Raw genomic sequence first — 144,179 nt, forward strand, 5'->3', positions numbered from 1 at the left:
GACATAAACGGAGAAGGCCGCCCTCGCTTTGTGATAGTCTTAATTGGATGATTCACGCTGGCTTAGGGTAGTGGTTGTCGTCTCAGTCCACCCTGGATTCTGGATGCCCCATGCTGACAGAGGGAAACCAAAACAGGTCACTGCTGCGACCGTCTCATCGTTTAAATAGGAACCCTCGAAAACCTTCTTTACAGTTACATTTAAAAGATAGCACCGTCACTGACACAGACTGAACCTGTTGTGACTTTACCTGGAAGAAAATAAAAAGAAGATGCGTTAAAATTCTGATGTTTTTTGTGTGTGTGTGGATGGGTGTGTGTATGTGTGTGTGTGTTGACAGTGTTCTTCCGCAGCACTATCACAGCCTTCAGAAGGGGCATGTAGGGTGAAGCTGACTTTATCTTGGTGCACAACAAACTGTCCTAGTTCCAGAGATGTCATAGCTTATTAAATATGACATAGTTTAAAGGAAACATAAGCATACTATATTAAATGCGCGGGTAAATATCTTTGGTCTCATGACGAGGCAAACATAAGTCAGTAATTGGTCTAATCAAACAAACGTGAAACATCTAAAATTGAGGCTTTTTGGCTCAACAGATTTTGTGAATGCGTTCAAGAAACAACCGCCAGTGCTATGGAAGAAATATAATACTAAAAAGCAAATTAAACTATACAAATAAAGCCGATTAAAACCCTTCCCATGTAAGAGCAGAATCAGTAAAATATCTCATAGTTCTGCATTATTTCCATGAAATGCTCACGAAACAATATATCTACAATCAGTGCATCAGATGTATAGCACTTAAAGGGGAAAATGTTTTATTGATGCAAAAATAGCAAACTCAAACAAAGCCATTCTTAAAATTCTCCACAAGTAACCGAACACTGACTCCCAAAGGATATCCTGGAGGTTCTGCCTAATATAAAGCAGCTGAAAGATAAACGTGTGATCATGTTGAACGCGCACGGGGGGTTTTCTGCATACAGAAACAAACCTACACTCAGACATCCTGACCTCCCGTTGCACATCGACTACGCATTTAACTCTGTAGGAGCCAAACTGCTGCATCAGGTATTCTCTTTGATGCGAAGAGAACAAAAACCATTGCACAATGTGTGTAATCCTGTACAGTAACACACTCCAGACTGCTGCTGTGAATGAGCGTGTGAGCTGTAGGCTACCAGCCCGCCTGGGAAAATGTGTGTCAGTGACCACAGTAAAACAATAGTGTTAGTAATAACCTGCTGATAATTGCTGCTTGTGTACTGTGATGAGACCTACTCAAAGGCCAGCACAGGGCCGTTTATTTGCACGATTTAACTGCAGCAGAAGCAACATCCTTACCCCTAAATGTGACAATGACGCCATAAAAAATAAAATGCAATGAAATAAATCAAATTAGCATATAAATAGAAACGTGTTATTGGCTCAAATGCCCAAAACACAGAAGCATAAATCCATACTGTAATGCTTCAGTGATATTTTTGTTTTGGTCTGCCATGAACGCGCATTCCTGCACAGAAAGGCGAGCACGCGCATGCAGCCCTCAGTGAAACAAAGACGTGGACGAGGCTCTTTTGAAGCAATCAAGGTGGAGGGGAAGCAGCGGGGAGGAGGCGATGGAGGCCCAGAGCATCACCACTTACTGGACCGAGAACCATCTAAGATTACACTCCTCAGCTCTGGAAAGGGTGATGTCATCCTGGACTACAGGAGTGGGCGTGGCATGTGTGCCGTGACAGGCGTGATTGACTAATTAAAGGCACAATCAGCCACTGAACTTTGGCTGCTAGATAATGTTTGACCACAGTGTTTTAAAGATATCATAGTACACGTTATTTAAAAAATGAATAAAGTTGTGAATGATGATCTGAACCTCTACCCCAACACCTCTGCAGTCTATAAGTTATTGTTTATAAGGGAAACAATTGGCCAGATTAAAAAGAATTAGGATGTTAACTTTGAGGATGAATGTGAATAGGTATTTATTGAATATATAGATATATATATTGGCCAGAAAAATGAGCAATTTAATACTAAATTATATAAAACTTAAAGAAAATGTACTATTTTGTGATATTTTATAAAACAACTAATAAAGTGACAGTAACCTGTTTCTTTCTAATATAATTAATATAAAAATACACTTGTTTTGCCACAAATAAAATTTACTTAAACATGTATGTTGCAAACTTTCCTTTAACAGTAAAATTCTTTCTGAAACAAACATGTTAAGGAGTTCAGTGTTTCTCCATTCCTTCTCCTCCTGTGTCCTTTAATTTCTTTGTACACCACCAACATGTCAGGACGTGTCTCAGCCATGCAATCTATAGTTCCAGCCTCCCTCTCTGCGCGCAGAGACACAGCCGTCCGATATGGCTGTAGTGTCACTTTAAAAGGCGATCCCATGCGCAGGATCCAGGGGGCTGGTCTTTAATCGACTTGTGTGTGCGCGCGCGCGTGTCTGTATGTGTGTGTGTGTGCGTGCGTGCGTGCGTACAGAGTGTGTGTGTGTGTGTGCGCCTGTGTGTATGTATCGCAGTGTGGAGAGCAGATCAAGATACAGTAGTAACCCAGAGTGAGGTGGCAGTCTTATTCCACATCGACACCGACTTGCCCTGCATGCGTCCCGTCAGTCTTTACATCGCTGAGCTCACTTAAGGAGTGAAAGAGAAAAGAGTCAAGATGGCAACTGGAAGTGGCTGTGGACAATCCGGGATCTAGTTTCTTCTGTATTTATTTATTTTTTATTTTATTTTTATTTTTTGTTTTCAAGGAGCGCAAGTCACTGGCCGTGCAAGGTATTTAATTTAAAGTGTTCGGGGCAGATTTATGTCCCAGAGAAAGGAGGTTTTAGCACTTTCTCCTCCGCCGCTGGTGTCCAGATCCTTGCACCAGGAGGGGTTTTGCGTAGAGCTTCTATTAATGAGCAAGTAGTATTTCATTATAAATGTAGTGACGATTACTGGGGGAAGATAGCTTTTTAAATCAGTTTTGCGGAGCCATTTTTAAACAGTAGTAGTGTAGCTTCATTGACAGTTGTTAAACACGCTCAGCTCTGTATTTTGTAGGCTGATTTTGGCATGTCTGTAACTAAGAGCTCTGGATTTGATTTTTTTTTTCTTCTTTCTGTCCTTCCCAGGCGTGAATAGTAAGTTTTTCTCGGGAATTATCTGCTATAGAATTAGCAACAAAGGACGGGAGCGCGCATTCATGGGATGCGACTTTGACAGCTCTTCATTTCTTGTCCTGTAACTTTATTACCTGGCAGCGGGGGCGAGATTGTGATTGGAGCTTGAGAGAATGGCTGAGGCTCAGCTCTCCGACACACTCCCGAGCCTGGAGGTGGCTATTGACCCGGACTTTGAGCCCCAAAAGCGGCCGAGGTCTTGCACCTGGCCTCTGCCGCGACCAGACTCGAGCGCGGTGAAACCGGAGAGCAATGACACAGATATTATACCCGAAGAAGAGGATGACGAAGAGGACAGTGCCACCGCAGCTGCCATCAGTGTCAATGGCTCTGGCGCGGCGGCAGAAGATCAGAGCAGCAATAGTCCCGTTCCCGATGGAGCGCTCTCCTCACCCGGCCAAGAGAGCGGTGGTTCCCCGCTCTCCACACACTCCCCGACGACCACCTCCGGCACTCTGAACCCCAGCAGCTTGTCTGCCGTGCAGACCCCAAGGAAAGCATCATCTCGCCGGAACGCCTGGGGAAATCTCTCCTACGCCGACCTGATAACCAAAGCCATTGAGAGCTCGCCAGAAAAGAGACTGACACTGTCCCAAATTTATGACTGGATGGTGAGATCCATCCCCTACTTCAAAGACAAAGGCGACAGCAACAGCTCTGCAGGATGGAAGGTAAGAGTCGTCCCACCATCCACCCACCAGGCCCCCTCCTTCCTCCATCAAAACAAAAACAAAAAGCATGTGGCTTGCAAACCCACTGACGTACACTCACAAACAGACACTCACATGCACTCAATTATGCCAACACTGTGGATTTTCTTTCCCCCCAGCATCTATTTGGGAAATCTGGCACTCATTACACCTCTCATTATCATACTAATGGAAAACACAGAGCAGTAAAAAAAACAGAGAAAAATGAATTTAAAAAGAAAAAAAAAAAGATCACGAAGCTCTATAAGCAGTATGTGGTTTGATGACCTTTTTTGATATGACATTTTGTTCTTATCCCAGTAAATATAATAAGACTTTGGAAAATGTTCAAGTTCCTGATGCGTCATATTTCATTGATGGGTGGAACTGGAGCAAAAACACTTGAACCGGTTTGTCTGGAAACACTGTAGCATATTTTGAGTGAAGCACCGCTATATTGGACTCTCAATGGTGCAATTACATAAGACAGTTACTGAAAAGCAAATAATCCACTTGGCCAAGGAACTGAATGTAAATATAACAATTTAGCACTAATGCTCTGTGGAAACATTTGAGAAGGTCTCTATTTTATGACTAACCTCTGCAATGAAACCTCACTGTGGTTCACAGCAGCCATTCAGTCTTTTTGTGGTTGTGAGATTAGAATGACACTATGAGACTATTACTATCACTTCATTTTTTAAAAATATATATTTAGAAGCTACGTTTCCATCATGACACTGTAACCACTAAAGCAATGCCCTGTTTGCTATTTGTTATGTAAACCTTGGCACGGATCTGCCAGTCTCCTGGGTCAGGTAAGCAACTGCCAAGGTTGCTGATCCTGCCATGGGGGAATTACATAAGATCTGCCCTGAGTTTGGGTGAGCTGTTATGCATCGATCTGGTGACTGAAAAGGCATATGGGGACTGTGAAAAAAGACAGGGCATAGAAGGGAGGTACAAAAGGTCAGAGAGCAGAGATTAACACCTACCATAAGCTGAAGGACCAGTCCTGTGGGGGCCCATATTTTGTCAGCTTCTCAAGTTTTCCTATGTGGTATGTTTCAGTGTGTAGCCTCATCAAGGCCGAGTTCACCATCACCATGCAGGGCTGTTACTCCTGGAATTTCGGGCATGAGGGCCAAGCTGTCAGAGGTTTAGTGTTACAAATGGCCTGTCAGTAAATCTTGGCTGCAGCTCACAGCCTATGCCTTCTTTAGTTGTTGTATAAGACAGGCAGACTAGCTGTTTCTAGCTAGAACAGAGTTTCAGCACCATATTCTATCACAAATCAGTGATACAGAGTGGTGCAGCTCATTTTAACCAGGCATATTTCATTCAAGTGGCAAATGCGTCTCTCAGTGTCATGCAACTCTTCACCTCCGTTGATTCTAGGAAATGAGGAGTGAAAAGCTTTTATTGAGATCATCAGCATGAGCAACCCTGAGGTTTCCAAAAAAGAAATCTTACATGAATCATTTTAACATTTGTTTTCAGACTGAACAAAGATAAACAGAGAAATTAGACGCCTGGATCAGGAATCTTCAGGATGCTTGCCAGCTGACTAACCAGAAACATATTCTTTTGCGTGCTGGTTTGTTTACATGTGTGATGCTGTGGAAATCTTTCCATTTAGCATGTGTTGGTGCTGGAGCGGTGGTAGCAAATTAGGTAAAGTGGTTCGCGTGTGCAGGTTTCCAGACTGCAAGAACCGAGAGCGAAGTTTTCAGTCCAGCTGATCTCGGGCTTTTCTTCCTGTGGTTTTTGGGGATGCAAAATAGCATCTCCAGGATAGTGATGTTTGTCAAAGCCACAAAATTCATTAGTCGTACTTCCACAGCTGGGATGACTCTCATCCATAGAAGCATCTAGTTTTTCCATGTCTGGCACACAAATGTCTCAGACTGGGAAAAAAAGGTTTAAAATGCATGATAATCACCACAATAAACATGGTGCAGACATTGTTTTGTGCAACTCCTGATTCACCACATCTGTACATTGGAGGTGGAGACTGTAAAGTTCATAATAAAGCCACATCAAGGAGGATTTTGCAAGGTTGAAATAATCTGTTAGTCTTTAAAATTGCTCTAAAATAATGAGCAGGCTTCTCAGCATTAAGGCCTGAGCATGTCCCAAGCTGCAATAAGGTTTTAGTGAAAAGCCCATGAAACTAAAGACAGACTGCAGAGCCTGGGTTTTAGAGGACTGCCTCTGCTTTGCTCTTAGGTTTCACCTCCACATAGAGGTTTGAACACCTACAGTTTCATGCACTCAAGGCACCTTTGTTGAAGAGATTTGCTGAGCAAATCCTAGTAATCCTCCTGAGGTTTCTCTCCCAGGTTCCCACCTACATCATTGTGCTCCATATCTTTCTCAGTTAACCATCAGCCTTGGTAAAAGTAGATAGCCAACAATAACACTTTTATTGCCTTAGATTGTCTTTAACCAAGGAAGGATACTGGGTATGCTTTTAAAGAAACATGTACCGTTGGTCATTAACTTGTTAGTAGACAGTGAAAACAAGGTAAAAAAAAAAAAGTATCTGGATAAAAGGAAGTTCACACTGAGCCTCACATTCAAGCATTTTTTCTGTACTTGTATTAAAAATACTACACTATGCTCAACCATAGACCCTCTAGTGAGGTCTAAACCCAGAAACAGGATAAAGTTAGCATTTTCCTTGAGTGTGCTGGGTTGAATAAGTCTAACTTTTTTGGCTGAACCAGAATATGATGGGGGTGGGGGGTGGGGGGCAGGTCTGGTTCAGAGTTGCTGAAATGTGCGCTAAGAAAAGCTTTGGGATGGCAGAGGAGTGAATCTCAAAATAGCACACATGCATGCACACGTATCGGGGTGTGTGTGTGTGTGTGTGTGTGTCTGTGTGTGTCTGTGTTTGCATAAACAAAAGATTAGGTGCACCTGTGTGTATTGCTGTGCAAGTACATGCAAGTATTCTTAACTGCACTGAACTTTGTGCTCTGGTGTTACTTAACCTCACTGTAATAGGTTCCCTGTTCCCAATAGCTGCCCGTCACAGGCCACAAGGCCCAGTTATGTCACATTCATAATTAAGGTTAAGAGGTTGTAACAGCTACATGGTTAAAAAAGGACTGTTATCTCCTTCTGACAGAAAGTTGATTGCTTAAGTTCTCGTGTGTGTGTGTGTGTGTGTGTGTGTGTGTGTGTGTGTGTGTGTGTGTGTGTGTGTGTGTGTGTGTGTGTGTGTGTGTGTGTGTGTGTTTTTAACAGGGTTATACCAGACATTCCCACGCAGACATGCTCAGACATATCTAGTGCATTTGTCTGGTCATGTTCAGACTCACCCCCATTTTAATTAATGCAGGGGTCTGAAGTGAGTTTTATTGATTAGATTACTTTAATCTTTAAGATCCTTAGTGTTTCAACACATTTTAAACAAATCTCAAAATCCTCGGGCAATTGACGGCTGCTTCTAGATACTTCAGGCTGAGCTTAAACCGCAAAGCAATGACTCAAAACCACATGAGTTAAAGGTACATTATCTGATTCTCACTCTATAAAGAGACAAGAAAACAGGTTCATCTGTGGAACAGCTGCAAAAGTCACACAAACAGAGATATAAACAGGCTGCTGACCTACCATTTACACATTACTCTGACTCTGTGTGGAAAACAGGGCTTCAAAAGTCTGCATCTGATTATCATTTTAATGACCAGGCACTCTGAAACTGTTGATTCTTTGGAGTGGAAATTCTTTATTGTTTCTATTAGAGCAGGACAAGGTGGAGAAAAGGGAAGGAGCTCAGAAGGAAAACAAATATGTTTTCTTCACTTTTCGTTGGCTGGCATCATTCTAGTGTTGGTTAAGGTTTATTTGGGTGATAGGAGCCCAGTATGAGTGCAGTCAGAAAACTAGAAAAGGCAAATAAAATACAATAAAACACCAGAATGTGCCAATAGGTTTTCATATGGGCTAAAACCTGCTTGCCATGGTGAAAGCTTTCTTTTTACACCACCACATCTTGCTTTTGCACATGGCCTTTTTCACCCTATATGTGACTCACCTGATCTGGTCTGAAAACACGTGATTGGCCAATGTTTCCCATAATGGGGCTAGATATTCTAAAGCCTAAAACCAGAGTCCAGGGGAGGCAAAGGAATCTAGTTTCCTCCCAGACTACTTAAATTACAGTCATATTATTAAGGATTTCTTTTGTCTGACAAGAGGGGAAAAACATGTGGCCTACCCCAGCTTTAAGCACCCTTTGAGGCTGATGACTGGATATTAACAAAATTCTCATAATACTGTTGAACATAACAAAAAAGATTAGGTGGGAGAAAGGGGTGGTGTATGTGTGTGTGTGTGTGTGTGTGTGTGTGTGTGTGTGTGTGTGTGTGTGTGTGTGTGTGTGTGTGTGTGTGTGTGTGTGTGTGTGTGTGTGTGTGTGGAGCACAATCTGAAGTCCTCTCAGATGGAGCTGGCATATTACCAAGTTGAAGGAACTGAAGCAAAAAAGGGGGAGTATGAAGACAGTAAGAGGAGGAGAAGAGAGGAGGGGGCTGATGGAGTAAATTAACAAGCTTTGCTCTAAACTGGGGTATTACAACTGCCCTCTGGCTGTGATTCCCCAAGGAGGGGTATGAGGGTGTGTGAGACGAAAGGGACAATGGGTTATGGGAACTCACCAGCTCCAGGCACCCCCTCAAGTCTGAATAGTGTCTTCCAGTGCAGTCAACCTCGGTGTGGAGGAAACCCCCAGGTTCTGTTCCAGTTCCATTTCCAATTAATTGAAACATCGTTTTCAAATGCCTGAGCAGCTTTTTTCCATCTAGATGTATATCTGAAAATTATTCTATAGGGACAAAAGTATGCGGACAAGTCAAAAATCACATCCATATGTGATTTCTGCATAAGTCATGGGGAATATTATGCTGATAGACTAGCGAGGAAGTCAGTCCACAAGAGTCTGTGGGTGAGCTCGTGGGAGACGATGGGTGATGAAGCCTGGCTTTGTCGCAATGGTTTTGGCTGGGGTGGGGGTCAGGGCTCCAGTTTCCAAACTCCACACATATGTTCTCAAAGAGGTGACAGTGAGAAACAATATAAAATGAGAATGGGGTCTTTCGCCTCTTGTTGGCTTTACAGAGTGAGAATAATGAGTTTGAGTACATTGCTTAGCTGTCTAGCTTTTTATTGTTTTAGATCATTCTCACGGTGTTTGACATTTTCAGCTGCGGCACACTGTTTTAAAAGGTTTAAAAAGCCACAGTTAGAGGTTGTGTGGCTTAAGATGGAGGCTAATGACGTGTAATAAAGCAGATGTTTTCTGACATGCCAACACCGTACTCAAAAAATATATATATATCTGCACTTGGAGATTTAAAGACCTGATTTTGAAGCAGAGGGCATTTCCCAAACTGTGTCGCAACTGTCTGATAATTCCTTTTGTGTGCTGAAGCATTAGGATTCCCCTTAAGTGGAACAAAGAAACCAAAACTGAAAACTCATAGGTGTCAGATAACAAAGGTGTACAAATACTTTTGGCAACTTGTATTATTAATCTCTGGCTCTCTTCCACAGCGTGCCTTTTGTCCTGCCTCTCTCCCCTCACCGCCAACCAATCACGGCAGATGACTGCCCCTCCCTGAGCCTGGTTCTGCCGGGGGGTTTCTTCCTGTTAAAAGGGAGTTTTTTTCTTTCCACTGTCGCAAAGTGCTTGCTCATAAGGGGTCATTTTGACTGTTGGGTTTTCTCTGTAATTACTGTAGTGTCTTTAACAATATAAAGCGCCTTGAGGGACTGTTTTGATTTGGCGCTATATAAATACAATTGAATTGAATTGAAATTGCACGTCAACAAGTGTCTCCATCTGTTCCTTCTTTCTAACTTTCATTACCTATCTCTGTCCATCTGATGGTGCGATAAAAACTGGGTATATTCTTCTTCAGATTGTCTGTCGTAATTAATCCAGGTAGTGAAACATGCTGAAATAAGCAAATTTTGAGTGTACATTATGGACATTTGTCAGAAGTCTGGACAAGGAAGAACATATTTTTTGTTTCTTTCCCTCTTTTTCCCTTAATTTTCTGGATCCTCACCACCCATGTCACCCTCCATATGATCTGTTCTCCTCAAAGACACCTCTCAATTATTCAGTGCACTTGGGATGAATTCAGATCACCGTATTAATTTTTAAAAGCCTGTTCTTGGCTAAAGGCGAACTCTCTCTCACCGTTTCTGTCTCTCCTTCACTGCTTGAACTCCCCCTTTTTTTTAACTCCGCTCTCTTTTTCTCACTGTCACACCATCCCTCATTATTTTCCTGCCAGCTCCCTCATTTGTCTGGATGTAAAACACTGTGGTGAGCAAAAACATGCCATTGCCCTGTAGCTTGCCGCTGCTCCTCTGAAGCACAACTCTTGAGATCTGTTGTGGGCTCTAATGAATGAAGATAAATCTCAGGCCTCTCCTCTCGTTACAGAAAAAAAAAAAAGGAGTCAAGGCAGTATCAAGGGAGTATCCCTCTTTTGGGGGGCCATTATGGTAACACTACACCATTTTTGAGACGCTCAAGACATATCTAAAATACAAACACATGTGCCTTAGGCACGAATTACAGGCTCAAGACGAGGGCTGAATTTGAATCAGCATTTTGTCTCGTGCAGCGAGGAGTTAGGGTTGGGCGATATGTTCACATTTTCAAACAATCATCAGTCCAACATCTGGCGATTGGCAGCATATTTTCCTAGGGTTTTGTGTGCACACCTGTAAATTATGGTCCCAGTTAAAAGCCAGAAAGGATGATAAAGAAAGGCGTGCTTTCAGGCGGGACTGTGCGGCATCCCTCTGCCTCTCGAGTCAGATCCAGCCTTGCTTGCAGCCAGTTTAAAAGCTTCCCGGTCCAAAATGTGCAGTTCCAGGCTCTAATACAGGACTCGACTAACCAAGAGGTGATGTCAGCTACGTCCATCTTTTATATACAGTTTGTGTCAGAGATCATTACCAATGACATGTGTTGAGCGTTTCTGTCAGTAACTGTATACACCTCTCCACTATAGCTCAACACAACAAAAAAGAGGGAGGCTCCTCAGCTTTCGAACAGGATTACACAAACATATATTTAATGAATGGACTTTAGAGGAGGTGGTGAGTGGGTTTTGTTCCCTTTGGACAGAGCCAGGACAGCTGTTTTCCCACTGCTGCTGGTGTTTATGCTTAGCTCAACTAATGGGCCTTTGGTTCAACTGTATATTTACTCTACAGGCAACAGAATGGTATCAATTTATCTTATCTAGTGTTTGTTAAGATTGAATATGAGCACATTTATCCTCATTTTTAGCCGTTCCCTCAAACATATCACTTTTAAGAGGCCTCATTTTTTATTAGCGGTGGTGACTATTACTGGCTGTGTTACAGTTATAACACAGTTATTTCCCACAGCCCGCATGCTAACAATCATAGGTGGAATTTTCCCAGAGGATTATTTAAAGTTGTTCATTACTTTATAAAAGTGCAGCTATCATGGTGCAGATTCTTTCCAGGGCCTGTTCAATCACCAACATTTGTGACGCTGCTATCGAGGCACCCTCACATTGCAAAACATTGGCTCAGGAGTTTATATGACATCAGATTACACTGATCTTTTCCAACTGTTGGTTCACGAAACTGGTGTTTCAGTCAGATAACTGCAGCAAAGTGTATGGCTGAAGTTGCAAGAGTCATCACAAGCTGCTGAATAAAGAAAGCTTTGGAGTTACAAAAAGTTTCTAGGAAAAAAAAAAAAATCCATACTGTATACATGTATGCAGGTATTTTAACATCTAGGACCAATACCTAAGTCAGCATGGTGGAGCAGTGGTTTATGTGGTGGTTAAAGAGTTAGTTTTTACCTGAAGGGCCACAGTTAAATGTTGTATAGTAGCTTTGAAAGCATGCCATTACATGCCTTCCTGCTCCAGCCCTGCTGTTCTGTAATTGACCCTGGCCTTCAACCTCCCGAGGGAAAGGTTAACCAAAGCACTTTTCTGGAGCAGAGTCTGAGCAGGAAAGTTGAAACTATACAAGACAGAATACAGAAACATCAGTCTGGAAAATGCACATGCTGCTCCAAGACACGTGTGTTTGACTCTGTAAAAATAAATAAAACATGGAGGAAAACAGCAATTATAGATCCCCTTTAGCCCAGTTTGCTCTTTCTAAATAAGCTGAACTGGCCTGAACTGCATTTTCACTGTACGCATTGTGTTATTAATTTTGGTAAATAAGTATATTTTCCAAAATGTCTTGAAGTGATGTGCAACAAACTGTGTCGTCCTCCTCAATCTGTTGTAATCCAGCTCAAGTATGTATTGACAGAGCATACAAAACAATGGGCTTGAATGCAAGAAAGGAAATATTTTGTTTCTAGAAAACAGGAAATGAGCAGTGGACCAAAGGAAGTCTTGCTGGGCAGTCAAGAATATAGCTAATGACTGTCTAAAAAACTGTTATCAGCACAGCTGCTGTAGGCATGAGTGTGCGTTCATACGTGTGCGTGCATAAAGGCATGCATACCAACAGGGCAAAGGGCGGGGTTTATTTATCTGTCTCCATAGCAGCCAACAACTTGTCAGTCAGGTTGGGGGTGTGTGCTTGCAGTTTAGGTGACAGCTGATAACAAGGTGACCTAGTGAACAAGTTGCTTACATACACACACACATATGCAGAGTCAGCGTGCATGTACCTCCCGTTGTGGCCTTATTTCTCAGTTTCTCTGATAACCACATTGCTAAAGTGGGCCCCTTCTCTCTCTGCCTCCTCCTCCTCTTTTGCAATCAAGTCCCTTCACCACCCTGCACACCAGCGTACTCTAATATATACACAGAGTGCCTTATGTGTTGATTTTTTAAATATATTTTTAGAGGCGGGGGTGTTTATAAGCAGCAATGTGTGCTTAGCAGGTAAAGCTCTGAATATCTCCCCTCTCCGCACTACCGTCGTCACCCGCACTCTGTCAACAGATATCTGCCTGAGGCGTATTTGAAGTTATCATTTCTGAATGTGGCTCTCCAATGTGACTCCTGGCTTTTAAACTTTAATTTGTTTTCTTCTGAGCTTGTCTCTTTCAATCACACCGCTCCACCTATCTGGCATCACAGAGTCTGTAAAGGACAGGATGAGCTACTGTTCCTGATTAACATTTAATTGAGTACAATAAAGCTTTCTGTGTCAGAGGAGAAGGATGGAGAAGAAGAAAGGGGTGGGGAAAAAAAACCCCACTTTGACAAGTCTTTCAGTGTTGCTCTGTCAACCCATACTCCTCCATCTCAGTATTATTGATGACAGCAGATTAAACCAGGATTATGTTAGATTAGGTGTTTTGGAAGCCGTAGTCAAGCTAAATTCAGCCGCCCCACCTGTGTGTGTATCTAGGTGTCTACAAGCATGTATCACATGTTTGCATATGTGTGAGTCACAGAATTAGACAAAGTCATTATGACTAGTTCTCAGTGACGTGTTATATTAGCTCAGTGTCTGTCACAGTCATACACAAAAGGAGTTCAGGTACTTTCCAATCAAAAGCCAATAACAATATTCGCCATTAACGGCCATGAAATGACAGAATTCCTACTTCATGCATACAATAAATCTTTTCTTCTCTAATAACCTGTTCAACCTGTATTTGAAGTAGAAATCAGTAAGTGTTTACGTCAGTGTAAAGTAACTTAACATGTTTTAGCTTTAAACTGGCTGGTTGCTTGAAATAGGTTTTTAATATCAGTCTTATCTAGTTTATTGACAAAATCAATAAAAGAGAAATTATGACACAACATGCCGTCTGAACTGTAAGTTCTCTGGTAAAAGCAGTTTGATATTTAAAAAATCAATAACTTTATATAAATAAAAAAAATTTAGTGAAAGCTCAGCATAATCTGTATAAATTAAATTACTGATTTTTAATTCAATTAACCAGTAAAATGAACTCCACCCAGCTAAATTATCCACAGATTATGGCTCAGTCACACTAGAGTAAAAATAATATGGTAGCCTCAGATAGATTTGTAAAAATCTGCAGTTGCTCCGTCTGGTTTCATTAAATTTTCTCCTATTGTAGATAACTTGCAAGTAATTGTGGTGGCCAACGTGCAACACCTTCAACCTCTCGGCAACCAAAGATTGGACAGGTTGCCTGGAGGGAGGCAATCTGTCTCCAGACAATCAGGGTATGATTGCAATTACTGACTGCAGTCACTCTCAGACAGATTGGCGAAGGTTTGCAAATACTTGCCGTCTAATTTGTAAACGCAGACAGATTGCCAGCATATTAATCTGAGTCAGTCTGCGCCAATAAGTTCAGCTCTTTGCAATAGAGAACCCGACTCAGCTCGTTGCCAGCTGGTTGCATTCTGGTTATATTCCTACATAAAACCAAGGTTGTCATTTGTGCAGTTAAATCACTATCCTGCAGCAACTGTGTCAGTATGTGTGGAGGAATTTTTGAATTTCCTCTAGGAGGTGCTGGTTGGACTAATTATTAATGTGAATTTCTGTTTAATCTGAATTTCTGTGTATGCAGACAGCAACAGTTTGTGTTTAATTGCCAACTTGACCCCATTCATTTGTAGATTGTCTCCATCTTATTGCTATTTTATCGCCATCTTGAAGCACCAAAGTTGCTTTGAAGATGGCACCTGACTGCGAGAGGTCACAGATCTTGTCCCAATCTTGTTCCAAGCAACCATTTCAAAGGCAACATCAGAATTTCATTATCTCCAGTCTCCCACCACTGTTTTCCCTAGTTTGACTCCAGCATTAATCAATAATGAAAATAATTCTCACAGTGAAAAACTGTTTTAACATTTGTTCAGGGTGCCAGGGTGCAGTCTCACATGCCGTGGAGGCCCTCCAACCACGAAGACGGCACTCCCAGATTTGATAAGCGAAGGCTGAGAGTGCCATCAAACAGCCACCTGTTCAACCCACAGGCTTTCTGTGCAGACACACAGCATTCTCTTTTCTCTGTGAAACCTAATAGGTCAGAGTCACACATGCAAAGCGTGTCAGTTTCTGGTATGAATTGCACAGCCTGAGATGTGTTGCTGTACACATGCTGGGCTCCAGTGTTCCACATCCTCTATGCATCATTAAAATTAAGGAATGATGTTTTCTTTCTAGGGATGTGATAATAGTTCCCATAATGTCCCTGCAGCAATTTCTCCACACGAAATATGATCCCTTGTTGTGTGTGTGTTAGATTTACCAACTGAGATGTGAGTAGCCAGCAGTTGTCCAGTGGGTATCGGGGTATTCTTCATGAAGTCACAACTATGGCCCAGCACTTCAGAGGTTGTGTGCAAATATGTGTGTGTGTGTGTGTGTGTGTGTGTGTGTGTGTGTGTGTGTGTGTGTGTGTGTGTGTGTGTGTGTGTGTGTGTGTGTGTGTGTGTGTGTGTGGACATGTTACAGTGGGATGAAGGCAAGCCATTGTTCAGCCTGCTTTAGCCACTGCAACAGAAAGACGAGGCTGATGGCCACAGCTGAGGTTACATCAAAGAGTGTGTGTCTCTGTGTGTTCAGATCTGTACATTTATGCATTTGGACATGTTTAAACATTTTACACAAACACATTTGTTTGTCTTGTGTAATTTATGTTTTCACAAGTATCAAATATCTGACTTTGTTTTTTTTTTTTTTTCCCCTTTCCCTGCTCGCATGAGAGGCTAACTGCGAGGGTACAGAGAAACACGCAAGGGATAGAATTTCAATTAGACATTTTTCTTTGAGTCACCCTTTACAAACTGGAATCCATCTGCTCTGGGGCGGTGCACATTTAAAACTGGATCCATGAGCTATTGTATCCACTCACCACCTCTCATCTGCTGGTTTGGTCATACCGTACATGCCCAGTATCTCACACTTTAGTTTTCGCTTTGCCTGTATCTGACCTTCTGCTTTTTTTGTAGACATTCATGATTTCAACCTAATTATTTTAATCCTCAACGTTATCATTATGAGTTGCCATGTGTCTTCAAAATTAATGGCATTCCAATTAGTTTAAATTGCACTTTGTATTTAGTGCTAATTATCAAATTTGTGGTGACAAGGTAACCATTATGCCTGTGAAACCACTTGTTAGCTTCATTGCTGTGGGCATATTAGCATGCTAATGTTAGCCTGGGGCCTGGACAATCTGATACTTGCATAATATTGATCCAGTACAGACTAGGATAACTGGATTTACTGTGTCACAAGTAAGCAGCACTTCACCAATAGACCTTTACGCTTTGCTAGGACGATGGTGAATATAGCATTTAGGAAGCTATTTTTGTTTGCAAGTTTGCAGTAATTTGAGGCATAATGACAAACAGTGCTCAAGAGAGATGGCAGAAAAGCTCCTTAGCTCTTTTTTATTTTGTTGTGTAAGGTTTAAAACTTTTTAGGAAGCTTTTATTTCATGTACACATACGTAACAAATAGTCCTTTCCACTCCACTTTGTGTGTGCTTGGAGAAGAGCATATATGGTGATTATGATTCTTTCTTCACAAATTTGGGAACCAATGTACATCCTGAGATTGCCATCCATATTGAGGTTTTGCAGATACATGACCACTAACCATGTGATGTTAACTTGCTCACCATTTTGGATATGTGACCATCAGGTGACAATGTAGGGCCACGTGAAAAAGGCCCCAGACATACAGGTCTAAAAACTGGTCCGGAACCATCTGGCAACCACGGGTCACGAGAGAAAAATGTATATTCCCCAAAAACCTCCTTGTGATTGCTTTGGTCACTAGCATATTGCTGCAGTCATAGTGTGAATGGAAGTGACTCTCTGAATTGTGGTGAAACCGAAAAGTGTAACGCAATTCATAAAAGTAGAAGTTTTGCCTTTTGAAACATGTGGCTCCACTTTTACTTTGAAGGTGAACTTTTCCATTTCTGGTTTTACTACCACTGGGCTAGCAGTTAGTGAGCAATGGCTAAACAAACATGAGAAACTACAGGCAATTGTGGCAAACTGCTAGGAACCAAATCAGTCACTAGGACATTTTTGGTACAACACCTTATTTGCTACTGATTTCATCCAACAACAGCCAGAAACCTGCAGGAACCACTTGGGGAATATACATTTTTCCATAGCAAGTGGTGGTTGTGTCATGTCCAATATGGCTGGCAACTCTTGAGAAATATATCCATAACGTCATTCACCGAGAAACCTCAGAAGAAGAATTACTTCATAATCATATTTCTCTGCTTTGCAGAGAGAAGTACATCTTATTAATTTAACACTGATACCGCAATGAAACCCAAAGCTGGGTTATCTGTACTGGTATTGGAAATGAAAAGGCTTAAATCTGCCCATCCATATAAAGTAGATGCCAGATGCAGCTCAAGTCCTTTTAGTTCCCATATTTAACTGATGAGAGGAGAAGTCAATAAATGACCTTGAGAAAAAAACACTGTGGATCTGAGGAGCTTGGCTCCTTCCTTATTATTTCTTCCCTCTGTTATCTGTTATCATTTATGACCTCTCTGTTTGCACACCTGGGTTTTATAAGAGAGAGTGGGGGGAGGTTAGGAGGTTGATAAGGGTCAGCAGATATGCCAGCAGAACACAGCCACAGAAGATATGGGTAGATCTGATAAGCACGCACCAGCGTGCTGACAAAGCAAAAACTGACTTGACCTTCAGCTGAATAAGTTTTGTTTAAGAAGCACAATTTCAAAACTGAAGAGCTTACCGAAGAATGTTGCAAATGAATTCAGCCCTCTTGAACGTGAAACTCTTATTAGTTATTTAGATGTAAATGTGGGTTCATCTACCGTTACCTGATGAAGAGAAAGGTCAACCGGCTGGACCAGTGAGAGAAATGTTCCTGTTGGACTGCTCACTCACAAACCTACCTAGTGAGCTGATAGCAATGAACCTCCTCCACTTTCTCCCGCATACTTTGCTCTGGTGAAATTTAACATGCGAGTGTTGAATCTGATGCAGAGGCCTAAAACATCGATGGCACATTAAGGATAAGAGATCAGTGTTACAAGGCCAGATCTCTGGAGTGGCTGCATGTATATTTCTATAACAGTCATGACTCACTGTTAATGGAACATGCTGTACTTTCTGCACATGCATGACAGTTAGTGTAGGCCTTTTTGATTTATGATCACACAGACTGCATTTGTCCTTAACCTTGCATATACATGCAAACAGAACAACTCTGTGCACATCTGTTTTTGCACTGCATTCTCACCTTGGTCTGCACATATTTGTTTTAGTCAGGACATACCAGGCCATGCTTTTTTGGGCTCAAAGTTCAAAAAGGCTTTACTGCTTTCTAAGAAAAATGCATTGACCCTTTATTCTGAAGTTGATAACATTGAAAGGAAAATGATTTATGTATAGTTAGAGCACTCTGTTACATGGATTAGTATGTGTTGTGGCAGATTACACTCTGCATATCTTTGTTCTGCTCACCTTCTCTGTCTCTCACCACGTGCCATGTTTTTTTTGTTTTTTTTCGTCTGATGTGGATAGCTGGGCAGTGAATCCTCAGAAGTCTGTGTGTGTGTGTGTGTGTGTGTGTGTGTGTGTGTGTGTGTGTGTGTGTGTGTGTGTGTGTGTGTCTGTCTGTCTGGGTTTGTGCGTTACATTGCTTATGGGGGCATGAAATCGCTCCAAAACCCCAAGGCACATTGGGCACCGCTTCACCCAGACACAGAGTCTTCCTCTCTGTTGCTCTCTCCCTCATCCCTTCCTTCATCTTCACCCTGTGTGGCAGTATGTTTTTAGGCATTATGGGTATCTGTAATTACTCTTTGTTTGTAGATCATCACTCTGCTCCCAGAGTGACCTTCGTCCCAACCAGCTTGCCATCTGCCCATCAATCACTCAGCACCCTTGGTGCTGCTGAGAAGAGTAACCGATATCTAGAGACACTGACCTCAATACCTGGAGGGTCTCAAAATGGCTCGATGGCAAGGATAGATACAAAACACACACTGATACTTAGGAGGAAACAATGCACCAGTAGACATACAGAACAAATCCTTATACACCCTTCAAATAGGACCAACTCGAAGAGACGTTCTCAAGTGCGCATTTCTTATTTCCATGTTCTGCTCCAGGCTTCTGAATGTGTAGGAGCCCTGATATAGGGAAGGCTTTGTGCTCGCTATGAATATATATAAGCATGTGTGTGCAGGGAGGCCTGGGCTAATGCCGGGGAAAGCCCTGGCCTCAGCAGTTGTTGTACATTTGCCCCCAGAGAGCCTCAGTTTCCCTGTGCACACATTTTCCTTTCTGGAAGAAGCCTTCTGGTCACCCTTATGTGTAAAGACTTAAAAAAAAAAAAGAAAGCAAGAGTTGAGAAGAAGAAAGTGGGCCCATCGCCTTCTGCTTTTCTCCTCTTCTTCCTCTTCTTCCGTCAGTCCCTGAACATATTGGTGGAGGTGGCGGGGGGATGGGTACGTACAGTATTGGAACTCGTGATCTGGCTGGAGTGAATGTGCGGTCCCACCCTGTTACACTAATATTTATGTAAGAGACTTTACACACTATAGGCAACTGTAACCAAGGCCAATTAAAGGGATACATGAAATCCATCCTGATAAAAATACCTCATACGAGGAGTTAAAAATACCAAAATAACCAAACCCATATTTGAACTTGGCCTTTGCTCTGATCTCTGCTACACATCTGTAAAGTTTCGTGAGTCTAACCTGCACAGTTGTGATGTGAGTGTGGTTTCAAGTTGACAAAAACTGTCCACAGACATAAAAAAAACACCTGCCAAAGTACTTAAAACCACCTTTGTGGTAGTTCCCACTTCAGTTGGTGTTGCCAGGACACCATTTTGCATGTGAAATTTGGGGTTCCCACCCCTTCAGAATTAAAGCATCAGTGATCCTTTAATCTCAAAGTTGCATCTTTTACAGTCACATGGAGGAAGATTCTTTGCAGGGGAGGCAGAGCCCAGCTTTTTTCAGTAAAACTGATTGCACAGCAGCCAGAAGACTTCTTGCAGTGAGAGCAATATTGCATTCCTTTTGCTCTTTATTGGTTGTCAAAGTATTATGGGAAATGAAGGGGAAAAAACTAATTCAAGCAGAAGTATATAATGCTGGAACAAGAAAAAGTGGAGCATCAGAAGATTAAAATAAAACACTAACTTGCACTGACTTTTGAAAAGCTGAAAATTAAAACAGCTGCATCTGCAGCCAGCTGTAAGGGTGAAGGGGTGGCAGCCGCAGTGATCATTCCACCCTGAAGACCACAACATGCTGCCGTATGGCTCCACACCCTCCTCTCACCATGAGAGTGCTCTGCCATGGTGCAGTGCTCAGGCTGGAGGGTCATACCAGCACTCCACCCCTAATCACTTTGACTTTGAGTACAGTTTAATTATCTCGGACCCTCTCACTCTGGAGACAGCTTAACTAGTTGAGTGCTTCTCTCTGTTTTTTGTTTTTTTAAGTAGACTGGTCAATATTGGCGAGGTATCCTTTTTGTCATATGTGCATTATTCATGAAGGCCCATCACTACTGGCAGGCTTCACTATCCAGTGTGAAAAAAGAAAAAAGAAAAAAGGAAGGCCTGTAATCCATTTTCAGAGTATTGGCTCTGTTGTGTGATGCTGTGTGCGCCTCAATCTCTTCAAATATGGGTTAGTGTGCCTCACGATGCCTCTCTGCGCCTCCCTGCTGCCCCCTCTTTTTCCTTCAGTTTGCTTTTCTAAGCATTTTTGTTGTGGTTGTGACCCTTTTTCTTTCCTTCCCTTATTTTTGCCGCCACAGCAAAATGGTGGCAGAATAGAATAGAATAGAATAGAATAGAATAGAATAGAATATTTCTACTCTGTCCTATCTGTGTTGCATGTAAACACAGTCTTAACACTTATGTAAGCTTTTGTCTTAGAGCCTGCAGTCAGTTGGCTCCAGTTGGACTTTCCATGTTGATCACTGCCAAAGATGCCCTCATCATCTCTGTAGTGGCATCACAGGTGTGTCTGTGTAAGTGCATATTTGTGTAGTTTAGTGTGTGTGTGTGTGGGGGGGGGGGGGGGTCAGGCTGCTCAGCTGCTCAGTTTTTCTTTTCGTAATTCATCTACAGTGTATCGTATTTTATTTATTGTTCTGTATGGCACAAAGTCGACACATATGTGCAGTTCTTTTATTTTTAAGCGATTACTCACTCAGAATAGAGGTCTAATTTAGCTCTCATGGTCATCATGGGATTATGAGGTTTAGCAGCTAATGTAATCATGAGGTGCGCAACTGCTGAAAATGGTCGTCGCACTGGTGTTGCAGCAAAAAACCACAAACCAACAAAAGGTGTGGTATTCAGGACTTTTTGTATTGAATGACGGATTTCCACTTATTTTCATGCAGGGAGAGCAGTCACAGAAACATGAAAAGCAGCTGTTGTAAGGTGTAAACTGCAGCAATAAATCCTGCCATTTTTTGATATTTTTAGGTAACTCTTAGCTATGTTTAGAGACTCTTTGAGATTAAGGAGGTGTGGCTCTGAAAAGGTTAGGCTGAGCCTTGGACCGGGAATGGAGTGAGGACAAATATGGGCCATTAATCCACTATTTAACATTAGCCAGTATTAGCCTTCATCTGTCAGTGGTAGCAGCACCATGAAACACAGAGACTGAGAGCAAGTGTGAATTTTTGCCCGTTTGAGCCACATTTGCCTCTCAGTATCAGCCTCACTCTCACCCCCTTCTGTCTCTTTTCTTTTGCTCATTTTCAGTGACTCGCATCTGTCACCCTTTCTTCCTCTGTCTTGCTCATTCTCCCTGCCTCTGTATGATTACTGAAAACTGTACAGAGACAGTGCAAGAGCTCCGCGAAGAGTGGCCGATGCCATTGGCTGGCTGGCACTCCACCCCCACTCGTGATTGGCCGCGGGCCTCAACGTAGGATTCAATCAGCTGGGTGGAAGTGTATGTAGGTCAATGTGTAGTGATGTGAGCCTTTTCTCTCTCCACGTTCCCCTCCTCCACCGCCTGGGTTTGGTGAACCGGCTGTTGTGTTAATTGGCCACGTTCCAACTTTCAAACCCAGACTTGAGGCAAGAGAGGAAAAGGGGAATAAAATAGGGAGGTTAAAAGAGGAAGCGAGGTGAAGGAAGGAGGCAACAGAGCGTAGGAGAGCGTAGGCGGTGGGGGGGGGGTGAATTAACATGGGGTGCCCTGTTGCACCTAACAGTGCAGTAGTACAGTGTGTTAGTCAGTCAAACACACAGACATGTGTGCTATCCAAACAGGCACCTGCTGGCAAATATAGCAGCACAGTGTATTTTGTCTCTCACTGTTTGCTGGAAGAGATGGAGGAGAGGGAAAAGTATCACAAATAAATATGATAAAGGAGGCAGACTGAAACAGTGAACTGATGTTATACTGTTTCAAACCATGCACACTTCACCCAACTGCTTCTTCACACAGAGGCTGATCACAGGGCATCCTCAGTTCGCAGACCACAAATAACTTAGAAAGAGGATTGCTCGGTTATCTAATCGTCTGGGTTGTGACACTGTGCACAAAGTAAACCCATTCATTTGCACAGCAATCTTCCAACAGCTACCCCTCGCATCCTATAACAGCTTTTAAAGTTGAGTGCGCCGCCCAAGGAGAAGCCTGCTCGATGCTTCTGTACTCAGCTGAACCAGTGAATAATTCACGCTAACCCAAATTCTTCTAGTGTTTACCCTACCCCTAAGTGCTCCCACACACACACAGTCAAGCACCCCCTGTTAGTGGTGCTCCCTAGGCGTTGCCCATAGTAGACTAACCCAGACAAGCAGACTGTGAAAAGCAGACAAAATAAAGTCTTGTACACTTCACTTTACTACTCCCTCTGCACCCATGTCTGTCTGTGTACTTCACATTAAAAGCACCCTGCAGCAGTTTGTGTTCTCTGCAGCCCCCCCAAGTCTGTCTGTGTCTCTCTATCTACATATCTAACCCTTTCATACACGCCTGCATTTTCTGTTATTATTACTCCCCCATTTCTTTGCATTTGAGATGCAGTCCTGCCCACACGAGGTGAAACACATTCCTACATGTCTGACCTTCTCTTATTTCCTCTTTTAAATCTTAGTGCTCTCATTTTTTTTGTCTTCTTTTATATCTTCTCATCATGCCCTAATATTAGTGACTCATCCGCGGCCGACATCATGCACATGCACACATAAATAGGCTGACTTTAACCTGAACTTTACCCCCAACTCATCCACCCATTGACCCACTTAGTGAGAAATAGTGCACCAGACAGGCAGCAGGCTTTTTACTCCAGGGCACGCTGTGAAAACTAAGCTAAAAAAACAACAAAAGATGCAAATGCACACACAGGAACACACACGCACACACATATGACATGCTTACTAAGAGTCTGGTAATGCAGACTGGTCACACACAAATACAGCTTAAAGCATATACAGTAACACCTTCGTGACCTCCACTGAATACGCTCCAGTCTTATGTCTCGTGCAGTGTATCCTCTGTTAAAAATTGTTAATTGCAGAAAGCTAGTTAAGAAGGTTGATACAGTTTTCATGTGTGTCCAATCAGTATGAGCAAGAGCTTATCTTAGTTTACCAGATTGCAAACTGAAGAAAACCCCACGTCTCTATAAAATCAGCCTATCTTCAACTTTGAGTACATTCAGAATGGTATCTTGTTTGTTTAATCCTTGAAAAAACTGATAAATGACCATTTGTGGTTAAATGTGTTTTATAAATCAAACAGATTATAGATAATAGTCAGGTCCCGGTAGGTGGATTTTGCTGCCTCTTAACAGGGCTAGGCTAGCTGTTTCCCCTGTTGCAGGCACTAGTCCAGCTCTGGGTTTACACTGAGCAAACAGATTTGAAAATTATGTTAATTTTCTCTTCTAAATGCCTAACTTTTCCTTAAATTTCTGACCTCTACGTTGCTCTCCATATAGGGGGTATATGGCAGTGTACAGCAACACAGATGGAAAACCAGGCCTGCACACAGCATGCAAACCCTGTAATGTACTGAAACGCAGCCACGCCTTGAAACTTAAACATGTCTAAAAACAAATATACAGCACACGGAAGAAATATGCATATACGTAATATGATGGAGAGATACAGCAATTGCCCGTTCAGCTCTTTCTTCCTCCTCAATCTTGTGACCAGGCAAGCAATTGACAGACCGACTAACTCATGTAACGCCACAACTTCCTTTTTCCTCTGCTTATTTCTGTCAGTTTGAGGCCAGTGCCTGCTGACTGCATGTGCCACAGCACAGCAACTGCTGCAAGGTCAGCATGTGAGTTCAGCTGGGTAAAAGTCACAAGTGGGATTTTTGGTTTGACATTGCACATCAGATATCTGAAACTGCTTTTTTTTTTTTTCCCCCACCATCACTTTTTTTTTTCTTGGTTAGTTTTTGCTCTATTTCCCAAATCTTCTAGCATCTTTCTTCTTTCTCACTTGCATGCTTGCTGCCTGAAGCTCTGTGGACTTGTTGCATGACTAGCATTCATAAGCAAAACCTAAGCAAGCCTTTCATTACTCTGTGCATGTTTGCATTTGGGTCAAAGCGCTGTCAATCAGCTTTAAGGTGCTGTTTTTCAGAGTCCTCCTTGAAGGAGTCACACGCTCTCAGATCAGTGTGGTTTGTGAACACATGCGTGTGTGTGTGTTTTTATTACCATGTGGAGGCTGTGGCGTTGAGCCCCTTATAGAAAGAACCCTGCTCTGCTCAAAAGCCTGTCAGCTCTTTCTTTCTCTCTCGTTTTTTTTCTCTCTCCACTCTTCCTTTCTTGTTCCTTTTTTTTTTTCCCCCTCTGGTTTACAAGGCCTTCGCACACAAGCTCTAACGGATTACCAGACACACCCCTTTCAGAAGCACTGAGCTCTACAGCTCCATAGTCACCTCGCAGTGTGTATGTGTGTGCATGAAAGAGAACATTTGAGCAAGACCATTTGAGATCTCAAAATTTCTTGCCATTCTGCCTCTGCGGAGAAAAGAACATGTGGGAGGGAAAAACAAAAAGAGAGGTGAAGGAGAAGAGTTGGGGGAGAGAGGGGGGTGAAGGGCAGATTGAATGATGGCTGCTCACCAACACAGACATGGAGAAAGAGCCAAAAGAGCAGAGTTTTGGCCTGTAGCCAGCTAGTGCCACCATACAGCTTTTGTTGTGAGAGTTGACTTAGAAAAGACCTTTCAGAGAGGCAAAGAAAGAAGTGGGAGATGACAGAAAAATACAGAAACTGGCAATGAGAGAGCATTAAAGAGAAAGAAGAGAAGGGACAAAATAGGAGGAAAAATAATCACAAAAGGGGAGCTGTTAGGGAGAGGACGGACAAATAATGAGAAAGAAGAAAATGGAAGTGGGAGGAGGGTTTGAAGAAAAAGATAGAGACTCATTCATGAGCCTGTACAGTAGATTAAAGAGATTAGGCCACACTGTTCTGCCCATCTATTCGTCCCGCCATCTTTTTTTCTTTTTTAATTTTCTGCCAAACCGCTTAGTCTGTAAGAAACTTTAGGCAGGAACTTAGGCACACTATGTGGTTTCTTGTTTTGTTTTTGCTTTTTTACAACAGGTGAGGTCAGGAGAAGTGCACTGAGTCACTAATGCAATGGGAAATGGGATCAGCAGCTTAGATCAGACCGGCTTCTGTGATCATTTAAGGTCATGGCAGCAAGCTGCACACGTTTACACAACCGATCTTAAACATAGCAATGACTGAAAAGTGTAAGTTGACTTTCGCTGGTCATCTATGCACAAAACACAGAAGACAGAAGTGGTAACTGTGCAGTAACCAGCGGTCTATTAATAGTGAGGTGATAAAAATACAAAGTGCTGCGTGTGGGAAAAAGTGCTCGATCAGACGGAGGGTTAGGTGATGGGATGCTGTTCATCTTACTGTCTGTCTGTGTGTGTGTGTGTGTGTGTGTGTGTGTGTGTGTGTGTGTGTGTGTGTGTGTGTGTGTGTGTGTGTGTGAGACAATTTAGCCTGACATATGAGCAATAGTATTGCCATGAATGAAGCAGAAAACTAAACTATGAGAATGTAAGAGAGCTAGTACAGAGGACATCATCCAGATGCCCATTCTTGTACCTCAAATCATCCTCTATAGAAAGAGGGTATTTAAGTTCATGCCGCCCTTGGGCTCAAAATAAATACTGAGACCTAATAACAATACAGACTGCTTGGACTCTGCTAATGAAATTCCACTACAGTCACCATGGCATTGAAGCATAAAGAGAAAAATCATAAATAATGTGTTTAATTTGCCTTATTGCTTGTTACATGGCAGAAATGTCTTGTTTATAGTGAAGATGTATTTGGGCTATGCTTTCTATGAGCTGTAAAAAAAAAAAAAAAAAGGTGCTCATAAAAAAATTAGGAGTGACTGGTCCCTTTGGACAAAAATGCATATTTTAAAATTCATCGCAGTCTGGCTCATAACCTTTTCAGCATGTCTTCTCTCATCCCCCCCAGACTCCCTGTCACTTCCTTTTGTGTACTTTTTTAATAACAACAAAATGCCATAAAAGCACAGCATAACTCTTCCATACCAGAAAGTCTTAATAAAATCCAGATGGATACAAAAGAAGAAAAAAGGGCAAAATTGACCAAGATTTTTTTACAGTAATTAGGAGCCCCATAAATAACTAAAACTAGGCTTATCTTTTCTTGTAGGCAGATATGCGGTGGTGGAGGACAGAAAATAAGAATCACAAAAGAAAGTGTGCTTCTGAGAGTGCCCTTAGTGCACCCCTATGTGGCTATGGTTTTAAGTTCATGTCCTGTGTATAAAAAAAAACCAAAAACACACACACACATTTCATTTTTAGTCACTCACTGTTTCAGGCACATCAGGAATTTCATATTTAATTCTTGATTACCGATGTGAAACTGTAAATCTGCAAATAAGCTGTGCAAAAATAAGACTTGCATAATGTGATCTGTAGCTTCACCTGTAAACATGATCACACATGTGCAAAGTTGTGAGCAGGTGCCTAATAAACAGACAAATATGCATACAGACATAGAGAGAATGCATCGGTGAAGAGGACGTGCACGTTTGAAATGTCACATAATGAGAAGCTTACGCCATCGTGATCTCCTTTTCAGAATTAATAAGCTTAACAGACGCTTGCATCAATAACAAAAACAGACCTGCGTAAACTTCTGAGCTCATGTTTGCACATACCCAAACACACACACACAGGCGTGCACACACACACACAGCAGTGATGCACATGTTTAATCAGGCATAATTATATCAGTCACACAAACGTGCACTTACAGAGACCGGTGAAGTGTGTTATGTGGTCCTAGAACAAATGCGTTGCTCTAGAAAACAGGTTTTCAAGCATCACTGTGACAGGAAGTGATGAAAGAGTAAAAGAACCGAAAGGAGCACAGTAAGATGGGGAAGCTGTGGGTTTACACAAGGAGACAAAGTGTGAAGTGAGAGACAGTTGACACCAACTGTCTTTGTCATTGTTTTGGTTGTTTGTTTTGTTTACCTTTGAGTTCAGTATTCATGATTTTTATAGTATTTCACGAAAGATATCAATTTTCAGTTCGGAGCAACAGAAATGAAAATACGCATTTGCAGAAGCACTTAAATCCAGGTCAGAGTTGAGGCAGCTGCGGCTCGCCTTCCTTTTGTCTTGAAACAGGAAGTCACGTGACTCCTCAGAGGGCTTGAGCCCAGAGGGGCTGAAAAAGAAGCTCACTGTTGCTGGGGGGGAAACGCATAAGTCTGTGTCTGTGCGGTTAGTGTCATTTGGTTGCCTTGCAAAGGGAATCAAAACCGTAACATCGGAAGAAACAGTGTGCTGATTTTAACTTGAATGATGGCAATTTTTTAATAAACCATGATGTCAGTGCACAATTGTTCACTGATATTGTTCACTGTTAAAAGCACTTTAAAGAGCATGCTGAGGAGAGCCCTGTTAACTGTGTACCTTTACACAACTACCGAAAACTGACCACTGGCTCTCTTTAACTGTGTAACATGATGGTACATGACTTTTAGTAAAAGATGAAACGATTTGCAACTAATTATTGCACATTTAAAAAGTACATTGCCAAACAACATGATGGCTACTGAAACATAGCCAGGTACAGCAGCATAACAGTCTGTTAACAGCTGGGAGACTAAACAACTTCAAGACCTGAAAAAACGAAATCAAGGCTGAAGAACCTCTGCCCATGAGAGGAGCCTGGTGTTTGGAGGGTTTTTTTCCTTTTTTTTAAAAGTGAGACAGTGCTTGCTTTTATTGTCCTCTTGCCTCTTTTCACTATGGATGGGAGTCCATCACCTCCTCCATTCTCGCTCACACAGCCTGCAGTGAATCAGGTGAAGTGAAAATAAAGTGTTTTATGTGAGGCTAATAGGTGCATTTCTTAATGAATAAAAATTACAATATGTAGTGATTAACACTACTTACTGTAGGATCTCCACTTGCACTTAAACACGCATGAAAGCCACAGTCTGAGCATATGCATGTCAAAGACCTTCACCGCCACCTCGACCCCTTTCTCCTGCTGCTCAGCTGGTGTGTGGGAGGAAGAGAGCTGACAGGCCTGGAAGTGCTGACATCAGCACAGGAGAAGGCACATTCTCAAGTGCACACAAACACACACACACACACACAAGGACGCACACAAATACACATACAGTCAAATAGAAACGCTTTCTGTCGTAGAGGTGTTGGTTAGATCAGGTCAAACTGGTATAAGTCTTAAAAATTAAACACAAATGAGTCTGCAGCACGCTTTCATCATAAAAGCTTAGCTTTGGCTTTAAAACTTCTTATTCTTGTAGCTTTGGCTGTCATTTCTATGTGTTATTGTAAAGTAGTTCATGATGTGGAGAAAAACACACACACCTGCAGGCAGTTGGACAAGTTGCAAACTAAGTTTCGCAAGATTATCTAAACTACTTTATTTGGAGGTTAAACTGACAGGAAAGAACTTGGTATCTGTAAACTGAGCTCAGTGTTTACAATAGGAAGTTCACGATTTACCTTTGTCTCCTTTTCAGAATAAGTTAGACTAACCTTGGGGGTTGAGAACCATCAGACTGACTGATTGCTTGTTTTTCTTACTGAGCTGGATATCGTTTTATGAGTGGTGCATACTCCCGGTTCTCAGAAATTAAGCTGGTGAGCAGCGTGTTTATTATTAGAGCTAGCAGAACTGCAAAAAATAAAGCCCAGGTTACAGTAAACCACAATTATCCTCTAAATGTTTGTCATAGTACAGCATATGGTAAAAATCAGTGCCCTGCGGTCTGCTGTGTGTACTGTGTCTGTTTTTAGCACCATTAGAGTGAAGAGCCCCATGAACACTAGCAGGGCTTCAACTCAACGTAAGATAATCTGGACCAGATGTGAAATCCCCTACAGCACCAAGACTCCAATCACACACAAACACACACACATACACACAAACACAAAACAGCAAGTCACAAGTTCCAAACAGTTGAGCTCAAACTAGATTTGTGGACTACTATTTTCTCACATGATTATGTGTAATACTGTTATCGCCATAATCTGTCAAATGAGATCACAGCGCACCTTCAGCTGAGTGAATTGATGGCTTCAGAGGTTATTACAGTGCGCACGTCAAGTGCAAGAAAACTACTTAAACTAACACGGGCATGACCGGGATGCAGCCCTGAGGCATCAGGCAGGCTATTCTGTGGAAATATTCAATCAAGGAAACACACACACACACACACACACACACACACACACACACACACACACACACACACACACACACACACACACACACACACACAGAAGCTAAATTAGCTCTACTGATATATGCAGACATACTGAGAGAAAGTCGGTGCCAAAGGTCTGTTTTGGAGTGTCTTTGTGAGATCAGTACAAAGAAAAGATTGAATGCATTTAATACAGCAACAGAGAGTGAGCCAGTTTGGAAGTTGGCAGGACTCGTGCAAATGTTTGTGTTACGTAACTTTAAGGACTTGATGTCAGTTTGTGTACAACTATTATTAACATTGGCATCATTACAACTGTATTAACAACAGTACAATCACAGTGTCATATCGGCGGATTTAAATTTTAAATCTGACTTCTTAGAGGTTATGATTGCCATCCTTTTTGTCTTGTGGCAAATAAAAATGAAGAAAAACCTGCTCTGTGTCCACAATTTGAAATTATGTTTATAATAATGATAATAATATTTCTTATTTGATAGGAATGATGACATTTAACATAATGCTCATATGTTAGTGCTCAGAGAGTTTTCTTATATTTATAAGTACTGCTGATTTTCAATCTCGCCCCTAGTTGGGCTTTTATATCCACAATATGCTCTAATATACAAAATCTGTTTACCAACAATTAAGAGTTCAGCAACCAGAACTGGTACAAGCGTAAACTTTGGGCCCCTGAAGGCTCTTACCAGTATAATATAATATCAGTTATTATGACATCATCATGTTGTTTAGCAACCACCTATGAACGTGCTAAAGTGACCCCTTTGGAGCATTTATGCACCTACAGCACCTTATAATTGTTACCTTATAGTAAGTAATTTATATACACAAAACTCAAATTATGCATATTATATTGCAATGTCATCATGTTGCCCAGCAATCATCTAACAACACAGACCAAACAATGTGAATGTGCTAGTAAATGAGATTTACAGTGTACATTTGCATAAAATGACACTATAGAATACTGTATATATAAATATATAATAAATAATCACTAACTGGGGAAAAATACAGAACTATAATGAAATACACATAAAAAAAAATCATTAATTAAAAAATACACATTAATGCCCCAAAAATGAAGTCCTCATTTTTCATTTAAGCATTTTAAAATTTTATTCCTGTACATAAAACAGAAACACATGATTAATAAAGATATTTATTTATTTATATGAAATATTATTATTATTTTAGCCATCTAGTGACACTAGAGATTTATGTTTTTGGTTGTGCAGAGTGCTGCTCTGTAAACAGAAACAGAAGTCACAAGAAAAAAAATTGTAAAGCAGAAATGATTAAAGTCAATATCATAAATTATGTTTTATATTACTAAGAAAAATCCACAATGTCAGTTACACAAGAATGGGGGATCTTCTCTGTATTGCAGCTCTTCTTTGTATTTCTTTTACTGAGAAAAATCAGGGTGCACAGTTCTTTCATAAATCTTTCATAGACCCTCGGAGTAATTCATAAGCCAGTCTGTGTCCTCGGTTCACCTAAAAGCATTTTGTTCTGCACGAAGCTCAAACAAGTCCTCAGTGAAAATACAGCTATGCACACAGGGCAGAGTGGTGTTAAGGGATGCAGTAAACCCCAGTCAACCCCTCACCTAAGCTACCCTCCCTCCCTTCCTGCTGCTGCCCCTCCACTTCTTTTTCCCCCTGACCGGGCCTGCTCTTCTTCTCTTGATTTTCTTTCAACTATTAAAATGAATTTTTTTTGTAAACCATGTTTTTTTTTTTTTCCCTCCAAAGTTGCAAAACGGCTTTCTCAGTGACATCATCAGTATATCTTAACACAAGTTTATCCTTCTAAACCTTTTCAAATGTCACTTTATTAGAAAACAGAATGTGGGCGTGCTTTCTTTTTTTTTAACTATAGTATGTTACAGTACCCATGAGTGGCTTATTAAAGAATGTGTTCGTATGTAAGGCAGGAAAAAACACTACAGATCAACTGAATCCAAGTAAAGTAACAAAACTGGTGAATAATATGAGCTGTGGTGCCCTGGCTAAATATTCAGCTATTCAAACTGGTCTGCTGTTTCACCCATTGAGAAATTTAATGAAACAGGACAATGTTAACCTCTTCACCTGATATTGCCTAGGCCACAAACAAAGAAGATTTTTAACTAACAACCCGCATACCAAACATAAATCCTCTCTACTACATTTACTACATTATCCTTGAAATATGTATTGAGGTGTACTGTAGATGCAAATGTATTCTTTGTCACCTGCACCATATCTTCACATGGGAATGGCAACTGATCCTGATCATTTTCTGATTCAGGCCTTCCCTCCCTCCTCCTCTTGTCCCTCTGCTCTTCAGCACTGCTCGTATCACACAGAGATGTAATTAATCATGTAGGCACCCTGCTACTCTTAATACCGAGGCTGCCCTCTTTTTCTCCACACTTTATCTAGCTCTGTCTCCCCCACTCTCTCTCTCAATGCCTTTCTATCACTTTCTCGCACACTCACTCATTAATCACCTGTTCACATAGAAAAGCAACGTAATGCATACTAGTTGGATCATTTGACGGTTAGCCTTCCTTGTCTTTTTCACCATTCTCTCTGTGTACTCAGGTATGTCTTGCACCAACACACATAAATGTGTTTTCCTTCTCTCTGTGTGCATTAACTGCGCTTCTGTCATCAGCACACACACGCCGTGATAATCATTGCTGGTAGGCTTGCCCTCTGGTCTCTCGCTATTTTTAGATGTCTGTTGATGAAATAGTTCAAGTTCTTAAAAAGGGCAGGTGGAGCGTCACCACAGCATCATCCCAAAGCCAGGGCAGAGGATCTGTAAGGTAAACGGCCAGAGAAAAACCCAAACAACTCAACACGGCAAATGCATTTTGAATCCACCAGAAGCTTATCAGCAAATACATTACAGGCACTTTTTGTTTTGTTGTTTTGTTAACTCTGGTTCTTACAGACATTGGCAGATGTCTTTGTCCTTGCTTCATTAAATGCCTGGTGCATTTTTATGTTTAGAGTAAAGGAGCTTAAAAGAGCTCATGTTGGCATTTCCATAACAGGGATTTCACAGCCAGGCTTGATTGATATCCTCCCGAGAACCGAGGCAAAAAAGTAACTTTCTATTTATTCTTTTTTTTTGGTGACCACTACAGAGGACATAAGATCTCAGGAGGATATTGAAATTGAAAGTTAACTGTACGGTAGATATGGTTTGACTCATCCAAGTGCAAGTTCATTTGCATGTGCAGCTTTTAGTCGTAGCACAGCTTGAATCCTTACAGAACAAAACGGCACAGATATGAGAGATTTGTTGCTGATTTTGGATGCACAGCTTTTGACTCTCTCTCTCGCTCAAGTCTGTTTCTCCTTCTGTGTCTGAAGAAGTCATCTTTGTCTTAGCTGAGCTGTTTATGTGCGTGTGTGTGTGTGGGAGTGTATTTGCATGTGTGTGTGCGTATATGTTCTTGGCAGGCGCAGTTGCTCCGTAGCTTTGGGACGCCGTGTCCTGGAACTTGGGTTGATAAAACCCAGCAGGGATGTCCTGTGCTGTCCCAAAGCAAAGGCTACACGTACTGTTCTGTGCTATAATGTGTTAGTGAATGTACAATGTATGTATGTATGTTTGCATATGTTTCATAAGCTTATCATTTTTCGTGTGTTGATGTAAGAAATTTGATTTGTTTATTTATTTATTTTTGAAAATCGAAATAATTAAAATATCTAGTGATAAGCTTCCCTGCAGCTTCTTTCTTGACATATCCCTGACCCTCCAGTTTTTTTCTGTCTGTTTGTATGTGCTTGTTTGTGTCTGTGCTAAAGTTCCTACAGCCCTAGTACTGATAAAAACACACTGACCCAGTGAAGCCTAGGCAAGGTAACATGACTAACCATTATCTTTGCATGATCTGCACCAATTGGCTGTTTGAAGTGGGATGGGTGAGCCAACTCCCCCCAACGCAGGCGAAGCGATTGGAGGAAATGTCAGAGTAAACAAGGAGCTCTTTGAGCATGTGGCCTCACACATTATGCAGTTAAAAAAGACAGAAAAAAAGAGTGAAGAAGATAGATTGGAAGCAGAGAGAAAGAGGGAGAAATTAATATTAAATTAGTAAGGTGTTTGTGATGTCAGTGGCTGGCTATCTTTTGGTTTAACCAGGTCGCAGTTAGGGAAAGCAGTGTTTGTGCATGTCTGTGTGTGTTCAGTTCATCTACAATTCAACTGTAAAAGAGGAAGTTGATGTGCCTGTTTAAACCATGATATATCATTCAGCGTTCAGAGGGTTTTTTGAAAGACAAGAAATCAAAATCTATTTTTCTGGCCTTAATTGACCCTTAAGTTTTTGTTTGTGTGTGTACCTTAGTTCACACAAATTAACAAAGCGTACAAAAGAAATATAAGCAGAATGAGGTTCAACAAGGTTCCTTCTGCCAAGCACCAGATCTATGTCCAACACACACACATAAAGGCAACTTACACACACACACACACACACACACACACACACACACACACACACACACACACACACACACACACACACACACAAGCTAAGAGAGACTCCCAGCTTCTGGCCAGGAAACGCACATATGATTGAAGAGAATGGAATGTTCTGTCTGCAGTCCAGAGCTCAGGGCAGCTGGAACCTGGACCGAGTGTGTGTTTATGTGAGCGTGTGTGTGTTTGTGAAGGGTCACAGTATAAATAATCGTCCTCTCTTGAGAGTGTTAGCACAGACCAGCCGGGCAGTTTATTTATAATCCGCCATATACGTGTCAAAGACCTGCGTGTCGTCTTCACCTCTGTCTGAAACTACCTGTCTACACTTTCACTGCTCTCCATTATGACTTACATACACGGATCAGCTGTTCATGTGTGGATGCGTGTTTTTTTTGTGTGCAGCAGCTGACATTACAGTTTCTGTAACAAATTTTTACACATAACTCTCCCCAACTGTTCCAATGTCTTACATAACATCCCACAACCCAGATTCAGATAAATGGTGAGGATGGATGAATGGATGGATGGCTGGCTGGCTGGATGGATGGATGGTAGTAACAAATTCAACACTACACTATTTTACACTCCACAAATGTCTATATTTTAAAGCAAAGCAACATTCCATCCTTTTTTTTCACCATTTTTCTGTGTCTGGGTTGTGGAGGCAGCAGTGTAAGCAGATATGTCCAGACCTCCCTCTACCCATCTACCTCTTCCAACTCTTCCAGGGGAACACCAACCAGCCAAGATATGTAGTCCCTTCAGCATATCCTGGATCTGCCCCAGAGCCTCCTCGTGCTCAGAACGCTTCAGCATCCAGAAGGCATTTGACTAGGATGCCTTTTGGATGCTGCTTGCATATGAGATCTTATTTTTTTGTTCACTGCCCACAGCTCATGGCCATAGTTATGGGTAGGAACATAGATCAAGCAGGAAATCAGCTGCTTCACTTTTAGAGCATCCGCATCACTGGCAATGTCACACTGTCTACCGATCTCACACCCTGACTCATGAACAAGACCCCAAGATACTTAGACTCCCCCAAACTTAGGGCAGCAACTTGGAGGTGCTAATTCTCATTCCCACCATACTCAGCTGCAAACCATCCCAGTGCGAGCTGGAGGTTGCCACCTGATGAAACCAAAAGAACCACATCATCTGCAAAAAGCAGAGAGGCCACCAAAGCAGAAACCCTCCACGGCTTGGCTGGGCCTCGAAATTCTGTCCACAAAAACTCTGAACAGAATCAGTGACAAAGTGACACCCTGGTGGAGTCCAACACCCACCGAGATCAGGTCCAACTTAACATGAACCAAGCCAGAGTAATGAGCTGTACAGTCACTTTAAATAATATAACCCACTAAATTCAGGCAGTAAGAATCTACCATTCTTTGCTCATTACAAAAGAACAGTGTAAATCATAAACATAGAATTGTTAGGGAACAGAGCCATCATACAAACAATGACGTTGAAAGTTATCATATATAAATAAATCTGTGAGCCTCTTTGTCTCTCAATTGTGTTTGCCTCAGAAACATTTTATAGTCATATCTGTCATTTATTTGCCAGTACGCTACCTACCACGTGTTTGCACAAATGTAATCTTATTTGCATTCTCTAAAGAAATCAAACTTCAGGCCAAGCCAAGGATTATAGTAGGTACGTCCATTTATCTGTCCCTCATCTTAAATGGTAGCTAATTTTGTGATAGTTGTACACTTGACCCTGCAGCAGCCTCTGTTTACACTGGTCTCAGATTAGCGCTGGTTTACATAATGGCTGATAAAGTGTGGTTATGTTTGTCTAGGGCTCTCAAAAACATACACAGTGTACCAGTTGGTGGTTAAGTACACCATAGGTGTGAGGCTCAGGTCACACAGTTTGTCCAATCACAGCAGTGGAAGCGGGGTTAGAGGGGTAGGACTGCAAGATGTATGGGGTGAGAAGTGCAACCTCAGAGCACCTTTGACTCAGTGCTCTCTAATGATTTCATGACACCGTAACCTCACCTCTTCCCTGCAGCACGACACATGAAAAGCTGCTTCTTCCCTGCCCCCCACACCTTTTCATCTTCAGATGAAGACTTACTATGTCCACCACTTCTCTGAGACACACACGAAGTATATGGCAAAGTGAACTGACCCAGTTCATACATTGGAGTTTAAATATGTGCTGTAGCTGGGTGATGAAATACACTTGCAACACCACGTAGACCCTCCCTTTTCTGTGCTGCCTGGCTACATAAAGCAATTTCACTCCACCAATCACCAGTGCTGCAGCAACAACCAATTAGAAAGCACTCCCAGGATCATTTGAACCAATCAGAGAAATCTGCTTTTAAATTATTTTTGAGTTTGTTCTTTTTTTATATTTACAACAAGACACTTTGCCTGTACATCAGTCTAAATTCCCTGAGCCAACTTAAAATCACCTTCTTTGTTTAAAAATATCATTATGCACTTAACATATGCACCTTCTGCAATCGGATTTGCATAAATGCAAATCTACTCTATGCATTCACTGACACACCTTCAAAAATCTGAAGATTGAGAGAAAGGAGGGCGAGAGAGATTCCTAGTGCAGTTGCTGACAGTGATTAATTGTTCCCACATGTTGCTGACAGACAAAAAGGCCTCTGTGTTCAGGAGTTTTAGCTGCAGCTGGTGCACACACACGCACACACACACATGCACGCGCACACACACACACACACACACACACACACACACACACACACACACAGACAGACAGCTGGGGCCTGTCTCACAAAGCGAGTTCAACTTTGTCCGGCTACTCTGAGTTTGTTGGCTTTAAAAATAAAACTGTTGTAAACCTGGATAACCGGTCTGATAAACAGTTGACAGCTGAACCTGCATTATCTAAACGAGCAGAGGCGAGTCATAGAGAACGTAATCAGAAAGAGCACTTTATTTGCTATCATATCAGATGGGCTTGTTGGTACAGTTTGTGTCCGTGGGGAAAAATCGGGTGGGGGGGGTGTATACCTCTGGAACTGCACTTAAATATAAATATGAAGCTACAGCTACCTTGGAGGTTTGCTTAGCTTAGCAGTGTTTAAATTGACAGGATGGCTCTCTGTGAGGATAACAAAATCTACAAGTACAACTGAATCACAATTACAATTCAAGTTGGATATTAATGTAATTCTCAGCAAAAAAGAGGCACGTTTCTCCTAAAATGTCAAACTTTGTCTTTGAAGAAGAACCATTTTTTTGGAAAACAAAAGCAAAGTTGAGTTATAAAAAAATCAATTTGTCTGCCTTTGTGAGATAGGGCCCTCCTGCTAAACTTCAAGTCTCAGAAGTTAAACTCACATGAGAGCGAAATAAGAGGAAGTTAGAAGGAAGAAAAATGAAAGGCAAAAGAGAGAGAGAGAGAGAGAAAACTGGAACTTAAAAGAAAAAAGTCCCTAAAGTTACCTGGGTAGTATCAGCAGCTTCATTCTACATTGGAAGGTTTCTGTTACAAGCTCTGTTTGCCTGTGTATGTGTGTTATTTTGCTGCTGTGGCTGCACAGTAGGAGCTATGAATCAGAGCTGCTGTCTCAGTGAGCTGTTTTTATTAATGGGCTTTGGGGATACCCCAGAGGAGCTACAGTAGTAGGCATACAGTATTCAACTCACACTGTGGGGGTTCAAGCACATTTAAAAAAATAAAATAAAATGAGATCAAATGAAAGTAAGCAAAGAATTCCAAGGAAGAGCCGTAATGCCATTGTCCCATCTATTAAATCTATACTCACCAGGCACTTTATTAGATACACCTTGCTAGCACTGGATTGAATCCTGTTTTGCTTTCAGATCTGCGTAGATTCAACAAGGTGCTGGAAACATTCCTCAGAGATTTTGGTCCATGTTGGTATGATAGCATCACACAGATGCTGCAGATTTGTCAGCTGCATATCCATGATGGAAATTTCCCATTCCACCACATCCCAAAGGTGCTCTATGAGATTGAGATCTGGTGACTGTGGAGGCCATTTTTGTACAGTGAACTCAATGCCATGTTCAAGAAACCAGTTTGAGACAATCTAAACTTTGTGACATGGTGCGTTATCCTGCTAGAAGCAGCCATAAGAAGATGAGTACACTGTGCTCATAAATACATAATACTAAGGTAGGCCTTTTAATGGTGGTCACTTGGTAATAAGGGACCCACAGCATGCCAAGAAAATATCCTCCACACCATTAAACAACCAGCAGCCTGAACTGTTGATAAAAGACCAGATGGATCAATGCTTTCATGTTGTTTATGCCAAAGTTGGACCGTACTATCCAAAGCTTGCAGTAGAAATTCAGATTCATCAAACCAGGCAACACATTTCCAACTTTCTACTGTCCAATTTTGGTAAACTTATGTGAATTGTAGCCTCAGTTTCCTGTTCTTAGCTGACCGGAGTGACACCCAATGTTTATGTTTATGTTTACATAAACATAAACATTGGCTGCTGGAGCCCAACAACTTCAAGGGCTGATGTTTCATGCGTTCAGAAATGCTCTACTGCATACTCTGGTTGTAATGATTGGTTATTTGAGTCACTGCTGCCTTCCTATCAGCCTTCCTATCAGCCTTCCTATCAGCTCGAAGCAGTCTGGCCATTCTTCTCTGACATCAACATCTCTATTTTTTTTTTTTTTTATGTAAACTCTGTGAAAATCCCAGGAGATCAGCAGTTTCTGAAATACTCAAATCTGCCTGTCTGGCACCAACAACCATGCCACATTCAGAGGCACTTAAATCACCTTTCTTCCCCATTCTGGTGCTCAGTTTGAATTTCAGCAGATAGTCTTGATCATGTCTACATGGCTAAATGTGTTGAATTCCTGTCATGTGATTGGCTAATTAGATATTTGCACTAAAAAGCAGTTGAACCTAGTTGTGTAGCTAATGAAGTGGCCACTATATGTCTGTAGAAACATTAAAGTTAGACAGAGTGGGGGGGGGGGGGGGGGGGGGGGGGGGGGGGGGGGGGGGGGGTTAAAGAGTATAGATCAACTTGCTAATTAGTTGTCAGTTACGACAAGTAGATGAAGATGAGCAGAAGGAAATGGATTTTAAATTTAAGATACAGAACTTGGGAAGAGCTCAGCATATGTATTCTGAGAGTTGTTCTTATGCTTTGTATGGAATTTAATGAACTCATGGAAAGTTTAACAATCCTGGGTGTGTCATTAATTGCAGTAGAAAAATCACGGCAGACAGAAATAAGATGTTGTGGTTTGCAGGAGAGGCTGAATGTCTGCAAGAAATGCAAAGCATAATTTTTTTTAAATGGTTAAAAGGTCAGGCCACCAAAATCACAAAACAACATACTTTCCATGTACTAAACCACAAGCAATGCTTTATCTGTGTGCAGTGCAGATTGTGGTGCTCAAAGCTTAAAAATGTGTGTGGTTTTTTAATTTTTTTTTTTTTAATATATAAAGGAAATCCTTGAATTCTCCAGAATAAAAGTGGTAATCAGTGCAGAGTTTGTGAGGAAGAGTATGTGGGAGGGCCTGCTTCTGCTAGTTTATCACACAAAATACTGACAGCATGCACATTATTAATCCCCTCATCTTGTAATCATCTTCTCACCCTCCTTCTCACTCAGAGCCAAATTTTCTTTTCTTCCTGTCACTGTCCATGCTGTGGTTGCAGATGTCCTGTTTGCTTTCATCACTGCTCCATCCCACAATGTTATGAAATATCACGCTTGACATTTGATGGAAAGTAGTAGCACAGAAAGAGAAGCATTAAACAAGTGGCTTTGTTTGTGGGGGAAGGAAGGGATGTAGGATGAAGCGAGGGGGAAGGATTGATCGAGTATCAGGTGCTGGCAGGTGAGTGTTTACACCAGCCAAATGAAGAAACTCACCTTCTATTTATTTTCTTATCATTCATCCCCCCAAAATTTGTATTTTCCCTTTACAAAGTCAATCCCATTGCCATTATTTACATCTTCCCAGCAGATGGAAACATTTATGTACATGTGTGTATAAAATGTTCTGCAATGAAGCAGCATTACGTCATGCCTCAAGAGAACCTGGCTGAGGATAAACACTGGTCTCGCTGGTATTTATTCTATTCTTACCTCACTGCAGAATACATGGTGCACACTTTGTCCACGCACATACATCATTCATGATTCTGTGCAACTTTTTACACTGTTGCTAATGCACAGCAGTGGTCACAAAAAGCATACAGTCCAGTAGAAACAACTTGCAAACCATTTAGGAGCATTTCCATATAACTATCACAACCGCACCCATAGTACATGCTCAAATATGCATACACTCACACAGGGTCATGGGTTCAGTTTGGCCCCAGAGATCTTGCTCTGCCAACACAGCATTGAGAAATGTAACTTAAACCCACTCTCTCTACTCTTTGACTGAGCTGGCTTTGACCAAAATAACAGTCCCAACCAAATTGCCTGTAAACTGTTGCCCGGTGAAGAAGGTGCTGCTTCGTGGAAAACAATATTGTGATTCCCACAAAAACGGGAAAATGTTGGTTCTCATTGATCTGAACCCAGAAATCTGTTCTGTTTTCGGGAGTAAAAATATACATAGGAAGAAAACGGAGAGGGGAAAAGTGCGTGCATGTTGTGGATGGCGGTTGGGTTGTTTATATGGGAGGGTATAACATAGCCCCAGAGTCCCACAGGGCCCATAAGAGCTATGTGTTTGTGAAACAACAGAAACTGCGGAAGAAGGAGGGGGTATGGAAAGAGAAGGAGACTGAGGCAAAATAATGAATTCAACAAAGCCTGCAATAGATTGTGTGGCACAAGAAGAGGAAGAAAAAGAAGAAAGTGTAATTAATGCTAGAGGCAAGGTTATAACCACGTATGTTAGTGATCCAGAATAGAATAATTGTCATTAAAATGCATGTTTTATTAAGACTCCTAATTGCATTACCATGAGTTAAATTTGAGAATGTGACTGTGTGTACACATTGTTATCCTGTCATCTAAGATCCATGATGGTGTCCTCTTATGTAACCAGATGGCTGCGCCTGTTGGGGGGTGGGGGTGGGGGGTGGGGTGTCCAGATGGATAAGAACATGTTTGTAATTTAGAGATCAAGTTGGAATTTCAAGTCCTAAATTACTGAGCTTATCAAGTACAATCCTCCGTTTAACCTGCATTAATCGGTTACTGAAAAGAGTACCGAAGTGAACAAACTTCTCTAAAGTTAAAAAAAAGGCATGTGAATCATTGCTATTGTGCAAATGGAAACCCATAATGACACACATCGATAAAACTTGCAAGACCTTCTCTTGTTTAAGTAGTATCTCAGTTTTATGAAACAGTGTTATCTTTTCCTGGCCTTTGACTCATATCTTGTGATATGAATATAACCCAAGCCATCACATCCAAAAGAAGACAATCTGGCTTTCACAGCCTTTTGCATTCTTTGAAAACTACTAGAAATATCAGTTTCTATCACCTCGGTATCACCAGTTTTTTTGGTTTGATAGACATAATCATACTAATAGTCACTTGTAATATGATGTTTGGCAGTATAGTTAGCATGTTAGTTTGCACAATTTGTGCAAAGTTGTGCAAGAAACTGTCGGGAGGATCAGGTTCATACAATCGGTGAAGTTACCCTTTCTCCCACGTAGCATTTGTGTGTAGTGACGTTCTCAATACTAAAAATGCTCAGGTTGGCTTAGATGATCGGAGGCACCCAAGAAGAATGTGCAGGACACATGATGGCAACTCTTTCACTGTGAAATCTCAGGACAATTACTTGCTCTGTTCAAATAAAGGTTCACTACGCAGACTTTATACTATTGAGCTGGTAGGGTAAATTGTGGTTAATGTTAGATGCAACTGAGTTTGACATTTGCATCTCTGGATAATGTCTAGAAAAATTCAGAGCTGCAGTCCATGTGTGGAAGTAGCTCGACACTGATTGCTAATGTGGCAAAATCCTGTGCACAGTCACTACAGTGTGAATGTGAAGCATGAACAAATGTCTGCCTGCTTACTGTTAATGCTAACGGAGTCGGCAGTGGGACAAGTGATTCAACAGGGTTGTTATGTAGCCGTTTGGGCCTTTAATGCATGCATAGGTCTCTGTGTTGTGAGTGAAAGTCTTGATCACTGGCAGAGACTGTCATGTGCAAAAGTTGCTCCACAGTGAGCCTTTTGGCCTCTCACAAGGAAGGAGCTCAGAGCTGATCAATACACACCCGCCAAGACAAACAAACAGTCACACGCAAACACACATGATCTGACATATAGAGGCTCTTTGTATGTGTTATTCATTATTGAGGAGGCTTGATTTTTAGAACACTGTCTCTCTCTTTTCTCTTTTATACCCGCAACACAAAAGCTACAGTGGGAACAATACAGACATCAGCGCTAAGTGCTGCACTATGTTAATGTGAGCCTGTCTATATTTAGTGGATGAACAATTGAAACAATAGGCTTCTGCTGTTTGTATGTCTAGTCACTGAGAGGAACCGTTTACGTGACTGCAGAATGAGCGTTAGTGGGTGGTTTATGGATCAGTGTTGTTGAAGTTAATGAGAGGTTTTCATTGAATACTGTATTGGCAAAAGGAAGAATGGATACAAATCCATACTGGTGACAGGCATAGTTTGAGTAATTGTTTCAAAAAGTATTTTGCACACAACACTCAGCAGAGTCTTCTTCTCTGTTTTGTATTACAGAATTCCATCCGGCACAACTTATCCCTCCACAGTCGTTTCATTCGTGTCCAGAATGAGGGAACAGGAAAAAGTTCCTGGTGGATGATCAATCCAGAGGGAGGAAAGGGTGGCAAGGCTCCACGGCGCCGGGCAGTCTCCATGGATAACAGCAACAAGTACACCAAGTCCGCCCGTGGCCGTGCTGCCAAGAAAAAGGCTGCCCTGCAGGCTGCTGCTGCTGCAGCTGGTGAAGGTGGTGGAGACAGTCCTTCAGGTCTCTCTAAGTGGCCTGGAAGCCCAACGTCACGCAGCAGCGAGGAGCTGGATGCCTGGACAGACTTCCGCTCTCGCACTAACTCCAATGCCAGCACACTGAGTGGCCGCCTCTCACCTATTCTGGCCAACCCTGAGCTAGATGAGGTGCCTGATGATGAGCCACCTCTCTCACCTATGCTTTACTCCAGTCCTGGCAGAACACTGTCTCCAGGGAATGTCAAGACAAATGGGAAGGCTGTGCCAACTGAGCTACCCCGTCTGGCAGACCTGGCAGGTACAATGAATCTGAATGATGGACTCACAGATGACATAATGGAGGAGCTCCTGGAGAACATCAGCATGGTGCCAACCACTTCCAGCCAGACTGCACCAAATGGTTCCTCAGGGTTCAGTTTTGGGTCTAAACCCAATGGGATAGCATCACCTTCCTCCACTTCCTCTCCATCCTCCAATTCTTCTAATGGAAGTACTAGCTACAGTAACTCCATTTTTGGCCCTCACACAACGAGCTCCTCTCTGCGTTCGTCCCCCATGCAGACCATCCAGGAGAACAAGCAAACGTCCTTTACCAGCATCAGCACGTCCCGCTTTGATAGCCAGACACTACAAGACCTGCTCAACTCTGATAGTCACAACCACAGTGATGTCATGATGACCCAGTCCGACCCATTGATGTCACAGGCCAGTGCGGCTGCCGTCATTCCCCAGAACTCCCGCCGTAGCCTAATGCTCCGCAATGATCCCATGATGACCTTTGGGACCACTGGAGGACTTCAAAGCAACCAACAAGGGATGCCGCGTAACAACCACAATCAGATTTCTCTGAGGTCTATCAATGGAGGCTTGAACCTAGTCAACGAGGCTAACACTCTGGCTAATGCCAAACAGCAGCTCCTGCCCTCACCCCTGGGAGGAAATGGGTCTTCCTCCATGCAGATTGACACCTCAATCTTCCTGAATGGGACAGTTGGCAGCAATGGAGGGAACTATCAGGATCGTTTCCCCACAGATCTGGACCTGGACATATTCAATGGCAGCCTGGAGTGCGACATGGACTCCATCATCAGGAACGACCTTATGGATGCAGATGGCATGGATTTTAACTTTGACTCTCTTGCCAACATGAATGGCGTCAGCAACTTCACAAGCACCAAGCAGACCTCTCAGAGCTGGGTACCTGGCTGAGAAGATCAGGTATATAGATTTGAATAATGTGTGTTTTGGAGTAAAAAATGTGACAGATGTAAGAGCTAACTCACTTTTTCATCCAAAAAAAAATAAATCACATTTTGTCTAATACATGTCACGCCTACAGTACGCTTGTAGAGTTACTGGTGTCATGAATAGACTTAGACAAAAGCGATGAGATGATGTGATAATAACAGGAGTCAACAAAAGACTTCAGAGAACAAAATTACAGTTTTTTCCCATTACTGAGCCACTTCAACTGTGATTGTTCTTCCTAAACCTAATTTACCTACTAAATAAAACTTCTCCAGTAGTTTTTTTTTTTTTAACTTCATGGTTTTTTTTAAATGTTTTTAAATAAGACTATGGATTGTATATAAAAGATGAACATAGCCACCTTGATGTTGTGGCCTTGTGGGAATTTTGGCTGTTACCATCTAATTGTTGGAAACCATGTGAGCCGTGAGTGAGGGGCGAATCCAACTGAGAGCCCAGTTACACTTCAAGGTCAAACATTAGCAACTTGTCCACCACAAGATAGACTTGTCCAAATACCTGCCCTTTGTTATTATTTATTTTACTTTAAATGTTCCCATTTACAAAGTGAATATTATGCTTAATTTAAAGAACAATTGAGAATATTTACAGAAGTCATAGTTAAAGTGAGAAATAGTCCATTTCTTATAGACTTCTACTGAGGCTTCACATGTAACATTCACAGATAGATATTGGACGTGATACAACCAGTATTCCCTGACTAGATGACAGTGGTTTCTGGCAGTTGCTGGCTCTCGCTGGGTGAAATCAGTTGCAAAGAAGGTGCTGCACCAAACACTCCCTAGTGACTGGTTGCTAGCAGACTGCCATGATTGCCTTTAATTTTTCATGTTTGTCTGCAAATACTCACCAACTACTAGCTCAGCGGTAGTAAAATCTGAAAAAGCGCAATGCAAGCCAGGAATGGAGACAGGTTCAGATTAAGAGTTGTATCGTAGAATTGCAGTCAACACGTTTCAAACAATGCGACTTTTACTTTGAAAATGAACCTTCCCCAGTTTCAGTTTGCGTTGCACTTTTTCAAATTTCACTACTGCTTGGAGAGCAGCTGGACAGTGTTTGTAGACAAGTCTGTCACTTCCATTCAAACTATGATCACAGGAACGTGCTAACAACCAAAGCAATCATAAGGAGATTTTTGCCAAATGGTTGGAGAAAACCCCTGGCAACAGGTGGTTGCCAGGGGTTTACTGACTAGTCTGTAGGCCTGCATGACTGGGACTTCAGCAATCATTGTCTCTGTGATTGGGGCCTTGATCTTACATTGTCAACATTATTATCATACATCCAAAACAGCAAAAAAATTATAAACAAACTAACGTCATGTGATTAGTGGTCAAATGTCTGCAAAACCTCAGTACAGTCCATCTTCTTTTTCTAACCAGAGGAGTCACTCCTTGTTGATCATTAAGAGGAATGCAGGCTTAAGACACTTTCTACATGTGGTTTCAGTTTTCAGACCCTAAATCTGTGTCCATCTTTTATACACAGTCTGAAGAAGATGCAAAGCCAGTCCTCATTTTCTGACCCTTACCTACTTATTAAGGCATGCTTTGCCTTTTGCAGAAAGCACAGGAAAAAGAAATGTTAAATTTTTGGGGGACAAAAGCCAACTGTGAAAGTCACTGTCAGGGCTTCCAGTTTCACAGCAAAGGTGTTTTATTATGAAGCACATCCAAAAGCACCAGTGATAGCTTTGAGCACTTAGCTTGCAGCTGCAACTAACCAGAAGTGAAGAGAAATTTGTAGTTAATATGGACTGGTGACATTTGCCAATGGTTTAATCTATTTAATAATGTCAGTGTCAGTGACAGTAATTAACTGGTTTATCCTTAGGTTTCAATACCTGACTTATGACCATGAGAAGAGTGAAGATTAAAAACACATACTTAAAAACACAACATGAACACTAACATAAATATGTCTCTTTCTCTCCAGGTCTGACCTGTGTGGTGCAAGAGAAGATCAGACACAGCATCCTTTTTGCCAAACCTGCCATCAGCACAATGTAAAATAACCAACCCTGTGTTTACAGAAGAAGACTTCCTCTTGAGAGCTTTACCTTCGCTCCCACACTGGTGAACCATGAACTATCCTGCAGACTCTAGAGATGCTGCACATGAGTCCTCAAAGCTTCTTGTGAAACAAGCTACATCTAACAATCACAACAAACTCACAAATGTTAGAATTATGCAATTTTTCTTTGACACCCAATCTGCTGATATCAAAGGAACACTGCTTATCAAAAGGGGTTTTCAGGTGGAATACGAGGACTCATTGTAGAGCAAAGAATGGAAGGCGAGCACGGTGCAGTTGTTCAGACCCAATGGTTTCATGCGATGTGTTGAAAAAGAAATTCCCTCTGTTCGGAGTAATTGTAAATGTCCTGTGTTTATTTTGTTTTTTTATTTCCTGTTTTATCATATTTGTTTCTTAATCATACATGTCTGTAGAAAATGAGTCAGTGTATTGGTGAAATGAAGAGACAGAAATGGGAGTGTCTTACTCTGTGTGGCCACTTATTCAGTCCATCCAAATACACATATAGACAAACTGACACTTTGCCCCAGATTGCAAAATCTGTTGAAATTCCTCAATTTAATGCCATGCACTTGCTGTTTTTCTTTTGTTTGTTTTTTAACACGTTGCATGAATTTAAAATAACAGCAGCATACTGAAGGTTGTATTAGAATTAGGCAAATGCTACAGCTTATGTTTTATCCTTGTGTATATCAAACTCTTCAAATATGGGGAAAAAAGAAAAAGACTAGAGGAAGAAAATTTCTGCCACAGATTTTTGTACAGTGCAGGGCAGGGAAAAATTCAAGAAGGAAAAGATCTTGTGTATCTTCTCTTAGCTTTCTTCTGGTGAATTCTGTTGACATCATTTATCACAGCATACGATGTAGCCAAAATAAAAACCTGTGTCCTAGGGTTGTGAACATTTCCACACCACAACAGGTGCTATATAAACAGTGTTGAATCCTGTCCTGAGGGGAAGCTGTGCATATTATTTGTCTTTTTTTTTCTTCTGTTTTTACCCAAAACCCGCAGAAGCCCAGCGCTGCAGCCACTTGTAGCACGATAAGGTTGAGCAAGGGGAGCAGGGTTTTTCTTTTTTTAGGCTCATTCCTCTAGAAGCCATTTGTTTCCTGATTAAAATAATAAGCTATCTCTGTATATTGCCAAATTACTTGAAACAAACAGTAGGATATGCTGGCAGCCAAATCACAGCAGACACATTTATGCACACACGTATATTACACACAGAGAAAACAAAAAAAAAAAAACAAAAAAAACAAAAAAACAATAGCAGGGATCTGTGTTAAGCTCTGCTGGTTTCTTGTCATGAGATTGTGGGGCTCGTTATGCATATACAGAATCACTCAGGGGGTGAGAAAGGAAGGCTTTCCATTTAAGAACTGTCAAGTCACATTCAAGTAGTATTTTAATGTTTCTTGGAAAAAAAAAAACATATTTCTTTGTGTTTCTGAACTTGTAACCTGTGAACTTTTGGCCATTGGGATGAAGAATTAGAAGGATGATAAATGTCAGGATTATTACTTAACACAGTTTTGGTTTTGCTGTCATAGCTTTTTTTTCCCTCTTGTTTGACTCTTCACACATAAACACACAGACACACACATACAAACCCTTGTGGACACGCCTGGTGCTCCTGCAGGTGACTTCCTGTATCTCCTAAATACATGTTAATGTGTGTATGTGTTTATCTATGGAGTTTATTTCAGTTGAATTAATCTCACGAGGATGTGTAACTCCTCGCAGTGCATACAGCACAGTTGACTGTATGCATGTATGTATTTATGCATTATGAATCGTGTGAAATGCATATATACTCGCTGTATGTCCTTATATGCTCATGTAGTACTTGACCCTTGGAGTTTGTGATACCTCTGAATTTGAAGAAATATTAAACGACGTTACGCGCCGGGTAAGGAGGGAACACTGTTACCAGCAATTTTAAATTGTTGAACCAGATTTTGGAAAATGGTGGAAGGCACCATTGTTGTAGCATCTGGAGACCCCTTCTCCATTAGGGGCAGTGACATGAAGTGTATTGCCTGCTATGTATATTAGTGTACAGATTCATGTATATCACTCTGAAGCCAAGGCAGAAAAGTGGGTGTGCATGGTTGGCTAGAATGGTCTGTTGTACTAACTGAGGTTTAGTGCATGAGCTAGCTGTACCTTGCTCAAACTGAGAGGAACCTGGTGTTTTTAGTGCTAAAACACTCTGTTCCTTTAAAAAAAAAAAAAAAAATTAGGACTGACAGAGGACCACTTGCACCATCCTCCCACGTTAATGGGTTTATTATTACAAACCCATTACAGTGATATAGTAAAAACGTCATCTGATTAAAAGCTGGAATTTCCAACACCTTGCTATATCTAAAATTTCCAGAACACTATCTGTCTTTTCTGTTGACAGGGATACACCTGAGCCATCAGCTGAACTGCTAAACATTTGAATTCATCTACACTGTCTGTACTAAAAATTACTTATCCTGTGAAGACGACTGGCAAAGTGAAATCCGGGGAACGCTATCATTGAAAAGACTTCTTATTGATCCCCGAAATATCAAATCTCAAAGGCGTTCCTAACATTATGTGCACTCGGTGTAAAAATGCATTGGCTCGTTGGGCAGGTAGTTTACACGTAGTAGTAGCTGGGCAGGCCTTTCACACAACCACTGCTTCATTCAGGCACAGATGACCTCCCCTCATGCTCGACACACATGTGCAGCACAAAATGTGCTGGTTTAAAGCTGAGAAAAGCAAAAATAGACACATACCACTAGAAACCTTAATCACCTCTTGGACATTTTCTTTATATTATCTTCTTATGAAAACTTTCATCCTTGTTAAGAAGCCCAGGCCAGCTCCCTTCATACACTCTCTGAACTTTTCCCTTTGAACTTTTGCCCTTTATTAATCTTGCTTCTTCTCAACTTGATGTTAGTGGGTATTTTTCCTGTGTATTACATTTTGAATTGTAATCTAGTTTGTATAAGAAATAGTGCGCATGTAAATAAAGCTTGGTGAGGCTCCACCCACTTTGTGTCCTTGTCTTGGCTTATTTTCCAAAGAAAGGATTAGAAATTCATACATTTCACAAGTGATGTGCAGGAGAAGATTTGCTATTAACAGCTCATATTGCCACGATAGGAATTTTCAGCACAGGAAGGAAAGTGTTATAGCTTTTTCTTGGCTTGCCTTACATGTGCTATTAATTCACAAGTGTGTGTGTGTGTGGTGGAGCGTGAGTACATGAACAAATTTAACCTTGCAGTCCCTCCAGAACATAAATCTGTTCCTCGTGTCAGTCTGGGTGGATCAAAACAGCAAAACAGCTCCATGTTGTACTCCAGTTCTTGGAAGTAATCTTGCACAATGTTTTGTGTGAAGCTGAATAAAATGAGAGCAGACGTACAGCAGCTCACTGATACCTGACACTGGGCTGGGTACTTTTCCTCCCTCCCTTGTTGCATAACATGAAGGGAGGGAGAAGAGGAACAGTCAGTGACAGAGTGTAGCATGCCTCCACACCACACTAACACAGATCACACTCTCTGATGACAGTTTTGACCCCTTCTTGCTTTCTCTCGGAACGGCCAAAAGGCCTGACTCTCAGAAATCATGGGACATGTGCACAATCATATCATGTGCAGGTTAACTGGTAACTTTAGGTGTACATATGTGTTTCTGTGCTTATAAGCTGCCAGTAAGGTTATCCATAAAATTATAAGGTTACTGGGGAACCTTTTAAGGAACGCTTGGGCTTCTAAGTTAATTAATTCCAATCAGTTTTAGTGATGATCGCTTACAAGAAGACTTAAATGCACTTAGGAAATAAGATTCAATTATCATGATAGCTTTACCATAGACGGGGCATCTAAATGTCCTGTTACCTATTTCTTACAGAGAGTAATGCAGTGACGTGCAGCAATACAAAGAATAGAATAGAATGCCTTTATTGTCATTATACAGGATGTACAATGAGATTGGAGGGCCACTCCTGTTCAGTGCCATGTAACAGAAAATCAAACTCTCTAAAATGAAAATAAAAATATTTTAAAAATTTTATAATCTAGTATAATCAATATGATCAAGAGATATACAGAAAATAAACAATGTGTAAAATATACAAAAAATAGAATGTATAAAAATATATACATACATACCTACATTGGTGCATCTGTACATTGTAAGAAAGTAAATGCGTGTATACATATAATGATGAAGATGATGAATATTGCACTTGGTGAATGAATATTGCACTAGTGAATGAATACTGGATATTACACAATATAGGAATGTTAGATATTGTTCAGTATGAATAATATAATATTGCACAGAGATGTGGGTGTTGCACAGTTACAGTGGGTGAGTGTGTGAGTTCAGGGTGGTGATTGCTCTGGCGAAGAAACTGTTCCTGAGTCTGTTTGTTCTGGCTTTGATGCACCTGTAGCGCCTGCCAGAGGGCAGCAGGTCAAACAGGTCAAAGCCAGGGTGTGAGCTGTCCTTGATGATGTTCCTGGCTCTGCTGATGCAGCGGGAGGTGTAGATGTCCATCAGGGAGGGGAGAGGGCAGCCAACGATTCATAATAGATTTAACATTTCCAAGTCATTAAAGATCCTTATTTGTAACTTGCATCTGTTACATACATCTTACAACTTATCAATTTGTTCATACTGTAATGAGGGTATCAAGACATCACTAGAAAGCTGAGAAAACCCAGCCACGAGGGGTGGCTAAAAGCCAGTATGTTTCTAGTCTTGATAAATGGGGTGGGTTGCATCGGGAAGGGCATCCAGCATAAAATCTTGGCCAAATCAAGGCCTGTTAGGAAGGCCCTGAGAGAGAAGGAAACGCAGGAGTGTACAGGTGAGAGCAGGGCCGCTAAATGTAGCGACTATGACTGGTAAAGGGAGAGAGTTGGCTGATACAATGGCGAGAAGGAAGGTAGATATATTGTGTGTGCAGCAGACAAGGTGGAAGGGATGCAAGGCCGGGAGCACTGGAAGTAGATTCAAGCTGTTCTACCATGGTGTAGACAGGAAGAGAAGAGAGTAGGGGTAATCCTGAAAGGATAGTATGTGACTAGCGTGGACCTGAAGAGAATGTTAGACAGGGTCGTGAGTTTGAAGGCAGAAATCTAAGGGTTGATGTTGAATGGCGTCAGTGCATATGCCCCACAGGCTGGATGTCAGTTAGAAAAGAAAGAGGAATTCTGGAATAAGTTGGATAAAGTGGTAAAACGTGTCCCTAGAGGGGGAGATAGTGGTGATTGGAGCAGACTTCAGTGGGCATAGAGGTGGAAGGGAAAATTGACGAGGAGGTGTTGGGTAGGTATGGTGTTAAGGAGAGAAGGACAGATGGTAGTGGACTTTGCAAAAAGGGTGGAAATGGCTGTGGTGAATACGTACTTTAAGTAGAGAAAGGAACATAGGTTGACATGGTAAATGGTAAATGGACTAGTTCTTATATAGCGCTTTTCTACTCAGATATGAGCACTCAAAGCGCTTACACAACACGTTCACATTTACCCCATGCACACGCATTCATACAAGCACTTCCATGATTAATTAATTAAGCTAAGTGCTTTAATCGTCTAACATTCACTCACATTCATACTCCGACGGAACGGTCGGAGAGCAACTTGGGGTTAAGTATCTTGCCCAAGGATACATTGGCACGCAGCCTGCAGTAGCCAGGAATTGAACCACTGACCTTCCAATCAGTAGGTGACCTGCTCTACCTACTGAGCTACAGCCACCCCAAGACATACTGTATAAGCCTTCAGTGAGTGAAGACAGAGGCAAAGATTAAATGGTTAAAGAAGGAAGAATGGTGCGCAGATGACATTGCTGTGGAGATATCTAGGAGAGAGGGCAGTCGACTTTTTTGGAGACAAGTGTCAGCAAGAGTCAAAGTGCAGGTTTGTTGGCTGCACATCTATGATGTGAATTTCCCATCCCACCATATCCCAAAGGCACTCTATTGAATTGACTGGTGACTGGGGAGGTCATTTGAGTACAGTGAACTCATTGTCATGTTCAAGAAACCAGTTTGAGACAATCTAAGCATTGTGACATGGTGCGCTATCCTGCTGGAAGCAGCCATCAGAAGATGGGTACACTGTGGTCATACAGGGATGGATATGGTCAGCAACAATATTCAGGTTGGCTGTGGCATTTAAACAACACTCAGTTGGTACTAAAGGGCCCAAAGTTTGCCAAGAAAATATCCCCCACATAATTACACCAGCACTAGCAGTCTGAACCACTGATACTGTACAAGGTAGGATGGAGCCATGCTTTATTCTTGTTTACACCAATTCTGATCCTACCATCTGAATGTCACAGCAGAAATCAAGACTCATCAGACCAAGCTATATTTTTTCAATCTTCTACTGTCCAATTTTGGTGAGTACACGCAAGGCGAGGCACTCAGTGTAGTCTTCTGTTGCTGTAGCACCTCTGCTTCAAAGTACAACATGTTGCACATTCAGAGATGCCTCGGTTGCAATGAGTTGTTTGTAATTTGAGTTACTTCCTTCCTTTCACATCAAAGTAGTCTGGCCATTTTCCTTTGAAGATTCAATTCAATTCAGTTCCTGAAATACTCAATCCAGACATGTTCAGTCACTTAAATCACTTTCTTTCTCATTCTGTTGCTCGGTCTGAACTTAAGCGGGTCATCTTGACCATGTCTACATGCCTAAATATATTGAATTGCTGCCATGTCATTTGGCTGAACAAGTATACCTAATGAAGTTCACAGTAAGTGTAGGTTGTGCATATCAGTTTTATGTCACCAAATGTTACACATTTTTAGAGGCAAGTTCAAGGTAGTTAAAATATATTTTCTTATTTAAATTTTTCTACTAGCCTGTATATTGTATTGCTACAGATAAACTTCAAATGTTACAATATAAATAGGTAGGCTCTTCACAGCAGCTGAGCCAAAAGATTTTCTATATATTGTTTCTGCTTTTTGTCAGGCTTTTAAAAAACTTTATAAAGCCCAAGTTGTGCTGTCATATACAGTATGGTACATTCATAGCCTCTGTCTGTCCTTGTTACCAAACCTACATGCATCAGGTACTTTATCTCTACCAGTGTGGTCCTTTCATTTGTTCTCAAGTACACAATAGAACCTCAAACAAACAGAACAGTCCTTTCAGCCTACTGGTATCTTCAAATACTCTTTTATAAAGAAACATTTCATAATGAATAAAAGAACTGAAAAAGAAAACTTCTAAGGCTGACTGTAAACTCCAAATACTCAAAGACATGCTGTAACTGAGGGAGCAGGCTTGCCACAACTACAAATACCAAAACCACATCTCAATAGCAGTCACCTGCCTGACTACACGTCTGGCGTAGTTGCAGTCACACCAGTCTGCGTAAAGTCAGTGAGGTTACTGAATTATTAAAAACTCCTCTAAACCTTTCTGTTTGTCCGTTTGCTTTTTCTGCATATTTTAATACAAAGGAGTATTCATATTTAAGAGTATGTACTTTTGAGTTTTTAACTGAGGGTATACTAAATATGACATTGCAATTTTCACTTTGGATTTTGTAGGGCAAGCTAAAATTAGCCCATTCCAAAGCACTGTGCTTGCGTCATCTTCTGCGTAGCTTCCGCTGGTTGTTTCGCTGGCTGGTTTCATGTCAAGTTATAACTAAACAACTTTGTCTCGTTGTTTCCCAAACAATGAGCATCTTTAATACAAGAAATTAACCTGAACAAACTGTAGACTAGCAGTAATCAGCACAATGATTCATCTGAGAAATGTTAGTCATAAGAACAGGTGATGATTGAGGGTGTGCATGTGTTGGTGTTTTACATTTTGTATCAACAATGTCCTCTTATCACCAGATTGTGAACCAATGAAGAAGTCATTCCAGTTTTCCTAGGGTAGTAGCATGCTATGTGTGCATTAGGTCGCAGGTCTTTTCATATAGGTTTGCATTTACTTGTTTGCATGCAGATTAAGTGCCTGTTTGCCTCACAGGTGAGGCCTCTAAACAAATGTGTGGTTAAATTATTCTCAGTGGCACCTGTGATGGTGGTTTGTTCCTTATAATCCTTCTGAAAATCAGAAACATACAGATGATGCTCATAGGCATCAGTCATAACATCAAAACTATCTGGTCTTTTCTGTGTTTAGCTGTCACCTGAAGAAGCATTATTCTACATGTTTCCATGTCCTGTTTTGTTACCTTTTTTCCTGTGGTCCCCATTTTGCACTGTAAACATGTCTGCGTGTGTATGTGTCTTGGCCTGGCACTCAATCGTCACCTGCTTTGCACACCTGAAACCCATCCATAATCAAACACTGCTGCATTTAAACCCTGGGTTTTCCTCCATAGCAGTTTGTTGTATCTGCTAGGATAATAAGACATGTACAAGGTCAGCTAATACAACCCTCCCCAAGCCAGCTCTGCATTTTCCAGCCAGCTCAAAACTTCATCAATATGTACTTGCCTCTAATATCCAAATATTAGAGAACAAGGCCCAATGAGAGCAGATATGCTTAAAATAGTTATCACATCTCTGACTGAGGGCACTAAAGCCCCACCCACCTGAATTTCAAGCTTTATGTTAAACCAATCAGAGGAAAGTTTGCTTAAAGGGAGGGTGGCCTTAAAGGGTTGATGGGTGAATTAAAGGGTGACCTGTAAATCATTCAAAACTAGTCTAGTAGAGTCCAAGAATAAGAATATGAAGCTAGGAGTAAGTCATGAGTTATGTTACAAGTTTTGTGTTGAAAGGAGGAAATAAATGTGTTGTCATTAGTAGGAAATGTACATAGCTATTCATCCAACATTATTTGTAAAATGAGTTAGAACTATTGTTATTTTATTCTATTTTTCATTTAATTCATTTATTTTATTGCCATTTTTTATTAATAAAGCTTGATACCGAGTTAGCTACATGTAATGAATTAGTAAATGGGCAGTGATTCAGAGGTCTGGAATATAGCTTACCAGGCAGGGTGTTAAACAAAGCTGTTGATGTCAGTGTTTAGAAAGCCACAACTGTGAATCATAGTTTCATCCATTGTGACAGCTACTAGACCACATATGATCACCTGCTATCGCCTGACAAAAGAAGAAATCAAGGTACAGCAGCAGGGAGGAGCCAGTTAGGTAACTGATATCCTGCTTTTGAAATATTGACACCACTCATTCCTTTCTAGCACGCATGCAGTTTTACTCAGAAAATAGTATAAGCTGATAGCTTATTGTAGATATATCAGAACATGCCTTTTTTGAGAGATGATAAGTAACAGCCATAAATGCTCATTTAAATTTAGTTTGTAATAGCAGTTCATTAAAACACACAGAAAAAAAAAAGGTTTTCACCATCCTCACCCCCACCCCAAACCCCCCCACGCCCCTGTGTTTACCTCTACATTAATCTTCATGATTTGACTAAACTCTATTTTCTAACAGCACTTTGCTCACTGATGGACAGTTTCTCACCCCGCCTTTGGGTTTAGTCATTCATAATGAGTATGACCAACCACAGTGTCACATGTGGCCAGACAGCACATAAAAGAACAAACAGTTGAACCATAGCAAAGGCTTCAGTATTAATAACTTTGCAATTTTAAAAAGCAAAGCAGAGACAGCTGTCTGGTCAGACTACAAGACAAGGAGTCACTGTGGCTTCTGGCAGTTATTCATAATGACAGGTTGGGCCTGGCATGAAGATAAAACAAGCTGAATACAGAGTAACATACAGTATGTGTGTACTCACATCTATCTATCTATCTATCTATCTATCTATCTATCTATCTATCTATCTATCTATCTCGCACACAAGTGGAGACACATGATATCATGCGCACACACTGACTGCTTAATGAGGAGTGAGTCATCATGTGGTGTGGGGTTCAAAGTGTAAACAAGATGGAGATGTGATGGATCTGCTGAGATATGGCCATTAGTGGGCTCCTCATCCCCCAGCACTGACACTGCCCCAGTGATGGATGTGGTGGCTTTCTCCTAATCTTGATAGCTCATTTCTCAGCTGATCTGTATATGTTATCTGAACCGGTGCTTCACACGCACCAACACAAACGCGCGCAAGTACACATGCTAATTGCTGCTGGCCACACAAGGATGGATCCATGACACGGGAAGGAGAGAGACCCGAGAAGTGAGCAGTCGTAAATGATACTTGTGTGTGTGTGTGTGTGTGTGTGTGTGTGTGTGTGTGTGTGTGTGTGTGTGTGTGTGTGTGTGTGTGTGTGCGCACGCACGTGTGTGTGTGTGTGTGAGTGTCAATGCGCGTGCTAAGTGCTGCAGAGGAATGATGTCATCTCTGTAATGGCACACTGGCACAGAGCGGTTGAGCTTTGTCCCACAGCACCTCCATTCACAGACTGTGATCAGCGTCATCAAAGCAGATTATAGCTCACACTCACAGCCTGTGGTGGGACGACAGATCTCTTCACACTGAACAGCCCTTTTGTAATTACAGAGTCACACACAAACACAAAGAGCATGCACCAACAGACAAAAAAATAAAAACAAACAAAAAAACAGTCATCATCACAGTCTGACAAATATTGCCCGACAAATCAATTTAACAAAAGCAACCACAGCTTTTCAGTTCTCTTTCTTTTCCTCCAAGATTTACACTATGTGCATCGTACGGAAACATCACAGGGCACCCACGTCAGAGATGAGGTGTAATGAAATGACAGAAAGTCACAGGCGAGGATGGGAAGGGATGAATTACATACAGTGTTATAAAAGTGCAGCTGAACCTTGTCTCTGCTTTCTGTCTACATCGTCACAGCCCTTCAGCTACCCTAAAGAACAAAATCAAACCTACAGCACAACTTCACTGCAAAACTTAGTAACTCAAAATTTTTGCTGTCCTTGTCCCAGTTTTTTTTACATGTTGCTGGCATCAAAATAAAAATGAGCATACATTTATTTTTTTGAGTAAAATATCACATTTTCAGGATTTGATATTCTATAAGACAACCCAACTTCTTTTCTTCTTTTTGGAAATGGGATTATACAATCATGTGAAACAAGAACAACCTGTTTCTATAGTTTTATATATATCAGGAAAAATCACTACAACCTCAGATGACCAACAACACATGACATACTACAGTGTGTTGTTTATTTAACAAAAACAAAACCAAAATGCAGAAGCAGAATATGAAAACTAAGTACACCCCATGATTCAGTAGCTTGTAGACTGACCTTAAGCAGCAATAACTTGAAGTCCTTGTTTTCTGTCTGACTCTATCAGTCGCTCACGTTTTTGAGACATCTTCTTTACAATGTTGCTTCAGTTCATTAAGATTTGCAGGCATTTGCTTGTGCACAGCTCTTTTAAGGTTCTGAAACAGCATTTCAATCAGGTTGAGGTCTGGACTTTGGCCCATTGCAACACCTTGATTCTTTTCTTTTTACCCCATTCTGTTGTTCGTTGCTGTCCTTGGGATCATTGTCCTGTTACATGACCCGTTTTCTGCCAAGCTTTCGCTGTTGGACAGATGGCCTCACCTTTGGCTCTAGAATACTTTGGTATACAGAGGAGTTCACTGTGAACTCAATGACTGCAAGGTGCCCAGGTCCTGTGGCTGCAAAAACAAGCTCAAATCATCACCCGTCTACCACTGAGCTTGACAGTTGGTATGAAGTGTTTATGCTGATATGCTGTGTTTCGTTTTCTCCAAATGCTGTACTGTGCATTATGGACAAACATCTCCACTTTGGTCTCATCTGTTCAAAGGACATTGTTCCAGAAGGCTTGCGGTTTATTCACATGCAACTTTACAAATCTAAGCCATGCTGCCACGTTCTTTTAGAGAGAGGAGGCTGTCCCCTTCCAAACAAGCCATGCTTGTTCAGTCTTTTTCTAATTGTGCTGTCATGAACTTTAACATTTAACATTTAATGCTAACTGAAGCCTGTAGAGTCCGAGATGTAGCTCTTGGGCATTTCAGTCTGACCTTGGGGTGAATTTGCTGTGACACTCACTCATAATGGACTTGAAATTATTTGGAAATAATTTCAAGTCCATTATGAGTTAAGTATTTGGAAGTGGCCTTAATGACTCTTCCAAGATTGATCACTGCTGATAGCTTTCCTCCTTGGCTTTGTGTTAACACACATCTGAGTGCAACCTGCCAAACTGTTTTTACAGAGGCAGTCACACTTGCTGATGATCAGTTAATCAAGTGCATTAGCCTTTCACAATGCTTCTGCACTTTGGCTTAATTCTTGTTAAATAAATAATGGCACAGTGTAACATATCATGTGTTATTGTCCATCTGAGTTTCCATTTACCTAATTTTAGAACCTGGTAAGTAACAGATATGTTTTTTATTATGACCCGATAAGTAAAACCTTAGATTTGAAAAAAGGAGTATGCATTCTTGAGTGTTGTCATTCTTTTGTGCTCTCTTACCCTTGTGTTAGTTTCCAACAATACATTCAGGTAAACTAACAGTGAAATTTACATAATTGCATTTTAATAAGAATAATTGTTTTCTTGCATTTTTTGACAGCACTTACATGTTGTACACCAATCTTAACATCAAGTGTGAAACTTTCATGGAAGACTATGAAATCCAGCTGAAAGTCCAAGACAAAGGTTGCACTTTAAGTTAAGACGTATATAACGTATTTCTTTGAGTACAAGTAAATAGTTTATCACAGTGAGTATAAAAAAATGTCCAATATGGAAACTGCTGGCTATCAAAATGAAACATAAGCCTAAAAGAATGAATTAAAACTTTCTCTTTCAAATTTTTGACCTACTTTATTATGTATCTTTAGGAAGAATAAATTTATTGTGAAAGGCCAGAGTAATTCGATTACTTTTTGGGAAAAGAAACATAAACTTCAATAAAAAGATACCTTAACTGTGTAATTTCAGAAACAACTCAACTCCAGAAGGAAAGAAAGATAATTAATGCAGCAAGTAAAAAAAAGAAGTACCTAGATGTTTTCTCAGTTTAAATCTGTTATACTTGTGTGGGAAAAAGAAGGTAATGTAAGAGATACCAGACAGATTAACCTCTGTTGTACAGGCATCTATTTAGGACTTTGAATTTCCAAAGCTTTACTTTAATAAATGAAGCAACAGTGTAGTTTTCACCATTTTGCAATTTGGCATCAAATATACAAACGATATACTTTCATCTTTTGTAATATAACTCACTACTTCTTATTGTTTTTCTAATCACTGCCTGATCTCTTTGTAGTTCTCCACCTCTCGGCTACAAGAAAGAACCTGACATCTGACAATAAATGGCGAGCATGAGCCTCTCGAGTTATTTCACTCAAGAGAATTTTTTAGTAGAAATGAAAAAAGAAAATAGCTGCAAATAAATCATCATCTGAAGCTTGGAAGACGAGGATGAGGAAAATTAGCTAAAAGTTTTAGAAAAATTGCAGTAAAGGGTGATGGATGCTCCCATTCGTTATCAACCCCAGTGAAGCATTGCCATGGATTCTGAATGAGTTTGTTCTTTCCGTCTCCGTCATTGATGGGACTAAACTGGATAACCTCACGCACCGGGAGGATTGGAGTGGACTGTTAGAAGAAAGGAAATCATTGTGTTGATTGATGCTTTTCATTTTGTCACATTGATCTGCTTTGGACTCAACCAAGTGATGTAATCTGGGTGATACATGATGAACCTTCAGTTTTATTAGACAGCATCTGATAATTTATTCATGAACGCCAACAGATGCAAAATGAGAATAAGTCTTTTGCATATTACACAATAAACTCCCCAAATGTGCCTTTGCGTTACTCACAGGGACTTCTCTTCCCTTCATTCATTCTCTCACCTCTTTCCTATATCATTTCAGTGTTTCTTTTTTTAACCATTTGTCTGCTGTCAGCTCCACTTTACCTCAGAGAAAGAGAGAGAGGGTGATACTGGGTTAGATGCAGGAGGGAGGTGAGGTGGAATAATCAGGAAACAGAAAAGCTGCCTGTCCGACCCTCATCTCCTCCTGTCAGCCCAGAAGATATAGAGTTCATCTCTTCCTCTCTCTCTCTCACACACACACACACACACACACACACACACACACACACACACACACACACACACACACACACACACACACACACACACACACACACACACAAATAGCGGGGCATCATGCTCATCTTGTGCTCATTCCTGTTGCATAAGCCCACAAACCCTATTTCCCATCCCCCACCTTTCTTTGTATTGCAAGCACTACCTCCTATTCTAACATGAGGCTGTATGTGACTGCATTATGTGTGTGCAGTGGGTCATAGGACTCAACATACTGTACTCTACCATGCTGCCTTTTATGGTGGTCAACAATTCTTCTTCCCAGGTCACTTTGGGAAACAGCTTGATTTAATCTTGATGTCTATGCACTATACTGTATATGTGACAGTCTTTTGCATCATCCTCCATTGACCTACATGGAAATATGTTACCTCACAGATTGTGCGTTCATTACGCTAGATTAATAACTAGCCTGTGATGCTTCAGTGAGTGCCTGTGTGTGGGTGTGATTAGTCTTTTCACTGGCAAACCTTTCATGAATAAAGTGTCACCATTGCTGTGCACCATACGGATGTTCCTATAAGTGATAAGTGTTAAACTGCATTAGATGCTGGGCATAAATTCCAACATTATACAATGTGTGGCTATCTCAACTTCATATTCCCTCGACTCCACATCATACCCCTTTGTAACAAGTTAATGTGACCCCTGTGTGTGTCTTTCAAGTTTCAGCTCAAAATAACAAACAGGTTGTTACTGTCTTCATTGGAACCATTCATAATAACCATTCAAAATGAGCTACTTCAGCTTTAAATCCAGTCACAAGCACATTCAGTTAATGTGAATGTGTGAGATGAATGAATGAGACATTCTGTTGCTTCTAACCAACCAGAAACCTCTGAGGTTGAAAAATTAAATCACTGCAGTGCCCAAAAAACAAATTTAAAAAACCCCACTGCAGTTCTTCAAATTGCAACTTGAGGCTGTGTGTAGATGCCCAACTTTACAAAACGAAAAATGTTTATAGCCTGGTTTTAAAAAAAATGGCTTTCCCTACAGCTATTTCTGCATTTCTGATAAATGTACAATATTATTGTGACTTTTATAATGTTTTTACAGATTAGTCAATAGGAAAGGGGTTGCATGATACATTTTTTCTTTTGCTGGTAGCAGTCATGGTAAAACACCTTTCAATTCTAAGGTTTTATGCATGAAAACATAATAAAAAAATTATTTTGTTCTTATCAGGTCTTTACATAAATGCAACCTCAGACAAACAACAACACATTATATATTATGCTGTCATTATTTAACAAAAACTAAGCCAAAACGCAGGGGCAGTGTGTGAAAAACTAAAAAACACCCCTACTGTTTACATAGGAAGTAGCAGCCAGGCACTGCTAATCAAATGCACTCAAGTCACTGATAATCAGAAAGTGTGAGCATCTCTATAAAAGCAGAGGTTCTGGTAGTTTGATGGTCTGGAGCATTCAGGTATGTGTTAACAGAATGCCAAAGAGGAAAGACATCAGGAATGGTCTTAGAGGAGCAATTGCTGCTGCCAATCTATCTAGCAAGGGTTATAAGGCCATTTCCAATTTGAAGTCCATCAGTTCCCAGGAGTGGATATCCCAGCACCCCAGGATCAGACCGTGCAATGCTCAGAGAAATTACAAAAAAAACTAAAGAGCTATATCTCAGACTTTACAGGTTTGTTAGGATGTTAAATGTTAAAGATCATGACAGTACAATTAGAAAAAAGACTGAATAACTATGGCTTGTTTGGAAGGGTTGTCAGGGGAAAGCCTCCTCTCTATATAAAAAACATGGCAGCATGGCTTAGTTTTGCAAAGCTGTATTTGGACATACCACAAGCTTTCTGGAACAATGTCCTTTGGACAGATGAGTCCAAAGTGGAGATGTTTGGCCATATTTGCTGAAAACCAAACACTGCTGATCAGCACAAACACATCATGTGAGGCACGGTGGTGGAGGGGTGATGATTTGGGCTTGTTTTGCAGCCACAGGACCTGGGCACTTTGTAATCATTGAGTAGAAAAACATGAACCTGCAATGTATATGATGGTACCTTGACAGCAAATTATCTCGGATACAGAAACAGATCATACTGTCTATACATATGCACCTCACATTTTCTGAAGGTATTTGAAATCAAGTTAATTGTAGAATGTAAGTGCTTCATTTTCATAAAAATAACACTGAAATAAAAAATCTCATGAAACTCATCTGTAATCAAACAAGGTAATTTTTACAGCACCTTTGTGCGCTTGCTCTGAAAATCAATGGCATGCTGTACCATAACAATGATTAATATGTGGGTGAATCGGGTCAGACCCTCACCCACCCCCACCCAGCACAGATATCCACAATGTCAAGGTCACTGTTTCACACATCTATATATCTTCTCTGGCCTAAATGGAGGGTAGGAAACACACAAAGACAACCAGAAAAATAAAAGCATTATATTCTGTGTATGTGCACAGGCATATATGAGCGTGCATATATTTGGTCTTGTGTGTGTCTGTGTGTGCGCACACTGCTGTGAATTACAGCCAGCACTCACCATTAAGACCACCAGGGAAAGCATATATAGCTTCATTACTCCCTCTCTCCTTTTTTCCCTGCCTTTATCCATCCCAGTTTCCTCAGTACGTTAAGTAATGGTGTTGATGGTGTGCTGGCTAGTGAGACAAAGAGGAGCTAATCTCCCGTAAAGAATGAGCTTATTGAGAGGTGAAGTCAGCGTCCACTGTGACACACTTCTCACACTGAAGGTTCCTGTTTATCATTAAGAGAAATCAGACTTTAATACAACACAGATAAAGCAGGTGCTGCCTGGTTCTCATCAGTAAGTGGAAAAGGAGGAGATGCTTTGAAAACTGATCCCTAATTACCTTCATTCTAAATTCATCTTGCATCTCAGTTCACGTCCATCGCATGTCTGTTTGCATTTTCGTTCTCATGATACGTATGGCAACATGCACATGTGTTTGTGTTTATGAGTCTGTGTGCAGGCTCTGACATGTACATCTGGGCGTTTATAGGCTTGTGTGTGCATGTGTGTGGAAATTCATGTACAGGAAAAGTCTGACTTGCAGAACCACCTTTGCATGAGAGCCTGCACATGCACATCTGTGCTTTGTTTATGTGTGTATTATATTTCTTTTAAATGAATGCTGCTAAATACTGACTTTAATTAAGATACACTTACAATTTGGTAACTTGCTTTGCAGTTTCAGAGGGGTTCATGGCCACAGATTTAGAAAAGCCCAAAATACAGCAGGGAAAAACTAGGAGGGGCTAGGATGAAAGATGGTTTTACTGTAATACTATAAGATAGCCAGCTATGATGGTGTGGTTACTCACTAGCAGATATATCACCCCCAAGAGGGATGGATGATCCTTATAGTAGAGCAAAGAATCTGGGGGAGGGGGTCTGACATACGAGGAGCCCTAATTGATATATTGTGTAGCAGTTAATACAGTGAAGGTTACTTTAGAGCTCCATAAAATGGCAAAATGGCATGCAGTACACACAGCAGGTCTTACTGGTGGGTTTCTTTTTCTTACTATTTTAGATTTTGTTTACAGTGTTCAGTAGATGTTTACTTTTAGTTTAAAAATGGGGTTTTGGGTCAACATGTGGTTTAGGAGGGAATGCTCAGTATGAGCAACTGTATTTTTTCCAGTTTTATTTTCCACATCGGTCAGCTTTTTTTGTGTGTATCTGCAAGAGCAACAGCAGTCGAAGGGGATGTTTTTCCATGCTATAATGAAAAAAAAAAGACAAATAATGTTAGACACTCCTGTCAATATGCCACAACACACTTTGAAAAACTATTCTTTATTGAGATTTGTCTCATCGTTGCCCTCAAGTCACTAATGTACCTTTGGCCTAAAATTTTTCCAAAACATTTCACAAATCCAGTTGTAAAGAACAAACACGCGAGAGTCCTGTAACATCCTGTAACAGTTCCCTTTCTTGTTTACGGTTTGTAAGTACTGTATGTACTGTCCTTTCCAAATAAGCTTCTTCTTTTGATTCTTTATGAAAGAGGAAGAGAGATGGATTAAGTATAAAAGCATGGCACATTTGGGAAGACCTTTGATGAATCAAAGGCAGCTGGCCAGGATTCCTGATTGTTAGAAATCAACAGCAGCTTTAAGCTAAAACAGAGAATCTGGTCTTTTACCTAGTAGATTCGTACAGAATAACCCATTCTCCTCTCTGAGGATTACACGGTCAGACCTTGAGGTGAATTTAATGGGACGTCCACGCCTGTGAAAACTTTTTTTCACATGTCTGAACATAAAAAAAAAAAAATCATTACAACATATAAGCAGAAAATCTGATGAAGGCAACAAAATACAGAAATGACCAAATGCAAATGGGAATAATTAATTTTAGATATTTTATACAGGGTGCACATGATCCAGTGTTGAGCTAACAACTTTATATTATGCAACATTTAATAGGTTGGGTAAACCCTGGAGAGGCTCATCTCCCTGTTTCTTGAAACAAATTGTTAAATGCTATTAATAGAAAACCAAACAAACTTATTTGGAGTTAAGGAGGGGCAGGTCTGAGGTAAACAGATACACAGCAAATAGAAGTCGATGGTATTTAGCTATAATTTGCACCCGTGAAAAGGATTTGTTTTTGTAGCTGGCTTCTGAAACATGTCATTATATCACATTTATTACTATAATCCATAAAGTCTGAAAATAATATTCAGTACGTTTCTTCTAGCGTTTAAGAAGGTTCAGAGTCTCTAGGATCTCAAACAGAATATAAGCGGGACAAAAATAAAGGACAACTAAGACTTCATCTCAGTTAAAGGCACTCAAGCAATTTATGAGTAAGAAAAGATGAGCACAAAAACGGCAGACCAGAAACATTCTTTGTATGATACAAGTGGCAATGGAACTTTAAAAGCTGACATGCCATTTCTTCTTTCCCTTACCCCTCATAAAAGAGCATAATTGCACCATTGGTTGTGTAACACAAATTAGCAAAAGGCTTTCAAGTAAAAGGACAAGGTTAGTTATTGTAGTACGCACACAAAAAGACACACACTGTAACATTCAAAGATATGACCCTGATAAGCACACCAAAGACTGAAAAAGGACCGAAGCAGGCGCCGATGGCCTTCACCAGTCTCAGTGTGTACTTGTTGTGAAAAGCCTATTACAGGACTGCCAAACACACATCCTGATGCTTACTTTTTAAACTGAATAAATTTTTTTTCTTCTTTTTTAAACCTAATCACAAGAGAGGGAGCTAAATAATGGAAAAAAAAAAAAAAGCCTGCCGAGTTCAAGTGAGTCAGTGAGTGTGTGCGCTTGAGAATCTTCATGTGTGGTCAGATGGCCTTGGTGAAAAGTGCTGCGAGGACCGGTGCAGGGGAGGAACACTGTGAACCACAGAGGCAGGTCAGCACTCAGCCGCATATCTATTCATAGAACCAGATATAAACTCCATCAAGGTAGAGCTGAGCTGCCCGCATTTTGATTAGCATACTAAATGAGACAGATATGCCTCACTGGGATTTGTCTGGGTGATGGTAATCTGAGGGGAAACAAAAGCTAGTTCCTCTCTGGGCCTTTATAAACCTGTACTCCTCAAAGGTAAACCTCCTCTTGTCTTTGTCAGTTAGATGAGAAGATCTGAAGCACTTGCTTATCTGTATGATAAATATGAATCTACTGCATGCAACACAGCTTAGCATGATTTGGGTACTTATTAAACAAATTAATGAAAATTAGTGCACTTTGGATGTACCTTTGGACAGAGTAAAGCTAGTTGACAGATTTTAGAGTGGTATATATCTTATTATCTGATGCCAGTGGTGTAAAAGCTAGTAGGTGTAGTCACGATAAGGTCAGCTGTCCTCCAAAATATCTCGAGCATTCAAAACATCAGTGCCCGGGTGAGGCTACTCTACAGCTTGTGTATGCATAATGCAAGCGTGTGCATGTGAGATTTTAGTTTCCATGCACACAGAGAGAGATGAGTGATAAGACAGCAACTGTCTGCCCAGCATGTCTGCTGTATTTGAATGTCTGCGTACAGGGTCCTAACGGACAGCAGGAGTGTTTGGCTCTCTGCCCACTTCAGCTTCAGACTGGAGAGTGCGGAAAGACGGCTCAGCCTCATAAAGTATGTGAAACTATACACGGTTTGCTTCATTAATAAAATGAAAAACACTGATCAAGTGAAAAAAAAAAGTCTTGCTAACAAGAAGGAAATGTTTCTTTCTATAAAATGTGCAAAATACACTCTTCCTTCAAACAGCCTGTTTTATCACAGATTTTATGACTTTGGACAAAAAAGACAAACCTTGAATCTTTTACAGGCAATGGTGCTCAAAAGTCAAGAATGTCAGAGCACAGTTATTAAGTCTGTCAGCAACAAGGAAGCTGATAACTACAAACAAAGCCAAACAATAACTCACTGCTGATTCCTGACATGTTCTTAAAGGGAACCTGCTGCCTCATAAAAGCATTGCTCAGCGGGATATTTGGGTAACTGCTAGAAAAACTGACGTAAAAGTTATAAGAATTGCAGATATTAAAAAAGAAAGAAGGAGGTAAGAGAAGGTGAGCAAGTTTTGCCACTAGTGCTTAGAACAATATACAGTATAAAAGATGGACATAGCCGCCATGACACCATCTGGTGGTTTTTGAAATTGTGTTTGAAGCTGAGCGTTTTCACGGTGGCCATCTTGGTGTTGTGAAACACCACATGAGGAGTGAGGGTGGCTCTGACTGTGAAACTGCATGCTCATTGGCTAATGCTTTGTCATTCACTAGCTGTGTCACGAGCAAACCCTGGTTTGGCACTCCTTTCTGGCTCAAATAATGGCCACAATTTATAAAATAACTTTAATGTTTTATTAATATGATATAAACTAGCAATTAAGCCCATAAAGTTACCACGAAAGTGTTTACTGAGGTAAAAGAGCAAGAGAGCCAATAGACTTCCATATCAACCACAGGTATCGCCCCCTGCTGACCATTAAGAAGAATGTAGGGTTTAATGCACTTCCACGTTGGCTTCGCCTTGTGGACCTGGACGCTGCATCTATCTTTTTTTACTATATATGCTTAAAACCTAGGCCTGTGTTTCTGTGGTGACGTAGGTAATTAAACAGCAAATAAAACAGACTAAAAAACTAGTCTTAAAGTAAGAAAATATTCAGAAAATGGAGCGCAACTTAATAGAACAGGTTAAGCACTGCATGTGGACTTAGGAGCCAATTAAAATGATTACTCCTGTTTATAAATAACCAAATGGTATTGTGAATGCAGCTGAAATGTGTGTTACTTTACGCTGCACAACTGAACAGACACAGGTCATTTTGAAATCAGCTTCTCAACTGTCTTTTATGATAAATGAGTAGTTAAGAAGTTCGGCCTGTTATTGGACAAAATCTGATGACATCAGTTGTAACTTTGACCAAGTTAATAAATATAATAATTTTTTTAATGACGTACAAAAGGAAATTGAGGAAATTAAAGGTTTATTTATTGTACACGTAAATAAACAACATGCAGTAAAATGCAACATGCCATGTTGAAAAGCATGTATTTAAAGTGGAGTATGAAAAATATTGGTGTTGAAGGAGAGAAAAAAGAAACTATTTGTGGGTTAAATATGTGAAAGGAAAAGGATGAAGACAGCTGGATGAATGGCAGCTGTATAGAGGGTAAAGAAGCTCCTGTCCTGAGAGCTAAGTGCTTTCTGTCAGTCTAAGCTTCTAGACAGAGACGGAGCCGGTTGCCAAGGAGACACGCCACTTTCAAGCAGGACGACGGCTCCCACAAATCAGGCCATTCATTCCTGACGTGAGCGGCACCGATAACAGTGACGTGGGTGTACTATGAGTTCATTTGCACTGTGTAGGGACTGTGTAGCTCCTGGTGAGGGGAGCTTCATCTTTAGTCCCGCCCTGTGCTCTTCTCTCCTGGCAACACTCTTGATCTGGCTCCACAGGTTCCCTCAGACATATACACTCTGAATATAATAGAGTCCACTGCTTAGCATGTTTGCGCCAACTGTCCTGGCAGCATGTTCACCCCCTCTCTTAGTGACAATGAAATCACAGAGACCATCTTCCTCCTCCCATTGGCTGGCAGGCTCCTTGGTGATGCCCTGTGATTGGGCATGCACAGCATGCACTCCTGGCCAATGATTTTCACTGTATCCAAGAGACTGAAGCATGTAAGGCTATTTAAATCCAACCAGGGACTCACAAGATTGTTCAGATGTATATTTCACTGTGTAAAAAATAAAAAGCCAGGGGGAAAAGGTTTACGAGTGGATGAATGTGAAAATCCAGGCGGACCTGATTGGTGTTTAAAGTGGTCAGCCCATCTAGACGGGTTAAAGAGACCCAGAGTGAAGCACGAGTTGAATGAATGAACTTCGAAACCACGTACTCCTCCTGAACTTTGAATTTTGCTATGAATATTGATCAAATCCTTCTTCCACTCTGCTTGGTTTGCAGTAAATGAAGCTTGGAGAGAGCGGGGATAGCCTGGCTAATTCGAATGGACTGAGGGAGTAAAGGGTGGAGGTCTTTTTCCCCCTGTACAACTCCAGTGTGTGTCAGGAGGGCGGCCAGCTACTGGTCTCTTATGGTGTACCCGGGGACCAACATCAAAGACCAACTTGCAGTGGACCACAACTGTGAGTGAAACTCTCCCTGATGAACACCGCGTAAGTCTGCGGCCATTTTAGCTCCACTCATTTTTTTTTTTTTTTTTGAAACGTCACACTTTCTGTAACTACAAAATGGCGGAAGAATCTGAAGATCTCGTTGACTTTAAAACTAATCAAACTGAGCTGGAAGTGAACATTTTAACTTTTGCACACTGCAGGAGAACAGAATTTGTTATTGCTAATATAAGACAGTAATTTATTCTTTAATGAGCCAGTCTTTTTTCTTTGTGTGTGTTTTCAAGCATTTTTTTTTCTGGGATCAAACTTTGTAATAAATAAAAAATAATACAAATAAAATGACATTTCCTGTACGACACAAACTGTTCTCATTTTGCACATACTGCTGTCGCTCTGCATCGCTGAGAACAATATGTTGAGAGAACAAGGCATCTGGTTTACAGGATTTTAGCTGACCTGTGTGGCTTTAACACGAGTGAGATGTGGAAATAGACTAAAGCTATAACCACTAGCCTCTACTACAGCTTGGCCACAATAACGGCAGAACTACAGTCATTGGATGTATCTAAATAGTGATCAGAGAACCTAATAAACCATCATTAGTGGAAATGAAGATACACAGTACAGCTGTGCTTCATATCTCATGGTGTTTGTTTGTAATTGCTATGCTTCGCTATCTGAAATCTTCTTTAGAGTGCAGACCAGATTACTCAAACTAGGCCTCAAGCTGTTATTGATTTGTCATGTAAGGGTTCTTCTATCCTGTGCTTATTTGTGACATTTGTGGGCCAGCTTTATGAAATGATGGCTACACAAAGAACATATGTAGCAAAACTGAACAGGTTTCTGTAACTTGGAGAGTCAGCTACTCATAAAAAAACATCTGTATAATAATATCCAGTCACGTGCTGTTATAAAAATAAATGTTTGCAGTGCAAAGAAACAAATATCCAGTCAAAGTCTCAATATATTGGTCTGTGGTAACTAGATATGTGGTGGGTAAGCGATATGGCTCTAAAAAGACTAATCAGTGTTTTTATAGAGCAGAATTTTGGGTAGACCATAATACACTAATTAACATTTTAATACAGTTAAATGGTAAAAAAAAAATAAAGTAAAATAAAATCATCATCTTGCATGGCTTTTTTGGGGGGATTAGTCAAGGACTGAAAATGTTCATTGTAGAATTAATTAAAAATAATAATAGACGCCAGTGCTATTTAGAATAATGAGCAATATTAAGCGTATTTTTATTCAAAGTGGCCAAATTATATTAGTTAAAGCGTAAGCTTTCAATTATAGTTACAGTGTGTGTCAATATCATGCTGTATTTACCTAGAAAACCTCAAAGATAAGTCACTTTTCATTTGTGTGTTTCTGTATTTTAATGCACTCATTATAGCAACTAAAATAAACTGAAAATACATACAAAAATGTGCAGGTCTTCGATCCAGAACCCGGGCCTGCTTCCACAGAGCTTTCCCAGCTGCGACACCTGCACAAGCACAAAATACTTTAGATTATTTTTAAGTTTCCTCTGTGATTAGTTGATTAATTGTTGACTACATTTGTCAATTAGTGCAATTAGACGCACGTTTTAAGTTAGCAAAACGAGTAACGAGTAATGTATTTAATTAATATCCTCACATTTCTGAGTGAAGCGCGCTTGCTTCAGTTTCCTTCATTACAGGCGCATGCGCAACACCGTGGCGCGAGAGAGATCCACAGAAGCTCGTGCACGTGATGTCATCGGGCTAGCTTGCTGCACGCTCAGAAGAGTTTTCAGCAAGTTTCAGGTATCATCGGATTTCTCTTTTGGCCGTGGAAGCCCACTTTAAGCGCTGTCCTGATGTTTGTCCCGACTATTACCCAAAGAGGACCTTGAAGGGGTCTAAGGTAAGTGTTCTAGCTTTCTTCAATAACCGTTCACTTAGTGTTCAGGTTTTCATTCAAACCTCGGTTTCTGCAAATGCTTCCTGTTCCTCAAAACCGCTCCGTTTGGTCATATCAAAGTTTGGTGCACTTACTAAATAACTGAAGTCAGTGCTTCTGCTGTAACGGAGACAAATTAATAGTTTAGCCTTCTTTGATGAATGCTATGGTTATTTCGTTTCTAGGGTTTGTTGTCCAAGCTACCATAGCGGCAGTGTGTCGCCATGGAGACGGAGCGTGACCGCGCAGACGAGTTTCTTCTGAGCTAACGATAAGGTTAAGGAAATTTAGCTTTAACTTATATGGTTCATTACCTGCCTGGGCCAATTTGCGATAGCGCTGTATGCTTGGTATATCTTCTTTACCATATTACTTACCTTTAATGCAGCCGTTTACAGTCACTTCACCGAAACTCACCTCAGCATATTTTGTGCTTTTCTTGGCAATTAATCTGCTGGCTATAGTTATGAGGTACGTTACAGTTAGAGATTTTACATGAAAAATGAACTGTCAAATAAAGTGTGATGAATTGTTAATCATTAGACTGCCTTATAATAGTAGTAGTAGTAGAAGATGCATCAGTAATAATAATCCAGTTTCAGCTGGTCGGTAGATTAGTTGAGCAACATAAATTCATTAGAAATTACAGCTTGTCTGAGAAACTGGCTTACAGTTGCATACCTGTCAAGTCTCCCGTTTTGGCCGGGAAACTCCCGTATTTTACCCCTCTGTCCCGCCATCATGCAATATTATTATTTTCCCGTAAATTTCCCGTATTTTAATATAATAATTATGAATCTTTCACTATCCTCGCGAGAACTGCCACCTGCAGTAGCCTGGGTGGCAGTTCCAACTGGACCTCGGTTGCGTGGCACTAAACCAATCAGCGAGGGAAAGCGAAATGTCAAAAAAGTAACTTAAAGGGCCAAATTATCATGTTTTTGACATCAAAGTTGAGACCCCTGATTGATCCTTTGAGTCATCATCAGCAGAACCTATAAGTAGGAGCCTAAAGACACGAAGAATTAAGAGTCACAGAGTCTTTAACAAGCACGAATCTGCACCAGAACCCCAAACACACAGTGTATTAACAGTTTTAAGATCATTTCATCCAAAATGAGTGACAGAGGAGATGAATTTCCAAATTTTGCAGCCCCACTCTTGGAGAGGCTGGCCTTCCTTGAAAACCGTCTAAATCTGCTAGCTATGCAGGGCCATGCTGGGGATAGCAACCATCTCCAAAATATCATCGCCATCCTCAACAATCTCAATGTGGTTGTCCACAGGCAAAATAATGATAATGCTGGTGTTGCCAGCATTGCTGATGAAAGAAACAATGACCGTGTTGACCCGAATAGAGAAAATAATGATAATATTGCTGTTGTTGCCGGCATTGCTGATGAGGTCTTTAATGACCCTGCTGACCCGAATAGAGTAAATGATGATAACGTTGTTGCTGGTGGAATCAACAATGATAATGCTTATGAGGCAGTTGAAGAAGCTGCAGATGTCCACCAGAACATACCAGAAGAGGATCCTTTGCCTGGTGTATCCAGAAAGAGGTCGAGAGAGTCGGATGATGAAGGACCTCAAGAAAACAAAAGATTCAGATAGTGTGAGTTTGCTGATAGTGACACTGACGGCACAGACTTTCCTCATGTTGATGATCCCGAGGACATCAACCAACAGGTCACAGACGAAATGTTGCCTAGTGGATCCACCAAACGATCCAGAGAGGAGGAGGACAATGAAGCACACACAAGCAACAGAATCGGGCTTGCAAACTCTGATCCAGGGACTCGCTCAAACGTCTTGAGTCACACTGAGAGAAGCAGTGGTGAACATTTTGAGGGAGCACCTCCAGAACTTGACAACCATCAAGCTGGAGGATCTGGGAAGAAGAAGAAGAAGAAGAAGAAGAAGAAGAAGAAGAAGAAGAAGAAGAAGAAGAAGAAGAAGAAGAAGAAGAAGATTTGAGTCCTTGCAAATTTTGCAGGTCTTCAAATGAGTAGCAGCAATGAAGGCTATCAATAGACATATATATAATATGTCTATTCGGGATAATATAATATAATATGATATAGGGGCCACTGGGCCTCATGTATTAGGCCAGTGGCCCAAGAGATTTTAGTAGACCAGACACAGCAGAGGAGGAGGTAGTGAGAGAGAGGCTCCAGCACCAGAAGAGAAAGTGACCAACATGAACCCCAACCAGTCGCAGAGGATGACTGCCCCTCCCTGAGCCTGGTTCTGTTGGAGGTTTCTTCCTGTTTAAAGGGAGTTGTTCCTCCCCACTGTCGCAAAGTGCTTGCTCATAGGGGGTCGTTTCAATTGTTGGGTTTTCTCTGTATTTTCTCTTTCATTTCTCTGTAATATAAAGAAAAATAAAGCTGGTCAAACCAAATACTGACTTTCAAGCTCTGTTTTAACCTTATAAATTGCAATTCCATCATCATTGCTGCTTAGTTTTGGCTTTTGGGGTGGCTGTGGCTCAGGAGTTAGAGCAGGTTATCTACTGATTGGAAGATTGATGGTTCGATTTCTGGCTGCTTCACTCTGCATGCCAAAGTATCTTTGGGAAAGATTATTGAACCCCAAGTTGCTCCCGATGTATTTGTCGCAGTGTGAATGTGTGTGCGACTGTTAGATAGAGAGCACTTAGATGTAGAAAAAAGTGCATGCATGAATGTGTGGGTGAACGCAAACACGCAAACCCTACCTCCAACCCCCGAACCTCGCTTAAAAACCGAGCCTGCCTACCCGCTCCCTCCGCTCCCATCCCCGGTCCTCGCTTCGGCCTTTATCAACCTTTGAGACAGGCAACAGCGACACAACACAAGTTGGCAACAGTGGCCCAGATAAAGGAGGAGGGTTGAATGTAGCTAGCAGTCTCACCCCACAAGTGTTTTCGTTAAATTTGATATTCTAACATTAAACAATATAGGACAAAATTGATCTATGTAATGTGGGTCTAGAAAAAGTATTATGTCATATAGCAACTTCTATTTTCAGTGGCGGAAAATTTCACGTATTTTTAAATACAAAACTTGACAGGTATGCAATTGGCTTCTCTTAAGAGCTTAATATTTTCTTCTTGACATTTAATTTTTAATACGTGAGTGAATAGTTTACATTTTGGACTGCTGATGAAATTAAAAAGCAATTTCGGTTTATCAACTTTAATCAGTTTTAATGTAAATCATTAATTTTTTTGTGATCTTTATATAAACCTACCAATTAACCAGTTCATTTATAAAATTACAGGCAGTTTAATTTGTAGCATCTATAATCCAGTAAGGACAGGATCCCCGTGCTGCCGTAATGACTGCTTTTACTGTTGATGTTTTAAGCACATTTTGGTGCCATACTTTTACTTAAGGCACTTTAACAACTTTATTTCAGTGCCGTGATTTTGTATTGTGTTATTGCTTCTTTTAAGGCACCTTTCACACCCATTCCCCATTTTGTCTTCAAGTAATATTCTGTTTTCTAGGTTTCCCATCAGTGATACACCCTGTACCTACGCATATAATGACATTAAACCGCTGAAGTCATCTGCGGACTTTTTTAACACATCACTTAGGCCTACATGGCCTCTACAGATCCAAAACATGAGATCTGCAGCCCCTTTATGCCCCAGCGCAACACTAGGAAAACGTGCACAGAGATAGTCAGTGAGATCAGACAGTCCCTGCGAGTTCAGTCCACCCACCGACCATTTACTCCCAGAGATGGACATAGAAAACTTTTTGGGAGCGCCTCTGTTCGTGTACAATGTGACAACAGGCCACCTTCTGCTTTTAGGTTAGTCACAAATGCCACTTGTCTGTTAAGATCTAAGATGAACTGTGGATCTAATAATGTGTGAAAGTAATCGGCTGTTTGTTTTTTACTCTGCAGCCTTCACGCTCAAAATTTTGATGCTTCAGACTCCAGGCCAGGTTCAGGGACTCGCCTCTCTCCTCTGGACCATGTACATTAATCTCACACATAAACACACACTCTGCATTGTAGTTTAAGAAGACAAATTATCCCATAATAAGGTGATATTTTCAGTATATACACTTCCAATCATCAGTGGATTATCATGATAATTAAACATGTAATCTTGGAGCAAAGCAGTAAATGGGATAATGGGACTATACACCTCTGTGCACTAGATAAGTATTAGCATTTATGTTTTAAAAGACAAATGTAAAAGCAGGAATAAATGCAAGGAAAATTCTCTGTTTATAAAAGTACTGATGTCTCAAATAATACTGAAAATAAATAATACTGCTTAATGATTGTGCTTTGCCAGAAGCCAAAGTTTCCAGTCCCCTGTAATGTTGAGGATCCATTCAAAGCCTTTCCCAAACCCCCTGCTGGCCCAGTGGAAGTGAAGAGGGGGCCGGCAGGGGCACGAGCACGCCTCCTCAGAACTGGATCTCTCACCAGGTTACCACCTATAGAAGGACACCCAAATGGTAAAGAAGGGGAAAAGATGCAAATGTAGCTCAACTTACAGTAGAAGAGATGACAGTAAAAGAAAAAAAAAAAAAAAGAGCATTCATGCTGTGTTTACTCTCAAATGCTAATAACCCAGTTTATTAGGAGCTGTTTAATATGTACGAGATAAATCAAGAAAACAGCGCATCATTCATTTTGCTGTATCGCTGTAAATGTTCTCCACAGACATGAATGCTGAAGCAGTTTTCTCAAAGGGAAATGAATGGAGCCATTCACATGCTGACATTTTACCTGATTTACATTCTCTGTGGTGGGGCTTGGTAAAAAGCATAACATACAGTGGAAAATGACTACTGTCTCTCAAACCTTTCCCCACAAAACTACTCAGCTATTTAGAGCAATAAAATAGATAAGGGAGTCTGACTGAGTCCTTTATCTGTATGCCTTTACTGTATACATACACTATGTTAATGTGCATGAACAGGTACTTGCGCTTTTGCTTAGTGAAAGAAGTAGAAAGATTGCTATAAATAACACCTTGCCACATTTATTCCACGTGTTTAGTGAAAGAGAGACTGAATGCAGGCCCAGGACAAAAGCAGCTGTCAACTAAGCAACTTTCCAGGACAGACCACACCGCAGTTCACAGTGGTCCTGTCAAACCCGGCCTACGCAGAGCAGCCAGTGAAAGGTACACTTTCTATCCTGCTGTTTGACTTGCAAGATACAGTATGTCCCTCGCTCACCGCCCTTCCACCCTCCCATGCGCCCGCCTTTTGACCATAATGACAGTTCGACAATGAGTTTAAGATTTACTGACATGGGGTCACAGGGGTAGCCATAGCTACATCAAGCTGATTGCACCTCTCATTTTTTTTTTGCCTTTTTGTCATATTCTTCATCTCCTTCCTGCTTTGTTGCCTGTCTTTCTTATAATATCTTTGGGCGTTCCTGTTTTCCATTTGTAGCTCAGTGTAAATGAGATGTATTATGTACAGTAAAAAAAATAGAGTATTCCTTTAATCGCCACTACACTACTCATGAACATTTTTCAAAGCAAAAGGCTTTAAAAACTATAGTCTACTTGACCCACAGCCAAATATTGTTCATATACTGTAGCTGAATAGCTGAAGTCTGTTAGACCAGCAGTGGTGTCACTAACAAATAGAACAGATTCTGCAACTTCAGGCACTTGACCCCTTTTAAACTCTCATATACATCACTGTACACTGTATCTCGGTCAAGCCCAGCTTCTTGGTTCCCAGTGAAATTGTCTCTATCTGTCATTACTAGCAATTGTCAGCTTTTACATTTCCATAGTGCAGAGAGGCTAAAAGCTCTCCTTTTTTCTGCTGACCTCATCAGCTATGTGTCAGCACGAGGAGCATAACTCTGACCGTGAGGTCAGGGGCTGTCGTTACAATCCATTTGCCCATCGATTGGGTGGGGCAGTTGGGGCTGCTGTAGGGGGGCGAGCATACCATAAAACACTTTTACAGGAAATCTGGGCCATGGCCCCGAGCTCCACCTCCTACCTAATACCAAGTTAACACGCTATGTTTGTATAACTTGTTGCTGACAAAGAGAAGTCCCAAGTGAGCAGACCACGGTCACGTTATTATTGCACCGAACAGGCTCAAAGACTTCCCCCTTTTTGATTCGTGCTAGGTCAGAGTTTTTAAAGCACAGTTCTTTAGTGTTGCAATGAACTATACAAAAGAGACATTAGACAGAAGAGAACAGTGAAAATCACTGAGAGCCAAAGCAGAAGCACACTAACTGCAAGTGGAAATGGACACAGCTTGACAGATTAATATGATGAGTTGGATGAGATATAAAGATAGGGGAGATTAGACATCCACTAGGTTCTTTTTCTCCAATAAGCCAGAGCTCTATAGCTCCAAATGGCTCTCTATTAGATTTGGGTGCCCATCTGGGCAAGGCTGGCAGCAGCGTGTATTGCGACTGCAGTGCACTGGCCAGGCCTAAGACAGGGATGAGGTCATGTCTCAGAGAATGTCGAATCACACAAAGAGGCCTTATTATCAGGCTCTTAATCCTATCATACAGAGCTAAAGCCCCCTGACATTCACTGCAGCATACCTCAGCCAGCAGTCCCTACTTCATATGCCCTGTGTGCCAAATTTTAACAATCGCTAAAGTGAAAGTGTGCTTTATTATCATTTATTATCATTATTATCATACTTTATTATTATTATTGCAGTCACTTCTATCTCATATCTGTCACTTGTGTGTAAAAGGTCAAAGAAATAATACATTCTGTTATATCACCAAAGCCTCATTAAAAGGTTTCTCTTTTACAGGAGTGATTACACCTTTTCATGTATTTAAAGATTCACTCTTTGCTTGCTTTTTGCAGTAAATCTTACAGTTACAGAAAGTCATTAGGATTTTCTCAGCTGGTAGTAATTGCTCATAAGAAACGCCACCTGTCATGTGGTGCAGAATATACTGGAGGATTGAGTCGTTTTCTTTGAGTGTGGGTGGACCAGTGCAGAGTTTAAATGCAGACATTCAGATCTAACAGTGACATGCAGGGGCGAGCCGCAACACATAGCGCAGCATGACACTTGGGTGTGTTTTCGGGAGCACATTACGGTTATTGCACAGAGCTGGTAACGCTGTGGAGACAGCTCATAGTGACAAAGCATGAACACCTTTAACCAGACTGCCCACAAAGCTGAGATCTTAGTTCCTGTCTGTTGGTCCTGTCTGTTGCAGTTGTGCGCCCTGCAAAGCAGCACACTCCCAGAAACACACGAAAATAAAATGTAAAAGTGGTCACACAGAAACTTGCAGATACATACACATATGTGCATGCGTGCAAATGTGCATGCACAGACGCTGAGATACTAGGAAGTAGTAGTGGGTCCGCACACACCTCAACCTCTGCTGCAACAGTGACACCTAGTGTCTGCTGATGAAAACAGGCCTGAAGTGTTTTTTTGGGGGGTATAAAGTCAGCAACTTTTAATGGTCATTTGTAAAAAATATATATATATTTTGGTTTTTAAGAGCCAGAAGACCTAGAGCCACTTTCTTCTAGCTAAATATGTATATCTGTAAAACTAATATAACCAGACTCTTTGTGTGCTTTTCAGAACGTTACAGACTGATGTGGACTCAGGAATAAGACCCACAGACCACAAAAGAGATTGCGCAACAGGTTTGCCCATACGCACTAAGTGAAGCTCACTGTCTCATCTTTTACAGTGTTGTGCATATTGATAAACACAAATAGTACATTTTGCGCAACATGCAAAAGTAGAAATGTATTTGCTTCCACTCAGGCATGACTTAGAGCAAAATTAGTATGAACAGATCTAAATATGAAATCTCACTGTTTACTGTTGAGTCTAGAGATGTTTCACGTGCAACAGAAATAAACTTTGATTGGGGTGTTGTTGCTATGGGTTGCAAGTTTTACCAAGACAGGCAGCCAGCCAATAGCTGAGAGAGCTTCGGTTCGTGCAAACCACGGCTTCCTGTATCACACCAAGCAAGGGGGTATGCAAATATTCAGCAAAAAAAAAAAAAAAACGGGGGGGAGGGGGCACGGTGTGCGAGAGATTACACAAGTTAACATGTACAAACTCACATGCCTACATGCAGGCTATTTCACATCAGCATAGAAACAAATCAGAGGAAGTCAAGCTGTGGATGGTGACCTTTTCACTGTGGCATCAAACTTCCTGCTGTTATATTTTAAGACTGTGAACTTGTGAACTGTGGTTGTCGCTTTTGTTTTCTGAGGTGATAATTGGCTAACTGCAATTCTCTCTGCGCATTTCAGAGCCGGAGCATGGAGACAACAAGAGAAACAGAGAGGAGGATGCAGGGTCACTGGTGTGGATTAATGTGGTTGCTCCTCTTCTTCAAAAACTAGAGAAAGTGGCTGCAGGTACTGCAGGCCATGTAATCAGGAAAGCCCCGAAATATGGTCCAAATATATAACATTCAAATGATCAAAATAATATGTTGTTCCCTTTGGGCGTGAATGTCTTTAAATCCAATCATTTGGATTGTGGTTGAGGCACTTCTTTTTTTTATATGTATATATATATAATTTTATTAGTGCTAAGCTTCTCTTATTCATACCTATTTCCTGTGCTTCAAGAATACTTTTAATTTACAGCCAGCAGCCTGAAAAACAGATTTTTCAGTACTGGCAGATAGTCGTGCATAAAGTCTCACAAAATGAAAAAGCACCATCATTTTAGCTGCCAAAGAAAGACAAACAAGATAGTGTTATGCTTGGCAGCTTGACAGAATTGTCCTGCCTCAAACTGCAGTCTGGCAGCCATGAAATGAAATCTATGGCTGTAAATATTTCAACATTCTACAAATTTAATGGAAAATTCATTTGAAAGATAAATATTAAATATTTATTGTACCAAAGGCCTTCTGGTTCATGCATAAAACACCTTTCAGATTCAGAGAGACACTGCAGTGAAATGCTGAGTGTCAGACTTGGTCCGACCTTTTTTAGAAATGGCCAGGCGCTGCTATTTATGCTGGGAAAATATTTATTTTGCCTCGAAAACAAGGAAAAACTCCACCCTTTCTCTTCCTCCGCTAAAGAGCGCAGCTGCCTGTTGCGGAATTGTTCCCCTGCATTTTACCAAAGAAATTCAAAGCTGCTTCTGAGAAGAGGAAGGAAAATGTTTCTGCTGACCAAAGGATTATTGATTCGCAAGCACACACACATACAGTAGAGCCTTTGTAATTTACAGATACAAACAGGCCAAAACATGCACACAATACAGATGCGTGTTTGCTCTCATTGTGACTTTTGCACATGTTGTCCTAAACTTTACATCATTTTTTTATTTTTTATGTGTGCGCTCTGCAAGGCGGTTCCGAGGGCTCGGTTGGCCGCCTGTGTGATTTGTGTGACCGTCTCCACGGCACCTTGGCAGAAGCGGACATGCTCGGCCGGCGCTGTAAGAGGAGGTCAGAGATACTTCGAACACTGTTCCGCCTCATTGACCTCAACTCTGCCCAGCTCAACGTGCGCATTGCCCAGCTGTGCCTTGCTGTGAGTCATCTGTGAGTTTGCAGGGGTGTGTGTGTGTGTGTGTGTGTATGTCTTTGTGCATATGCGTGTCATGTCAGCATGTCTGTCACTTGTCCCCACTATTTTATACAAAATTTATGTCGTTTTTTTTTTTTTTGTATTTTTCTCACCAGCTGTGTGTCAGTGGAAACAACCTGCTCAACATCTGTAAACTCATCTTCCAGATCAGCCGCGGCGAACACAACGACATCCTCTTCCAGAACAACTCCATCATCGGTCAGGATGACACAGTAGATAACATAGTGGTTATCTATTCTGTGACTTTGGTCTGAAATATAGTTGCTTATAGGTTCATTTTTATCTGTCTGATTCTATTTTGTGTCAATCGTATACATGCTTCCCCATATGGACGGTAACAACAGATGTTTCCTGTATCTAGACTCATTGCTGAGCGTGCTGACCAGTGAGGATCTGTCTGCGTCTGGAGAAGCGCTGCTGTACTGTGTTGGCGCTTTGAAGTTTCTCTCTGGAAACGCTGCAATCCTCAGACTCTTGCTGGACAAAAATTGCATTGGAGTGGCCCAGAAACTCATCCAGAAACTCTGCGTAGTAGAAGATACCAACCTCGCCATAGCAGGCCATATCCTTGTACAGGTACCAATTCAAAGCAGTTGTATTATTTTTTTTTTATATTATTATTTTTTTAATGTTTCGTGTTGATTTCTTCTTGAAACCAAGATATCAATCTATGTCAGGAATTAAGCAGTTTTTTTTTTTTGACTGATGCAGATTTTTCCACCACTATACAAAAATGCTTTTGTTCATGTCTTGTCGTTAAGTTTCTCCATGAGAATAATATCCTGTGCTGGACAACTAAAACCCAGCTTCACTGCGCTGAAAATTACTGCTGCCAACCACAGAAACTGCCCCAAGCAAACACCTTGAAGCCGTGCTTGATTTCGTGTCTAAGATGACTCATTGGTGAAGGTGAAATAAGCGCACGATGACTTTCGGGGAAGTTTCAGTGCTGCTGTGTGTTCTCTCTTGTCATATAATGATTTGTTTAGGCAGTTCAATTCAGGTTTATTTGTATAGCGCCAAATCACAGCAACCGTCACCTCAAGGTGCTTTATACTGTAAAGACTGGAGAAAACCCCAGAAATCCAACAACCCCCTGTGAGCAAGCAATGGTGGGAAGGAAAAAACTCCCTTTTAACAGGACGAAACCAGCAGAACCAGGTTCAGGGAGGGGCAGCCATCTGCCATGACTGGGGGGGGGGGGGGGGGGGGGGGGGGGGGGGGGGGGGGGGGGGGTGAAAAGAGGTGAGTGGAGAAGAAGTGCTCAGTGCATCACAGCAGTCTGAGCCTAAAGCAGCAAATCTAAGGGGTGGTTCAGGGTCACCTTATCCAGCCTTAACTGTACTATATAAAAAAGGGAAGTTTTGAGTCTAATCTTAAAAATCGAGAGGGTGTCTGTCTCTAGAATCCAAACTGGGAGCTGGTTCCACAGAAGAGGGGGCTGAAAGCTGAAGGCTCTGCCTCCCATTCTAATTTTAGAAATTCTAGGAACCACAAGTAAGCCTGCAGTCAGAGAGCAAAGGGCTCTATTAAGCTAATATTGCACTATGATGGAGCCTGATTACTCAAGACATTGTATGTGAGGTGAAGGATTTTAAATTCTTTTAGGTTAACTTTTTCAGGGAACCTTTAGAACGACATCATAATAATCAGTTACAGTACTCCAGCGTTGAAGCTGATGAATGCGCAAACTAGTTTTTCAGCATCACTCTGAGATGGGATGTTTCTAAGTTTAGAGATATTTTACAGAGATATTTTCCTGTATATTTGTTCAGTGTGTGCACTGAAGGACATATCCTGATCAGCTGTGGGCAGTTTCCGGTTGCTGTGCTGTACACTATCCTGAACAGGCCAGCAGCATAAGCTCTGGCCTTAATACAATCCATTAATGTACTAGGCGTATGTTTTCTTTGCTAACCCACACTGGACTCTTTTCTCTCTCGCCCCTGTAGCTGACAGTGACCCTGAGGAACCTTGCCGATCTGTCTGATTCCCGTCCACTGTTTGTTTCATTCTCCATACTACCGGCGCTTTGCCTAGTGCTGCAGCAACACCGTGAAGACCAGGATGTCTGCACAAACATTTCCAGAATTTACAGGTACTGTCCCTGTTAGATTCCCTCTGTTCTTTTATTCTCTTCCATAATTTTGCATGAAGCTAGATCTCTAAAACAAGAGATGGTTAGACATCTAACTATACCTATGCAAAACAGTTACTCTGTTATGTTTAATGTTTTTGCTTTCACTTATCAGAATTTTAACTGTGCAGTACTGCGAATAGCCAAAATATTAAAACCACCTGCAGCCAAAACAGGTCTGGCCTGTCAGGGCGTTCTTTGTCTGCCACATCATTCAGCTGGGTGTTACATGACAAAGTAACATCAACGTTCATGACAGGAATGGAAGTTTCCTAGCAGAAGATTGCACTGTTATCTAATGATCAGTGTTGTTCACTTCTTCACCTGTGAGTTGTTTCAAAGCTGTGGCCGATCAGAGTATGCTCTGAGTCTACAATGAGTAATGATTTTTTTAATTTTTTTTTTTTTAATGTTTAATTCTTCAAAACTACAGAACAAAATGTGATGCACCAGGTGCTATGCGAACCTGCTCACCCAAACCATGCTTAATGTATCCACAGAGATATAAACTCAGCAAAGTATGTAGATTTTTAGGACAGCTGATTCTCATAGGTGAAGTTACACTCACTGGCCACTTTGTTAAATATACCTGTTCAGCTGCTTGTTAATGCAAATGTCTAAACAGCCAGTCACATGGTGGGAAGTAAATGCATTTAGGGATGTCGATATGGTCAAGACTACTTGGTGAAATTCAAACTGAGCATCAGAATGGAGAAGAAAGGTGATTCAAGTGACTTTGAGTGCTACAATTCACACGTGTTCACCAAACTGAACAATGAGGGACTGATCAAAGGTGGCCTGGTCAGGTGAGTCTCGATTTGGGAGATCCTCATCATGGATGTGCAGCTGAGAAATCTGCAGCAACTGTGTGATGATCGGGTCAACATGGATGAAAATCTCTGAGCAATGTTTCCAGCACCTTGTTGAATGTATGCCATGAAGAATTAAGACAGTTCTGGGGTCCAGTCTTGAACTCACGAAGTGTACCTAATAAAGTGACCAGTGAGTATTTAGACACTGTATATGATGGTGACTGAAAATCTACTTTAGACTAAATGCTCTGGGATGTTCTGCTGACCTTTTAAAGAGCCATGTGGCTCAGTATTCCCTGATCTTCATACTGACACCCAACTGAACCAAACACACACACTTTGAGTCTCCATCTTTCTCTGTCTGACACTCCAGCCCCATCAATTTACTCATCGACATGTAATAAGAACAAAAAAAAAAAGAAAAGAAGGAAATAAAGAAAAACAATGTTTAAATATGTTTTCCCATGATAATGAAAATACTCATCTCAGATCTAGTTATCCATTTGCCACATTGATTTAATGTGACCATATTTAGTCACCCTAGCAGGGCAGTGAGCTGAGTGGTCACTGGTACTTGTTGTCCCCTCTCTCCCTCAGTAAACTTTCTTCATACTCTGAGTGCCGCCTCGCGCTGGCTCAGATCCCCAACTGCTACCTGCTATTTTTAGAACTGTTGAACAAACATCACCAAAAACAGGTGAGTCCACAAGCCTCCTCTGTGTTTTTGTGTGTACTTGAGACCTTTTTTTGGGGGGGGGGGGGGGGGTGGGGGGTGGGGGGTAACAACCCTAAGCGTGTGTGTTTTCATGCTAAGTTGCTTATGCACTTTTACTGGTGAATCATTTATTACTATAAGCATTTCTCTTCTGCTGTGTGTTTGTTTTGACATTTAATCAGCCAGATGAGTAAGTGCAAAGGGATGAAAATGGAGGAAAAGAAGGAAAGATTGAATAGACACAGAAGAAGAGGGGATACAGAGATGGAAGATGAATGTAGGACTTTTGCAATCAGACTCAACTCACAAGTGCTCTTCATTTTATTTGGAACAAACTGACACCCACAGCTACAAATATACACACGCATAAACACACTGGATAGCAAGACATGTAATAAACATCCGAGGACAGTTTGTACCGTCTTCATATCAGTGTCCGTACACATTAATGGGAGACACGAGTGCGCTCTCACCTGCTGTAGGGTGTGACGTAGTTGTTTTCCGAGAGTCTGCAGTAACTCATTGACAAAATATTGTGTAACTGCAGTCAAACCAATGTACACAACGCTAAACTCTGAATGACACGGGTATTGGTGCTGCTTGACAGGACAGGCTCTCTGTCCTGTAGGTAGTGTCACGTACAGTCACCCTTCTTCTGCTCAGGATAGTTGAATATAAAAGTACTATTGCTTAAACACTGTTAATAAAGAATCAGTTGGTTAGAATAAAGATTAATGGCCTTAATCAAAAAAAAAAGCCAAACATTTAGTGTCACTTACAGATAAAAAAAAAGTCTCATCTTCTATCTGAATGTCTTTGGTTCAGACATTTAAACTGATCCTGATGGTCTCTAAAAAATAAACAGGCAATGATATTAGCTGACTAAACATGAAAAATCAAACGGCTAATGAATCAGAAGCTGAAAACTGATATTTAACAGGGAATTGACGACCGATCTCCTCTCATTCACAGGACCTCATTGTGCGCCTCCTCTTCACCCTCGGGAATCTCACGGCCAAAAGCGATGAGCCCCGGCAGCAGCTCTTTCAGTGCGACGGCTGCATGCGTGAGCTCCTCCGGCTGTACACAATCTACCAGCGAAAGGACAGGCCACCTCACACACCCATGCAGAAAGGAGCCTCTCCTCCTGTAAGGGCACAGGAGGCTGATGACGTTCTGGTCAAGCTGGTCAGGGTGCTGGCGAATATGTGCATCCACCCTGCTGTGGGTCCACCGCTGGCCGCAGACACAGCCTGCATTCGGCTTCTGATGGAGACCCTCGGTGAGCAGACGGAAGAAGCAGCTCATCTATATTTATTAGGTTAAAGACGAGGATGCAGTTAGTACCAGGGTTAACATTTGCCCTTTTGTTCATGTTATGCAAAGACAGCAGCATGTAAACACCTGGAGTTCTGATCTGGAGTTTTAATATAGTGGTTTAGTGCACTGTAAGAACCCGCGAGGTACACAGCCACTTCTCTCATGCTGGGAACAAGACACGACTTTTGTCAAAAACACGAAAACACACTCCCCACATCTCTATTCATTCCATCATTCAGTTTCCTGACAGTACTTTCTGTTCGATACACAGCACATCCTCTTTCGGTTTACCTGTTTTTTTTTTTTTTTTAAGGCTGACAGAACGAAGCGCTTCACTGCATGAGCAGGATGTTCTGTGACATCTCACAGCCGACTCGGTTTGCGCGTGTGAATATCTCCCCTGTGGTTTCAAAGTTTCAGGACAGGTTGAACTGATACACAGGTGGGCGTGAAACTCTGTATTTTTCTGCTGCCTGCCTCCTACACAGTTAAATTCTGATAAACAAAACATAGGTCAAACTTGTGAAAAAGGGCAAGCATTATTAGATTGAGGGAAGTAAACAAGGTGGGAGCAAAGTGACTGAAGACAGAAACAAGAAATTACTGAGAAGGGGAGACGGTAAACAAAATCTGATCTGAAAATGAAATAGCAGTTTCGGCTGACTGATGTCCTGTTTTGATAAAGATCGTGATTGGCCGCGCTGCTCGACATTAAAGGCTTTTGAGGGAACAAAGCGGCGCTTCCAGTCACAACCAGAAACCAAATTCTGTGTGACGCAGGCGCCAGTTGACAGTGCAACTGCAATATTCATGATTTATGACCGAGCACAAGACATCTGCTGCTATATCGGGGGCAGACTTTGTTTTCAGGGTGCCTGCGGTGTCATGGCTGGTGGCGCTGTGTCACTTTGACCTTTGTGTGCGAGCTCATAATCAAACCAAGTGTAGCAGGCCAAAATTAACCACAGATAGCAGCTATTTTTATCATAATGTCACCGTCACATTAGTGCGGTGGAGCCAAAGGCTGAACTCGCAGGCTGGTCACTTTATTTCTGCATGTGTTTTTCATATTTAAATTGTGGAAATTGATAAGATTCTATTATGTATTTCCATGGAGTCCCATTCACTTTACATAGGCCATGGTGTGGCTGTTGCTGGATTCAGCTTGGAGTTTGTCCACACAATAAATAAACAGCAAGCTTCAGGGGCATGAAGGTGTGTTTCTAATGGCAGATGCACAAAGTAATTCAGTGTTAACGCTGATTTTTTGTGTGTCTTTTTGTATTTGTTTGTGCCACAGAGCTCAGGACTGTGCAGGAGAGCGAGGAGTTGCTGGTCAATGTGGCCGCCGCCATCAACAACCTGTCTTTCTACCAGGAAGAGGCTTCAGCCATCAGACTCAATCGGCTCCACATTGCAAAGCGTGAGAAAAACGAGCCAAGAAAGAAAAGATAAAAATGTGATATTTCTTTTTTTTTTTTTAAAGTTCCAGCTCTCGCCTTTTCTCTGCTCTTCAGTGGTGTTGAAGTTGCTGCTCAGCTCTAGTATGGACGCCATGCTCGAGGCTACCCGCGTCTATGGAAACCTGACGCGGTACAAGGACGTGCGGGATTTCATCATGCAAAACAAAGGTGCATGAAAATGCAGTTTGTTTGCGTTTCTCCATAATGCCCACAGATAGAGCAGAGGCAGCGAGCCTAATTTTACTGCAGGAAAATGCTCCTTATCACTCAGGCACACATCAGCCACAGAAAACCCAATGCAGGACCCACCTCTGTATACTATTATGTCATGTTTAGGCTACACTTATCTGCAAGGCCAGCTACAGTCAGTATAAACATGCCCGCTGACTCTGGTGATAGCAGCTGTCTTATCTTTGGCCCGCTTTGTCTTGGTGCACTCCCTCACTCACTGTCTCTCTCCCTCCTCAGTGCACCGGTTTGTGGTAACACTGCTCGACTCAAAGAGCAACGAGGTGTGTTTCTCAGCCTGCGGGGTCCTCACCAACCTGGCTCTGGATCCTCCCAGCAGGGTCTGTCTCACAGTGGAGGGGGCTCCTGCCAAGTAAGGATGAAAGCACATGGAGATTATGCATGAGGCAGCGGCGCTCATCAGTGTAAATTACTAAACTCATTGTTTACGTTGTGTTAATTATTGCATTCAGCGTGCCGCACTGGGTGGGCAGATTACCTGTTAATTCCAAAAGCAAACATAAAAGAAGAGGGATGTTTGTTACACAAAGTCTCAGCACTGGGGGAAATGATCTTTCTTACAGAGACTTATTTAAGAAGAACTTTATGTCTGTATGGTAAATATGAAGCTGGAGGATCAATCAAATCCATCAATTTCAATTGTGGTTTTATTTGAGGTTATGTACATATTACCTTTAGGCAGAGTCAGAGGAGTGTTTCCCAGCTCACAGTGAGTTGCACCAAAACAGTCTCTGCAATAAATTTATATTTTTCTTCAAAGAAAATAGGTTTCTGGCACAGATTGCGTCCTCTTTGGGTTTGTTTTTTTTTTTTTGTTTTTTTGCAGGGGGGTGGGGTGTGTCTGGTCTTTGTTCTGACAAACAACTGTAATTATCTCAGCCTTCATGCTATTTGTTCACACATTTATCCAAACATTACAGATGTGTAAATTTGTATGATTTTGAGGCTGCAGTGCAGTTCTTCTCACTTCCAAAAGCGAGCAGAATTTTCCCTTTAAATCCACCCTCTGTCCTCTTTTTAGATAAAGGGCCAGTGAAGTGGAGTTCACAAACCCAAAGGTCATGTGAATCCGCTTAGTAAAAGTCATATGATGTGTGTCTGTGTGTGAACGTGCGTATCTTTGTGTGTGTGATCAGGCTGGTGGACTGTCTGAGAGACTTTGGACCAGGTGACTGGCAGCTAGCGGGCCAGATTTGCCAGGCCATGTGGAACCTGACTGGTGGCAGCTCAGAGAAGCCGTTTGACACCGAGGAGAGAGAATCGCTGCGGGAGATCCTCACTGTATACTTAGGTTGGTGTTATGAGAAATTCTTAATATGTCTCACATGCCAGTGGGCCTCAGGGAGAAAGGAGAGGTACACACCTTCCCCTCTCATGCCCTGTCCACTTATGTCTTTACAAATTCCTCAGATAAAGACGAGGCTCTTAAGTGGATAGATAATGAGGACTTGAGGGACTTCCACAGGGCATGCTGGGAGTTGGAGTTCCTACCCGTCGCTCAAAAACTGATGAAGACGCTCCAGCCTCCGGATCTGACAGCCTGACACAGTTGGACGTGGAGTTTTGTGTCAACATAGAAACCTGTCTCCGCCTTACACTGAATTTATACTTTTATGATCGAACACTCCACCACCTGCGGCTTTGTATAGCTGTCTGTAAAGTTTTGTAGTTTCCTTTTCGTGGAGAAAACAAGTGAGGCCAGAGTTGAAATGAGCTCAGCCCACTCTCGCGCCATGATCCTGTGAATATGCGCCACAGTCGTAATTTTTGCCACCTTATGACTGCAGCTGCTGTTTTCCTCAGAGTATGGAGTTACTTTTTATAGCCTGCAAAGTTTAAAGCCTGCAGATGGCAAAAATGAAACAGTCCACCATAACACCAGACATGTATATGTAATATATTTCAGGTTTTAAATTTAACTAATAATAAAGGTAATTAAGCAGAATATAGCAAGCAGACTTAATCTAAATTAAACTTAAAAAAAATAAAAAATGGGTTTGTGGATGTAATATTCCTTCAGTCCTTTGTACTCTGGAACATGTATGGACACATGTTTGCGTGTCTGTCTGCACTTTCAGTTCCACAAATCTAGTTTTAGGGTTTCTCATCACGCACAAGAATAATTTTAAACTTCTTTGCACACTCATACGACTGGCTTGCACTGTATCGAACTGTACATACCGTGTTATAAAGATTTTTATGTGGTTTTAAAACAAAACAGATGACCAACCTGGAATTTACCTCATATGTGAATCTTTTATTGTTTGTGGATTGTGTGGCATTTGAACTTGTACATAATAAAAGCCCGGCAGACGAGAGGAAACCAAGTTTGCTTCTCAAAGCCTTTATTATGACACAGATATGGGGCGAGGCAGTGCTTACAAAGTTACACCAAGTAGCCTAAAGGTACAGCATTTCAAAAAAAAAAATCACATCGTTATTACATCGAAACAAATCAGAAACAGCACTTAATGCAGAACCTCCTCGTGTCAGCATTCCCCGGTTTTCCCACAGTTGTGACCTTGAACAACCGCAAGACAAGCCAATGATTCAAAAACTGCTAAAACAATCCGATAGCCAGAAATGATAGCAAACATTCGTCTATACATAGAATTTCTCAGCTTGATATGAAAGACGGGTTGCTTTTTTTAAAAAAAACTTTCCTGTTTCGTATAGAATGTAGGAAAATGGGTGAAATATGAAGGTCAGCGGGGATAAACACTGAGTATCTGCTGGTGATTTTTATATTGACTGACAGGCTTCTGCGGCCTCCACGGGAATCACCTCGAACTTCCGACAGACTTCCAGCCCCATCTGGAAAGTGAAAGCATTTTTTCCCCAAAGAGGTGTGACACTGAGGCAAACAGGAAAGCGAGGGAACAACCTACAAGGAATTCCCCTCCTTTTATTGAGACAAAAAGCTGGTCAGGAGCAAAGAAACTTTGGCCTTGACCGCACCACAGGAAGGGTGACCACACTTCTGATACAGTAAAATCAAATTCACATGAAAGTCACTGGACCGTATTGATGGAAAACTGAACTATGCCCAAGTCCAGCCTACTGTTGGTGAAGTCAGCTTTATTATCAGAGAGCCTCCTTTGGAGCAAAAGTAAAATCTCCCATGTCATTTCATGAGTTACACAATAATCAGATATGCTGACTGGTAACCACAGGTAATTTAATTTCCTATTCTTGTGCATCTGAGCAGCTGTGAGCTGACGGTGACACAGATTGTGCTTTGACTCCTTGATTCCTGAACTGAGTCTCTCTACCTTTTATACAATCACTTAGATGGAGGAATACATTTAAATTGTTTAGGAGACAGCTACAAATGATACACAATATTAGTTTGTTTTTTTTTTATCCTTTTTGTATGTTTCCATATAAAAAGTGTCAGTAACTGACATCAGTCAGAAAAACTTCCTCTCGAAACACTTCCAAAATGTACCATTCCTTTATCATCACAGCCCTCATCCTCATCATCACTCATTCATCTGTCACCTGTCTCAAGCCACCCTCAGAAGAATGCAGTACTTTACTGAAATCAAAACAAAAACAGCAGAGGGTTCACACCTCTGTTCAAAATAAATAAAAAAAAAAAAAAAAGCTGCTTTTGCACTAGTTAGACTTCCCCAGCGGGGGAGCTACAGCTACAACCAATTGCGTTCGAAAGCTATTGAGCACAATCGGCCTGGTGTGGGCTCGCCGGGTCCCCGAGCAGCAGGGAATAGGGCAGCCCAACAAAAGAGGGGGGGGGGGGTGGTGTCTCTGCTCCCCAAAGAGCACTTCTTGTATGTTTCATAGAGAAGAACAGAAGAGGTATTTGATTACTGGTGAAATTCAAAATCCAAAGCTTTGAAAGTTTTAGGGCAACCAGGCAGCTGGGATAAGCGGAAGACAGTTAAGGTATCGTTCGAGCAACTGGAAGCAAATCCCTCCTGAAAAACCTGGTGTCCGACTTTCTTTTTGATTAGCTTTTTATCCCACACCCTCTCCCGTTACCGGAAAGCTAAAGACATCAACAAAACAAACAGTTAAGTCACAAAACCAGAGCTACAGCAGAAGCAAGAAGTCTTCCTTCAAAGTGCCTCGCTTAATTTTTTTTTATTTATTTATTTTTTTTGAGATGTGAAATTCCAAGACGTACACTCTCTTCTTTTTTTTTTTTTTTTCCTCTCTCCATCATCTCCACCATCGGGACACACACAAACATCCACACCTCAGTCATCATAAAACACACAACTTATCCACACATGTACACTCAAATTCACAAAGGGCTCAGACAGTGTTCTTTTTTTTTTTTTCCCCACTCACTCACTCGCTCTCTCTCTCTCACACACACACACATACACACACACACACACCTTAGATTAGCTTACATTGACATTTGAAATTTGGGTAGAGGATAAGAGGGAGGGGGGTAATGCAGTGGATTTGTAATGGACAGGGGCTTGTATAATGGGGAAATGGGTGAGGGGTAATTTGGGGGATCAATATGACCCCACTGAATACAACATGGGAGCAGCATCATCAGCACATCTGTACACTGTGCTGGATAGTTCAGGCACACATTAAAAAAAAAAAAAAAAAAAAAAAAACACCACCCAAACTTAAAGCGTCCATCTCCAGTTACCACCAACAACAACCACAATGACAATTTCTCGTAATACAAAATGAAATAAAAAGGTATTAAAGGTATTATTAAAGAAACTAAACACGTATAACAGTAACAACAGAATCAAAAAGCAGACCGTTTATGGCTGCACAGCTTTTCTTTCTGGGTATTCACTCCACCAGGAAACAGGTGAGATTGGCAACCTTCGTGTTGCACACTGCAATACTCAAACTAGTGCCTCTGGTGTTACAGGGCAGGACTTGGCTTCCAGGCTGCCCTCTCTTGGTCAGTTTTGGCACTGCAGGCAACACAAACAGTTTGTGGATCCACTTTGTAGTTTGAGATTACTTTTCTCCAACAGTCATTTTCTTGCTCTCCATTTGTTCTGATCTTCTTCTGAACAGCCAACCAACAAAGCCTTGTCACAACCCAGGGCTCCGCTCTTCCACAAATTTGTTGAACACCCCTCCCTCCCCCTTTGATTTGTTTTCTTTAAGTGTCCCATTATGAGCAATGACGACAGTTTAAACCAAAAAAAAAAAAAAAAAAAAAAAAAAAAAAGAGAAAAAAAAAGGGGGACGAGAGCAAGGCCCAAAGCACTTCATGTCATGTAGCGGGTGATCGCTCTCAGAGCGTATAACAGTTCTGCTTGCATTCGCGCTTCCATAAGAAGCAGATTAACGTGAACCTGCAGGGGGACAAAAGAGAGAAAAAGAGTTATTAAAAGGCTGCACACCAGTGAGGAACAACAACATCAGGTCAGTGAATCCAATGTTTAATCTCACCTTCTCGGAGTGCTGAAACTGCCTCCAGAAACTCTCATACATTCGTTTGGTGGTCTTCTCAGGACTACACACGATGGTCTTAATATAGATCTTAAAGCTACGGTCCAGAAGCTGGTTTATCTCCCCGTAATCATAGTCATCATACCTGAAAAAGACATAGCAATGGTGTTAGGAGTGAGGTCACAGAGTTGCCTGAGCATAGCAGCGCACAGTGTGTAATAAAAAGCTCAAATGCCTGACCTGATGCCAAACATGCAGTGTATGTAGTTCCAGATGGCCCTGCGCAGCATGCTGGTGTCCACATCCTTGTGTGTAGCCATGGTGTTGTAGGTCAAGTTGTAGGCCATATGAAACTTCTCGTCCAGCATCTGACCGACATCAGGATACAGCCGGTTGACCAGAGAGAAGCCGTGATCCTCCCAGCTGTAGTCCTGTAAATAACAAAAATAAGTCAATAACAGTCACCCAGACTGTGTTTGCACTCCACGCGTCATGAAGGCTGCATCTAATCTGCACCTGCACTCTGAATGTGGGCACTTGCTCCCCTCTCCTGGAGAAGTCTTTGTAGCCATAGCTAGGGTCCTCAAAGTGACGGGAGATGTCTCTGGGTGGAGCAGACTCCTCATCCTCTGATGTGACCACCAGCATGCTCTCTGTCTTCTCCCTCTCGAAGCGGGTTGCCATCTCCTCCTGGCTGGCTTCCTCGTCATCGCGGCACTCCTGCAGCTGCTTCATCCTCTCCATAAGCACCTCCACCTCGCCACACATGTCCTTCAGACAGCAAAGAAAGCACATTCAGGGTTAACATCTAAAAGCGGCTCAGATCCTAGTTTTTGTTCCTCAACTTCACCAATGTTTATCTCTCACCTCTCTGCACAAACACAGTGACTACTCACCTGATTGCCGAGCAAATCGTCGTGGTGATTGGCGTGACCATTGCCGTTGGCTATGTCGCACACGCAGTACTGGCTAAGGGATGGGGGTCTGAATGTGTGTCCGCCGTCGCAGTGGATCTCAGGTGTGATGCCGCAGCCGAAGGTGAACGAGGCGAGGGAGTGGTAGTGTGTGAGCAGGACCACGGCGTGGATCAGCTCTGCCAGGGACCAGCTGTGTTCCTCGGCCTTCAGAAGGCCCTGAGGAGAAGAAAAAATAGAGAGGAAAAACTGAGTGATGAAAGCCAAATAATGACTTCAGTATCACTGACCTTTCAAGAAGTGGAAAATATGTTTTCATCCTTCAGTTTTAAATTAAAGCCTCTCTTCGTTTTCCAGCCTCACCCCCATCACGCTCTATCTGCTTCCCTCTCTTGGTCACTGCACCTCTACTACTAAAAACTCTCCACTCTGTCCAAATCACACAGCTGCAGCTATACTCCAGCCTCCACCCATGATCTCAGTCTGTCACAACAGACTTTCACATCCACCCCTGCAGACCCTCCCCATCCTCTCACCTCAATGTGTTCCTTGGTGAGAAGCCACGGTCGGTGGGCCAGGATTTTGTTGAGCTCTCCGATCTGCTGCAGCTTCTGCGGGGCTTCAAAGAGGCCGTTCAACCACTTAGCATCTCCCCCGACCTGGAGGAAGTCGTTGACGTGTAGGTTGACTAAGTAGGAACACTGGTGTCTGGCTGCTGCCTGTAAGACACGCGAAAAAAAACAAAACAAAATAAGATTTATGACTTCATATAGTGAGGAAGTCGACGGGGTTTTATTCTGAGAGGCTGAACGTGGCCGTACCATGATGCCGATGTAGTGTCGGTAGTGCAAAGGCAGGGGTCCATCCATCTGCAGCAGGTAGTGCTGCGTCCGGAGAAAACTCGCCAGGTACTGTGGGTGGAAACCCATCACGAGGGAAATGTTATCCAGGCGGCCGAGGGCTGCAAATGCATCCTCAAATATCGACTGAGTCCTGGCGTCCACTTTACTAATTTGGAGGATCTAGTGAAAAAGAACATGAAAAAAAAATTAGATGTTTCTTCTGTAAACTTTATGTTTGAGGTCTGAAGTGAGATAGCAGACCATCTCATACCTCTTTTTCAGGGATAAAGCTGCTTGGTCCGTTACCCAGAGGTCTTGGGATCCGTATTCCCAAGTCCTGCGAGACAAGACGGGCAGAAACACAAGCCTTTTAAATCTCAACGCCAAGCAGAGAAGCTTCAAGTACCGAGCATCACTTCTCATTTATGCTGTCACCATTTTTTTTGCCCCACAAGTGTGAAAAATTAGAATGGCTCTCTTTGTTTGACACAGTAAACCTGCGGGGTTTATATATATGATTGCAGAGAAATTTTAAATAAGAGTTAAGAGTGTGGAAGCTGCGCTCAAATATTGCCAATAATAAAATTTATGCATAAAACCGAAATAAATTCACCTCAATTCACATTTGGTGAGTTTACCAAACACAGAGCGCGTCAGTTTGCATTCATTCAAACTTAAAAACACAACAGAAACCCTCGGACTGTCTCATTTATGTCCTGTAACTTTCCGCTGCTTGTCGAGACATGTCTACCAGCAGACACCGTCCCGCAGCGCACAATGAAGCCGGTGAATGAATGACCACTAAATGCGTATTATTCAGCATTGACACTCAGTTAAAAACATGCCTAATTTATAGGGTGAATTTCAAAAACTTAAAAATCAGCAAGGTTATCAAAAGCCATGAAGGATTTCTTGCCCGATGACCTGAAACTCTTGAGTCGTAAACAAGCCCGGACAAAAGGCTGCACTGCAGCCCGTTTGTTAAAGGGGGAAACATCGCTTTTAAAAGCAATTTAAATGCCAAACAAGTTACTGAAATCCCAGCACCGGGTCAAACCATCGAAGTGGACGCACTGAGCACTAAGTGGTGCCTGCATCCGCTGTCTTTTTCTCCCCTTTCTCTTACCTTTTTGCTCAGCCGTTCACAATGGGTGCATATCTTGAACAAGTCTGACACCGCAAACGACTGATTTTCCACGTTTTGTGCCGGTGCGACCGCTTGCCTCATCTCGCGTCCTCGCTGCACCCGGGTTGTTTTAGCGATGTAAAAAATGCGAAAACATGTAAACTGAACGGCTGTCGCCTCCTCTCTTTGTTCCTCCAGGCACAGGGCAAAGTGCTCGGCAGTCAGCTGTTGCAGCCCCGCAGCAGAATGCGCTCCTCTCTCTCTCATACATTCGGTAAATAAGTCGAGGCTCGGGTGATTGGCGCGCTCGGCAGCCAATCGCGTGGGGAAAACAGCTTCCAGGTAGCCAATAGCGACTGGAAGCGCAGATGGAGGGGGAGAGACCAGAGGAGGGGGAGCGACTGAGATATACCCCCTTTAAGAAAACATCATCAGTTCTCTTTTTCTTTTGTTCCCTGTCGCCACTGATTATGATTGCATTTACTTGTTATTTATTAAGCTCCGTGTGCTAACTGATGCCTGCAATCAGTACAAGCTTATAGATGCTTGATCAATACTTCCCTGTTATGCTTATCACATTGCAGGAATGCTTAAAATAGGTTTGCTGACAAATGGAGCTTGAAAAAGAAGCCTGTCTTATCTGTGCATTCAGGAAAAACAACAGCCACTCAAAGCCAGCTCCAGCATACAGCAGCAAGTTCCCCCCCTATTGGCTTCTTGTTGTACTGGAGAAAGGAGGGAGGGGGGTGTAAGCTGAGCCCCCCAGCTCTCCTTGAGCAGTGGGAGAAAAAGAGAGAGAGAAGTAGAGGTCCACTGTGCGAAGATCATGGAAATGGATCGGTGCAGGACCTGCTGCAACAACAGCCCTTCAGTTGGTGGTTTTCCACCACAGCCTATCAGACCACAGATGCTGCCACTTCTCCACCAATCAGGCCAGCCCGAAGGAGTCCTTTTAAAAGCCAGGAGGAAGCAGAGATAAGAAAGGCAGCTCTTATGGCTTTGTTTATCCCAGCTGACAACACCACATTCAGTGGAACAGCATATAACTGGTTTATCACATCACAGTGGTCACAAAGTCAATGATTACTCAGATAGCAGGTGAGATGTTCAGGAAAACAATCCTGCACAGTGCAAACTTCATATTACACTTGATTTCATTACAACAGTTTTTTTTTTCTTTGTGCAAGATATGGGGCATTTAGATTTGAAACTCTTGAGATGGATGGCTCAGCAGCACATGTGAGTCAAGTGTTTCTTCTGGACTGCCAGCAACCACATTACAAAAGCCCTAACCCCATCCACAAAGTGGCTGCAAAAACACACACATGCGCACGTTATTTCAAAATAACATGTTTCCCCAAGCAAAGAGAAAAGGCATTTTCTTTTCAGAGATTTCACAGAAACTCTTTTCACGGGGAGAAAAGTTCACAGTGGTGTGGTAGTTTTGAAAAGTTTGTGAAATGCTGTCTTTAACTCAGTAAATCTTCATGGCAGCAAATCATGATTAAATCAGCGTTCAGACGGATTCTGAAGAAAGAGCCAATGAAAACAAGCTAAATTTAGAAAACGAGTAAAAAGAGGAAGTCAAGTAAAGGCAAGTCTGACCCTGTGCACGCTGATCAAGAGCCTGCCATGCCAGTTTGTCAACCCACTGCAAGTCCCCAGCACCTACATCTCGATAGCACAGTGTTCAGCAGGTTCATTGTGTGAATCAACCCCCCCACTCCACCTATACCACCACCTCTACCACTACCGCTAGTCCCTCTCCTGATGCCACAGGGTGGGGTGCAGGGCAGCAGTAAACATGTTCCCAGGGCTGGAGTCAGCACTTCCCGGGCTGCTGGGAGCCCCATGGCTCAGCAAAGCTGCAGAAGAGGCTCGTCAGCGTTCGGGCTGACGACACACCAAACCTTTTCACATAAAAGCGCTTAGGGTCCAGCTGGACAGACAGGGCCAAACACTATTGTCAGAGTCCACGCACTGATTATGCAGTAGGCTTTACTGTACTCACATTTTTGGGGGCGGGGGGTCTGTATAAGTCTCAGTGATCCAGGGAATACTGTATATCTTTCCTTGATTAAGGCTACAATTTCTTTGGTTGACAAACAGCTTTATGTTTTTGGTTGGTACACAGTGCTGAATTACATTAACAAGAGCTTGTAAACACAACAAAATGTATTTTTTTTACACTGAGCAGATTCATCCAACCACTAAACCTTGTGTGTCTCCTCATTTGTCTTGGGTGTTGACACAATTTAAGAAAGCCTAACTGAACTGCTCACCTCAATATGTCATGCCTCTAAGAGTTTGTATAGTCCCATGTACCTTCTGAAGCTGGTTCAGAACACAGTGTGACAACTTTAGAAAAACCACAGTGCAGGTGTCTCAGGGGAGTGTGAGGACCTACATCTTTAGGCATCTGAGTTACTGGTTTGATGTCTGCGACAGTGATGTTGAATTGCACATTTTTAAAGGGCTCATTGCAGCGAGACAAATAAGGACAAACATCCAGTCAACCCTTTAAATTAAACTGAAAGGATTATTAGCCGTTAGTGGGTGATTAGCAAGTGACCTTTTAGCTCTAGGATGTCAAGAAAGCTACATTGGAGGGGGTAGGGTGGGTGGGTGGATATGTGTGTGTAATTGGATCAGGGTTAAAACAACACTGGAAATATTAGGTATAATGAAGGGAAAGACTTCTGCAAACAACAGGAATCATCTCTAACTTATTTCAGATACTTATCTGCTTGAGGAAGGGCCTGAACAATAGAGACATTTCCACTAGTTACACTAACAGTAATAAGAAAAATACTTCTATGAACTTTTATAAGCAAAGGAAAACAAAAGTCTTTTTTTTTCTTGGTTCATAAATGTCTGCGTTTAACTGACACTTTTGATACATTTCCAAAAATTAACTATGTACTGTAGGCAGGTGCATTTTTTTTAAAGCCACAACAGACCAAACAATGACACCTAAAAACTTTCAGTAATCGAGCAGCAAGAACAGAAATAAGGCAGTAGGTTATTTAGTTTCTCATTTAAGTAAAAAACAAAAAAAAAACCCAAAAAGGACAAATGTACATCTTTAATTAAAACCAACTCAGTTCAGTTCAGACGATTAGGCAACCAAACACCGCTGCTCTCGTTAGTTCCCACCAAGAATAGTGGTCAGTCATATTTTAATAAAGTAAAATGCTGGTTAACTGCCACGTCTAAAACATCATGGAGTCACTCAACAATAGCAGATGGCACAGAGATATAAAAGGGCACAAGACACAGTTAAACCAGCATGGTTTTACAAAATACACTATCTTTATGTAGCTTGCGTTACAGCTTAGAACCACACTTGGCCAACAAGTAACCACTAGCAGCACAGCCATATGAAAGTTAACCTGTGAGGGGAAAAAAGGCAGCTGATGCTAGGACTGTTGGTGTTAGCCACACTTGGCAAACCCCTTTGCAATATGTCACACATCTCAGTGGAATTTAATTTTTCCTTTAGATTTAGTCGTGTAGTTTTGTTGTTTTCTTGATGTTTTCTTAATTCAGTAAATCTTCACAGCAGCAAATGATGATTAAATCAGTGTTCAGACGGATTCTGAAGAAAGAGCCAATAAAAACAAGCTGAATTTAGAAAACAAGTTAAAAAAAAAAGAAAAAAGGAGGAAGTCAAGTAAAGGCAAGTCTGACCCTGTGCGCGCTGATCAAGAGCCTGCCATGCTAGTTCGTCAACCCACTGCAGGTCCCCAGCCCCTACGTCTTGATAGCATGTTTTCTTAATTTTAGACCAGTCGATTAGTCTGACCCCCCCCCCCCCCATATTTAATCAAACAGGACATTTTTAGGACCAAATATGCAGCTAGTTTGTACACAGTATTACATGAAAATATCCACTCACCAGATATTTCATTAGTTATACCTTTGTTAGTACTTGGTTGGACACCCTTTTGCCTTTAGAACTGCCTCAATTCTTCATGACAGACTCAACAAGGTGCTGGAAACAGACCTGGTGACTGTGGAAGCCATTTGGGCACAATGAACTTGTCATGTTCAAGAAATCCAGAACCCTGCTGGAAGCAGCCATCAGAGGATGGGTATGCTGTGGTCATGAAAGGTTGGACATAGTCAGCACAATACTCAGTAGGCTTTAAACGATGCTCAATTGGTAATAAAGGACCCAAAGGGTGCCAAGAAAATATCTCCACACCATTATACCACCAGCAGTCTGAACTGTTGACACCAGGCAGAATGGATCCATCCTGCCTTGTTTAAGCTAAACTCTGAACCTGTCATCTGAATGTTGCAGCAGAAATCAAGACTTGTCAGACCAGGCAATCTTTTATTGGTGGGGGTGTGTGAACTATAGCCCAAGTTTCCTGTTCTGAGCTGAAAGAAGTGGCACCCGGTGTGGACTTCTGCTGCTGTAGCTCATCTTCTTCAAGGGTTGATGTGTTGTGCATTCAGAGACACTTCCCTGTGTACTTTGGTTGTAACAAGGGATTATTTGAGTTACTGCTGCCTTCCTAACCTTCAATGCAATCTAGCCATTCTCCTCAAGAAGGCATTTTAGACCAGAAAACTTCCACTCACTGATTATTTTCTATTTTTCAAACCATTCTCTCTAAACCCTAGAGATGGTCATGTGGGAAAAATCCCAGTAGATCAGCAGTTTCTGAAATACTCAGACCAGCCTGTCTGGCACCAACAACCATGCCATATTTAAAATCACTTAAATCACTTTTCTTCCCCCATTCTGATACTCAGAAGGTTGACCATGTCTACATGCCTAAAGATGAATTTCTGCCATGTTATTAGATATTTACATTATTGAGCAGTTTAACAGGTGTACCTAATGATGTGGCCAGTAAGGTTATAAGCAAACTTTAGATACCTTTAGTTATTTCACAGACTTTGTGGCTCTTAACTTTAAGCATTTTCACTATCCCATAATTTCTTTTTTTGTGGCCACAGAGGTTGTTGTTCAGTTACATAAGCTTGATTTAATGCATGAAACAGGGGCCCTAGAAGCTTGTGTGCTTTGCGCATCAACTTACACACATTTAAGAGAGGGAAGCAAAAATCTAAGTGTAAAAGGCATGCATTTTGGTGGAATGTACATAAAAAGTTATTTAAATGCTTTTTGAGTCCATTATGCCCAAAAACTAAACAAAATACAAATGTTTTACAGCCACTATTCAAGCATAGAAAGTACACTCAAGTATAAAAGACCACAGAAAAAAGTGTTTTAAAGTTCAGTAAGTGATACAGAAGAGCTCAAGGTCTGGTAAGGTAAACTAACAGTGAATTTGCAACTGATTTTTTTTTTTTTTTATTGTGATAGTTGCAGAATAATTTAGGAGCTCACATTAAACAGTTTGAAAGAAAGAGTTTTATTAGCTACAAAGAAAGGCAGCTACTTTCTCGAATGCTCAGAAGAGCAGCTGTTTTTCCTTTATGAGTGCACAGAAGAATTAACAGCAGCCTTAAACCAATAAAGAGGATGATAAAAAGTTAATAAGAATTAAAAACAGAGAGGAAGCGATGCCGGGCGTAAATTCTGTACGTGTGTCTCTCAGCACTGCGGCTGCTGTTTTCACATGCAGTGAGAACGAGGGAACCGCAGAAACGGTGGGGATGTTCAACAAGTGGCAGAAGTCCACCAGACCAGTTCTAACCTGACCTATCAGTGCACAGAGGAGAGGAAGCGGAAAACTCTCAAAACACTGACATAAGCCTAGCAACAGGCGTCCACCAATCACAGGGCTGAACAACAGTTTCAGGAACCAATCTTCTCTGCACTCTCTCTCTCTGCTTCTCTTGTTTCTTTGAAAGAAAAAAAAAAAAAAAGAGAGAGAGCACAAGAGAGAGAGAAAACAGAAAAAAAAAAAAGTTCTGCCGAGGTATGAAGTTCACTGAACGACCTGATCTGGTCTGCTTCATAGAAAGTTGTTCAGTTTTCTCATGTATTTTGTCATTTCTATCTGTGCGAGTTTCTCTGACAGTGGCAAAACAAGTGTCTAACCACATGTTTCAAATTAGCCCGGGAGGCTCACAACAGCCCTCATCTCTGAAAAACAACTTCAGAACTTCTTCCGTGTAAACACGGAGCTTTGAAAGCTGTGAAACCTGCTTTTCAACAGTAAAGGGGAAAAAATCAATACTTTTGAATACCGGAGTTTTTACACATACTGACTTAGTTTTATATTTGTATACAGATACAGACTGAGAACTAAGGGGATATCCACTGACACCACTCTTCAAACACAGCTCTAGGTTTAAGCCTGTTCATCTCACTGAGCATTTAGCAGTGAAGGGTTAACCCTTCCCTGTCCTGCAGGCTTACAGAGCAATAACCAGGATACCGAATTAGTGGTAAGTTGTCAGAAACTGTTGATCATAAGCTACAGAGTCAGACATGAGGATTGATATTATGCAATTTAATCATAATTATCCCTTTGTGTAAAGACTCGTGAGTCAAAGTTGGATCTTTGTGGGAATTAACTGGACCAGAGTAGCCTTTTTGTCCTCTTTCAGCCACTCCCGGTCCCTTTTCATTCTCCTCTTTTTCTGATCTGTGTATGTTCTGGCAGGCTATCAGAGTGGAGTGGTCTTGCCAAGCGCCTTCTTTCCTGAGAGGAGAGGCGTGCCCACCCCCCACCCACCCCCCCATTCCCCAGGACCAGCAGGTCCTGGTCCAGCACACAGCAACACTGGGAGGAAGCAACGTTCCCCTGTATTCCATGAAACGCAGAGAACTACAAAGACCTGGGGAAGCATAGGGAAAATAGAAAAAGGAGGGGAAAGGAGGTATCTGGGATAAAAAGTAACCCCTCTTTTATAACTTTATAATGCCAGACATAAACAAGCACATAGACAAATCCCTATGTACAGTGGTCGACAATCCAGGGGAAAAGGTGTTGGCCTGGAACCCGTGTGCACGTGAGGAAGAGTGAGTTCCCGGGGATGTTATTTTAACAGGGAGAGGGCAGCTGTCATAATACAACAGGCTCCAAGAGAAAAGATCCCATAGAAAAACAGAAAATACCAAATCCTCCCCTGCTATCTTTAGCCTGATAATGACAAAGTCGGCACAAATCAGTAGAAACCTCATTTTTTTTGCCTCGCCTCCATATTCTCTCCATTTCTCTAATAACATCAGATGCCCTTTCACATCAGTAGGTTTGCTGATGGGAAACTCAAGAGATAACACTGCGAGTCCAAAGGGCTTTACTAAGTATGGTAGTGAATGCGTTTTGCATACTTACTTCTACTACTTACATTATCCAAAAATTAACAGGTGGGACTGACAAAGCTGATCTGATATTTGCAGCCCCTCTGGTTGACAGTGTTATGTGCCTGCTTGCATGCACAGCTGTTTTTTCCCCTTCTCTCTCTCTCTCTCGCTCGCTCTCTCTGACAAGACCTTGGTTTTGCTGACTGAGCAAGAAATGACTCATCTTACTGGGAAAGCAGCCAAAAAGGTGTTGATCGTCACCCTGCAATCCCTAATAGGCACTGTAAACAGCGAACAAAAGATCCGACCCTTCACCTTTTTCTGTGGGATAGTCACCCCACCCCACACCCCCCCAAAAAAAACCCCACAAATATCTTCCCAAGGGCTAGTCTTAGAATAATGTGAGCTACTAAATCAAAGACAACAAGACCCGATAAGCTGGCAAAAAAGAAAAAAAATGTTATCACTACCTTGCTCGTATAAAACCCAGTGAACTCTACTTTAGATTAAGAAGCTGGTCATGAGAGTGGTGATTGACTGAAGTACACCGACTCGGGGACTGATAAAGACTGATGTAATGCATCATAGCAAAGATTAGAAATTATTGCACATTGCATTAATCTGTACTTCTGCCTCTTTCTGATGCTGCTTTCACTTCTGCCCCTCCTCTTTTTTCCACTGTATATCCTCTCAATCTGTAACTTTCACCAGGATATATTTTGATTGCAGTGTTGAAGCGGGGGGCTGTGATACTGCCGCTCTTGAAGGGTGGAGGAAGTGATATGGCCTAATCGTTACCCTCGAACCATTTTGGCTGTGTCCCATTACCTCATTAATAGGCGATGAGCTCTGGTACTGAATCACAGAACAAATGGCTGGCAGAACATTGAGTGTGACGTCACAGCAATCGCCCCATTAATGTTTAATTGTTTATGAAATGTCAGTTCAATTAGTTGGAAACTCAATCACCTTGGTGCCCGTCCTCTTCAGCCATTGTCAGTGACTCAATATTTCCATTCATTTTAGAGACTGTTTTATGCTGCTGATGGTTGGGATTACATGGAATCACTTCTTTTGTAAATGCATATTTGTTTCTTGAAGCTGATTTATTCCATACTGACTTCACTTTTATACAAAGTTTAAGACGAGAGCAGCTAAAGTTTTGTGTATTAAGTTATAATAAACTGTTTACCGGTTACTGTTTCTACGCCTATCGAGCTTTCAGTTCATACACAAATCACAAATACGCAATTCTCTGTGACAACAATGAGTTTAACACTCAAATTTCTTTTAAAGCATCATCTTCCTGAGTTAGTTGAAAATGATTTCATCAACAGGCTTTTAAGTGTTTCCAGCTGACATTATTTTAACCCTCTGCACCCTTACTGCTTCCATAGGAATTGAAAGCATAAGAAGCAGCCAGGTGCTGATAATAAAATGCACTTGATTAACTGATCATCAGGAAGTGTGATCACACCTCTAAAAAAAAAAAAGAAGTAGTTCTGGCAGTTTGCTGGTCTGGAGTATTCGTGTGTGTTAGCACAATACCACCAATCAGGAGTTGACATCCCAACAAATTCACTCCAAGGTCAGACTGTGCAATGCTCAGAGAAACTGCAAAACCCAAGAGCTGCATCTCAGACTCTACAGACCTCAGTTAGCATGTTAAATGTTCAAGATAAGGACAGCACAATTAGAAAAAGAAGGGTTTCCAGGAGAAAGCCTCTTTTCTCTAAAAGGTTTTCTGCACAATGATGTGAGAGACTGATAAAGTCAAACAGAAAGTGATGATTTCCAGTTATTGCTGCTAAAGGTGGTTCTACAAGCTACTGAATCATGGGGTGTTCTTAGCTTTTCACAGGACTGCACTGAGTCCTGTGAAACCTCTTTTTTTTTTTTTGGTCCACATGATTGTACTTAAAAGACTGAGGTTAAAACTGAATCTCTCAAGCAAATATACACCAGCATCCCCATCATATGACCCACGTAGAACAAAGAAACACAGCTCTTGTGTTTTGTTGTGCCCGTAAAGCTGAGCATTAAAAGAATGGCTACAACTCCTGGAGCATGAAAATCCCCCTCCAAAAACATTTTTTTTAAATCTGCTAAAGTGCCAAACATGCACAGGTTAAGGTTATCATGAACAGGATTTTTATTAAGCCCACTAACAACAGAGGTTTCAAATGAAAGACAAAATAAATAAATATCAGCTGAACTAAATCTGCCACAGTCTGGCAGGGAGTGAAATTGGACTTTTATGGAGAGGCAAAGGTAAATTAAAGGGGTGTATTGAAAGGCAAAACAAGAAAATTATTACAAAACAGGATGTTTAATCATGATTACCTTGTTTAAATAACCACTGGAAGCAAAAATTCAATTCAAAATGATGCAAAACAGTTGGGTATGTGCAGAGAGCTTGATTCCACACCTCGTTATGGTTGCTAAACTATGATCTGGCAGTCACAGTTTAGGGTGGGGGTGGCATCCAAGAATTGACCAGGGCAGTCAAAGGTCAACAGAAAGAGCCTGGATGAGTAGTGTTTACAGCTATGGACCATTTACCAGCACAGCTCTTTGTTTTCACTTCCGGTCACCTTTGAGCCTCTCAGATGTGCTAATTTTTTTTGCACTACAGGTTTGACTCCAAACAGGGGATCTGAGAAGAAGTCCGCAAAACACACACACAGTGAAGCCAGCAGAAAAGTGACAGTATAAATAAACACACATAGAACATGTTCATTCTCTCATATGTGTTCATTTCCTGGGACTCAACCCAGAGAGTTCCTCAAACATGAAAATACAAGCACATGACAAGATCATGAGTTGTAGCATCTGAAACAATGGGGGGGGGGGGGCAGGAAATGCTTACAGAAGCACAATTATTTTCTGGCCTGAAATATGTTGATACATCCCACGACTAACACAAACACTGCCTACTTATGCATCCATGTGTCTTACAATAAATTAGAGTTAAATAAAAATCATAAATACTTAGCAAGTGTCTGATAATTAAAAACCTTTTACTTCAAATAAAGCAGAGTGCAGCAGCTTTTGCACGCTACTAATTAAAGCTTATTACTTGTACGACATACATTTAAAAATGATTTGGCTCTTTTGCACTTTTGCTTCATTTACTCAAAAGCTACATTTCTAAAGACACTTTTAGCCCAAAAATCTCAATAGCTGCTCTTTAGCGGTCCCTTAAAAATAAACTGGGTTAATGTGTAGGGTTTATGTATGTTTGTTCTTGACATTTACAAACTCTCCGTGGACCTCTAACCCTCACAGAAGTGTGCCTGCAGTGTGTGTGTGTGTGTGTGTGTGTGTGTGTGTGTGTGTTCCTCTGTCTCATGCCACAGGTAGAGCTGGACATATTTGCTCTGTGGTTAATCAATTACAGGCCTGTGGAGCTGAGAAAAGGACAAACCAATGGCAGAAAATCTATCATATCATTCCCTTTGTGGGCTCAAGTCTGATTCAAATATCTCACTAACTTTCAAGAGTCACATTAATTAAGATAAGATGGCTTCTGTCCAGTGTAACATGTACTGGTTATATTATTGTGCTGATAAACATGAGTCACTCTGAAAATGTGCAGCAAATAAATGACTCTTAAAGTCAGAAAGTTTGCCTTTTCTTTCTTTCTTTGGATACTTTTTGTTCAGTGTTAGTGCTGCAAACAAGTACATGGTTAGCCTGCTGGCTGTTACTGTGCAGTTATTATATAAACCAAACAGGTAGAAGCCATTGTGCCAAAAGTGCCGTGAGGTCGGGCACTGCTCCCACTGGTGTGATAAAAATTAATTAAACTATGACTAAGTAATAACATAACAGTTTATTTATCCAACTCAGCTAAAGTGCAGCTTTGTCTGGACTTTGTAAACAATGACGGGATAATGAGAAGAGTTTTTTTTTTTTTTTTTTTTTTTTTTAAAGAGGGAGAAAAGAAGGGAAACATTTTCTCAAAAGACTCCTGAGCTTTAATACTGTTTTTCATCATATCATTTAATTTTTGACTAAACAAATGCAGTGTGTATGCAAAACCTTGTTATAACAAGCTATTAAAGTTAAAATGCAAATATTTATGTATAACAGCATAAAGGAAATCTGTGTAATACTTGGAAGAAAAACAAACAAACAAACAAAACATATTTGTACCTATGGAGCAAAAATGTTTAACTTTTATAAGCAGCATCCCTCAGCTGTTAGCCTGGGACGTGGGGGTTAACGAGGGCATTCATACCAGAAGAAAAGATGGGCGGTGGAAACAGCGATGAGAGAGGAGTGAGGGAGTGGGTTATTTGACCAGCATTTGGAGAGAAAGCGCCTCATACATTATCGTGGGTAAGTAAACACCCCGCACCGTCTGGAGTGACATCATTGTCCCGGAGAATCAATAACTAGCCACTTCCTGTGCAGCGGGGGAAAATCGATGATTCTGTACACTAGATTACCTATCTTCACCCACTCACCTGAGAAGATACACACACACACACACACACACACACACACACACACACACACACACACACTCAGAGAACTCACACTGTGATGCAGCTCACATACATGGACAGCATTAACAGAAACCGCTGTGATAGTTTTCACCAAGAGGAACAGTCTTTGTGCGGCTTCAGTGCAAAGTCAGCCCATTATGGGATTAGTTGCAGCCACAGCGCGGTGTAGGCCTACTGTTGGAAGTCTAAAGGGGATAATGGCTCTGCCAAATCAGATTTCTCTCAGGTTTCCCACACAAACACATAGCACACACACACACACACACTCTTTAAATAAAAAAATAAAAAGCAGCACGGCTTATTCGCAATCCACAAATCTTTCAGAGCTCCCTGCTTTGCAAGGGAACCTCCGTTCTCTCTCCCTTTTTTGTTTTTTTTACTCAATCTACAGTGTGTCATTATGCAATAAAGGCTAAGTTCAGGGTTAAAAGGTAATAAAAATGAATAAGTGGAGCCTAACAACATTTTGAGCCACACAGGCATTTGGCATTACTCAACAGTCCCTCGTAAATTTTGTCACTCACAAACTAACGTCTGGTATGTGGTCTTTGTGAGCTTTAAGATCCACTGACTGAACTGTAGCTGGATGTGTTCACTAGATTCTTTCAGCTAAGCAGAAAAAAAATGCATCACTCCAGGCTTGTTTTCTTCAATAAATGTCTGGGAGGAAAAGTTCAGTATCATGAGGAGGGCTCTCAGACTGCCAAAGTGAGCAGTGGAAGAGCAAGCAGATTACTGACAGGACTGAATGGGGAGGATAATGAGTAACTGAGCTCACTACGGTCCTGCCATTACCTGTGTCTGTGTGCGTGCGTGCGTGTGTGTGTGTGTGTGCGTGCGTGCGTGCGTGCAGAGAAGCAGTGCGTGCAACAAGGAGGGGAAAAACAAGAAATGGGACAAAAATGGAAACGAGGTGAGAAGAATATGAAACAACACTAACACCGTCAAATTACACTGACTAAATGCAGCGTGAGAGAAATGTGTGATCTGAAAAGTTATAAACAGACTCTCTGTCTCGATTTCAAACAGAAAAAAGAAAAAACACTTTCATTTCCTGAGATGACTAAGAGAATGTTAATTTTTTTTCCCCCTTCGTACAACAGATTGGGTTTCATTATCAAATACACCATTGCATTTCTTTCATCTTGGGAACTAAATGCGTGGTTAGCCACTGCACATTTTTCAATTTTGATTTGGAGCAGTGAAAGAAAATAAAAGCAGTGCGTTAACCTGACGAGCTACTCTCATCTTCGCTGTGTGCGCTCACCTGGGGCGCCGTCTGTCTGTGTCCTGCCGAGGCTCCAAATGCTGCGTTACATCAGCAATGGCCAAGATGGCCTCACGGACAAAGGCGGACACTAAGCAGGCATAGATAAGATTCATATTCTGTGACTTATACTATCAACAAAGATAAGTCTGTTTTAAACTGCTATCATAGTGACAAAAAAGCTTTTACTGCTCTGTGTGTAACCAAGCATAGGTGCACTTAAATATATGTCATGTTTTAAAGGCGTAATGCAATTTTATGGGTGCTTATTTGTTTTCATGCCAAAGGGTACTTGAGAGGATTGATCCTACTCTTATATCTGCTTCCTCTATTTTACTACAACCAGGAGACAGTTAGTGAAAAGACCATAGACAGCAAATAAGCATATTAACATGAACTATTTCTTTAAATATAAAACAAACACTGCTTTTTTTTTTTCTTCTTGACTGTCGAGGGAAAAAAATGCACATGAACTTTGATTACTCCAAAGTTAAAAGTCACTTAAATCGTCTTCCTTCCTCATTTTGGTGCTCTGTTTGACTTTCAGCATGTATATATGCTTAAATGTGCTGAGCTACTCCCATCCATCCATTATCTTATGCTCATCTGAAATCAGGTCGCAATGGCAGTGTGCTAAGCAGCTCCCGATGCCTAGTGACCGACAGGGTGCCATTGCCCTGCCTGTAGAGGTGTGTGCCTCCCTCTGTGGACACACCTCCTCACACCATCACTGACCCACCACCAAACTGGTCAACAATGTTACAGGCAGCATAATAATTCTCCACGGCTTCAGTCAGTCAGTCAGAAAAGAGGAGGAGGGAAAGAATGTCAGTGGCCTCCCCCTGTAAAATCATTCCTGTTTTGGGGGTTGTCTCATTGTTGCGCCTCTAGTGCACCTGTTGTTAATTTAATTAACACCAAAGCAGCTGAAACTGATTAACAACCCCCTCTGCTACTTAAGTGAAGAAGTTTAACTGACTTGATTAAAAAGTGGTCCTTTCATATTTATTTATTTTTTTGAGCAGTGCAAATAGATCAAAAGCTTTGCCTTTCAGCTCAGCTCCATCTTCACCACGACAGTCCGTATAACACCGGCTTTACTGTTAAAAGCCGTCCCAGTTTGCCGGTCCAACTCACGTTGTGCTTTCCCATCACTCGTGTATTAAAAATAAATAAACAAACTATTTAAAGAACACACTGGAACTCCCTCACTTGGGACAGCCTCTATGCCCCAGCCTAGAGGGAGTACTCCACTATTTCCCCAGCAGAACCTTGGCCTCAATCTTTCAACCCAGCAGTTTCACAGTCAGCTGAACAGGTGTACCTAACAAAGTGGCCTGTGAGTATACATTAGCCTTGTTATTTGAAAATTTGGCTATGTTTAATATCAAGATACATTGTAGCAGTTAATAACAAGGTCAATTTTACATTTGAAACAAGAGCTCAGAGGTGTTTAGCTTATCAAGACTCGGTTGTGTGGTGCCAATCTTCCTCATTAGCTGTCAGGAAGAAAACGAATAAGTGTACACAAAAGGTTACAGGAATGTGTATCAGGTGCAAGCCACCATCTATGAAGACAATGCTACAGATTTCCCTTCTAAGCAAGTACAGCAGGATCCTATCTTTGTCTGTGTGTGCGATCATGGACACATGTCTCGAGAGGAAATCCATTCTCTTTATGCACCAGAGCAAAGTTTTGGCCTGCAGCCTATGAATCTGACCCTACACTAACCCGTCTGTAAGGCCGAGTCAGCTCACACTGCACCGAGGACCATCCTGCTGGGTGAGGGTGCGTTCTGTACAGGACTCCCACAGGAAAGCTTCACACAATACGTTGCTGTCCTCACGGAGGACATACAAATATACACAGAGACAAATTAAGCCAAACTCCACCACACACACATGAAAATGGAACACACACACACACACACACACACACACACACAATATCTCTCTCTTGTCTCGTGCAGACAATAGACAGTGGAACTGTGCCATAAGGGAAAGCTGTTGTCCAGTCACTGGGCAACTGGGGCAGCAGATGGTCATCTTCCCTTCCACTAACACCAATCAGGAGGGAGGGGAGAGGTGAGGGGTGAGGCTCAGCAGAGTGATCGCCATCACAGTGCGAACCTTTCACCAAATACACAGGAATGACTCAGCTATAAAGCATAAAGCAAATGAGCTGGACAGTCATTATGAAGATTCTGCAGATCTGTGCAGAGTTACAGCACAGAAGTGGAAAGTTTACTTTAATCTACTAAATGAAACATGCGGTTTACCCAACGGAGGGTATAGCTTACAGCATTGTGTTAAAGTAAATGCCACAGGTTGAAAAAGTCAACGAGACAAAGTAGGGTAAACCACAAACACAGCAGAAATGCTCAAGCAAGATGCTGCGACTGAGCTTTGGTGCAGAAAAAGCTAAGTAGGGGAAAGGTCAGTTCTGAAATGAAGAAGAAAAGAAAGAAAAGGAAAAAAAAAAAAAAGAAGAAAGGAAGGTTTCATATCCTGTTGACCAGTTGCTGCCTCTCAGCGTGAAAGTTTGGATTGGAGAGCATGTGTTGGCATATGTACGCAGTTGTATGTGTGCGTGGGAGAGAGAGAGATACAGAGAGGTGTTTATGTGGTTTACATTCTTTTGTCATCTCAGCCTGTGTTAATGAAAGGAAAAACAAAAAAAACAAAACAAAAACAAAAACATTATCCCAGCATTTTGTTCCCCTTCTACTTTCTGAAGCGTGTCAGAAGGCATGCTTCAAGGAGGCTAAACCTAAAACAAGGGCTGCATAAATAAAGAACCGATTGGCAGGAGGGATAAAAGATTTGAGACAGACATGTAAGCAATTTGTGCTCCTGTGCTAAAAGATGTAAAAAGAAAACAACTAGGAATGAATGAGCCTTTGTGTGCCCGGTAGACTGAACTGCCAACGTGAAACAAGAAAACATGTTTTTTAGAGTTACATCAGAGGGAAGGCATGACAGAGGGAAGAGTCAGGGCAGGAGACAGAGCAGGAGAGAGGCCAAAACAAAGTGACAACTGGCAAGAGACGAAGGAAAAAAAAAAAAAAAAAGCAAAACTAACCACTTAGCATTTCTTGGGTTGTGTTTTTGCAAGCAGTAAGAAAGCTAAAGTTAGGCTACTGTCACACTAGGCAAAACAGTGGTTGGAGAGCAAGGCACTGCCAAAATTTTTGAAATCGTGTGCAATAAACTTGCAATTTCCCTGCCTTTGGAACGATTGCTTTGAAGATGCGGGCCAGGTCTGCGATCACTCTTAGTCAGATGCTGTTTTTAAAGTGATTTTGGTGGTTCAAGATGGCAATAAAAACAGCCTCTAGACAGAGTCAGTCTGTGATCAGCTGTGATTTAATAAGGTCAAGCTGGCAATTACATATGATCTGTTTGTGATAATACAGCGATTAAATATGAAAAATCTGCAAAAACTGCAAAATCTGTTGCCATCTACTGTCAGAGTCCAGCCAGCAGTTGATACGATTTGAGACAGAAATTCTACAAATAATAAGAATACAAATAACAAACCTTCCATTTAACTAGGAACATAAACATAATGCAACCAGTTGGCCAGCAGTTAAATTGAGGCCCCTATTGCAAAGAGACGCGTTGCAGATGAGCTGCGCACATCAGCATAGAATTACTCAGATTTCCCACAATATGTTGGCAATCTGTCTGCACTCGTAAATTACATGGCAATTATTTGCAAACCTTCGCCAATCTCTTTGGGAGCAACTGCAGTCAATTCAAGTCAAACGGTCATTGTTTAGAGACAGATTGCGTCCCACCTGGTGACCTGTGCAACTGCACTACAATCAAAAGAGGTCATCCAGAGTTTGAGGATTGGTTGCCACAATGACTTTTAATTGGTCTGACAGCAAAAATAAATCCAAAAAAAAAAAAAAATCAGTGCACTGGGCAGCCATTGATTTTTCTAAGTGGCAAGGAGGTTGCATCCCATTATTACTCTAGTGTGACTGAGCCATTAGCCAAGTAGTTTTAACTTAGCTATGATTCACGAAACTGCCTACTTCATGCCAATAACTTAGTTATTTGAAAACAATGAGCTTTTTTGCCAGTCAGATTAGCCTGGCAAATTACCTTCAAAGTTTTGGATCAATTAACTGACTTTAACCACTCACAACAGTATTTTACTATCTAATAGCTAGCAATTCATCTGCATTAGCAGGACAGCTAGCGTGTGCTAAAATTAACCAGGAAAAATATACCTCGGGTTTGTTCTGATTTCCAAAAACAACTGACAACTGACAACTGACAACTGACAACGTTACACTGTGATAGAAAAATAACCACACAGAGACTTTTTGTTATGTCTCTGTGTGTTGTTAGGTCAGCGGTTCGAATCCTGGCTACTCCAGGCTACATGCCAATGTATCCTTGGGCAAGATACTTAACCCCAAGTTGCTCTCCGACCGTTCTGTCGGAGTATGAATGTGTGTGAATGTTAGGTAATTAAAAGCACTTAGCTTCATAAAAATGGAAGTGCTTGTATGAATGGGAGTGCATGGGTGAATGCAAACAGGTTGTATAAGCGCTTTGAGTGCTCTGACTGAGTAGAAAAGCGCTATATAAGAACTAGTCCATTTACCATTTACCATCAAAGTCAGGGTAATTTTACAGTATTACTTTATAAGTGTAACAGTTCATTGTTTCGTAAAGTGGATGTGATGGGGTCCCGGTCTTACATTTTCTGATTAGCATTATATAAATATTACAACTAAGCTGCTGCAGCTAAATTCTGACTGTAGGGGCCCGGCTGATGTTGACCCTGGTCTTGCACCAATGGCAGTCACATTCTTGATCATTTTTGTTTTTGTCCTAATGTGCAAAGAGGAGGAAATGGATGGGGAGCAATTATTTAAGCAGGTAGTCAAATATGGAAAAAATATTGCACATTTATGCTTACATGAGTGGATTAAACATGCAACCCTGTTTTTTCACCTCTGTTTTCCATCTTTTCAGTCAAGTTGTTTACATCTTTTCTGTCAGTCTCTTTCACTGCTGCCACTCCTCACCCACCTGCCACCCGTTCATACTCTAATTTGTTTCAGTGTTTCCTTTCATCACTGCCTCCAAGCGATCCCTGCTGAAAGGTGTTTTGTCAAGTTAAAAAGGGACAGTTAAGAGGAATGTTGCCTAAGCAGAATTCACAGCACGCCTAAAGATGTGGTGTTATTGTATTAGTGACCCAGCTGAAACGCAGCTCAGATCATATCCATGTGTTTTTAGTATGCAAGTAAACAGACAGTAGAATTGTGAAAAGGCTGATACAGTAGGGGTGTAACAGGACATGTCTCACAGTACAAGTGTGTGTCTGAGGAGCTGCTGGTCTTCTAATGTGCCTCAAAAAAATTAAATAAATAAACCAAGTACATTGATTGCTTCAAGGTGCCTGGGATAAAAACCAAGCTTCCAAGTTTTTTTCCCCCTAAATACGATCTTTCTAAGAACATGCTGGCGGATTTTTGGAAAACCGGGGGCTAATCTGTATGTCGGTACTCAGCTATGTGAGCAGAGTTCTGACAAACAACTCCAAGTGCCAAATATTTGCACCAAAAGTTGTTTTTCATACATTTAACAATGCCACTAAAAGGAGTTGTACAAAGTGCTGCAGGTCATGTTCTATCTTTCTTATTCCCCCCACACCTTTATCAGTGATACATGTCTCCTTCAAAGAGACGTGTATCTCAGATTTCAGGAGAAAGAGAGTGAGGGGGGAGGGAGAGAGAGAAGGGGTTAACCTATATAGTAAACCATGTTTCTTTCCCCTTTACGCTCCCAGCAGACAGAGCTTCAGCTTGATAAATAGCAGGCCCCCTCAAAGCAACAGATGCTACGACTCAAACCCCAGCAAATTCGTCAGCTCTGAAAAAAAAAAAAAAAGAAAAAAGGAGCCCACAGCCAAGGCTCTCCACGGCTGTTCCACATACCGACAGCAAGCCTGCAGAGAAACACTGCTAGAATGAACAGCGCGTATGGAAAACAGGGCCCCCTCTATACAGTGCCGCAGCTCCCTGCTGCTAAAACAAACCAGTTATAGCTGACCCTAAAGTCCCCAGACTTTACAGAGAAGGTACTTCCAAAACAGTGACGACTCCTCCATCTGAACGAGGTCAATGAACTCCCAGTTTTGGGGTTTTTTTTTGGTCAATTCAAAGGCCGTTTGCACCATTTGTTTTCTTCATCATATCTGTGGTTTGGCACAGGAATCATTGCTACTTTTCTTTATCAAAATGTCCCAGTTACACGCCCCCCCCCGTGACATCCAGGCATCTCACCACACTGACACTCCTACAGCTAAAACGGTTATACGGTAAGCAAACAATTGTGGAAGGAGGAGTAAAATATGTTTTCTGCATGGGTTTTCTCAGAAAGACAAAAAAAAAAAAATAAGCGGTTTCTTGAAAAGTACTTTTCTCTCAGGAAACAGGCCTTTCTTTGTGGGCTAGTTTGGTGTTTTTGTGGCTGTGTAGGAGAGTGTTTGCTGTGAAGCTGGGTTGTTTTGTTTAAAGAAAAGTGAGAGGGCCAGGCAGTGGGTGTGATATTTTGGGCCAAAGTTTGGACTGTGGGGAGTGAATGAGGTGTTTGATTAGGAGTGCTCAGCAGCACTTCAGCACTTGATACTGGGTTAGGGCATCTGGTGTCTGCGCCCATCATCTCATAATCTGTCTAGACAATGCCAGTCATAGACACACAGTGGACAGTCTGACATATGGAAAGGGTGCTTTTAAAAATGCATAAGTATTAAAAATATCTGCTGCAGCAGCCAAGAGTAGGAGAGAGTTTGTCGGCTTCTGACAGGACACGTGACGTTTGTATTTCTGTTTTTGTCTGGCTGCTTTCACAGCATCTGCTTTTAGAAATGCTTCTGAATTCTTCCTGTTTTGTTTTGTCCAAGTCTGGTTTTTAAGCACTGGATTTTCCATTTTAACACAAATAATGAACTTTAACCTCAAGCCTTAAAGAAACCTGCTGCTTGGTCCGCTCTGGCATGCGGGACATCAGTCGTGCCCTAAATTTTCTGGCTATCTGTCTGTGATTGCAACTTCCCAAAGTGGCTCAAGAGCTCAGGGCTAGACTCTAAAGTGAGATGGGAGACAGGTCGTTCGTACAGATGTCCTGTTGGTTTCCAATATGGCAGTAACACACAAGGAAACAGTCGTATGACTTTTCAATATAATTCTTGATATATTGTAGTTAATATATCAATGCTGAAATTAAAGCTTCCACCTCTTTAAACAATATGCTTCATCCCATTACTGGGTTGTGTCCAATGAACAAGGGGCCTTCTCTTTATCCAGATTACAAAACAAAAAAAATAAACTTTGACTGCTGTAGCTTTAGTGGAACAAGCAGCCAATAATAAGGTTTGCAAGGGTCAAAACAACAGCACCCAGGATGGAAGTAGACATTCCTCTATGTTGCAAGAAATTTGACATTTCATAAGCGATAGAGAAGTAGAAACCACAGAAACTGGAGCCAAGATTTTTTTTTTTTTTTTTTTTTTACTTTGTTTATGTTCTGTGCTTCTGTGTGCTTGAGCCAGCAGTGGAGACCATGTGCACTCTAGGCAGTTATCAATGACGCAGGTCAACATCTGCTTAGGTGAGCCTGATGAAAGAGGTGGAAGAGCAAGAGAAAAGACAAAAGAAAAAAAATTCAAAGTGAGAAGAGACAAGCTGGGTTGTGATAGGATTTTCACAAGCGCTGACATCATTGTGTGGGAAAATTACTCCATGTCTTCTCTTATCTGCTTCTGACCTCAGAGGTGCAGGCGGTGTTTATGCACACAGAGCAAATATCACATCAGAAACACAGCTAAGAAGCCCTGTGTGCCATTTCCCATGCACAACCTCTACGCCTGCGTGTGCACGTGTGCACAGCCACACACAGCAGCAGACAGATACGGTCAAACACAGTAGATTTCATGAAGCTGGAAGCCATGAAGGAAGCCTGACCAAAGATTGTGGCAGCACAGGAAGGAAGTGGAGCACACCCCTGGATATGAACAGGAAGCAGCCAGGAAAGAGGACTCGGACAGGACACACACACACATACACTTCGTGGTCATGAGCTTGAACACAGACCATGATATAAATTTAAGAAATGTTTATTAAAAAGAAAAAAAAACAGTTAAAAGATTTTTTGATTTGTCATTTCTAGCTGACCATAACTAAACTCAGTCAAGTCTGAGAAGTATAAGTATAACAACTGAGAGAGACAGCGGTCACTGTACAAAAGCAAAGTAGGTGAAGTAACAGAGCTTCAAATGTATTTCAAACTCACAAGATCATACAGTTTATTCTTTTTGGATTGAAGGTGTTGCTGAATCACTGGTTGTTTTTAGATTTGATGCTTTAAGGCCAGAGGGTTAATTGAACTCTGACTACTGTGGGTGCCAGAATATTTTAGGCCTCAGTCTCACAGGCCTAGAGATTGATCAACAACCCCCTAGCAGAGGTTGATAGTGAAAAGCATGCATTCATTGGCAAGTGGTTACTGGAGGTTGCTGGCTGACGGTGGGTGAAATCAGTCACTGCACAAAAAACTTCCTTGTGATTGCTTTGGGTGCAAGAAGATTGCTATAGCCACCCATAGCTTGCATGAAAGATGCTGACTTGCCTGCAAACACTCGCCATTTTACTCTGACATGTTGTGAAACTTGGAAAAAGTGCAAAGTAAACTGAAAACGTTCAGCCTTAATGCTGCAACTCTTAATTTGAAGCTGAATAGACTCCATTTTTTGGGTTCACTACCACTTGGAGAGTAGTTAGCGAGTGCTTGCAGACAAGTCAGCATCTTCAAAGCAAACTACAGGCGACTGTGTCAGCCTGCTAGCAACCAAAGAAATATCAAAGAGGTTTCCACTGCAGCCTCTGGCAACTGCCAACAACCTCCAAAAACCACTCACCAACCAGTCCAGGAATACATCTGGAGATTGTCGTTGTTTAAAGCCTGTGTATGTTTTGAATCACCAATTAAGTCAAATCAAGACATCTCAATTGGAGAAATCAACCAGGACCAAATTATCTGTTAGACAGTCAAGAATTATGATGCAAGTTGCTGCTGTAATGATATAAAAATAAAAAATAAAAATTTTATTTATAAAAAGGGGAAAAACATCCTGACTGTTTCTCAGAGTCTGATGTGGCTGCTTACTTGGCCACATCTCCCTTATAAGAGATTTGATCTCAATGGGACTGCCTGATCAAAGGTAAAATAAACAATGTTTCTGAGTGCATGAGACTGAAAGGCCAGCTACACAAAGAGACTGTTGTTCTGCCTTAATGTAAGTATTTTCACTTTACATAAATAAAGGAAGTGTTCCCTAAAAAGACTTGTCTCAACATGTTTTTTTTGTTTGTTTGTTTTTTTAAGTATTTCTTCATAAAATGGTATCAGAAAACAAGGTTTGTCATAACTGGGCCATATGCTACCAAATTCAAGAGATCCAAAATCATAAAAACAAATGTAAGAAAGGCACATAAATTGCAGATGTGCACAGCTATCAAGGTTTGTCATTATCTGATGAAAAATCTTGCAGTTTATTCATGTCTGTTTAAATAAAATGTTACTGCTGGTTGACAGCAAAGATGGTTTAATATAATTAAGTCAAGATGACATATGCTTGGCTTTTATATTAGGCACTTTGACAACAGCTGTGCAAGTGTAGTATATCAGTGTATCTGAGGGCATTTAAGTGTTTTAGTATTGTAACTCACACTTAAGAAACACACAACACACACTGCTGAAATGTATTCTCAACAATGGCCTGCAGGCTTATAATTCATGTTGACAGAAAACACAAGGACGTGCGCACACGCACAAGCACACACGCGCACAAACACACACACACACACACACACACACACACACACACACACACACACAGGGGTTGTGTGGGGTCTCAGGGGGTGCCGTTTCTCATATGCATGCTAATAGACATGCCACCAGTGGCTGGTCACAATATTCACAACACTCTCTATCCTGCTGTCCTCCAACTGCAGGGTCAAAAGAACAACATGATGCCCCCTGAGGACCAGACTTATTATAGTTTTGCATTTTTTAACTGAATTTTATTTCCATTTTCTTTTTGATTTTTAATTTTAATTCAGTTTCCAGGATGGATTTGCTCATTTAAGTTTCGTTTATTGTCTGAAAAGTTAGTTTTCATTGGTTTCGGTGTTAGTATTAGTCTTTTTAATAAGAAGACTATATTATACAAAAGCCATGCAGGTGGGTTTTCAAAAGCCTTTCATCAGAACAAAGAGAACATTAATAAGACCTGTTTACTGTTTAACTCCTCACTGATGTGTCACAAGCAGTTAGGTGATTACATCAGTGCTTCTTGACCTAGTTTACAATTTACGTGATTGATTTAAACTAAAATTCGAAAACCGCTTTAAGACCAAAGTAGACAAGTAAAAAGGCATCTGCTACCAAGAGGTGAAGGTCTGTAAAATGTGTGAGTGTGAAAGAGAAAGTGTCTGTATCAGTGTGGTTAATATTTTCCTGATCTTTGCCATTTTGGGGGGCTTGTCCAAAGCAGCTGCATGGGTTATCTGCCAAAAAAACTACTCCCACTCCATCCTCTTACTCCCTCATTTCAATGAAAATCTGTGCTGTTTCTATTTTATATCTCAGTCTTTTCTCTTCCTTACATAATACTTGCCAAAGAAAGAATCTGCCACTATGAAAAATTCCCATAAAGGTTGAGCAGGCATAGGTTTCACTGCTCAGTGCTTCTGCTGGGCAGCTCTACTATTTGTTTTGTTGCTGATCCTTCTCTTTTCCTTTTTCCATGTTTCTTGGCTCCATCAGATTAGTATCCAGTTTGTTTTTATGACTTGGGATGCTGCACTGTGATTGTGTATGTTTTACTACCCCAAATGTGCATGTGTCAAGAGGAAACATAAACTGGAGGATGTATCGGTGGAGGCCAGTGCAGAATGTCACACAGGAGTGTCAGAGTGCAGGTTACATAACACTGAAGGGCATTAAGGGGGGGGTGTCACATGACCCTCAGCAGGCTTCACTTTAGGTCATTTACTCTGGTAATGCAGCTTATGGTGTCTCCTGTGACTATTCAGGTTTCCAAGATACCCTACCCGCTAGATGTAATGTGTGCTAAACAAACAAAGTTGCCTGTTACTGCAGTGTCATAGGTTACCTCTCTAGGGCCAGGAAAGAATTTAAAAAATAAATTAATTAAAATCAAATCCATCAGTGAAGCTCTCTTTCTATCCAAGCAAAAATCAAAAACATGAGTTTCTGATTTTTAAGTGAAGTGCACATAAACTGCGGTTTCATCCTTTTATATTAGCATCTGACTCATTGAAGGCTTCAAATAAATAACAAGTGTCACTGCTGAGAAAATTAGAACTGATGTAGAGGAAGCACAATGTTTAAAGTTTTTTTTTTTTTCTGTAGAAAGTCTCACCTTTTTCAGTAGTTGCAGCAATCTTCCACGAATTCTGCACCATCTGTGAATACTAATTATTTATTCTAGGAAGGCCGATGACAAACCTGCTCAGAAACTTGTGCTTCCAGTTTGTCCGTTCTGCAAATGCACCAGCATGCAGGTTACAATAATTGTAACATATACAGCCAGCTATAGTGCTACCCAAGTGCAACACTTTGGGGCAACAACAGCAGGCTTAAATACAGTTTTGTTAAAATAAGTAAATGCACTTAAAAAAAAAAAAAAAGAAAAAAAAAGAGAAAATTTCAGGACAAGAAGTTTTGTTCTTTAGGGTTATTAGTCATTTACATATGGCTTTAAATGACATCAACAAAGTTATAATGTTTATATTTCATATGAGGGAGGAAGCACTAGTTTGGCATTTGTCATTATGTTCAGACATTCTATCCGCTGACAAGTTTTATCTGCTCATTAGGTAGATGACTCCAAACTTACAACTGCTTTATGACTACATGATGGAAAGCACAGAAATCATCTAAACTTGCTATTACAAGGGAGCCGATCACTTTTATAGTCATAGTCTTAATGCCAAAACTTTACAAATAACAGAAACAACCACAAGACACATTTTGCAAATCACAGTTCCCCCCTGAAGTATGAATTACATCCAACTACAGTTGGTGCCTTCTAAAGAATTTATGACACCATAAAATCTAAAATAATCAAAGCCAGCCTGTTTTGTTTCTTCTGCATGAAACGCTTCAAAGGGATTTAAGTTAGTCCACAAAAGCTGGAACTTCCTTTTGATTAGTGGATTAATATGCTGGAGTGCAAACTGCAATACTGTGTTAAAAAAAACAAACAAAAAAAACAGGTTTGCTCAAAGCCAAGGTGATGGTCCTATAAAACATGCAAGAGGACAACAATTTTAAGCTCAAGATATTCTGTTTACAATTTTGTGAGAGAAAGCGCTCCACTGTCAAACATCTAATGCATTAACACTTTGTATTCAAAAAAGTATAAAACTACAGAAATGTTTTCCTACTTGTGCTCATTTCACACTGAAGCATGACTCATCCTCTAATATTACCTGGGGCACATATAAATGCTTTGGCATTAGCAGCTTCTAATTATGGTGTGTCATACCACAGCTTAGTGAGTTTTATAAACACTTTATGCAAGCTTAAATCACAGGGCAGAATTACTTAACAACTTCCTTTAATTGAGTCTACATTTGTCTGGATTGGTCCAGAGTTGTAGGAATTTGTATAGACTTATGACATTTGTCAACAAGAGTGGAAAAGTACGAGGGTGAAGTTTAGAGGCAAGCAACCACACACAACCAAACAGTGGGCAATGGAGCAGATTAGGTTTTCCTTTGTGCTGTAAACATAATCAAAGCAAGCATGTCCTCAACCTCATGCATACATGTAAAAAGTGTATATAGAGCCATATCAGCCATTTGGGCTGAGAGAGGAAGAACGCTTTGGATCTCGGCCATCTCTCATGTCCTGGGTTTCCTGCTCCACCCCTCCACCCTGTCCAGCCCGAGGATTAGCTGGTGGTCACCCCACTTGGCCTATTCTCTCTCCTCTGTGTCCCGCTCTCACTGTCCCTCACAGCTCTGCCACCTCAGCGTTTGGGCTATTTGGACAGGAAAGCCCTCCACCAGCTGCCTACAATAACAAGCCAACCTTATTCACAGCCAACAAGTGTGTGTGGTTCTAAAAAGCGTGTCTGTGTGGGTGAGAGAAAAAAAAAAAAAAAAAAAAAAAAGGGAAAAAGAGCATGCGTGGTGAAAAGGAAGAGCTTGATGTGAAAATGGATTGAGATTGAAAGTAACACAGTGGGAATGTAAGGTTGATGTATAAAAGGATATTAAATATGTCAGCAGGAAATGAAAAGACACAAGTAACTGTACATGCATTTAGGTCCATAAGAATTTGGACAATGACACAATTTCTGTAATTTAAAAATATGGACAAGTAAAGGACCATCTCATCTGTCAAACATGGTGGAGGTGATGTTATGGCATGGGCATGTATGGCTGCCGGTGGAACTGGGTCAGTAATGTTTATTGATGATTTGACTGCTGATAGAAGTAGTTTTGAATTGCGAAGCGCACAGGGCTGTAACCTCTGCTCAGATTCAGCCATATGCTGCAAAACTGATTGGACTTCACAGTACAACGGGTAATGACCCAAAGCAAACTGCAAAAACAACCTAAGAGTTTCTCAAGACAAAGAAATTGTATATTCTTCAAGGGACCATGTCAGTCACCTGCGTATTAAAAACAGCCATTATATTTAAAATTATTTTAACTTGTCCTGTCACTTTTGAGTATGTGAAAGTAGGGGACTGGGTATAAAAATGTTGTACATGTGGTACACAGACATTCCTATAAAAATTGTGTCATTGTCCAAAAATGTACCTTAATGTATGGATAAGTTTCTGTGCATTTCATAGCTATCCCGATGATACTCAGTTATACTTTTCTATGAAGCCAAATCATTTAGTTTACAGGCATGTCTTAAAGATACAAAGGCATGTCTTGTAATTTTCTTCTCCTAAAGTCAAACAAAACTAGGGTTGTTATAGTAGGCCCTAAAAATTTAGAAGCAGTCAAATACTTACTTTAGATGTCATTACCTTAGCACCATTAACGCTGCAAGGAATCTTGGAGTAATTTTTGATCAGGATATGTCCTTTAGTGTGCACATTAAATAAATATGTAGAACTGGTTTTTTTATTAACATACATAAATAGACAGCTGCCAATGCCTCTCAGCCTCCTGGCAGTAGAATCTTTAGGTGCCACCAATCCCCTGGAAGTACAAGTTCTAGAACACTTAATTACCAGGTGTTCTAGAACTTGTACTTCCAGGGGATTGGCATTATTATCGTAAGATTTTCCAAGATTTTTAGTAGATGCACCTGTGCTGTGAATTTGAAAATCCTAGGTGACATTGTTCAAGTTATCGTGCTCACAAGGCTTTCAGAAAACCTGACCTTTGACCTTGCGAGATTTTTAGTAGATGCAGCTATGGTGTGATTTTGAAAACCATATTTCACATGGTTCTTGAGTTATCGCATTCACAAAGTGGGGTGACGACAATATCCAATCAGCCTCTTTAGGCTGAAGGATAAAAGTATCAGATAAATGCCAGTGTATTTACCATTTTCAAAGATGAATGACAGCAGACAGTGCTTCAAATATGGATGCAGCACAGATCTGTACAATCACCACAACCTTAAGGTGTGCGCAGATTAACGGCAAGAAAATTGTTTTGGAGAAAATTATGAAGTCATAGTGAAGCTGGAATGCCTTTTATACACACACACACACACACACACACACACACACACACACACACACACACACACACACACACACACTCCTCATTTTGTTAGTGTGTAACATGTCCTAGTTAGAGTAGTTAGAATTCTTGTTCTGAAAGGTCATAGCAACCTAAATCTTTGATTAAAAAAAAGAAAAAAAAACACTTTAGTCAATTCATCCTTGAGTCCAAGTAGATGTTTGTGCAAAATGTGATCAAAAAAGCAGTCACGAGTGCAGTAGAAGCTGCAATAACATGGGTGTTTCAATATGAGTCAAAAACAATGCATACTACACTTCTCATAATACAAGCTGACAGCATCTCCCATTGGTAACATGAATGCTACACACTGTTTGTGTCAGAAAACATAAACCCAAGCCAAGATATCATTATACTATAAGTATTACACTGTAGTAGTACTCCTTGTGACTAGCTCAGTAAATTGAGATGGCCTCTGCAAATCACTTTGAATGACTGTGTTTAGACATCCCCATCAAACAAAACAACATGTTTGAACGCACCCAACATGTTTCCATTCTGAGACCTTCCTGCATGTACTGGCAAACTGTGAAATAAGCGTTCTTGCCTTAGTTTAATGCAGCCAACAGCAGATATCACACACAGCTGTGAAAGCCTTGAAGAAAGTTCCCCGTGAGCTCAGACAACCTTTTACTTACTCTTTATACTTCCTGTTCTGGTAGCACACAAAAAGCCTCGTTTCCTGTGAGAGACAAATTTTCCCTCACAACTCTTTCTGCATTCATCATCCTCTTGTTAATTAATCTTCATTCTCTTGCCTCTTATAGACCTACTGTTGCTGTTACACAATTGTCAAAAGGCTTGTTCACACTTCTGTCCTTGCCCTCAGTGTGCTCTCTGAACTATTAACACTGGAAGAATAAAAAGAATAAAAAAAAAGACTCATGGCACTCAACTGATTTGTAGAAATCATCCAAACCCATCACCTCACTAAATCCACCAGCATCTTTCATGCCCAGCAAACCCCCTCTGTTTTTACAAGTGGCATTGCCACAACCACATACCCCACAATGACAAATAAAATAGTTTGAACCAGCGAAGGCTGCAGGAGCCAGCCATTACAAAGACCACAGGCCTTCCACAGAACACAAAAATCTCTTGAAATACAGCTATGCACAAACACACAGATAAACTGGCCATCATGGACCCCATATTGTAGCTATATCTACAGTCACTGTTGCTTCTGCAGTGATTTAGAGAGTTTTTCCCCCTTCGGTCAGCTCCACAGTCTCATATATGGGAGGAGTTTGACCAAAGACCTAAACATTTCATCTGGTTGCTCCATAACCAGCTTTTTTAAGGGGATCTTTGTGGGCCAATACTCCACCATACACACACAGAGAAACAAAACATCTACAGAAAGGAGTCACACAAAGCTCCACAACATCTTGTCACAACATGCTTGAACATGTAATTCTCAGCCCTCAGCAGTTTCCTGCAGGGGGTGATGGGCAGCTGAATATTCAAACACCAGCACCCCCATATCACTTGTTTACTCCTTCGAGTATCATGTTATATCTATAATGAAATATATCAGGTCTGGCTGACAACTTAACACATAACATGGTCCAAGGGGAAGCCACCATCAGAGCAGAAAACAAGGTGAAATATTATTAGGGTTTACTAAATCACTTAAATAGCACTAACAATAGTGTCCTACAGCTGCTATCAGAGTCAAGAAAGGTTTATGTTACATGCACATAAAAACACTTGGCCATCAAGTAGCTTCTGCTCCCAGAAATGTAGCATTGTGTTCTGCCAAAAACTTAACCCTAACATAGGCTATTAATTTTAAATATAGCTCCTTCTTCCTTTCAGGTCACCAGTTTGAAAAATCACGTGGTGTGAAGGTGGTCTGTTCAAGCTCCTTGAACATCAGCAAATACATCATCCTAAGGAGTGAAAACACATAGAGTTGATGTAAGGAGAGTGGTGTGGTTGGATAGCAGGGAGGCGCGGTGACACGTACCATATCTGCTAGTTTGTCACATGATGCTCAGGAGTGTACGTACAAAAGTACCCCACGCATTAATTAACCTAACCTTTCCAGAGGCTAGCCTACACACCTCACAGCACACCCAGATACTCTTCCTTATACATACGCAGAAACAGGGAGATGGTAAACAAGGAGTGGATGACACTGCTGTGCTGAGCTTTCATACTTTCACAATTCGCTGGCCCTACTAATAAACACACTCTTCATAAAGTGTATATACACACACACACACACACACACACACACACACACACACACACACACACACACACAAGACTGAAGCAACCAATCAAAAATATACTTGTACAGAAACATTTATAGTACACCATTGACCTCAGCCAGCCTACCAATGACGGGACAAAGCTGGACTGACAGACAGCGCAGAGGCACTAATCATGGCAGCACAGGAGCAAGCTCTGAGCGCAAGATCAATAGAGGCTGGGTCTACCAAACAAGGCAAGACCCCAGGTGCAGGCTGTGCAAAGATGCCCGAGACAGACAATCCAACACATAACAGCAAGGTGCAAGATGCTAGCAGGCAGGCCATACATGGAACACCATAACCAAGTGGTTGGCATAGTATACAGGAACATCTGTGTCGAGTATGACCTGGAAGTCCTGAGGTCAAAATGGGATACTCCTCCAAGGGTGGTCGAGAATAACAGAGCTAAGATCCAGTGGGATTTGCAGATATAGACAAACCTGTGATGGCTAACCAACCGGACATAGTATTGGTGGACAAACAAAGGAAGAAAACCATAGTGATAGATGTTGCAATACCAAGTGATGGCAACATCAAGAAAAAAGAACACAAGAAGCTTGAAAAATACCAAGGGCTCAGAGAAGAGCTAGAAAGGATGTGGAAGGGGAAGGCAACAGTGGGCCCTGTGGTAACTGGAACACTCGGAACAGTGACCCCCAAACTGGGAGAATGGCTCCAGCAGATTCCAGGAATGACATCCCAGATCTCTATCCAGAAGAGTGCAGTCCTAGGAACAGCTAAGATACTGCACAGGACTTTTAAGCTCCCCGGGCAAGCTGGGATTTTTTTTAAGCATTTTGTATATATTTATCTTGTTGTCACTGTTCTTTTGAAACATACTTTAAGAGGTTTGTATTCCAGTAAAAACCAGATAAGGGTAGCATGACAGATGTTTTCTTTGATTACACATTATGTAGCAGTAGGTAATGGATAATAGCCATAGTTTTTTAAATAACTGGTTATGAATAACTTGAGCTTATTATATAATATTATATATTATACTAAAGTATAATTCAGAGAGACAGAAAATTATGACCACCTCCCTAATATTGTGTTGGTCCCCCTTTTGCTGCCAAAACAGCCCTGAGCCCATCAAGGCATGGACTACACTAGACCCCTGAAGGTGTACTGTGGTATCTGGCACCAAGACGTTAGCAACAGACCCTTTAAGACCTGTAAGTTGCAAGGTAGTGCCTTCATGGGCCTCCATGGACTTGTTTATCCAGCACATCCCACAGATGCTTGATTGGATTGAGATCTGGGGAATTTAGCAGCCAAGTCGACACCTCAAACACGTTGTTATGCTCCTCAAACCATTCCTGAGTTCCTGAACCGTTTTTGCTTTGTGGACGTGCATTATCCTGCTGAAAGAGGCCACCCCCATCACGGAATACAATTTCCATGAAAGGGTGTACATGGTATGCAACAATGCTGAAGTAGGTGGTACATGCCAAAGTAACAACCATGGCAGAACCCAAGGTTTCCCAGCAGAACATTCCCCAAAGCATCACCCTGCTTCTGGTGGCTTGCCTGCTTCCCATAGTGCATCCTGGTGCCAGATGTTCCCCAGGTAAGCAACACACACACACACACACACACACACACACACACACACACACACACACACACACACACACACACACACACACACAGCTATGTGATGTAAAAGAAAACGTGATTCGTCAGACCAGACCAGCTTCTTCTATTGCTCCATGGTTCTATTGTTGGTACTTTCAGTGGGCGACAAGGGTCAGCATGGGCACTCTGACTGATCTGTGGCCATGCAGCCCCATACGCAACAAACTGCAATGCACTTGGTATTCTGACACCTTTCTATCAGAACCAGCATTCAATTTTTCAGCAGTTTGAACTACAGAAGTTCATCTGTTGGATTGGACCACACGGGCCAGCTTTCGCTCCCCACGGACATCACTGAGGCTTGACCACCCTGCCTCTGGTTCACTACTATTCCTTCTTTGGACCACTTTTGATAAGATATTGACCACTAAAGACTTAGAACAACCCACAAGAGCTGCAGTTTTGGAGATGCATCAATGCAGTCATCTAGCCATCACAATTTGGCCTTTGTCAAACTCACTCATATCTTTGCGCTTGCCCATTTTTCCTGCTTCTAACACATCAACTTCGAGGACAAAATGGTCACTTGCTCCCTAATATATGCCACTAACAGGTGGTGATAATGGCCATGATGAAGAGATACTAATGTTCTACCCTTACGGCAACTGTGAAAAACATGAGTAACTAAGCTGCTGTTAATGATGCACTGGTACCTTTGTTGAGAGTACAAGCCTGACCACAGAAACGTGCTGATGTGATTATGAGAGATAAAGATGTTGATTTTATTCTCTCTCTTTATCTCTCTCTGTCTCTCTCAACAAAACTTACAAGCAGTTCTTGGTAAACTTTCTGGGAAGCAGCTCTGACTAATTTAGGTTAGCCTGGTTATAATTTTAAGAGGGCATAGCACAAACCCACAAACACACACAGAGAAAACAAACATCCTAGTTTCCTAGAAGTTTTTGAACAAGCTCCAGCTAAAGTTGTCCAGAGTGTACATGCAGTTCTCCCTCCTCCCAAACGTCTTCTCTTTCTGCACAAACTGTAACCCCCTGCCAACCCCTCGCAATTGCACCCCTCCCTGACACCCCTTTTCTTCCAGCTTCCCCTTCCCCCTTTACTTTCTGGCTACACATAAACATAATCTAGAGGTGTGTCTCCTCTTAGCCAATAGGCACCCTCTCAAGCCTCTGCCTCTGAACCAATCAGGGCAGCCGGCAGCAGCAGCCATCTCGCCTTCTGTTAACAGCAGTTGTTGTTTTCCTGCTCTCCCTGTTTTCTGCGAGTCTTCACAGTGATGGATGGAGAGAATAGAGAGGAGGTCAGGTCAGGCATTAATAGGCTCTGCGTGCTTCCCCACAATTAGGTGGGGGCTAATCTCAAGTTCATGCATGTGTGTTTGAGTACAGTGCGCCCACGCACACACACACGCACAGCATTCACTTATCTCTGCCTATCTCACTCTCTCCCTCTCCGTCAAAACTATACAGTCCACACTTTGTTTCTTGCACATAAACATCCCCTCTCCCTTTCTCTCTCTCTCTCATTTGTGAGAGTGCACGCGCACACACACACACACACACACACACACACACACACACACACACACACACACACACAAATAGTTCACAGTTACTAGTTATATCTGGTCAGGAGGGTGTGGAAAGCTGGCAGTGGGGGGAGAGACACACTCCCCAGTACAAACAGAACACCTGTCAAACCAGTAAACAGACACTAACATAGAAGTTTAAAACAAGCTCCATATCTGAGAGAAGAGCACTTGCTTTCAGTGGGAATATTTTCAAAAATGTCTCTATATATCTAATGTACATGTAGTTTAAATCTGGGACATTACTGCACTTTTAAACAGCACAAGTAATTAAAAGGAAAAAAATGTGCTTACAGGCTTTGCACAGAAATTCTATAACATCATGTACGAGGGGAACATTCATGACTTGTTTTTCTCACTCTTCCCCATTCCCTCTTATAGCCACATTTATGCAATGAGACTGTATTGCACAATACAGAGTGTTGTTTGTAACTGCTAACCTGTAACGTCTCTAAAGAAAACTCAAGAGAAAACACGGCCCTGTTGAGAGGAGTGTAACCCCTCAGACCTTCTATGATCTGCTGGCAATAAAAAGTGTGTCTGGTAAACAAAAATGATCATTTTCATATGTGAAAACAAACTTGTGAGTTTTAAGATCTGGCATGAACGCTTTATTCTCATCCTTTATCCTCATGCATAACGACGGAAATCTACTCAGGCAAGGGAGGAATGATGTCATGTTTGGATGAGCCTCTCGGTTATTTGGTCATCTTCACACACCCATATTCAGAAAAAAACCAACAAAAAAAAAAAACTAAACAAATAGACTTTAATAATTAAGTCACAATATATGCCCAAGGAGACTTTAAACTGCATGTTTTGTTGTGATAAACACTACAGAATCCAATTTATGAAATAAAAACAAATAAAGCTCTCAAATTATCAATTTGCTATGATATAGTTTAATCAATCTATACTTATTTGCCATTTTTTATCCAATTTACTATACATTATGACCAATGTCTGACCACTTCAACATTCTCAAAGTCTTCTTCAGGATTTTTTGTATTTGAGCTGTGAGCAGTTTATCTGAACCGGTGCCTATTAAAACATTACTGTTACATAAGTTGGCTAAAAACCACTTGTTTGCATCACAGCCTGCTCCATCAAATTAAAAAAAGCAAACATTAAAAATACATGGGGTTGGGAGCATGTGACAAATCATCTGACCAGCCGGCTGAAATTGGCTTAGTATATCTAGTTAAGCACACAGGGTATAATGGGCAAACAAACAGAGCTGCGTTGGATAACACTGCAAAGCAACACTGCAAAAGAAAAATGAACAAAGCGTCCAGACGAAGATAAGCAAACACAGAACTGGCGATGAAAATGACAGATGGGCAATACAGCCACTGAGAGGGGAACATTGTTTTTGTGTTGACACAACTGATGTCTAAAGTACACTAAATGATATGTGAAGAATGTGGAAAATCTATATACTAACATATCTGCCTGCTCAGTTTGTGTAAACTACATGTTTTACTCAAAGCCAATTTTTAAGATAAAAATCTGCTGTTTCAGACTAATAAAACAATGCACTGACTTGAACGGTTTGCTCTCCGGATGGACATTGGCACTGTAAAACGGTGTTGTATAAGTTAGCAAACGTCACTTGTTTGCTTTCTCTCTTCCCTTCCTTTCCCTCCCTTCTTTCTTGACATCAAGTGAAGAGAAGTCAATGGCACACTGACACTCCCTTAAAAACAAGCCAGTGAATGACTGTGGCTGATTGATTTCCTGAGGGGAGCTGTTATCCAAACAGGCTCATGCAGATCATGAGGGGCTCTATTCTTACTCCAGATATTAACTTGAGAAAATATTATATCAGGGTTCTTATATTTCAAGGTTTACAGATGCCATACAGTAAAACTAGTCACATTAAAATATCTAAATGTTTTAACCAGCCGTGAATAACATGAAAGGAGAAAACAAAAAAATAAATAAATAAATAACAGCTGATGAGTAACTCAAGCATTTCTGTATATTTTGACTTGGTTGGCTATCCATCCTCTGCATGTCTGGTTTCAGATTCTTCAGGGTGTTTATTACAACATAGCTGGATGCCTAGAACCCTATAGAGGACTAGACAAGGCATGGCAGCCTGCCAACACAGACTATTGAGGAGCCAGATGGAGCAGAAGTTGTTGTTGTCTCTCCAACCATCGATCTCCCTGTGGCCTAGATACTTTTGGTCTCTCAAGAGTTCAGCCAAGCTTGGCCCCTACTATTCTTGTACTTCTAGGATCAATAAAAGTCAGACAATATCATTTAAAAAAACAAAATAAAATCCAGTGTTGGGCTTTACCTGCAATACTTCTCATGGCCAGTAGAGGTTGAAAAAATATTAATCTGGTTGCATGTTTATGAAAAGTGGCTGTACTTCTCACTTGATTATGACCTCGGTAATCATTTTCCTTATGCTTTTACAGTCTCAGTCCATCATTTAAAGTCTTACTAGATTCAGCATGATGTTCATATTGCAAGTTATTTTCCCATTTGAAGTAAAATAAACAATAAAAGGAGGTTATGCTTCACTGGGGATTTATGCTTCAGTGGGAAATTTACACCATAACCAAGTCGTAACCGACAACCCCGCTGTAACCAATGCCGTAACCTGACGGGCACCTCCCTAGAAATGTAACTACAACTGACCACAACAAAGAGATAGGAGCCAGGGGGGAAAAGTTCCATCATTTTATTTGTTTCCATTGCCTGGCACCGCATGTACAATACCGGGACACAACCATGCGGTAATTAACACATAATCCACCAGCACAAACGTCGGCCACTTACGTAGTAGACTTGCGTAGATTTGAAATCAAAAGCAAGATCTGCATTGCTTCACTTCACATTAAAAGTTAGTCAAAATGCAATTGAAACTTCTTTTTGTGACTTTTTTCATGTCAGTTTGTTAAACATCTCATAACTTCTCATCTTGGTTTATCTGGTAGAAACTGTGTCATCCACACACCGATGACTCAGTCTTAAATATTATCAGTGTGGCTAAAGCAAACATCAGGAATCGCTTAAAGAAAGGAACAAGCTTGATTACTGGCACAAACACCAAAATACTCTCTCTTTCCTACAATAAAAATACTTTATAATATTTAGGAAACAGTTGGGCTTAGTATACACGTGGTGTGGCAAGAACACTGACCAACTGATTCAACCAAGTACACAGTGCATACTTACAGTATAGTACATTTATGAGTGGGTAAGTGTGTCCAAACCTTTGACTGGTACTGTATATACACTACTGTGTCACATGATGTTATACAGGTCTGAAGTCAATAGTTCTTTGTATTGTTGGACTTCCTTTTTGTAGTCTAACATATAGTAATTACCTTTCTTTTGCTACCATCTTTGCATTTTGTTGCATTTTTCTCCTCATCCTCGTTCCTTTCCCTGTTTACTGTTACATCTAAGTGTATTTTCTGCTAGACCTAAATGGACCTGTTTACTCTCATACCTCCATTCCAGTCTCATTTTGTCTTTCCTGGTCATTAAACAACACTTTGCCTTGTTTTGAAATATTTGTACTTGTTTAGATCTCTGAGGCTAAAGTTCACATTACACAGAGATTACACTTGGCATTTTTGTTTGGTATTTTAAATGAAGGGCTCATGCCTTCTCCTAATCAGCTTTGGTAGAGGCAGTCTGATGTATTGCAAAATACAAAACCAGCTACAGACTCTATATATGTATATTTGTATTTACCAGGATTCAAAATAGACTTCCACTGTGAGTCTGTACAGAGTGGATGTTTAAACAGATACAGAAAATATATATACACGTCTGTGTATCATCTTTACTACACTAAAACTAATGAATGCTACAGTCACACTATGGAAAACAGTAGCTGAAAACCGCAACACAGCCAAAATTACTGCAACTGTGTGCCATGTGCGATGAGTGAGTCACTTCCAGTGTGTACGCAGCTTGAAGTAAGACCCGAGAGAAAAAAAAGACTAAATAGTGTGTGGTGATTCCCACAGTGGTAAAATTCACCTTACCTGCATGTGACTCAAAAATGAAATCAATGCTAGCATCTAAATAGCTTAACTGAGCATTGAAACCATGGTTTCAGCTTTATCCATTGGTAGAAACTATGTCATCCATACACCGATGACTGAGTAAGTAATATTATCTGTATGGCTAAAGCAAACATCTGGAAAAAAATCAAAAAAAAGGGACAACACTGATTACTGGCACAAATAAAAACACTGGATAGGTCAATGACCAGTTTCCAGAATATTGCCAAAACAAAATATTGCTGCAAAACAACTCAGTAAAGTATCAAAGAAATGTTTACTCGTGTGCTCCACAGTCTGAAGATGCTATAAAACTAGAGGTATGAGGTAATGTGCCATCAGGACACTCCAGGAGTGCTTTGTAGAGGGTGAATATGTATGTTGTGTGTGCATGAATGTGTGTTCATATGTGCATCACAGTGTGTCTGGCTGCAACTGAGAGTTCAATAAACCCACAAGGTGTGATGGATGACAGCACGATATGATTATATCTTTTATAATTTATGTCTTAAACATGTAGTGTAAGCATGTGAGAGTAAACAACTCCATGCATTTGAGTTGCTACTTTGAGCTGAAGTTTCTGTTCTATATTCAGTCATGAACTTGAAAAACCGTTGAACTGTTAAAGACACACACGCACGCACGCACACACACACACACACACACACACACACACACAAAACAAAAAGAAAAAAGGGAACACGAGCATTTCCTCTTTGACACGTGAGCCTTAGTTAAGGCACAAGGCACGGGCATCTGAAATGACCAAATCAATATGTATAGAACTCACACACACACACGCGCGCGCACATTCAAGTTTCACTTACCACACACACAGATATACCCGCAAGAGCATACAGATATGGGCAGATACAGATAAGTGTGAGAAACAGATGCACAGAGAAAGGGACAGAGTGTGAAAAACATGCCATCAAGCTGCACTCCTTGGCCAATTATAGAGCGTCATACGCTGTATTTTTAGATAATTTCTGAACAAATCTTATAAGTATTTCTGGCAGTTCTTTGTCCACATCGTCTTTCACACACAGATATTCAGATGTCTCTGCTGTAGGGCTGGAATACTGATTTTTTCTGAAAATTATAGATTCTGATTGGTTAGAAGGCGATGATGAATTTTAGTAAAAGGGGGAATTGGACACCACTGACATTTATGTGAGAATATGCAAACCCCAACTAGCTCACAGATGTGGAAAGGATAAGCAAAAGTTTCTTATCAAATATTGTTTTTAGCTTTTAAAAAGTACCTATGCCTTATAAAAGCATCATAGCATTTTTATTTCACAACAACATTTAATTTATAGCCACAAAATCAGAATTAGCATCTGATTTTATCAATATTAATATTAGCAATATCTACCACCCCTATTTTTTAGCTTTTCTCAGTGTAATTCAATTTAATGTTTTGCCAACAGTGCAAACAGGCCAAGCAATACGTGAGAATGTGCATTTGCTAAACATATATCCTGTTTACATGACCGTTTTCAAATCTGCTAAAAGAAGAAAAAGGGAAGTGTACATAAACAGAGAGGTCAGCATTAGCAACAATGATGTTGAGTCAAAGTAACATCTGCAGTTTTTGCATAACTATGTTCATCATCTGATGGAAACTGGTAAAATAAATAAATAAATAAAATACAATTTATATTGTGCTGATTAACTGGCCAGGCAATCAGATTTCCAGTTCTCTCAACCCGATCCATTTCATGCATAAGCAACGTGTGCACATAGGATTTTCTTTAGACATGTAACTTAAACGTTGCCTTTGCAAAACTGTATTCAAATTGACTCAAATAATATACAGCCTTTTTTCTTTTTTGCAACATATTTTGACAATTTTTGCTCTGGCACCTGCACTTATTTTTTGCCCGGAAGTTCACATGCTTGCTCTTTTTCCAAAAAACATTAGAAAGACACTTGAGTACAGCCCTGTAAACCCTGTAAGATCTGCAAAAAAATATAAATAAAATCACAATTTACTTGATCTGTATTGAACAAAATTGGTCTATTTGGAAAAGTCTAGAAAAGATTATTTCTTTTCATCTCATTCACACATGCAGAGAGCCAACAGGAAACCAGACGGCTTAGCCAGCATGGAGTCTTGGTCGGGCATGCTCTCTACTAGCTTATCTGAGAAGGACACGAATGCACACGCTCTGCAGATCCAAAACTGCAGATGCGTGCAGATGATTCAGGTATCCAGTGAAGAAAGCTTTTGAAACCTTGTTTGGTGTATGCAGCACCGAGCAATCATTCAAATAAATACGGTGCCATCTTTTAATCCAATGGAGTCTCCCTAAACATACATAATCCTTATAATTGTGCTAAAATACATATCATGGGGGATGTGGGTTACTGTTGTAACATTAAGCAGCTAAAATATGTGTTTACTTAGAAGTGAAGTTTAAGTTAACAATGACACCTTCACTTTTTGGCCACTTGGGGCAGCAGAAGTAAGCGCAAAGTTTATTGTTATAAAATACTGATCTTATTTAAGCAACGAAATTTCGCTCATTTAGCTATTGAACACACACACAGGAAATTTAAAAAAATTTGGTCAGCATATATAATGCAAACACTGTTCAGTGTAAATATATCCTCACAGCACCAGTTCCATTAATGCCATCACATTAAACCAGTAAGTACCATTATTCTGTATTTTTGTCAAAAAATATCAATATAAAAATATCAATATAAAAATATCGAGAAGATCGTGTGATGAAAACTGTCAGTTGATTTGTATGTGTGTGTGGATGGCTGGTGTGGTGGATCAATATCATCACGGGCATTTTAAGACATTCTTTAATTACACTTACAAAATTAGATGCTGGCTGCAATTTGCAAAAATACCCTTAAGGACATGGTTCAAGCTTTTTATGGCCCACTTTAGAAACTGAAACCCCACAATTTTGATTATTTTGCTTTATCATTTACAATAAAACGCAGAATCCAAATAATAAAAAAGGTCAGTGCAACAGCATCAGCAAACACTCGTTGATTCTCCCTTTCCACTCCATATTTTTCCAATTGGTTCCACTCCCCATCTGCATCCCACTGTTTGAGAACCCCTAGCACAGAATTTTGCTGGCTGTTGGCCTGTTGGCTGCTCTTTGAGGTGCATGTTATAAACTAATCACAATTTTAATAGTATTGTTGTATCGGTACAGCCAGTTCTCCTTTCAGAGATACTAACTGAAAGCATTTTGTTGAGCTCATTTAAGCACTAGGTGTTCTTTTGTTGTTGTGAGCTGATGCTCTATATTATGTGATTAGTGAGACTTGACTACTGCTCAAAACTCTGAAAAAGGATTCACCTGCTGTTCAAAGTGACCATGTTCCAAATGATGCACATTAAGCCCTTAAGACTACTGAAGAAAAAAAAAAAAAAAAAGAAGACCATTTTTCAGACAAACAGAGTTTTCATTTTTGTTTAACATTCAGTTCAAATAATAAAAAATAAAAGTACTTACTGTTTGTTGGTATTGTTCCAGCTTGGACTGGTCTTGATATTGCGTATAGCTTTTTCTCTCTTTATATCGAACTGTCAAATGAAGGAACCCACTGCGTCCGCAATACATACTTTTATGCCACATTTCGTGGAATACAGAATATTATGTTTAGCTGGCTGTTGTCCAGTTGGCTGGTCTCTGAGGCACATTTAGTAAGCTAATTAGACTTTATTATATTGCCATTTTGTTGAGTCATTTAGGCACTAGGTGTCCTTTTCCTGCTGTGGTTATGGCATTATCATTTGTTAGTGAGCAGTGTTACTGTTGTCATAGGGTATATTTTAACCCAAACCAAGATTTTTTCCTAAACTTAACCAAGTTCTTTTGTTCCTAAACCTAACCAATGAGTGAAAGTTTAAAAAACAAGAACACAGTTGAACGGGTGCCAATGCTCAGCTGTTTTGGGGGAGGTCAAAGTGCCGTTATAGTGAAGTCAGTGAACAAGTGTGTGACGTTTGGTGGACCTAGCTTGAACAGAATGCATTTAAGGTGTGAATCTGAACATCCTAGGTGAGATCGTTTGAGTTATTACGTTCACTAGATTTTCAGAAAACTTGACTTCTGACCTTTACCTTCAGGTCAAGGTCACAAAGATTCAAACTGGGATTTTTAGTAGATGCATCAATGGCGTGAATTTGAACCTCATAGGCAACATTGTTCAAGTTATGGCCTACGTTAATGTTTTTGTGGAACAGATGCCGCTTTCTTAACTGCTTATCCAGCTGAAGGTTACTGTGGGGCTGGAGGCCTGGACAGGTTGTCAGTCCACAACAGGGCTAAAACACGCATTTACACCTTTGCCCAATTTAGAATAGCCAAACGTGTGTTTTTTGATTGTGGGTAGAAACTGAGCTACCTGAAAGAAACCCACACAGGAAGGCCTCAGCAGGCTGTTAGATTCAAACCCAAGACTTCTAGCAGGAGACAGTTTTAACTGCTGCAATACTTTTCAAACCATTGTCTGCCCCACCATCTCCCACCTGTCTAGCCACAGACTGCTGCAAGTAAACTCACTGAAAAAGGCAATTCACGCTTTTACACTGCAACTACAGAGTGCCTCTGATTTACTGGTTTTTCACATTAGTGTTCAATGTTACTATTATTTTTTTGCAGGTACTGTAACAGTTTGGTTTGGTCTTGAATATTGTTGTTCCTCTCTTTATTATAATGTCGCAGCTTCTAAATGAGGAAATCTGCTGTTTGCTTAATACAGATTTTTACTGCATTTCTCTCACTTCAGTACCAAATAAATAGTATATTGTGGTTTATTAGAGCAGTGCAGGGTTTCACAAACATTTTGCAGAAGGTAATAAGATGTCTGCTGAAGGGTTCACAGCCCATATTTTTAGTCAATAATAACCAAAAAAGAAGGCCCAACTTACTTAAATAAAAAGGTTAGTGAAATAGCATGTATTCATATGTATTCAGCTTAGTTTCACTTCATGTTTGTCAGTTGAGACACAGTATAGTATTTAGCTGACTGATGGCCTGCTAGGTAATCTTTGAAGACTATGTGGTCAGTTAAATCTGACTTTTAGAGTAGTGTAGTATTGGTACAGCCAGTTCTCCAGGAGGAGGTCAGTTAGTCTTATTTTGTCAAAGCCCGTGGAAGAGCTCATTTAGGCATAAGGTGTTCTTTTGCCACTGTACCCCCGGGGTTGTACACAATCCACAGTACGACAACTACTGCATGGCCAAACAAGACCCATCACCGATGTAGATATCCTCCCGCGATTAATGAAAATATCAAATAAATGTAGATGTCAGGATAACACTACAGCCCCATTTCATAATAGAAAACCCTTCAGCAGACATCTTATTACTTTCTGCAAAACCATTTTACTCTAATTTGGAGGCCTTGCCCTTAAACCTTTATCCAAATGCTTTTAGTCACCCCTAGGTTAACAAAGATATAATACATATTTCAATTTGTGTTGCACATCTTTGAAGGGGAAAGAACACATCCCAAATTTCATGGCTCAACTCCTTTGGAGTCTATAGACCGGAAAGGTAAAACCTCACGGACAGACGGATGGACAGACAGACGGTATGATGACAATATCCTCCTGCTTTATGTTGCACAGCAAGATAAAAAACAAATATTAGCGGGCAATATCCTGTAGCTGCACGTGTTTTATAACAAAATATGACATGGGTTTTGATAATGTTGTGCATATTATTACCAATTACCAAGAAAAATAAATGAATACACCTATCAGAGAGATTGCAAAAACTTTAGCAGTCGCCAAATCAACAAGCTGGTGCATTCTTCAAAAGAATGACTGCAATGGCCAGCTCAGGATCAGCAAAAGGCCTGAAAAACCACAGAAGACAAACAAAGCGCATGATGACAGAATAATTTCCACGGTTAAGAAAAACAACTTCACAACATGGTTTCACAACATGGTCTAGAATAAAGAGATGCCATCATGAATGGAAATATTGTGGGTTCACAAACAAGGTGCAAAGCACTTGTTAAACTCAACAGCAAGGCCAGTTTAGATTTTGTCAGAAAATATCTAGAAGAGCCTGCAAAAAATCTTTGGAGAGATGAAACCAAAATGATTCCCAGAATGATGGGAAGACAAAAGTGTGGAGAAGGACAGAAAAAGCTCATCCAAAGCATATCACATTATCTGTCAAACACAGTGGAGAGAGTGTCATGGCATTGCCATATATGGCTGCCAGTGGAACGAGATCACTGGCGTTTATTGATCATGTGACTGCTGATAGAAGGAGCAGGATGAATTGTGAAGCATACAGGCCTATACTCTCTGCTCAGACTCAGCCAAATGCTTAAAAACTGACTTGACAGTACAAATGGATAATGACCCAAAGCATAATGCAAAAGCAACCCAAATTTCTCAAGGCAAAGAAATGGGATGTTCTTCTAAGGCCAAGTCAGTCACATGACGTCAACAACAGAGCAGCTTTTCGTTTGCTGAAGACAAAACCGAATGCAGAAAGACCCACAAACAAGCAGCAACTGAAGGTGCAGCAAAGGCCTAGCAGAGCATCTCAAGGGAGAACACACAGCATTTGATGTCCATGGGTTCTAGATTCCAATCACTGACTGCAAATGACTTTTAGCATAGCATTTAAATCAGTCCTTATATTTAAAATTGTGTTCCTTTGTCAAAATAATGACAACAGTTACATTTTTTGTTTTGATTGTTTAATTTAAAATCCACTGTGGTGTACTGAGGCAAAACTGCACGTGTCTATGTGAGTGCAAGATATATATATATTTTTTTTAAAAACTCCAACATGAAGGTGCATGACTACATTTAGTCCAAACATGCTGGTCAATGTGACAAAGTCTGTTTTTCCACCCTAAATAAACACTATGAAGCAAACTGACTCAGACAGCAATTACAAACACTGCCTGTCAATCACAGAAGCAGACACTCACTCTGAGTCTGCTGTTTTACCACACACACATTCAAACTTTGGAGCATAAGAGCTGAGGTCAGAGGTGAATGACTGTGGGAATGTGGAGGTCCCGTAGTGTGAAACTGCCACCATGCTGACAAACTGGCCAGTAACATAAACAAGGACGTATACATCAGCCTGGGTCAACACCCCCGAGAAGAGAGCACAATACCCTCCACCCCCCGACACACTGGGCCTGAAACAATACCACTGACGCTAAAACAACAGCACAGCCAATCCTGAGCCAACATGGCAGCGGTTAAAGCTTGAAGCAACACTGCTGCTCGGTAAGCAGCACCACACAATGACTGCAGTGGGAAAAGATCCATCAGGTGCTGACACAGCTAACTTCATATTTCAAAATGTGAGGTCTTTGCAAGATTGGGTGACGTGCACAGGGGTGAACGAGCCTTTGTGTGCATTATTTATGTTTGTGTTAATGTGTTGCCTGTTTCCTTCAAGACTCAATGCTGTTCAGTACATCTAAGACAGTAATGGCACAGCACTGATTGAGGTGCTCTTGAAGAAAAAAGGAAAAAGCCAATTATTTTACATTTGGCCACATTTATTATGACATATCCCAGGTTGGCCCAAAATCTCAAAAACTTTAAAACATGTGTTGTTTAGAGAAGCAATATTGTGGTTTGTTAAGTTTCCTTTGAGTTGAAGCTTCCATAGCTCAAGGTGCCATCTGCCCAAATAATGAACCAATTTCAGAGGATATGGCTGGTAAATGTTTGAGATTTTCACTTGATAAATGACTTTAATCATCTGAAATGATAAGAAATTTTCTAATGATCATCTACTTTTCTTCAGTGGCAGCTGTTGCTCAGAGACAAACAAGGAAATCAGGAAGAGCTGTGCCACTTCTGTGGTTGCACAATGTTTCCTAATGTAAGTAGGAACAAGTGTTCCTAATATTTTTTGTATTCCAGCCAGCTAAGCCTGGTGTTGAGCCTGTGTGGTTTGTATCCTAATAGGGGCCACCTCAGACCAAGGTCTGGACATCAGCCACTGGGCTATTCATGCTTTGTGACCTGATCTGCAGATGCCTCTAAATCCTGCATGCTCACTGCTACAAATCTCTCTAGACATGTAAACACACACACACACACACACACACACACACACATATATACATACATACATACAGACTCACATTCAAAAGGCAGACAGATTAGCACACATATATAGGCAGGCATAAACACAGAAATATCTCTCTCTCTCTGGCGCACACACCCACACACACTCTGGATGAAGGCCCAGTGACCAGGGCAAAAGGAAAAAATTAAAGTCATGTGCAGCATTGCATGCATTCAGCCCAGTACATGGAAAATTCCCATCAAGCAACCCGAGATGAGCGCAAAAGGAGGCCAACAACTAGTACAGAGCACCCTCCTGTGACTAAACACACCAACTACAGCTACTTCAGCCCCTGAGTATGCTGCATGAAAAACCACTCCACAGCCTGCCCGGTTTGATCAAGGAAAAGGCCGAACATTGAAGGGTGAGGGATAAAAGGCCGCATTGATCCCCCCCGCCTTCTTTTTAAAAAAAATACTGCATCCACTGGGAAATAACCTTCATCATTCATTTATGAATTCAGTCAAATGAATCCTGAACAGATAGCACACAAGTTAATAGATGAAAGTGTCCAAGAATAGTAAATGAATCTGCGAGCCATATGGGGTGACATGCAGCACTTAACTATGCTGAAAACTGTCCTTTGTTTTATATTTTATGACCAATTCTAACATCCTGTTAGTATAATATTATCTGTAAATCTTTTTTATGGAGGTAGTTTTCTCATCTGTAAGCAGTTCCTGCAGTTTCACTCTGTCTTGCCTAGGTCAAGGGTGAGAAACTATGGGGATAACAGTGCAATCTTTCACATGGGCATCCATAGTGCTGCACTGCTTTGCATTTGCAAATTCAAAAAGACATGCTGCTGAGTAAATGTACCGTAAGACTTTAAGATTTCAGCAATCTTATAAGTTTATTGCAAGCCACACTATACAACATGAAACTTGGATCCCACATCACATTGATTTATGCACAGTATAAGATGACAGCACCTCCTGAAAAGTATCCCATGTATGACACATTGCTGCAAATCCTCAGCTTTTTCCTTCTATGCTGCACCCTCCTTATTGTGGTCACGAAAACATCTGGAGGAAATGGTATACAAAGAGGCTTCTGCTCCTGCACGGCAACAAGATGTTCTTCTTCGCTGGAATTCCAAACATTTTGTTTTGCAGAGTGTTTAAGATGGGAGTTTCCGGGTATAAGGAGAGAAGCCGACGTAGTGCCTTAAACATCAGTCTTTTTAAAAGTCTTTAAAAGCCATCACAGTGCGATAGCTGCGGTTCCAAAAAGACTTCTGGCCCCAGAGAAGTCTATGGGAAAATGGTCCTCAGACCTGCCCTCTCTAATCACCTTCCTGATGAGTTTATGGGTTCACTCATTTTGGGTCATACTGGACAAAAGAGTGGGTTTTTGTTGTTGTTTTAAGTTCTGGCCATGCTAAGCAAAGGAGAATTATTCAGGGTACGCTCATTGGTGAATGACTTGTGATTGACAAGCTATTAATCAACGAGCACACAGTTTCACAGTTAGAGCCACACCTCACTTGTCACATCTCCTTCCAGAGCAATAAGATGGTGAAGGCAGGCAAAACTTCCTTCAAAAACCAATGGGTGACATCATGGTAGCTATGAGCATCTTTTATGCTGCCTATGGTTGGACTTACATATCATATTTCAATATGTTTTGATTTTTTTTTTTTTTTTTTTTAAAATAACCCACTGCATTCCTGTTGGTGCCCTATCTGGGTCAAGGTCACAAGCGGTAGCAGGCTAGATCTCCCCCTCCCTCTCCCTGGCCACCTGCTCCACCTCTTCCAGGGGACACCAAAGCATTTCCAAGCCAGTCAGATATACTCAAAACACCTCACTTAGGAGGTGTGGAGGAGTAGTGGCTCTAATCTGAGACATTCCCTTATGACCAAGTTCCTCACCCTGTCTCTAAGGGAGAGCAATCCTTTGTTTCCACTGCTTGCATCTGTGGTCTCATTCGTTCAATCTGTACCCTGAGCTTGTGGCCATAGGTTAGGGTAGGAACCTAGCTCAACCAGTAAATCAACTGCTTTGCTTTCATGCTCAGCTCTTTCTTTGCCACACCAGAACAGTGCAGCATCCACATCACTGCACCAATACATCTGTCAGTCTCCCACCACACTCTCCCTTCCCTCAAGTACAAGACTACAAGGTATGTAAACTCCTCCACTTGGGGTAGCAACTCCTCCCAGACCCAAAAGTTGTCATCCCACCCTTTTCTGTCTGAGAACCATGGCCTCAGACTTGGAGGTGGTAACTCTCATTCCTACCACTTCACGTTCTGCAAACCTCGGATCCAGGAGGAACGCTGCAAAGTAATTTCCCACACCGTCAACTGGGCAGCCCAAAAAAAAAAATCACAGTGTATACCCACATAACAGAGAGGTAGAGAGAAAAGGTCAAACTCAGTTTACCTACTCATGTCCGCACTGCTATACTATAACCATTTGTAAACTGTAAATGCCATAACTACTTTAACAATGGCTCTCTCTCATTCAAGTGTCCAGTAAGCCACAAGAAGGTGACAGTGAGCCAGCATGAACAATTAAAGACCCATGAAAGTAAAGCAGCTAACCCAAATTCAGCTGCAGTTCATTTTACTATTTACACCTGTTTTGACATGTCAAATGTCCTCAGTGAAAAAGGAATATTGCCAAAGGGTAAAGCTGTTTGATTACAGGCTAAATATATCTTTTTTCACAGGACACATGTTGACATGTTAGGAAAAGCACATTCATTTCATTAAACGATACCCCTTTTGTACCCCAGTAGACTATTTCAGTGAGCCAACATACACAACGCAAGGCCTTGATAAGGATTCAGCTATCATTTATATAAATCAGTTACTACAGTGCTTTTCATGCTATGATAAGTCTGCTGCTAAAATAGATCTGCCCTTTTGGATGAAACTGCTTAAGATAGGTGTTGCTAAGCTGTGAAACGACTGTGATTTCCATCTTTCACACCTAGAGTGAATTCACAGTGCTTCATTTTCTACTGGCAGCCTTATGCCAACAGAAAGGAGGGCTGAACTTATAATTGTGACACAAGCACTGGGAAAGGACATGATAACAGCACCTGGTGAAGAAACAGAAGCCTTTATAGATTTAAATCCCAACAAATTAAATATATACTATTGGGGCAACAAGAGAGCAAGAGACTTGTTTCCACTCAGCAGCACCATGTGACTACCATATCTCTATTCTTACATCTGATAGGAGCAATACAACAAACTCTGCCTGAGATTAAAACAAGAATCCA

The 144,179-nt window shown here is 41.2% G+C and overlaps 3 protein-coding genes across 5 annotated transcripts; 2 read left to right on the forward strand and 1 right to left on the reverse strand.

Moving 5' to 3' along the window:
• Positions 1-2,582: 2,582 nt before the first annotated feature.
• foxo3b (forkhead box O3b) lies at positions 2,583-49,354 on the forward strand. Its single transcript, XM_030721096.1, has 4 exons — positions 2,583-2,805; positions 3,147-3,865; positions 42,780-44,228; positions 46,218-49,354. Exons 2-3 carry the CDS (start codon positions 3,308-3,310, stop codon positions 44,217-44,219), a joined length of 1,998 nt encoding a protein of 665 aa, XP_030576956.1. The 5' UTR covers positions 2,583-2,805; positions 3,147-3,307; the 3' UTR covers positions 44,220-44,228; positions 46,218-49,354.
• Positions 49,355-70,506: 21,152 nt separating this feature from the next.
• armc2 (armadillo repeat containing 2) lies at positions 70,507-89,554 on the forward strand. 3 transcript variants are annotated; one of them, XM_030721094.1, is made up of 19 exons: positions 70,507-70,943; positions 71,165-71,255; positions 74,473-74,783; positions 74,880-74,952; positions 75,280-75,445; positions 75,993-76,119; positions 78,551-78,615; positions 79,243-79,350; positions 80,303-80,487; positions 80,640-80,742; positions 80,906-81,120; positions 82,497-82,642; positions 84,091-84,190; positions 85,181-85,490; positions 86,829-86,951; positions 87,046-87,159; positions 87,460-87,592; positions 88,377-88,531; positions 88,651-89,554. In XM_030721094.1, exons 3-19 carry the CDS (start codon positions 74,569-74,571, stop codon positions 88,782-88,784), a joined length of 2,472 nt encoding a protein of 823 aa, XP_030576954.1. In that variant the 5' UTR covers positions 70,507-70,943; positions 71,165-71,255; positions 74,473-74,568; the 3' UTR covers positions 88,785-89,554. The 3 variants fall into 3 exon arrangements, with proteins under 3 accessions (XP_030576954.1, XP_030576955.1, XP_030576952.1); XM_030721095.1 differs by lacking the exon at positions 71,165-71,255 and having other exon boundaries at positions 74,455-74,783; XM_030721092.1 differs by lacking the exon at positions 71,165-71,255.
• Positions 89,555-89,568: 14 nt separating this feature from the next.
• sesn1 (sestrin 1) lies at positions 89,569-95,759 on the reverse strand. The gene is made up of 9 exons (XM_030721098.1): positions 95,523-95,759; positions 94,668-94,733; positions 94,376-94,576; positions 94,091-94,273; positions 93,537-93,773; positions 93,157-93,411; positions 92,881-93,071; positions 92,641-92,785; positions 89,569-92,543 (listed from the first exon to the last, which is right to left on the reverse strand). The coding sequence occupies exons 1-9, from the start codon at positions 95,622-95,624 to the stop codon at positions 92,457-92,459; spliced, it is 1,467 nt and encodes a 488-aa protein (XP_030576958.1). The 5' UTR covers positions 95,625-95,759; the 3' UTR covers positions 89,569-92,456.
• Between the last annotated feature and the right edge of the window lie 48,420 nt (positions 95,760-144,179).

The sequence above is a fragment of the Archocentrus centrarchus genome, chromosome 24 (assembly GCF_007364275.1).
Source record: "Archocentrus centrarchus isolate MPI-CPG fArcCen1 chromosome 24, fArcCen1, whole genome shotgun sequence".
In the NCBI taxonomy this organism is placed as follows: domain Eukaryota; kingdom Metazoa; phylum Chordata; class Actinopteri; order Cichliformes; family Cichlidae; genus Archocentrus; species Archocentrus centrarchus.

Coding starts and splice junctions, on each gene's coding strand:
- foxo3b (XM_030721096.1), top strand. CDS start 3,308: ATGGCTGAGGCTCAGCTCTCCGACACACTCCCGAGCCTGGAGGTGGCT. Junction 3,866..42,779: donor ACAGCTCTGCAGGATGGAAG/GTAAGAGTCGTC, acceptor TTTGTATTACAG/AATTCCATCCGGCACAACTT.
- armc2 (XM_030721094.1), top strand. CDS start 74,569: ATGGCCTCTACAGATCCAAAACATGAGATCTGCAGCCCCTTTATGCCC. Junction 74,784..74,879: donor AGGCCACCTTCTGCTTTTAG/GTTAGTCACAAA, acceptor TTTACTCTGCAG/CCTTCACGCTCAAAATTTTG. Junction 88,532..88,650: donor GATCCTCACTGTATACTTAG/GTTGGTGTTATG, acceptor CAAATTCCTCAG/ATAAAGACGAGGCTCTTAAG.
- sesn1 (XM_030721098.1), bottom strand. CDS start 95,624: ATGAGGCAAGCGGTCGCACCGGCACAAAACGTGGAAAATCAGTCGTTT. Junction 93,412..93,536: donor ACGATTTGCTCGGCAATCAG/GTGAGTAGTCAC, acceptor TGCTGTCTGAAG/GACATGTGTGGCGAGGTGGA. Junction 92,786..92,880: donor CACTGCATGTTTGGCATCAG/GTCAGGCATTTG, acceptor TGTCTTTTTCAG/GTATGATGACTATGATTACG.